Raw genomic sequence first — 144179 nt, 5'->3', positions numbered from 1 at the left:
AAGGAAAAAAGGAAAGGAAAAGAAAAGAAAGGAAAGAAAAGAAAAAAAAGGAAGAAAGCGAGAAAGGGAGGGAAGGAGGGAGGAAGGAAACTGGAAAGAGTGCAGTTTTTTTCTGCTCCAGCAAATTTCATTCCATCCATCCAGGACCTTAGAAGCCTAGAAACACAGTTGATATAGTGTTTAAATGTAATCTCTGACTTATAAAACACACAGTTTAGAATCTGCACTGTATAATTAACATCCACCTCATTCATCTTATGATGCTTTGAGCGATTTACAGACAGAGAATCTGGAGAAATGTAATCAGATACTTTAAATGCTTATAAAATCCTAACACGACAGACAGATTACTTTGTATGTCTCAGTTTTTAAGTAAATCCATTTTTAAAGGCTTAACTTGAAGTCTGTCTTTTGTTATTGTAGCATTAGCCAATTAGCTTTCTGCTAAACCACTCAACCTGCTTTACTGAGGGCAGAATATATACAGAGAGTCTGAAGTGTAAACCAGTCAAAATCTGTCAGCAACAACCAGTGATGTTCAACTAGCAGTTCTTCATTTGGCTGCATTTCACGTTCAAAGATTTCAACAGTAACAACTGGGCTTCACATGTTTCTGAAGCTCTGTGCCTTTTATGCTCATGACATTCCTGTTCTTGCCGTAATTTAATCTTCCCTCGGCTGTAGAGACCACCGCTAACAGCATGCTGTCCCTCCTAGAACGCTTCAGATATTTAATGGGACAAAATGAGTTCCTTGACTTAGCTAAAACAGTAATGAACGACACATCTGGTCCCTTATCGGGTATTTCAGCCTTGATCTTCAAACCCTGAGGTCACGTAAAAAATTAAAGTGTATAAAATGAAATTTATCTACTTGAAATTCCAGAATGTTCCTATTGACCTCTAAGGGTTAACAGAGTCTTTGGAGCAGTGAAAGGCCAGTTTTCAGACTGAGACTCACGTCGATGATGGCAGCGGCGCTGCTGTCCAGGTGCTTATACAGGTCGTACAGCACTTCCCTCAGCTTCTTCATGTTCTTCTTATTGGGCTGCAGCAGCATCGCCTGGAAGTTCACAGGTAAGCCATACCTGCACAGGTGAAAACAAACACGCATCAGTTTATATCAGTTCATGTTTAAATTAAAGGGGCCGAATCTTCATTTGTCTTGTATTTTGCTGTTTTCCTTGATGTCCACTTGTGATGATTAATGATTTTGCATACAAATAATAGTAGTAATTAAATTGATCATTTTCCAACCTCACTATATCCTCCACAATGACACAGTCTGTTTTTGTTACTGTGCCTTTAAGACCGATATATGTAAATACAACAGAGTTGATTGGCTGCCCTGTATTGTACCTCATTCAAAGAGCTGAGCCAGATACACGATATCACAAAAACATTCAATGTGCAATATGTTTTGAAACTGTAACAATGTTTAGATACTACACTATTAAAAAAGATGGTTCTTCAAGGGTTGTTTAGTCAAGAAAATGGTTCTACATAGAACCATGAACACCCAGAGAAGCCTTTGCAAGATAAAAGGGTTCTTCAGACTGATGGAGAATGTGTTGTAGACGGTTCTATCTTTACTAAACAACCCCTGAAGAACCATCTTTTTTAAGAGTGTACATTAACCCTTATTTAAAAAAAAAAAAAGTGAGGTAAATTTATTTTTCTTGATATGGACCCTTTAATATTTACATTACTATTGCTTTAATTTACTATCATATACCTTAATACAGACTCCACAAACACCCTCAGAGCCTTAATGTGGATCCAAGCAATGAAGGCCTCACTGAAGTTGACCTTCAGCCATCGCACTAGAGGACCCTGAGGAAAACAGACACAGCAGGCAGGAATTAACAACCAAGTTCAGAGCAGTGCAGACCCCCAGCCCTGCACAGTTTCAGGTGTTCTCTGCCTCCAGCACACCTGATCCAGCTCCTGAAGAGCTTAATAATGACCTGATGTGCTGGAACAGGTGCGCTGGGTTGGGTAATACCTGAAACTGTGCAGAGTCCACAAGACTGGAGTGGAAAACCACTGGTTTACAGCAACAGTCCCTCTTCCCAGCCTGAGGAATAGGGTCTGACCAATTGATCATTTGGCCAGTAAAATCAGTCAAGGTTGAGGTTACGCTGATATATGGGCATCAGCAGAAATCCCAGTCCAATTTCCTAGTTTAAAGTTATAAGGTTATTTAGCTAACACTAGGTAACACTTTATTCACCTTGAATTCTGCTACATAACATTGACATAACCGCTGTCATGAGTTGTCATGACAGATCATGTCCAGCAATATTCCACTGTCTGTGTTTACATGCAAAGATTTTTGCCAATCCGATTGAATACATTCCGATTACAGATGAAGACTGAGGTGTTTATTTCTCACTCTGCTCAACAATCTGATGGAAATGTTCTGCTTATATGCTCACTACAAGTAATCAGATCCAAAATTGCACGCATGTGTAGAGAACCACTAAGTGTAGACATTACCATGACAACCAGCATCACGTGAGTCCAGTCAGAGTGAGATGAGCAGCAGTGAGCAGTGCTTGTGTTCTTAATCACTTTAAAATGATGTCAGACTCTGGAAAACGTCCTTCACATGTCCTTATTAAAGAAGGCCGAGAGGAAGACGTCGTGTTCTGAGACACATAAGCTGGACGTCCGTCCCACCGCCGTCTTTTAAAGATCAGAGCATAAACTTCGTCTCCTCTGCAGACCAGTTTCTGCTCCGCCATGTTGAACGGTATAAACTTTCACTATGACGTGACGAACATGATCAGAACGGACTTAAACTTTCAGATTGGGATGTAATCAGATACAGGCGTTTACACGGATATTATTCTTCTATGATTATTCACAGGATTACCCACCTCGATCAACTGTATAGAAACTGTATTCCAAGTGGCCTCAATCAGACTAGACTATTCCAGTTGAGGTGTTTACATGGACGTATTCTATTCAGCAATTAGTCTGATTATTAAAGGATTATCGGGATGTCAGCAAGGCTAGTGTCATGCAACCATTACAGTTAAGTGTCAGTACAGTAAATGTGCCATAACTTTTGCATAGGCCATATTTTATGTGCACCCCCCCAAAAAAAAATACATACAACTCATCAAATAAACAGTGGTTGTGCATTTAAATGTGCAGAACTGTGTTCTCCTTGTTAACTATGATGTGTTGACTTACGCACTTATTTACTTCATTTGACCAGGGGTGCCCAAACTTTTGCATACTATTAATATTATGAGTTTCTACTGTTGTATTTTTTTTTAAGGTTAACAAATTTGACTATTTAAAACTGACACGTGAGTAAAGCGATCCATACGGGTGTCTCATTTTTAAGCATATAAGATGACGTCATCTGATATCAGTTACTAGAATTTTTAGCTCCACTATCGGTGACAAATCTTTCATATCACTGTCCCTACTGTCCTACACACTTTAGTGTCTGCTCTAACTCAACTTATTCAGCTATACAAGGTTTTAAAATAGAAAACACTGTTTAGGACGAATGGAGAAAACTGGGCCGTACAAACTGCTTCTTCTTATCAGTGGAGAGCCTCGTCATCTCCTCTTTATCAGCCTTCATCTCCTCCTCATTATACTGGAAGTCTCGGACGACGAACCTACAAGCAGTGAACACACGTCTGATTAGACGTTTATAAAACCGTGTGACAAAAACTGGCAAGTTACATAAAATACAAGTTACTAAAAGTACTGCTGTTCAAAAAGATCATGATTCAAATCTCCTGAATGTCCATTAAAGCCCCTGCCAATGTGGTTACAAAGGCTTACTATTCAAACAACAGTTGAAAGATATGTCAGTGTATATTGGTGTCATATTTGAGAAAATACACTACATGGCCAAAAGTATGTGGACAACTGACCATCACAACCTATATGAGCTTGATGAACATTCCATTCCAAACCATGAGCATTAATAATGCAGAGTTGCCTCTTTTGTGGCTATAACAGCCTTCACTCTTTTGAGAAGCTTTCCACCAGATTTTGGAGTGTGTCTGTGGGAATTTGTGCCCAGTTAAAAGAGCCTTTATGAGGTCAGACACTGATGTTGGACGAGAGGGCCTGGCTCACAATCGACATTCCAGTTCATCCCAAAGGTGTTCAGTGGGGTTGAGGTCAGGGCTCTGTGGGGGCCACTGGAGTTCATCCACACCAAACTCATCAAACCATGTCTTTATGGAGCTGCTTTGTGCACAGGGGCTCAGTCATGATGGAACAGGAAAGGGTCTTCCCCAAACTGCTGCCACAAAGTTGGAAGCTTATAATTGTGTAAAATGTCTTTGTGTGCTGTAGCATCAACATCACCCTTCACTGGAACTAAGGGGTCTGAAAACAGCCCCAGCTCATTATCCCTCCTCCACCAAACTTTACTGTTGGCACTATGCATTCCGGTAGGTAGTGTCTCCTGGCATCCGCCAAACCCAGATTCATCCATCAGACTGACAGATAGTGAAGCCTGATTCACCACTCAGCAGCCCTGCTCTGTGAGCTTGCTTGGGCTAATGCTTCTTGGCTAAGCTGTTGCTGTTCCTATACACTTCCATTTCACAATAATAGCAATTTTACAATGAATAGCTTTCATCTTACGATGGGTAGATCACAGACATATCGAGTCCAATATTTGACTAACGCTATGTCTGCAACAGTAATAACCCCTACTTGTTCTCTCTGGCTTTGTGTCTGAAGTCGTCGACGGCCTTGCGGAACAGAGTTACGCTGAACAGCCCACTGTCCTGGTCCTCGAACAGCAGACTGTGGAGAAACAAAACTGTTAGTTCAGTAGGAGTTGTGTAAAAAATTTGGGCGACCCCTGGTTTGTTGATTTTCTGAGTGAAAATAAGTTCACATCCTTAAGAGAGAACACACTTCTGCACACTTTAACGCACAACCGCTGTTTATTTGCTGAATTTAACATATTCAGCAAAAATACAATATAAAATACGTTTTCTTTTTCCAACCCCCTTTAAGTCAGAAAATACTTAAGTGTTTTCTCTGTAGAGGATGTATTAACTTATTTTTACTTAGAAAATCAACAAAACATGTACATTTAACAGGGGTGTTCAAACTTTTGCATCCAACTGTATTGATTTGCCTAAAGGTTTAAGGATTACTGTCATCACCTACTGTCACTTCAAAATACATGGTCAGTTTTTAAAATGTGCACTATAAAAACACTTCCACTTCTAAAATCTGATTGGCTGAGCTGTGGTAAAATACTTAATACAGACAAATACGGCAGACATACACTGAATTCCAAATTAATTGTCATTATCATTACTATGGTTATAGAAAAAGAATTGTTATGCATTGTGCCTTAACTATATAAATATATATAGGTTGATGTTGTATATATACACACACACACACACACATATATGTATGTATAAAATAAAGGTGCCATAAGGGTTCATTGCATGATGCCTTAGAGGAACCACTTTTGGTACCCCCAAAAAATCATTCAGTGTATGGTTCTTCAGAGAACTACTTTTGTAAACGTGTGTGTGAAGAACCTTTATAAACTTCAGAAGACCTCCACCTAATGTTCTAATGTCAAATGGTCCAGGAAATTGGTATAGAACTTTCACTTTTAGGAATTTTCATCAAAACTGCTTTTTGAAATAACCACTCAATAATTAGTCAAGTCCTCCATTAATTTTTGATCCATTCACTACAATTGATCGCTGTACGCTGCTTGGTAAAAAGCTCAATCAACTGTAAATACATAAATCTGCACTCCTGAGATGGACATCAGACATGCTGAGCTTACTTTGTGGATCGTGGCACCACCATCTCCGCAAGAGTCTCGTACGTCTTCTGCCATTCTGCATAACTTGCCCTGATGAGGTGGGGTATATACTGTTAGTCTCAAAGTGACGGTTCAGAAAACTAAGAAAAAAATATAAACAACTTTCCCCTTTACTCTAAACTGCTGATCAGCCAAGACAAGTTTGGTAAAAACAACAAAAAAAATGGACAAAAATACACCTCATAGCTGAAAAAAGTAAAGAAATAATACTCAATCCCATTTCTGATTTTAACTCCTACCCCTTGTTTACAAAAGTATCACCTTGCCCTTAGAACTGAGTTACAAGGGGTTAGTGGTTGAAATTTTCCCTACAGTGCTGCTCTGTAGGCGACCCTGCCAGTCTGCAGTGATAGCAGAGGAGGGTAAAGTTCAGCTCCTCACTGCTGGGCTTTAGTTACATTTAGGGCATCATATTCCTTCAAAGAGGGGGGCAATTATTTATTATCACCCACCCCTAATTCTTCAGTGATATGAAGCTGAAGTCAGATATTCACAAGCATGTTGTTCGAATTTTCCCATTCCACCTTAAATGGAGCAGCAGTTACATTCTGACGCCTCAATCTAGTTCCACCATTTAAGGTGTATCGAGAAATTTAGCTAGCTAGACTTCAGCTACTACTAGCGATTTTTTATGCTTGTTTTGAAGAAAAGGACCATAATACACTGAAAGAACATTAAACTAATATAATACAGTGGTTATTGTAATTTTTAACAGAGAAAATTCTCACATTTGTGGGTTTCTTTGGTCTCTTGTTCTCCATCTTGCCGTTTTTCCCTTATTTCTCATAACTCTCTGTTTGGAGTCTCTGAAAAACCTCCGTTTGGAGGGTCATGTAGCCCCAACACTTCACCCTACCGCTCTATCTCAACAAGAATCAGGACACCCTACCCCTAGACATGAATGCAAAAAACACTGGGGTAGGGCTAAGTGGAAGGGCCAAGGGGTGAAATGGGATTGGGCCTCGGTCGTTTCATAGCCTGGATATTGTCTGTACTTTAGTCCATGTTTATAGGTAACAGTGAGTCATACAGTGTCAGAAACCACATAATCAAGTCTGTTAGAGGTGACGTAAAGGGGCACTCTGACCAAAATTTAAAATGTCACCACTGCTACATCTGCTGTAAACACGTCTATTCACCTCCTCTAGCAGTGCTGCAGTCGTCCAGTACAAAGCTTAGGAAAACCCCTCTCTAATGATGTATTTTGAAGGTGGGAGGAGCTACAACTGCTTTGGGGGGAATTTTAAGGCTGACTTTATTTATTTATTGTTTTATTCTCCCTTTAGCTGGTTGATACCTAATGTTACTGCTAAGCAGTAGAATATCTTGCAGTCATTTAACTGTAATAACTTACAGTAAAAACTAATAAGGACTGTTTGTCACCACAGAGATTCCCAATGTCTTTGCACAACGCATGCTGGGTACTGTAGTGAGAGAACGCTGATGAGTGAAAATGTAAATGATGTAACATTGTGACTTCTGTCAAACTGATGAGGCCAGCACTGCACTACAAAATACTGTAAAGCATAACAAAAACTCTAGTTTTAGGCTGGAGTGCCCCTTTAACAGCTTAACACTGTTGGACGCTAGCATGTGATGACTGTAGACATGCAGTTTGCATGTAGCTCTAGAAGAAAAATCAAGAAATGGCAAACTGTGTGTATAACATGGTCATGGCTGTTCAACTACATTTGGAGTTGGAGGACACTTAAAAGTAAAATCCAGAATAAAAACCAAATTATACAGAAATGAGTTGCACTTACTTTGGTACCACTACCAGCAGAGTAATGAGGTACTCAGAGTCCAGCACAAAGTCTTCTTTCTTCACAATGTCTGCGAGGCTCCGGGTCAGCAGGCTCCCTCTAGTGGTACAGCATATTATTACAACTTAGCCAGAACACCACTGTTCATTTGTGGTTAATTCATCATTGATAGCCTCTCTTTGTGGCGTCTGGCTTAAAGGGCGCATACAGCAATCAGCCATAACATTATGACCACCTCCTTGTTTCTACGCTCATTGTCCATTTTATCAGCTCCACTTACTATATAGGTGCACTTTGTAGTTCTACAGTTACAGACTGTAGTCCATCTGTTTCTCTGCATACTTTGTTAGCCCCCTTTTACCCTGTTCTTCAGTTGTCAGGACCCCCATGGACCCTCACAGAGCAGGTACTATTTGGGTGGTGGATCATTCTCAGCACTGCAGTAACACTGACGTGGTGGTGGTGTGTGTGTGTTGTGCTGGTATGAGTGGATCAGACACAGCAGTGCTGCTGGAGTTTTTAAACACTGTGTCCACTCACTGTCCACTCTATTAGACACTCCTACCTTGTCAGTCCACCTTGTAGATGTAAAGTCAGAGACGATAGCTCATCTGCTGCTGCACAGTTTGTGTTGGTCATCCTCTAGTCCTTCATCAGTGGTCACAGGACGCTGCCCACAGGACGCTGTTGGCTGCATATTTTTGGTTGGTGGACTATTCTCAGTCCAGCAGTGACACTGAGGTGTTTAAAAACTCCAGCAGCACTGCTGTGTCTGATCCACTCGTACCAGCACAACACACACCAACACACCACCACCAAGTCAGTGTTACTGTAGTGCTGAGAATTATCCAGGTGGTCATAATGTTATGCCTGATCTGTGTTTGGCTGTATATTTTTTTTTTTTTTCAAATGTATCTAAAAATCTAAAATGCATACGAATTTAAGGAAATCCTTGCAGACAACAACGGCCAATACAGATGCCAATAAACAGAATACTGGTTAGAGTACACTTTAAAAAAAGATGGTTCTTCAACAGTTCTTTGGTAAAGAAATTGGTTCTATCTAGAACCAAAGAGACCTCTGCGTGATTAAAGAGTTCTTTGCATCAGGAAAGGGTTCTTCAGATTGATGGAAAATTTACATGTATGTGCTATAGATGGTTCTATATAGCACCCAAAAGGGTTTTTCTATTGTTACAAGCTTGATATCGTAACAATAAAAGAACCCTTTTGTGTACTATGTAGAACCAATTGTAAACAGGCTCTATATAGAACCATCGATAGCACATTCATGCAAACTTTCCATCAACCTGAAGAACCATTTAATGATGCAAAGAATCCTTTAATCATGCAAAAGGTTCTCTAATGTTCATGGTTCTATACAGAACCAATTTCTTTACTAAAGAACTCTTGAAGAACCATCTTTTTTAGTAGTGTGCATAGCCTCTGACTGAGCCTCTTCACTCACGCGTTCTTCCTCTCCAAGTTCTGCAGGTTGCCCTTCAGGTTGTTGTACGCCGACGCTCTGGCCTTCAGGTCATTGTCGATCTGCGTTACTTGCTGTTGAACAGCAGGGGGAGACAAAGCAGCATTTAAAGATTTACTCTGCTCAGCATTTGTGCACGGCTGCTCTTACATAAGATTCCAGAGGCATGGCATTATGTTAAAGGGGAATTGCACCAACTTTTCAAAATTTCTGCATAGTTAAATGCAAATAAGCTGTAAAGATGCTCTAAAACTACTGAGTCAGAACTGTTCACAGTGGTGTTGATAGGAACCAGACGTCCACCTCTAAAAGCTCCCTCACAGAAAATTATTACATGAAATGGTTATGAATTCACTGCCTGATGACTGAGACACTGTTTTACGATAGTTTTGGACTATAATGTAAGTTTAAAATATAGTCCCCATGTTAAACTTTAAGAGTTATCACTATTTTACCATCATCAACATTCCATATAAACTCAGAAGACACGTGTAGGTTCACTGGTGGTTTTGGATAGTAAATAAAATGTCTATATTTGTGTTGCAGTCATGGCGACCCCTGGTTCCTATCACCACCACTGTAAAGAAATCTGGGTCTCTACAATCAACTCTACAATCAGCATTTCATACCAAACCACTCTAACCGACTCTGTTTACATCTCAGTGATTGAATTATGCAGAAATTGGTGGACTTCCCTTCTAAACTGTCACTGTAATTACTACGGTTTTACATAATAATTGGATAATTTGGTATTTTAGATTTTTTTTTTACTGCAGTTTGTACTACATTTTCTGTTTGTGTCACTAGAACAAATGCCTTGGCTTATGAATGCGAAGCTCTGATCCAGTGTTTTTACCCCCAATCCAATCTGAGTGTTGACTATCAGCCGATACTGATCTGATCTTTCATGTTTTCAGAGACAGCCACATTAATTTGATAATATATACTAACATCCTAGACTGACAATTAACACTACAGTGAAATCACTTCATTTTTAGCAGAATGTGACATTCTGGACTGATATGCCTTTTTTGGTGTACTTCCTGATTGATATTGGTTTATGATTTAATTTGTTTATATGGCTACCGGTTTAATATCCTGCAGTGCAGTGCAATTAGAGCTCTTTTTTAATATGTGTATAGCACTATACACTCTGAACTGATATCCACTGTTTGCTTTTTTTATTAAATTCTTCAGTATAACCAGTAGCCAGCGTCTTTCTGTCAGTTTGCTCTCTCTCCTCTTCACCACGGTTTAAAAGCAGAAGCAGTGCAGCTGGTAAAGCAGAACGTTTCTGTGATGGTTTCATTTTCAACTGGCTGTGACTTGCAAATGAAAAACATGGCGGGGGTAGTTTGGACATGTTTCTGGTGGCATGTCGCTCACAGAAAGCAACAGAAAGTAAATTTGCAGCGTGTTAGCCCCCCAATCACACTGAGCATTTAAACAGAACTCAGTCAAAAGTTTGGATGCGTCATCCGAGGAGGTGAGTAAATCTACTATCTACTATTGTCATCATATCTTTATTAGTATACTCTCAGTAATAAAGGTACTAAACTGTCACTCTTGTCACTGGGGTGGGACCCTCAATGGTCCATCTCAGTACCTTTAGTCAGGGAACATAACTGAACCATAATCCACTGAAATGATCTGTTCTAAGCTGTACTGACTCCACACACCCCGTCTCGTCTCCAGGCTTTTATTTTACTGTTCTGTTTAAAACATTCGGTTATGAAAAGGTACAAATACGAACTTTTCATCTGGAAAAACTTATTTAAGGTTCACAATCAGACCTTAGAACCACTGTTGTACCTTTGAGGGAATGTTTACATTGTTTGTACCTTGATGAAGGAAAAATGTACCTGAACAGAACCTTTATTTCTAACAGTGCTGATTTTGAGATCATTTGAGGCCTAAACATCGAGCTGGACCTTCTTTTTGAGTCTGTGCGTGTGGCGTTAATACATAAAGACATACAATGTGGTGTGAAAAAAACTGCTGACCCAACTTCTTTGACTTTTAAATGATTATTTCAGGCTTTACAGGGCGACTTGCAGCAACTCAAGCTCACCATATTTTAGCCTGTTTTTATTCTCCTCTCTCAGTAATGCTGCTTCTTTCACATTACCAAAAAATGACATAGTGCAGCTTTAACTTTAACCTTTCTGCTGCAGATTGTAGACTAGATCAGAACATGCCTACTAACAAACGATTCTTCTGATGAGACTTGCCTTAGATATGATTTCAGATATGTTCTTCAGAGACTGCTTGATGGGGTACTTGGCCATGTCCCACTGGAACCTCGTGATGTATGTGATCAGATCCACTGAGAACAAAAACAATAAAACATTAATTCAGAAATCATTCATTCAGCAAATTCAGCCACTGTTTCCAGCCCAGAGATGAGTGCGAGTCTCTGTCGGTGCGTCTGTGTTCGGCTCACCTCCGTTAGCCAGCAGGTTCTCCTGAACTTTATCCCGACTGTCCTCCAGAACGTCGGCCATGTACTGCGCCACCTTCTTCACCACACTGCGAACCGCATCAAACACGCATCACACACATAACACACACTCTGTCACATTCTATACCATCCTCACAACCACACTTCATCGCCAGCATCAAAGCTGCGCTGACAGCTCGGCAGCTTAGAAGCTTAAAAGACTTCTATCAAAAAAACTTAATCATCTAGAAAACAAAGGGGTAATTTCATAGATTTCAAAACTGCTGCATAACTATATGGTTAAGATGTAAACAGTGTGAAATGCTCAGTTCTGAAGAAAAGGAGTCAGAATTGTTCACAGTGGTGGTGATGGGAACCAGACGTCCACCTCTAAAAGCTCCCTCATGGGAAGAGGTGCATGCAGGGTCTTGTAAGGCAAAATAGTCCCTAAAGAAAACATGTTTTTCAGATTTTCCACTATTTTACCATCATTAACAGTCACATATAAACTCAGAAGACTCCTGTAGGTTCACTGGTGGTTTTGGTTAGTAGATAAAATGTCTATATTTGTGTTGTAGTCATGGCGACCCCTGGTTCCTATCACCACCACTGTAAAGACATCTGAGTCTCTACAATCAACCCAACCACTCTCAAAGAGATTGTTTACTCAAAATGATCGCAATATATATATATATATGATGTATATTTTATTACAGAAGGGATTTGGGTGACTACTGACCTCTATTGTTTGCTAGCTATGTTAGCCTCAAAGCTCAAGTTTAAAGAAGCTAAATTTATTACATGCTCTTATCTATAAACATGGGCGAAACAGGTAAAGCTAAAAACAGTATAGGCAATCACCTAGAAGTCAGAACTTTTCTGTGCTTTAGTCCATTTTTATAGGTAACACAGTTATACAGTGTCAGAAACCACAAAAACAAGTCTATTAGAGATTAATGCACAACGATAACTGATGTAGATAAGCTTCCATCAGTTGTTAGTGACATTAGCCTCGTAGCTCCAGTGCAAATCTAAAAAAAAAACAACCCTTTGACACATTTCCGGTGAGGGATAAAACCGTTTAAATTTGTTTTTGCGCAGAACTATTTTGTCTAAAACAAGATTACAGACTGTTAAACGTATTTCGGATTAAATGCACCCACGCTCCGTAACGCTGAGAGTGAAAACAGGCCTGAAAATCATGACTGTAATGTTGAGGAATTCTCTAGAAGACATTAATCAAAGTGTTGGATGGCATGTCTGCGTCTGAATGACCCGTCTGAGCCTTTCAAGCTGGCAAACACTTAAAAATAGAATCTTGCAGTCATGGACGAGGCATAAGTCATAGGACTTAAATATGATTGAGGAAAGAGATGCTGGTGTGTCACCAAACTGTTAAACGGTTAATTTTAGCCAGGGACGGCGGTCATCACACGGCCGCGCGAGATTCCGCAGCACTTGAAGGTAAAGCAGGCAAAAGATGTGCCCGTCTTAACTAATAACATCATCTTCGCAAACAGAAGAATTCACAGAACGAGGCTGAAATGGCTAACGCGGGTCTGGACAGTCGGACAGATCAAAGCGGCGTTCGACTGGAGTGTTGGTTTGCACTGGGATGTTTTCCTGGATAGTAAAGCAAAACTATACCTCTCCACAAAAGAGTCCAGCTTGGCCAGCTCGTCGGACAGACCCACTAAAACATCTAATGTCCCGACCTGCAAAAGGACAGAGAGACAGTGGCTTTGATCAGAAACCTGACGTAACGAAGCAAAACAAACGCAGCCAGGCTGTGTTTGGTCAGCGCTGTGCAAGAGCCAGACGGTCAGCGGCAAAACCAGAGGCCCGAAGAGCTTCTGCTGGCGCCAATTCTGTTCTCGCCCCGTCGGGCGTAAACAAGCTGGAGGGGCTGGACTACACTTCAGAGGGGCCAACAGGGTCAACCATGAAAGGACAGACAACATAAAACCTTGTATCTCCACTTTGGTCTTTTTTTTCCCTTACAGAATTGAAAAACAACAGCTGTCCTTACACGGAATTAAACTTTCAGGATGAGCAGAGGAAAAAAAGTTGTTACATTAACCTTCATTCAAAGTTAAGGACGTTTTTTTCCTTCTCCTGTAAAGTTACCTATTTGGAGATACGAGGCTGTCAAGACAGCAACAAAATACATGCTTGATGCACATCTTAAATTACATTTTACCAAATAATACCTATAAAAATCGATAATATGGCCGAACCCAACATAGTTTCATGGCCCCTTTAGCCCAAATGTAGTCAATAAAACATGTGCACAGTGGGATTCTGCAAGGCAGTCAGTATTCATCACAACACCCTGTTAAAGCGGCTGAGTTCAGCTACACATTGAAATTTCGTTCATCTTATAGCTCACAGTGAGTCATACTGTGTCCTAAACCACATGGAAAAGTCTGGGCAGCCTTAATAAAGACATGGACGCGGATTGAGAGGGTTAAGAGAGGTTTTGGGGATGTATTTACAGAAAAAGATTTGGGTGACTATTGACTTCTAGTGTTTAGCCTCGTAGCTCCAGCGCTAAACGAAAAAGGCCTGATCGACAAGTGGTAAAATGTGCACGTTTTCACCCAAGTATTCCTTTAAGTAATCTCAAATACTTTAATCATAAGACACTTGCAACTGCATAAAATGTTAAGTAATCTCTAATAGATGTCTTTGGTTTCTGACACTGTGATCTACAGACATGGACTAAATAGCTAAAGCTAAAAACAGTAGTAGCAGCATCTTGAAGACTGACTTGTGTCTGTACTTCAGTTAATAGATGACCGGTGTGTCAGAAATCACAGAAGTCTATTAGAGATCACTTGACATTTTTATGCAGTTTGAATAAAGTGTGTTATGATTCAAGCACAATGCTAATTTCTAAGCTTCCATTACTTAAAACTAAACAAGCAAACGTTAGACGTCGAATATGTCTTGACTGATCAACTACATTTAGGACAACGAGGCAAAAACCTTTTTTTTGCATCAAACTGTCACTTTATGCTTTACGTAGCAGAAGAGGAACTGCTGAGAGTCAAACTTGCTCACAAGACACGTTCAGCTGAGATTCGTGTAAGAGGAACTAAAAGGATTCAGACCTTACTCAAAGGGAGAAGTCCAGGATTTCATTGTCGACAGGAAACAGATGAAATTATTCCCAACCGCATTAATCACATACATCTACAACAGCTAGTTAAACACAATAAAAATACCACATAAATGTAACATTTATTTGATATTTGATAAAATAACAAATACCAAATAAATGTGAACTATTTGTTATGAGCAGCCTAAATATGCATCATTCAGTCCACTGCACAAACTTCAAAAGCAGTAACACTGAAGGTCAAACCTTGAGGTCAGGGATGTTGAACTTGTTGTTAGTGGACAGGTTGTTGGTGCGGGTGGTGGCCATCATCAGCTTGTCCCACGTCTGCTGGCAGGTTTTCTCTCCAGGAGCCGAGATCAACCAGAACTCCGTCATGACTGCAGGGAAAGACTGAAACACAGCAGACTCATTCAAATATAACTGTACAGTATGATTTACTGAGCGACAGTGTGATCTTATGTACTGTTACCATTATCACTCTATTGTACGGAGCCCATAGGGTGACATCGTCAATATTTTTAATAAAGACCACTAATTAACATGTTGAGGCCATGAGTTAATATAGTAAAATCAGTAAAGTAATTTTGTGGCCTCAGTAAAGTAATTTGTGGCCTCGATATACTAATTCCTGGCCACAATATCATAATTTGTGGCATCAATATGGTAATTGGTGGCCTCGATATAGTAATTCCTGGCCACAATATAGTAAATTGTGGCCTCGATGTAGTAAATTGTAGCCTCAATACAGTAAATTGTAGCCTCAATACAGTAAATTGTAGCCTCAATACAGTAAATTGTGGCCTTGACATAGTAAACTGTAGCCTTGATATAGTAATTCCTGGCCACAATATAGTAAACTGTGGCCTCAATATAGTAAATTGTGGCTTTAAAATAGTAATTTGTGGCCTTGATATAGTAAATTGTGGCCTCGATATAGTAAACTGTGGCCTCGATATAGTAATTTGTGGCCTCAATATATTAATTTGTGACATCAAAATATTAATTTGTGGCCAGGCCTTATAAAAAACAATCACCATGTCACCCTCTGGGCTCTGTAGTATTGATTTTTATCTTCAGGAATTTGTTTTCTTTGATTACACTTTTCCCTGTTGTCACACTCAGCTAAGCTCACATTACTCCTCTTTAAAAAAGACCTTATATCAATATAATCTTCTCTAACTGTATTAATTTACTGAAACTGGAAAATAGATGACACTTCTAATAATAAAGTATTAGGAGCTAATATTATTATAGTAATCAGTATTAGTGATTGCACATCAGTATCGGGCTGGTATCAGAAAAATATCTTAATTAGAGCTGGGCAATATGATAACTGATACTCCATTGAGACGTTATGCAATAATGTCAGGGGCCAAACACATCTACCCAACACATATGTGGGGTAAAGCTTCGTAGTATATCAGATCAATACGTAAGGTTTTGTTTTGGTGTGGAATCTCTCCCTGTCTAATTAGCATTTTTGTCTTCAGGTTGACTTCATAAGCTTCACTGCCCTGATTTGATTATTCAGTAACTGATTAGACTGTTATTCAACTGATTAGGTGATTAATGAATGAATGGTCACTGTTGTTTTACCTCCTGATAACGACATGTTGACCCAAGCTTACATAGCCAGATATCTCATCCTTAGCTTAAAGGGGAACTCCACCAATTTTCTAAAATTTCTGCATAATTAAGTGGTTAACTTGTAAACAGAGTCATGTGGTGTGAAATGCTCTGTTGTAGAGAAACTTACCGAGTCAGAATTGTTCACAGTGGTGGTGACAGGAACCAGACGTCCACCTCTAAAAGCTCCCTCACAGATAGTTACTACATGAAATGGTTATGAATTCACTGCCTGATGTTTAGAGATATTTTTATGACAGTTTTGAGAATGCTTTGGTCTAACGCACTTTTTTTTTTAAATGGTGGAGCGGTACACCATGGCATGTACTTCGCCATATATAAACATACAGAAGACGTGTAGGTTCTAGGGCTTGACAATATGACAATATAAATCGTTTTCATGACTAATTATGTCACAATAAAATACAATATACTTTTTTGAACATATCACAGATATCGTCATTGCTTGTTAAACACCGACCAACTGTATATTTGACTATAAAGAGAGCAAAATTAGTCCTGTTCAACTGAATTTAGCGTAACACAGTTTGCCAAATATTGAATAAAGTCACTGTGTTCACAGATGTTGATAGTATTTCTTTAAATGTAGCACTTCTGGATCTTTTTTTCTCTGTTCCAACTGATCAGATGTCTGAAAACAAAATTATCGTGACATATCGTGTATCGTGAAAATTTCTTGAAATATCGCGATATTACATTTTTGCCATATCGTCCAACTCTAGTAGGTTCACTGGTTGTAATAGTAAATGATCCGGCCACATGTGTGTTCGACCCCTGGTTCCTATCACCACCACTGTAAAGAAATCTGACACTGTACATTTCTCTACGATGAACCATTTCACATGAAACCACTCTGAATGGCTTTGTTTACCTCTGAATTGTGGAGAAATTTCTAAAAATCGGTGGAATTCCCCTTTACATAGCGGCAACTGAATTAATAATATCATGAAATCACTAATGTGAGATTTGTGTTGATAACATTATCACTGAATCTACAGAAATACAGACCTTGCTTCTTATTTGGAATTTTCCGTTCCACCTTAAATGGTGCAGCAGTTACGTTCTGGCGCCTGAGGCGCCAGAACGTAACTGCTGCACCATTTAAGGTGGAACGGAAAATTCCAAATAAGAAGCTTCTTTCAGGTTGCATATCTGTACAAACGTTAACGTCTAAGCTGAATATGTTGATATAAAGTGCCATGCTGGTATATTAAATTATCGTCATCACAAAAATATTGTCGTTCACTCAGTCCAGTTTAGCTATTGGCTAACAGCACTGCAGTCAGGCTTAAATACACAACAAGGCTATTTTAGCTTAGCTGACAAAACCATTTGACCACATAAAACGACTTACCTGCTCTTAAGCGAGCGGACAGGTAGACGAAAATCAGAGTAAATGATTTCAGTAAATAACTACGGCTGTTATTTTGATTTTTAAAAGCTGAATTAACTGTATAAGGCTGGCTTATTCATAATGACACAACACTGGTGTTTCCAGAGACACTCAGGGTCAGCTGATTATTTGTTTCCCACCCGTCTTCGGTAAAATCCCGCCCTCCCCGGGCTGGGATTGGATGATACGGTCTCCGCACATTAGCATTTCTGCGCTCGGATTGGTTATCTGGTCTACCCTCCTGCACCCGGATTGGCTGGCAATTCACACTCACAGGCAGTCCGCAGCTCCAGAGCGCGTTCACGATGCGCGAATACGGGTGGGATAAATAACGCATCATATTCGAAGTCAGCTGATCTGCTGTTGTGTGCTGGTCTGAACTGAGAAGCGACATCTACTGACCTGGAGGCCTTATTTCAGCTGTAAAGACGTTTTCTGTGTACTGATCAGCTGATCATCACCATTTAGTTCTTTGTTTAGAAAGTTTCTCGCTGCTTTGGGTCTTACATTACATTGTGTATAATACATTTATAATATATAATATACATTGTGTATGGAAGTGTTTGTGGCAGTAAAAAAAGAAGAAAAAAGCTAAAATACAGGCAATGCTATTTAAATCAGAAACAAGCTTTATTGGCCAGGTATGCTCACAGTGCACCGTATCAGACAAACATTTACATGTAGTGAATAACATTAAATAAAGTAAAATAAAAAAATAAACAAATAAATAAAACCTGCATTCCTACCATCGCTCACTCACACACACACAGTCATACCTTTAAACCTTGCTCAATGCTCAAATGCTAAATGCTCAAAAATGCATTATTCAGTCATTATTCAGAAAGTAATAAATTATTTATTATATAATTAAATAAATTATTCAGCAGATACTATAAATTAATAAGTCTCTGCTATGAATTGTGCCTTCCACCCGTTGACTGCTGGGATAGACTCCAGCTCCCCCCGCGACCCAGAAGGATAAGCGGCTTAGAAGATGTGTGTGTGTGTGTGTGTGTGTGTGTGTGTGTGTGCGTGTGTGTGTGTGCTATGAATTATTCCGCATCTACTATTAATTATTCAGAATCTACAATGATTAATCTGTATTTACTATGAATTACTTAATAATTGCTATAAATGATTCACTGTACACTATGAATAATTCAGTAACTATTGTGGATTATATTGATGGATCAGTTTTTACCATAAATTATTCATTAGCTACTATTAATTGTTCAAGAATTGCTACAAATGATTCATTATCTACTATGAATAATCCAGTAACTACAATTATTTATTCAATAATTGCTCTAAATTATTCATTGTCTACTATGAATTATTTGGCTTCTATTATTAATTAATGGGCATCCACTATATATTATACTGTATTTACTATGATGTATTTAATCATTGATATTAATTCTTTGTCTAATATGAATATTTCAGTAACTATAATTAATTATTCTGTATTTACTATAAATTATTCAGTAACTACTTTGAAATATTACTTATTATTTATATTGTATAATACTGTTAATTGTCCAGTAGCTACTATGAAACTGATACAGGTAGTTATTACAGTGAGGACTTGTGTTTAGATGTGTTTAAGGGGTTAATGAAACAGAAGCCTGAGTTATGTACAGTGATTGTCTAAGTTTTTGGTGCTGACCGTTCCCCAGAGGTCTCTTCAGGAATGCCCAGTCAGCCGCCCGTCCGAGGGAGGCACAGCGTTCTAAATTTGGACTGAAGTCCCACTTCCTGTCCGCGGGTGTCCCCCACCCTGAGTTCGAGGAAAAAACCCACAAAGGGATATGTCTGTGGAGTTCAGTAGGTCTGGGGTGCATTGTTTGGGATACAATGCCGGGACTGGCTGGAGCCGACCGCTCACATCAAACAGCAGGGCGGGCTGCCCCGTGGCTGGCCTCTGCCCAAATCCGGGCACGCGTGTCCTAATCAGTCACCCGCCTGCAGGCTGAGGTGGCAGGGGGGGATAAGGAACGCTGTTTAGTCTCCTGGGATGGCCAGCCCCGCGCCGAGGGGACCGCTGTGGCCCCGGCTTTTTGTTAAAGTCCTTAGTTTCACTTCCTTAGTTTCCTAAATCTGCTCAACATATGAATGTAAATAAACTAGCCAGAACAAACAGACAGGCAGTGTTGTGTTTTGGTCTAGTCTGGGGGTCTAGAGCTCAAATTATCTGGGGGCTTCTAGCCTCATGGTCTTTTCCAGTAGGGTCCAAAAGCAGGGATAAAATCTATGTGAATTTTAGAGGAGAAAAGTGTCCCATATTTTTATACATATCTATTTATAAATCATCATTTAATGTTTGAACTTTGTGAGTATTGTAGTAATACTCTTATTTCAATATTCAGTTTTGGTTAGAAACAAAAGGGTTAAATAATTAGTAACACTGAGATTAATAACTGATCACATTGATTTATCAGTCTACTCAGGCTTTAGCAGAGCTCAGTAACACTGAGATTAATAACTGATCACATTGATTTATCAGTCTACTCAGGCTTTAGCAGAGCTCAGTAACGCTGAGATTAATAACTGATCACATTGATTTATCAGTCTACTCAGGCTTTAGCAGAGCTCAGTAACACTGAGATTAATAACCGATCACATTGATTTATCAGTCTACTCAGGCTTTAGCAGAGCTCAGTAACACTGAGATTAATAACTGATCATCACATTGATTTATCAGTCTACTCAGGCTTTAGCAGAGCTCAGTAACACTGAGATTAATAACTGATCATCACATTGATTTATCAGTCTACTCAGGCTTTAGCAGAGCTCAGTAACACTGAGATTAATAACCGATCACATTGATTTATCAGTCTACTCAGGCTTTAGCCGAGCTCAGTACCACTGAGATTAATAACCGATCACATTGATTTATCAGTCTACTCAGGCTTTAGCAGAGCTCAGTAACACTGAGATTAATAACCGATCATCACATTGATTTATCAGTCTACTCAGGCTTTAGCAGAGCTCAGTAACACTGAGATTAATAACTGATCACATTGATTTATCAGTCTACTCAGGCTTTAGCAGAGCTCAGTAACACTGGCTGTGTTTACATGCAAAGATTTTTGCCAATCCGATTGAATACAATCCGATTACAGATTCAGACTGAGGTGTTTATATGCACACTATTCAACAATTTGATGGAAAATCTTCGTTTACATGCTCACTACAAGTAATTCAATGCAAAATGACGCGCATGCGTGAAGTAGCGCTTAGAGCAAATGTTACCATGACAGCGAACATCACGTGAGGTCCATTTTAAAGATCAGAGCATAAACCTCGTCTCCTCTGCAGACCAGTTAATAAACTTTCGCCATGACGCGACGTACATGCGCAGAACATACTTACACGTTCCGATTGGGATGTAATCGGATTCAGGCGTTTACATGGCTATTATTCTTCTATTTAACGGATTGTTTACAGGATTACCCACCTCGATCAGTCGGATAGAAATTGTATTCCGAATGGCCTCAATCGGACTAGACTATTCCGATTGAGGTGTTTACATGGACGTGTTCTATTCCGATTGAGCTATTAGTCGGATTATTAACGGATTATCAGGCTGCATGTAAACACGGCTACTGAGATTAATAACTGATCACATTGATTTATCAGTCTACTCAGGCTTTAGCAGGAACTTCCATATTTGTACAGAATCCATTTATTTGATTTCCTCTTTAAAGTATATGCACCGATTTTAAAATAGTTCATAAACAAGGTGATGTTATGTGGAAGGATTCTCCTAAAAATGCCAAAGGTAACTTTATTCTGCAAACTTTTCAAAAGTTAACTTGGACTGAATACATATGATTAATTTCCACTAAATCTTATCAGCGGGCCTATTAGCTACTGATTACGACCATTCAATGGACTGATAACATTCGAAGCGGGTGTAATTTCTGTATTCTGAATACATATTTCCAACACTTGTATTCCAATACATCCTGACCTAGAACATCAGCATGGTAGCAAATTTGTCGTTGTTGTTTCTGGCTGTTTCTGGAGTAGTTTAGATTAATAACATATTTTAGCTGAATAGTAGCATTTTAAACTGGAAGGTCAACATTATGTAGTGACTCTCATCTCACTGTTCAATTTGGCTCACTGTCTGTGTAAATCGATTGTTTGATACAGATGTGGCACACAGGGATTAGGGTTCCTTCAATATAAATGGTTTTAAAATGCATTTTCTGCATTGGAAACCATATTATTTGTAATGTAATATGGAAATCCATCTTTTCCTTTTAGCCTATACAAAATAAAGCCAAACATTTACTTTTTCAGGGACCCGAATGGGTGGGTATACTAGCCTAACCTTTTTTATCAGAACATCGCCGCTTAAACAATATCGTCCGCATATGAATGTTTCTTGACCACTAAGATCTAGGAATAAATAGAGAGAAACATAACAAACTTAAGCTCTGCTGGTACAACAGAGTTTTGTTTTTTAGGCCTCCACCTACTCTGATGGACAGCAGGAGTGGTCGGTCAGGTCAGTGAGGGTAAAGAGTAGCAGATAATGAAGGTGAACATGTGATAAGCTCTATTGTTTTTAGTTAAAGACCAACTGTTCATTTTTCAGCCTGATATCAGTGACCTTGAGCTGCTTTTTCAGCAAGTTAGATTCATTCAACAAGTTTTTTGATTATAGATCTTTTTTTATATAAAAATGACGACAATACATATTATGATTATTATTTTAATCACTTTTTATCTTTATTGTCATTATATTTATTATTATTATATATTGCATACTGCTTGTCCACACCACAAAAATGTTAAGTAGATAATTAGATATTAACACATAAGGCAGGGCGAGTTTATTTATGTGGCACCTTTTATGCACTGCAGTCATTCAAAGTGCTTTACAAATGAGAAAATACTAAGATAATTCAAATTAAAATGTAAAAAGTAACAAATTAAACAAGAATGGGGATGAAATCATGATGAAAACAACGGATTTTAAAAGAGAAAAAATTTAATTAAATTAAAAATCAAATTCAAAATTATTTAATTTTACACAGGCAAATTATTACTGTAATTAAACAGAATATATTGTGATAGTGTAATAGTGTAGTATAATAGTGTAGTTTATATATAATATATATTTTAATGTATTACTATTTGTATATTTTCAGCGTCTTACTTTTTACAGAACTCAACATATTAAAATACCCTCTGTGGGCCGACCTTGGAGTGACCTAACAGTTGGTGCTAACGACAAATGTCTTGTAAAAATGCAAGATTTTGAAACTCAACCATAAAAATACCATAAAGAATTTGTGAAAACAAACTTTGGACCTGAATGGGGCCCTAAAAAAAGGTGTTTTGTTCATTGCAGTGGGCTAAAGCACTCAGAGCTCCACTGATCATATCTGATAACGAGGGCACATGAGGCCCCTGAGTGACCCGTAGGCTAATAGCACTGTTCCAGATACGGATGTCAACCCTTCATGTTTGAATCCCAGCTGTGCCGTGTTCTGCCCTCTGCCACACTGTGTGCCCTCACTAGGAAGGAAAGATGGCAGGACTTTTATTCTGTCACAAAGTAACATAGCAGGCAATCAGCTTTTTGCTTCATCAATCACTCACTTTTCTAAGTGCGTTAAGGTGACAGTTCAGAGAAAAATCAGATTTTCACAGCTTATTCTCTCACTTTAAACATGGTCGGTCAGTGAAAACATGTTTGGCTTTAATTTTATACTGAAGCCACGAGGCTAATGTAGCTAAGTAGGTTAAAGGAACTAATAATTCACATTGCTGCATAAACTGCATGCCTAAATCATCACACGTGCTTTAAACTAAGCCGGTTTATGCTGGTAAATGCTGGTTTATGCTGGTCTGGTGCTGCTTCAGCTGGTCACCCAGCATGGTCATGCTAGATGACTAGCATACCAGCATCCAAAACACAACATACGCTGGTTTTGCTGGTCGGTGCTGTATTTTGTCTAGCAAGGAATTCAGTAAAAATAGCTACAACTGTGTTTTTCTACATGCTGCTTTCAAATAGATTCCCCTATTAAATGTAGTCTGATGGAACATTATAGAACAGTCCCAAAGTTGGCGTTCATGCTAACAATGGGGGATCTTTGAGCACATCCTCAATGATATCTGCCCTCCATTTCGATACTGTTTTTAACATGCTCTTGTCGACCTGCCCTCATCATTTCCCCTCATACCATTTCAAATTTGTTCCTTTAGTCTGCTAACTTTCTACCCACAGGCTGTCAGGCTTCTGAACAAGCTGTGAAGCTGTGGGTTCTTCCCCAACTACCATTTCACTCAGTCACTCTGTCAGCATTATTATATCATATCTCTGCTATGGACAATAACACTTTAACACTAAGGCACTTAACATAACAATAACACTGAGTCACTTAAGTCACTTTAAAATGTATTAGGGGTGGGAATCCTTAGGCACCTCACGATTCGGTTCGATTACGATTCAGAGGGCTGCGATGCGATTATAAAACGATTATCAATGCATCTTTTTTTCTATACAGGATTTCTATTTTCTTACTGCCTGAGGACTTGGTAGTTTTAAAACAAAGTATTTGTAATGATCCATAGTGCATTTACTTCCAATATCTTTTATTAATAAAACAAATGGAAGTGATGTGGCAAGTGAACTAGAAGGCTCTCATTCACTGCTCTTGTTTGGAGCACGAGAAGCTGCTGCTACTCATCTGCGATAAAATGCGCAGTTACGGTGAAATAAGATCCAGTGGTGATGGATGACCACACAGCACATTATATAGTCTTTAGGGATTTCATAACTTCGGTTTTGGTCTCGTGATAGAGGGGGGGAGCGCGAAAGACTGCAGGTCACGTAGTACAAGGTTTCGCCTGGCTGGTAGCGAACGGAAAAGGAAAAGAGAAAGACAGACGAACATTTGGAGATGAACGGACTTGAAAGGACAAAATGTTAACATTTGTGTTGTGACTCCTGATCTAACCTGGCTTTAATGCAGAGGGAGCTGGTCAGATTTCTCACTCATCCAGTAGTGTTTTTGTTATGTGCCGCCGCAGACTGTCTGGGCGCTGCACTTACCCACTTCCAGGTTCCGCCTTTTGCGTTCCGTCAACTTTACGTTATAAATTAAATATTTAGAAAATCGATTTTTGACATTTGTGAATCGATTCAGAATCGTCCACATCTGCATCGCGATGCATCTAAGAATCGATTTTTTCCTGCACCCCTAAAATGTATATTGTCTCTATATTTTGTGTATATCTTGTATATATTTTGTGTATATTTAATATATTTCAGTTTGTTTCTCTTGTATTTTTATTTTTACTTTGTTTACTTTCTGTAGAGTGATTATCTGAGCCTCACCACAAGCATTTCAAGCCATGAATGTCCTGACATGTTGTGCAAATGAGATAAACTTGAAACTTGAAACTTGCTAGTTAGCAAGCTAAGAGCTACACATCTAGCAACAACCATAAAAGACCACACTTAAACCAGACAAAGCAATTCCTTTAAAAAGTTTAAGTGTTTTACAGTCTGACTTCTCTAAAATGGTTTGAATTACAAAGTTTGTTAACTTGAATTACAAGTTAGCTAGCTAATTGGCTCACTGAGGCTAGCTTAGCCTAGCGAAGTGCATTCCTACTGAAAAATCTGCTCCTCTTCGTTCCCTGTATGTCCTTGGGTGACTCGATGATGGGAACCACGGGAACCCTTTTATAGGTTCCCTTAATATAATATATTGATTTATGATGTAAAAGAAACCGAACATAGTAAGGTGACCAGATTTCTGAAATGAGTGCCCAGGACATTTCCAGTTTGGCAGTCAAAATATCATTAAAATATCTAATGTTTTTATTGATAAAATTTAAAAGTGGGGACAGTTCCAGTTTTTTTCACATATTTTGACCATGGTAACTGTTGTACTGTTGAACTATGGTGAAGGCTGACAGATAAAATTGGGTACTAACTAAGTGAATTTGTAAACCACCTCAGAAGATCATACAGTAGCCTATCCTGCCTTCCTCCTCTCCTTCCTCTACATTCTTCCCACAGGGATTAAAAGAAAAAAATCTTCAGACTGCTATTTTTTTCTAGCTAAGTCATGCTCCCTCAGCATCTGCAATTTGTAAAACGAGTTACAGTCATGGCCCACACTAGCCCTTGACGCCTGCTAAACAAATGAATTGTTAAATATATTAAATTATGAGATTTCAGCTCCACACATAGTTGTTCCCCATAACCCTAGTAAGTGCGAGGAGAGAGAGGAAGACACTGCTGCCAGAGGAGCTGCTGACTGAGATTGATGTTAACGTTACTCTGAGTAGCATACATGGGAATAAATTACAATAGTCCTAAAAAGATTTATATTTCTTGTGAGATTTGTCAATCGTCGAGTGCTTTTTTAAAAAGGGTCTCAAAAGTCACTAAGTCTAGCGGCTTAGGCAGGGATGAGGCAGAGGTACGTTTACCACTAAAGATTCAGTGGTTGTACTTGTATGAGCCCATAACTCATATTCATACTAAATATTTTGGCAGTAAAAAAGAAACCTGTGGCCGCAGAAAAAAGACCCATGGCTATAGACCAGAGGTCACTAATAGGCGGAATGCGGTCCGATTCCGGACCCAGACACTGTCCTATGCGGACCTGGACCTATAACCGATAAACTGTGGAGAATTAATTTTGATGGGGTGGTCCTATTTTAATCAGTGTAACTTTTCTAGCCTTGCAGCAGACTCACAGACCAAACACATGCGTTGTAAATATCACAACTACTCAGTTAATCAGATCTGTGCATTACGATGAGCACTGAGACTCGAGTGAGTGATGCACACACAGGGGAGGGACGAGGCGAGAAACAGCAGTCGGAGAAGAAAGTGAGTCAGAGGTTATTCCACATATGCTGTGCTCTAAAAAGAGAAAACTGACCATAAATGATGTTGAAATATCACTGAACTGTACTTTATTTGATTCGACATTCAGTTGTTGACTGTATAAGATGTTGAAATAACTGCTAGGCTACTTCAGTAAACAGTATATGGCACTGAATCATGATGCAAGTTAGACATTATGATATTCTGGACCTTTGCTTGAGAAAATTTTCTCTTACTGGACCTTACTGAATTTTAATTAAATACCCCTGCTATAGACCAATAGCCAGACCCTGAACACACCCCTGGGCAGCTCCAGTTCTGGAGAGACAGAGACAGTTCCTATCAACATATGCCTTATATCATATGTAGACAGTGGAAAAGTGACATAGTATAAAAAAATCATGCACTTTGTTTGTAGATCGCATGGTAGCTGCGAATCTGAGCCTAACTATCACCAGGTACAGTGATTCGAGTCCCATAACACCCCCCCCACCCCCAGTTTGTGGTGATGTTGTGGACTCACTTGACACTTACGACCTTCTGGTTGAGTTTTACACAGCAGTATTCTTTAAACTAGGTAAGCAGGTTGAAGAAGTGGTCAGTAGATAGCACCAGCAGCCCCCTCTGTTGGCCAAAACAAGCACGACGGTGTGTTTTTAATTAAAATAGTTAAATACGAATACGGGGATATTTTGAGGACAGTTCCAGAACCGGGAAACCGGGAATGTCTGGCCATGCTAGAGCAGGCATGTTAATCAGGGGACTTTCTTGGCCAAAGTGCTGCAGTCATCAGCGTTTACCCTCATCTAATGCTCTGAATTCAGTTCATGAAGGCCTTGCTAATTAGCTGATGAGCTGAATCAGGTGTGTTTAATGAGGCAGTGTGCTGAAGTCTACAGTGCTTTGGCCCACAAGGACTGGAGTCTGACACACGTGTGCTAGAAAATAGGGAACATGGAGCCCTGGAAACATAGGTCTCTTTCAGAGGATTGCTTTCTATATATCATATTGAGGTATGTATTATTTAAAAAGTTGAGGGGACCCTGGGATCATAGATGTGCCTCACGTTTTTAGCTATGCCAATGCACTCGTTTATAGGTAACAGTGTGTCATACAGTGTCAGTAACCACATAAGCAAGTCTATAAGAGATAACCGAACAAGAGACAAGTGTATGATGAATGACATGCTACATTAGCCTTGTTGCTCCGGTGCAAAACTAAAGAAGAGAACTCAATGTGTAAAACCTACACTTACTGATCACTTTCTTAGTAGTTACTGAATACTGACTCTTATCCATATGATAAGCAGTTAAAAAGTGGTTAAACCAAATAGATGTGCACAGACGACATTGGTTCAATGATTTGAATAGCCATAACGATGCTATCTGCTCTTGCACAATGCTAGCAGTGGGACGCCGTAGCCTGCAGTGGGTAAAACACATGTCTTGCCAACCACAAGCGCCAAGACTCAGATACTATTATAACCAGAACAATAGTAATCAAACGCTGCATTTTACTGGCAGCCCCTGTAGATGCTATGTGAGATTAGCAGGCGTACGCTCATTTAGTCTGCAGGGAGCAGGCACAAAACTCGGAACAGTGTTTGTGTGCTCTGCAGGGAGAAACTTTCACTGGCGAGTGGCGACAATGGTGTAAAGCGACACTGAAGCTGCTTTAACAAACAGAGGCATTGTGTCACTTCCCCATTCCAGGGCTATTGGGTCACTGATTAAACTGGAAAGTGTTCTTAATTCACTACAACAAAACACAAGCATGCACAACGTCTTCCTCGGAACATACACTCACCCAGCACTTTATTAGGAACGCTATACTAATACTGGGTAACACTGGCTCAAAACAGCCTCAATTCCTCATGGCAAGGATTTCACAAGAAGCTTCTGGGCCATGTTGACATCACATCATGCACATTTTTCAGCTGCACTTTCATGCTGCGACTCTCCCGTTCTGCCACATCCCAAAGGTGTTCTCTTGGATTCAGTTCCGGCGGCTGGGAAGGCCACTGAAGAACACTGAACTCACTGTCATGTTCATTAAACCAGTTTGAGATGACCTTTGCTTTGTGATATGGTGCATTCATTATCATGCTGGATGTAACCATTAGTAGATGGTAAATTGTGGCCATGAAGGGATGCACATGGCCAGTAACAATATTCAGATAGTCCATTCAAACAATGTTTGATCAGTATTAATGGGCCCAAAGTGTGCCGAGAAAACATTCCCCACCCCATTACACCACCTCCACCAGCCTGGACTGTTAATACAAGGCAGGTTTGGTCCATGGATTCATGCTGTTGGCACCAAATTCTGACCCCACCATCTGTGTGTCTCAGCAGAAATGGAGATTCATCATTCTTCAGCTGTCCAGTTTTGGTGAGCCTGTGCCCACTGCAGCCTCAGTTATCTGTTCTTAGCTGACAGAAGTTGAAGCCAATGTGGTCTTCTGCTGTTGTAGCCCATCCACCTCAAGGTTGGACGTGTTGTTCATTCTGAGGGTTTTCTGCTCAAAACAATGGTACAGAGTGGTTATCTGAGTTACCAAGGTCTTTCAGTCAGCTCCAACCAGTCTGGCCATTCTCCGCTGACCTCTCTCCTCAACAAGGTGTTTCTGTCTGCAGAACTGAAGCTCACTGGATGTTTTTTTCTTTACTGCTCCATTCTGGCGCAGCCCATCTGGCACCAACAATCATGAAGGTCAAAATCACTGAGATCACATTTTTTCCCCCATTCTGACGGTTGATGTGGACATTACCTGCACCACTGCCACGTGACAGACTGATTAAATGACAGTATGAATCAGTACAGGTGTTCCTAATAAAGTGCTTGGTGAGTGTATATAATTTACAGAACATTCAATGTTAAATAAGATGCAAAATGTCACGTAGTCCTCAAATGAATGACTGGCCTGTTGAAAAGAAGTGATGCACTGAGTTTGCTTTATTTAAATGTGGACCTCATTTCTGCATGAATAAATTGCATTAACACAGTCATTGTCTAAGGCAAGTATAAAAAAATACAAAGTTGTGCTGTTTATTTGTGTGGAAATTATGTACATGTTTGAATCAAACAAATTCAGTGCATCACCTTTTTCATACATATGGCAGTCTGACCTAAGGCCCACAGCATGAATTAGATTGCAAAAGAGCATCAGTGCAAGACAAGCATGTGCAAATCTCATTTCAGCTCTAATGACGGCCATCTAGAGATTTCAGAGATAAATATTTCTGATGTACAGAGCACTTTACATTAGACTTATACTTTATCTTTTAATTGCATTGACTAGTGTGATCTAATTAGATACACAATTATTCATAGTGATCACTGAATAATTCATAGTGGTTTCTAAAAATGAATAGTAGTTATGGAATAATTAATAGCAATTACTGACTAATATATAGTAAAAATTCATAGTGGTTACTAATCAAATTATAGTAGATACTAAAGAATTCATAGTAGATACTGAATAATTCATAGCAGATACCGAATAATTCATAGTAGATACTGAATAATTCATAGCAGATACTGAATAATTCATAGTAGATACTGAATAATTCATAGTAAATGCTGAATAATTCATAGTAGTTAATGAATAATTCATAGTAGCTACTGAATTATACATATTGAGATTAATAACTGAATCATAAACCTACAGTTTAAAGAGTTTCTCTTGTGTTTTATGTGTGTGTGTGTGTGTGTGTGTGTGTGTGTGTGTGTGTGTGCGTGTGTGTGTGTGTGTGTGTGTGTGTGTGTGTGTATGTGTGTGTGTCCACCGGAGGAGCCCCTTTGCTGGGCGGTCGTCACTCCTCCCTCACTGAGAGAGCTCCTATCTGCAGTAGCTGGATTTGCAAAACGTGGTCAGTATGAACAGTCTGCTGGAGCGGCTCGGACCGTCCACTCTGAGTTAATGATATTAGAGCCAGAGCGCAGCCAGCCATGCACTACAGGACACGAGGATGGACCGTGTACAGGAGAGGATGATGATCTACTCCAGGTAGACTGATGCACATCACACACGAAAGCTGTAAATACAGTTAACCAACAGCAAAAGTATTCAGCCTATAGTAGAGATACTTGTGCAGATACTCAAACAATCTCAGAAACTACTGTTCTGTCAATAGATGATCAACCATTATCTACTGTACAAGACTGATTCACATTTAGAGCTTTACTCTAGCACAGTGATCTGACTAAAACACACATAGGGCATAAAGTAAAATAAGATTTTTTAAAGACTCTAATTGTTTATTTACATAGCCACACCTATAGAGACCAGTCTTGTTACTTAGACCATCAATTTCCTCCTTTATTTATTATTAAACATTATTGTATAACCTTTTAACAAAATTACACATTTTGTTGATTTTCTAGTTTACACATAAGTTATTACATCCTCTACATGGAACACACTAAATTATGACAATTTTCTATGAATTATAGTGCACAATTTTCATGTTTAACACAGTTTATTATATTGGAAAAAACATAAAACCTAAAACAAAAATGAGCCTTGACTTTTGCACAGGCCACATTTTATATTTTGTATGTTTTATATTTTTATTAATTTCCCCAGTATATTAAATTCAGCAAATAAGCAATAAATTTACATTAAAATGCGTTCCTTTCAGAAGATGTTTGCTTATTTTTTCACTTAAAATATAAACATTTATAAGATGTCGTTTGACCGGGGTGCACAAACATTTGCACACAACTGAGTTGTTATATTTTTTACATTTAACAACAGAGAAAAAGATTTATTTAATAAAAGAACAGCCAGGGAAGTAGAATACATTTTTTGTTATAATTAATAAAAGTCTTTGAGCTGTGAGATCAATTTTAAAAAGTAGCCCCGCCCCTTTTGAAAATGATTCTTTTAAGTGATTCGGATCTTTCCTTCAGTTCAGTGAAATGATTCGAATCTGCTGCACTTGTACATTATCTAGCCCTACGGGCGCGAGCTGACCTATCTGAGACGGCGTGTGTGTGTGTGTGTGTGTGTGTGTGTGTAGATCACGTGTCAATTTCAAATGCACGTTCAAGTGCATTGTGGGTAATCCGCGGTCCCCATTTTAGCTGCTTGAGAGAATCATAAGCTCTGTGGACAAAATGAGTCAAGTAACCAACCACACGACACACTGTGCTTATCTGCTCTGGGTCACTCTGGATCTTATAGCTACTACACTTTTTAACTAATTAATAAAGCACTTTTTAAATAATCATTAACAAAAATATATAAAATTAGACTGAATTGTCAATAGTTCTGCAAAATTCAGTGGCTGAGAAGGTAACAGAATCATTCAGAGTGGACAGAAGCCTTTCTTAAAGGGGAACTCCACCAATTTTTCAAAAATTTCTACATAACTGAATGGTTAAGATGGAATCAAAGTCATTCAGGGTGGTTTGGTGTAAAATGCTCCATTCTAGAGAAACTTAAGTCTCAGAATTGTTCACAGTGGTGGTGATAGGAACCAGACGTCCACCTCTAAAAGCTCCCTCACAGAAAGTTGACCAGTTTTGTGTCTTGTTAATGAGTCCATTCATGGTGGAGGGACACATGCAGGGTGTTGTGAGGCAAAATAGTCACCAAAAACATTTTTTTATTTCATTTTTCCCATGTTTTACCATCTTCACCACTGCATATAAAACTCAGAAGACTCGTGTAGGTTCACTGGTGGGTTTGGATGGTAAATAAAATGTCTATATTTGTGTTGTAGTCATGGCGACCCCTGGTTCCTATCACCACCACTGTGAAGAAATCAGAACCACTGCACACCAAACCACTCTGAATGAGCTCAAACGCTGAAATATGCAGACATTTTGAAAAATCAGTGGAATTCCCCTTTAATGCTTTTTCGATGCAATTCTTTCCGATTACCGCCACTGTGCCGATAACAGTTCTGACTCGGTGAGCTTCTCAACAACGGAACATCTCACACCAAGCCACACTTTACAGCTTAAATATAGACATTTCGCAAGATCGACGTTTTAAAGCCACAGCGAGCAGGGAAACCGTGACGATTCTTTTCAAGGATCCGGTTGGCGTCGTTCAGCTCACTGAGATTCATTTCTCGATTCGGATCTCTGATTCACTGATTCAACCGAAGCTTCTCCGCCCTGAATACATCGCTCAGTGAACACTCGTCGTTTGTGTCAGGCATATGGCCGTCGGGAGTCGTTTTATATTTAACATCGGGGTTCCCAATATTTTGTAAAAATTCCGCCGAAAAAGAAAAGACGGTTTACCCCAAACTCTGGGAATTTCTCTCGTGTAAGTACCCAACATTAGCTGACTGCTAACCGAGCTGCTCCTCCTCAGCGGGGTGGGCTGTAACGTTCACCGCCGGCCGCTCTGCTGCTTATTTACAACTTACAGCAAATTCAGCACGAATAGTGTGAAAAGTGTAAATAATCAATAGTATTCGATCAGAGACCATCTCTATTAGTCTTTACAGGTTTTTACAGAGTGTTTATTGGATTTAGGAAGCTAAGCTAAGCTAGCTTTAGTAACTCGAGCCTCGTTACTTCGTTATAACAAACTTAATGATAACGGGAGCGTCAGATAAACAGGTAGCATTAATGCTAGCTGAATTTCTCCTAATCCTCTTATTTATTTATCCTTTTTAAATAGTCTGGTTTTAAATATTGGCCTCTCTGTCATTCTGTCTAAATTTGGCGGACTAGATCATATCCGTGTTATGAAAGTTGGCTTCCTATTCGCCAGCTTCTTACTCGAATTTCCCGTTCCACCTTAAATGGTGCAGCAGTGATATTGTGGCGCCAGAATGTAGCTGCTGCACCATTTAAGGTGGAACGGGAAATTCGAGTAAGAAGCTGGCGAATAGGAAGCCGACTTAAGCCTTCTATCATATATCTGGGCTGCGCGCTTGTTGTTTTGCCCTTATAACTAACTAATAATTGCTGTGAATCAGTTTTACTGCTGAATAGGTTGTTTTGAAAGTCCATACTCTGGCAGCTGTCTAATCCTACTGTTTGTGAGAAACGTAAATGGCTGTTATTTTGCATTAACAGACTCAGTTTAACCCCACTTTATTATTGTAGGTTGGTCTTAGAGGTGGGCGAAATGGCAAACTTAATATTGTGATACTTCATGAAACTTCCACAATGTACAAAATGTCACGATATTTATTTTTTTCAGACATTTGATCAGTTGGAACAGAGAAAAAAGAACCAGTAGTGCTACTTCTTAAAAAATACTGTCAAAAATTGTGAATATGCTGATTTTTATTCAATATTTGGCTTACTGTGTTGCACTAAATTCAGTTAAATGGGACTAAATCTAGTTAAACTTTTGCTCTGTTTATAACGAGACATGCAGTTTGTCTGCTTGTACTGACAGTATGTATAATATGTGCTGAAAAGCATATTATATTGTAACATAATTTGCCACAATATCAATATATATGGTCATATTGCCCAGCCCTTGCAGGTTGTGGTTACATTAATGTTGGTTTTAGCTAGAGGAGTCACACCTGTGTTAATCCCAGTTATTTGTGTCGACCAACAGTGGTTGGATTATGGTTGTTGTATCATGTCCTGCAGTTAGTTTTAGCCCTTGTTATGCAGTCAGACTTGTAAAATGTGAAACATCATTCCAAGAGATTTGCACTATGTTAGATTTGAGGTGTGTAGTGTGTTTTGCCATGATGGTCATAAATGTGTAATGTGTCAAATTTCAGGTGGCTGTGAACTATCAGAACAACCTAGGAGCGTCTGTCTACCGTGAGCAGTTTGACTTCAACGCTGAGCCTCCTTGGGATCCTAGCTGATAACAGGAGGGGTCCATTTTCTGACCTGACTCTGTAAGTCCAACATGTAGACCTAATATATGCCTCTAATGTATTCAAGTGATAGTGATGTGATCTGTGCTGTGCCAAAAATAAGACATATAGTCAGATAGCTGTAGGTAGCAAGTATCATGAAGGGGAATTTCACCAGTTTCTCTGAATTTTTGCATAATTTAGTTGTTAATATGTAAACAAAGGGCGGCACGGTGGCACAGTGGCGCCACCACAGCAAGAAGGGCCTGGGTTCGATTCCCGGCCGGGTGACCAGGGTCATTTCTGTGTGGAGTTTGCATGTTCTCCCCGTGTCTGCGTGGGTTTCCTCCGGGTACTCCGGTTTCCTCCCACAGTCCAAAGACATGCAGTCAGGCCAATTGGACGTGCTGAATTGCCCCTAGGTGTGAGTGTGAGTGTGAATGTGTATGTCTGTCTGTCTGCCCTGCGATGGACTGGCGACCTGTCCAGGGTGTATCCTGCCTTCCGCCCAATGACAGCTGGGATAGGCTCCAGCACCCCACCAGGACCCAGAAGGACAAGCGGTTTAGATGATGGATGGATGGATGTAAACAAAGCCATTTAGAGTGTTTTGATGCCAAATAGTGCACTGTAGAGAAAATTACTGACTCATTTCTTTGCAGTAGTGGTGACAGGAACCAGGGGTTGCATTGTCTAGAACACAAATACTGTGCTGTGTTACAGCACCCTGCATGTTGTGCTCCTCAATGAATAGATTTAAAAATACTTTTTAAGTCAAAACTCACAAAACAGAGCAAAGTCTCAGGCACTAGGTAGTGAATTCATAACCATAATAACTTTCTGTGAGGGAGCTTTTAGAGGTGGATGTCTGGTTCCTATCACCAATTCAGTTCAATTCTATGAACAATACAGCATTTCACACCAAACCATTCTAAATGACTATATTTCTTAATAATTTAATTTTCCTTTTTTTAATGAATGAAAATAATCTTTGATCTATATTATATTATAGTTAGTAAACATGTTGATCTATATATATATATATATGTGTGTGTGTGTGTTTATATAAACGTGCATATAAACAAGTATATAGAGGTTATGTATAGTCTATAACACTCTTGCTTTAATGAATGCTGCATCACCTTTATGTAGCTCTTTGCTTTTGCCGATAGCGCTGATGATGTCAGGGTCACAGGGAGCGCACATGTCTAGCTTGGCACAGAGAAAAGACTCTAGAGCCGGAGTGTTCAGGCCCACCCTTGGATCACTGCACAGTGTAGTGTTTTGCCTGCTCTCGCGCGCCTGGTTCATGTCATCAGCTAATCATCGAGCCCTTTATGGTATAGGTGAGGTGTGTTTGAGCAGGTAAAGCATGAAAAGGCACAGCTGTGTGGTCCTGCCCAGATGACAAATGACTTCATACTCTGCCAGTTGTACATGTTGTTCCATTTTCACTTATAGTTTCACAGTGAAACTGTGTTTTCAATGAAAGTCTCACTTACAAGCCATTCATAAGATGATCACGTTTTTTGGTCTACAGATATTTGTACAGCAAAAATGTATGTTACTGTCAGTGCTGTAAAAATTATTCCATTCTAGAGAAACTCACTGGGTAAGAATTTTTACAGTGGTGGTAATAGGAACCAGACAGCTGAAGAGTTTAATGCCTCTGAAAGCTCCTTCACAGAAAGTTACAACACAAAAATAGTTTAGATTTTGTTTTGTTTTGTGACAGTTTTAATATAGAATTCTGGCTTAAAATATATTTTTAAATACATTAACGGCAGAGATGTGCATGCAGGATGTTGTTAAGGGTAAATAGTATCCAAAGAAAACTTAATTATTTCCGATTTTCTACTATTTTACCAGCATCAACAGTCCATATAAAACTCATAAGACACGTGTAGGTTCCCTGCTGGTTTTGAATAGTAAATAAAATGGCTATATTTGTTTTGTAATCAACACCTGGTTCCTATCACCACCAAGTGCACCACTTTCTATCAAACACATCTAAATAACTTTGTTTACATGTCAGTGACACAATTATGCATATTTTTGCAAAATAGGTTGAATCGCCCTTTAAAACTGGATTGATTTCCCACAATTCTGCAGTCATTGAAGAATATTGTTAATGATGTTGTCTTCAGGTTAAAGAATATCAGAACTGTACACAGTCCAGATTTAAATAATTTGTTTTTGCTTTTGTTTTCTCTGTTTTGCAGTGGATATCGCTAGGACCCAGGAGCTGCAAGAGGCTCTGCTAAATAGGTGACCTGCTTTATGCCTGTGTTGTCTTGGGCTTTTGGATGAGGATGAAGGGGACGCTGGATGAATTGCACTATTCTGTCGAGCTGCTGGACGGAGACACTGCTCTCCGAGATGTGATTGACAAACATATCTGTGACCAAACTCTTGTAAGTACTGCGGGTCAGGGTCAGGTGTTAATCAAACCTCACAGCAGTTCTCATAATTAAACAGTTTTATTTAGGAACGCACTGACATAACGTTTCTAATGTTTATATGATCAATAATTAACTCCTAGTTGTGCGTGAAACTGATTCAAATAATCAGTACAGTAATATTTTTAACTGTAATCCATAACCAAGTACAGTGACCATAAGACTCTTGGTCCAGAAAAAAGTAAGCAGATAGTTCCGTTTATTGCCATGTAAAATATTGGCTGCTGATATATTGTCAACACCTGTTTTGTTTTCTGCACAGATTCTTGAATTCGTGTCATTCAGTTCACAGAGTGTGATGCCAGAAAAGTTACATTTAGATCATTTGTAATTGGTCCAAGTTGAATTCAGTTTGATTTTTCAGCTGAAAATAGGATGAAATTAGAACCAGTCTTCCGGGTCACAGCTCAGCAGAGACTACCATTTTCCCCCTTTTTAACACTGAATTCAGTTCACAGAGGCCTTCCTAATTAGCTGATGGTTGAATCAGGTGTGTTTAAGGCAAAATGGTGACGTCTGCACTGCTGTGGTCTGTCAGGGCATATAAAGCATATACACATTAACAGAGTATACGTTCCTCCTTTAGGCTCAGAAGAATGCTTTTTTTGTGGCCGATCTGGGGGCCATCATTTGGCAGCAGATCCGATGGAAAACTCATATGGACCATATTCGCCCCTTTTACGTGGTGAAGTGTAACGGCAGTCCGGTGGTCATCGAGATTCTGGCTGCGTTGGGAACTGGCTTCGTTTGCTCCAGCAAGGTAAACTTACCTCATACTGTATCTTATTGAGAGTAATGGTAGTCCAGTAGGCACACGATGACTTTATGTCTGAAGGGCTTATCAGGCTGATGGCTACTGCCACTGTGTCCTTGCGTGAGGTAAGGAAACAGAAAATCCGTCAACTCGGAGCACACTTATAATAAAAGCCAGTGGGCAGGTGCTGGAGGAGCTGCCAGCTGGCTTCTGAAATGTTTCGATTCAGTGGGTTTTCTGTTGTTTTCTGAGTTCAGGAAAACATGTTATTGTCTGTGGTAATCGACCAAACAATACAATTGCAGCACATAGATGTTAGGTTGAGTATTGCTTTAACCTCAGGTTCTTCTAGTGGTGCTGTCTGTCATTGGTTCATTTAAGTTTCTGTGGGTTCAAAACAGTACAATAACAGGATATAAATGTATTCATATTTTAGACTTGAATGCCGCTTTCAGATCCAGGGAGTTTTGATTGAAGTTGTTTTCTAAAATAGGATCAGCATCAGCAGGGTCATATTTATACTTGTTTTATCCCTCCTCCTATTCTTAATATGCTCTAATTCTGTCATGCTTTTCATTTCCAGCATGAGCTGGAGTTGGTGAAGAGCTTTGGTGTCCCGTCTCAGGACGTCATCCTGGGTGGGATGTGTAAGCAGCTCTCTCACATCAAATATGCTGCCAAACACGGCATCCAGCTCCTGGTGTGCGACAGCGAGGCTGAGTTGCGGAAGATCGCTCGCTCTCACCCCAAAGCAAAGTAAGGCTACACCTCGGACTGTGCTGGCTCAAACTACTGGTCTAGTGTTTTTAAAGGTTATATATACAGGCAGTAATAACAGTCCAGTCGTCACAGCTACTTTATGACTTGAGGTCATGGGTTTCCAGCTGGCCTAGAGTGGAAAACTTAACTTACTGCTGGTAAATTTAAGTTGCTTTTGGAAAAATATGATAGAATGTAGAGAAAGGAAGACCATGGGTGACTGGCTACTCGAGCGCTTATTACCTGACGACCTGTTTGCATACTTTCCAAATTGATTATGTGTCTTTGACCCAATCCTGTTTCACCCCTCGCCCCTATCATCTATTCCGTTTTGTGCATACACGCCTAGGGGTAGGGTGTCCCAATTCTTGTTGAGATAGAGGGGTAGGGTGAAGTGTTAGGGCTGCATGGCCCTCCAAACGGAGAGTTATGAGAAAAAACAGAAAAACCAGCAAGATGGCTGCACAAGCGACCAAAGAAACCCACAAATGTGAGAATTTTCTCTGTTAAAAATTTACAATAACCATCGTATTATCTTAGTTTAATGTCATTTCAATGTATTATGGTTATTTCGTTCATTATAAGCATAAAAAATTGCTAGTGGTAGGGCTGAAAGATTAATTTCTGTATCGAAATCGCAATTTGAACAGTCTATTATCAACAACGTCGATACGATGCAAGCTTTAAGTAGGAAACTTTTACCTAACAGCTTGTGAACTCCTGTGACATCACAACCACGAATAACTGGCAGGCTGATGCACTGTGTTAAGAGCTGAAGTCTCAAGCCAGAACGAATATACGCTGGTCTTCTTAGTCCAAAAAAGGCCCATTCCTCAATTTATATCTCAATTGTGAACAATTGCAATTTAAATCATAATCGCAATATTGGTCAGAAGAATTACGATTAGATATTTTGCCAAAATCGTTCAGCCCTAGCTAGTAGTATGCAGATGTCTCGGTAGCTGGTGCAGCAGTTCTGACGACTGAGGTAATTTTGATGTGACTCACAAAAGCAAAGTATGGCTCCTGCTTAAAGTCTAACGTTTTCAAAAGTTTGTTAAAGGAGAGCTTCACCAGACAGTGCAGTATTGGTAGTGACGATTAAGGAAGCTTTATGGAGATCCGATCATGCCTCCTGTTTGCTGTCTTTATTCATTACTTAGTCGTTGGTCTGGCTAAAGCATTTATACAGTTGCATCAGTAAAGGCAGGCCTAGACAGCAGTAGGCAGTGTAGCTCTGAGCCAGTAAGCCACTCGTGTATATTTATTTAAACTTCATGTTAAAAACAGTTCGTTTGGCCCGTGAATATGCAATTATGACTGGTGCACATGCAGTTGTGGCGTTTAGATGCCCCTTTTTTCTCTTGTTAGACAAAAACCTTCTTTGAGTCAGCTCAGACCTTTGAACTCTTGGAGCAGGTTTCCCAGACATGGACTAAACGGCAGTGCCAGTGTTGAATCACCATGGGAAATAGCTTTTAGTCTAAGCTTAGGCTTAATCTGGGTCTGGGAAACTGACCTTAAATTTATCATGTAGTCTTAAAGGGCCCATATCCTTTTTTTACTTGTATTTTAAAGGTCCACTTACGATGTTACTGTGTTTTTATGTGCCAAAAATAGTCATAATCCATGTTTACATGTCAATTTCCAAGCTTTCCTTATCTCTTACAATTAAACAGCGTGTTTTTGTTACTGTGCCTTTGAGACTGAGATATGTAAATGAGCTCTGTTCGGATTGGCTGTGCTGTATCGTGGCTCATTCCGGACTGAGACGCTCCTTAAAACTTCATTGTGAATGGACGGTGACTAAACTGCGGTAGGCAGAAGAGATGAATGTATGTAAATGTGGTGGTTTTCGTGACATCATGCTTTTCCATGATATGGGCCCTTTAAGACCTGTGAAGAAAGACCCTTTAAACACATGTGTGGCCAGTTTCTCAGACTGGGTTAAGCCTAAGTTTAGACTAAAAAGTTCTGCAATGGTGATTCACCATTGACGCCGCAATTTACTGAAGGATTAGGCTTAATCTCTGACTGGGAAGCAGCCCCGCAGGATTAACACCAGCATGTTTACCCAGAGCCCTGAGAGTGCTGTTTATGTTTGCTTTAGGCTGCTGCTTCAGGTGTCCAGTGGAGGCTGCTGTGAGCGAGAGGAGACCGCCATGCCGTTCGGCTGCACGCTGAAGGACTGCAGGCATCTGCTGGAGTGCGCAAAGGAGCTCAGCCTGCACGTGGCTGGAGTCAAGTGAGTTACAAGCCCATCATATACTGAATCGATTAAGTGATGGGGCATTTTTTGGGCAGTCAGCATTAATCCAGCGCAAGGCTTCATCCATGTCTTGAAATTTAGCCTTTGGTACGGTGGCACACAAGATCCTAATCACAGTACAATTAAAAACACGTTGCAAATGCAGAAAACACTTGTATCAAAGGCTGCGTTCACATTACCAGGTTAACGTGGCACAAATCAGATTTTTTGCCCTCAGCGCTGAATTTTCATTCATTCAGTGTGAAAGTGGCTTGCGCTGCGTGCCGAGCTTGAGCCTTTAACACTGTAAAATCACGCGGGCTCTCGCATCTTATCGCTTTAACATATCAGTGCTGCTGTCTTGTCACAGATCATGGACAGACTTTATCCTCAGTAGAACCTTATAATTTTTTTTTGTTTGTTTGTTGGGTCATCTCAGCCACCGTACTTTGGACATAACAGCCTGTAAATAATAACCTGGACATAACAGCCTAAAAAATATAAATGTTTGTTCGTTGCAGGTTTCACATCCCGAGCTGCTGTGCCGAGCCCCAGGCCTTCACTCGCGCTGTGTCAGACGCCCGCTGTGTGTTTGATATGGGGGTGAGTCAGCAGACATTTTATGTTTGCATATTCATTGCTCAACCTGGAGCAATGAGAACTATGTCTCTTCTGCACCATCTCGAAGTAAACAGTGGCTCATAAATTTATAAAATGTGTTATAAATCATGTTTAACGTAGGAGGAGCTTGGCTTCGTCATGAATGTTCTGGACATTGGAGGAGGCTTTGATGGAACAGAAGCTCAGTTAGAAAAGGTAATAAGTACTTCATTATGAAAAATACCTGATAATACCAGTTTAAGTTAGAGCTGCCCTTCTGAATTTTTGTCCTTTAGGGGACATAAAGCCCTTTGGAGCAAAACAGAGCTCCCTGAAGTCTGAGCTTACGTGTGGAACCTCTTTAGTCAGCATTGGACAAACAGATACCATGCATAATATTTTGTTTCCTCTTGCAGGTGAACAGGGCGTTGAAACCCATGCTGGACGTGTACTTTCCTCCGTCGACGGGCGTCTCAGTTATTGCTGAACCTGGAGCGTATCACGTCTCTTCTGCTTTCTCACTGGCTGTGAGCATCATCTCAAAGAAAACGGCAGCTAGGGACGCCAATCAGCACCCACACGGTGAGCACCAATCAAACTGCTTTTCTGCTCTGCTGTTATATTTTATCTCCTCTTTTGTGATGATTATTTATTTATTTATTTACTGTTTTAACTTTACCGTTTTAATATTAGCGAACGTCCATGGTTTGACATTTTGAAACGTATCTGTACACACACCGATCAGGCATAACATTCTGACCACCTCCTTGTTTCTACACTCATTGTCCATTTTATCAGCTCCACTTACTATATAGGTGCACTTTGTAGTTCTACAGTTACAGACTGTAGTCCATCTGTTTCTCTGATACTTTGTTAGCCCCCTTTTACCCTGTTCTTCAGTGGTCAGGACCCCCATGGACCCTCACAGAGCAGGTACTATTTGGGTGGTGGATCATTCTCAGCACTGCATGTGGTGGTGGTGTGTTAGTGTGTGATGCGCTGGTCCGAGTGGATCAGACACAGCAGTGCTGCTGGAGATTTTAAACACTGTGTCCACTCACTGTCCACTCTATTAGACACTCCTACCTTGTCAGTCCACCTTGCAGATGTAAAGTCAGAGACGATAGCTCATCTGCTGCTGCACAGTTTGTGTTGGTCATCCTCTAGCCCTTCATCAGTGGTCACAGGACGCTGCCCACAAGACGCTGTTGGCTGGATGTTTTTGGTTGGTGGACTATTCTCAGTCCAGCAGTGACACAGAGGTGTTTAAAAACTCCAGCAGCACTGCTGTGTCTGATCCACTCGCACCAGCGCAACACACACTAACACACCACCACCACGTCAGTGTTACTGCAGTGCTGAGAATGATCCACCACCCAAATAATACCTGCTCTGTGAGGGTCCATAGGGGTCCTGACCACTGAAGAACAGGGTAAAAGGGGGCTAACAAAGTATCAGAGAAACAGATGGACTACAGTCTGTAACTGTAGAACTACAAAGTGCACCTATATAGTAAGTGGAGCTGATAAAATGGACAATGAGCGTAGAAACAAGGAGGTGGTCATCATGTTATGCCTGATCGGTGTATCTGTATGTATGTGTGTTATGTATTTCTGTACATTCTTTGTACATTGTCCTTGGCTACCTTGAAAAGCACTTAAAATGATCTTATTATTTGCCTTATTATTATTATTTCTAATCCAACAGTCCTGAACTGTTTCAGTCTGAGATAAATGGAAACATGACCATCTTTGTGTGTGTGTGTTTTGTGGTCCTCAGACATGCTTTCTGGAAATGATGAGCCGGAGTTTCTGTACTATATGAATGATGGTGTATTTGGCTCATTTGCCTATAAACTGTTGGAGGAACCTGTTCCTGCTCCATCTCTGCACAAGGTATCTTCTGTTTGGATGGTTTAACACGTTTGAAACCAAAGAATAATGCTTGAAAATGTCATGCATCATCATTAGATCATTAGTGTTCCATGGCACTGATTTTATGGCGAAATCAATAATTAAACCCTATATATCTTTTGGTGAATCAACGAAATCTCAGACATTTCATAATGTTTATCCTTACTAACACATGTAATAATATTAATAATAATAATAATAATAATACATTTTACTTATATAGCACACATTTCATTACAAGGTCAGCTCAAAGTGGTTTACAGAAAAATAAACAAAACAAAAATCATAAAAACATAAGAGTCTTAAGATTCTACAAAAAAAGGATCCAGAATTTTTTAAGACAACACAAAATCCATGAAACCCATCTGAAACTGAAATTCTTAGGATTCTTCTTAAAAGATCCAGAGTTTCTAAAACAAAGCAGAAATTAATTCATGAAAACAGGTCTAAAAAGAAAAGTCTTAAGACTCTTCTTAAGAAAAGATCCAGAACTACATAAATAAAACGTGTCTAAAAAGAAAAGACTTAAGATGCTTGTTAAAAAGAGATAAAGATCCAGAATTGGTGATGATGGTCTCTGTTGCGGTGTTCCTCTAGGAGAAATCCTCGGACGAGCCACTTTTCTCTAGCAGTCTGTGGGGGCCCTCTAGTGACGGCCTGGATCAGGTGGTGGAGTCCTGCCTGCTCCCCGAGCTCAGCGTGGGGGACTGGCTGGTGTTCAGCCGCGCTGGAGCGAACAGCCTCGGAGTGATGGGTGCTCACGCAGACGAACACAAACCGCCCGTTCACTACGTCATCTCTGCAGGAGACTGGTACGGACGCTGAGTGGGAGAGAGGAAGTCGCTCGGTTGGATTGTAATGCTTAAGGGGATAGTTCAGCTGTTGATAGCTGATCAAAAATCAAATTTACCCAATTCTCCATCTACCCCAGATAAAACTGCTGTGGGCTGAAAAGATGGATGGATATAAATGAGTTGCTTGTTGTGACGTCACAGAAAACAGTGAACTCAGAACAGGCAGATTAGGCTACATTTACACAGCAGGTAAAAGTGGCCCAAATCCGATCTTTTTCTTCATATGTGACTCAGATGTGTGTTTGTGTGTCAGTGTGAACAGATAAACACACTGAATCTGACAATTTCAATTCAGATTTGAGACGCTTTCATATGTGGTACTGAAATCCGATCCGTATCCGATCTGCGGCACTGCGACTCAGTCTGAACAGCCAGATCGGAATTCATGACTTTTACGTCAATCCAACTCCACATTCGTCATAATTTCACACTGCTGAGACTCATAAACATTTAGGTCGATGTTTCTTTACAAAAAATTATTAGAGACGAATCCAAAACCCTCCGTTTTCGAAGAGATTTCTAAAGAAATGTCCGAACGCGGCCGCAGGAGAACGAGGCTGCAGCGTCAATGAACAGTTAAAAGTCTGAAAGCAGAGTTTAAAGAATCCGAGGACGCGAACCAAAGAAGTGACCGCGCCCTTTTTACGGCTCGAACACATTCTGGGTGATGAGCCCAGCTGTCACTCAGTGAAGCTTCATGATGGCTCCTGTGATGCTGGTGAAGATGAAGCTGGTCCTCCGGGAGCGACTGGCGTTCGTTGGCGGTTGTGATTGTTCACCTCTGGATGAGCCGTGAAGCAGCGTGACGCTCTGTTCTTTTGTGCATGTGGCTCAGTTTAGGAGCTGATCTGTTCAGACTGATGTCGCATACAGATCACATTTAAAAGATAATCTGAACAGACAAACAAGAAAATTCGGATTTGGTGAGAAAATCAGATTTGACTTTTACCTGCTGTGTGATTGTAGCCTTAGCTCCACTGGGGATCGAACCTTAATAAATTTATAATAAACGTGATGTTAATTGTCTTTTCTTTTTTCTTTCTTTTTTTTTGCAGGTACGAGATTCAGAATTGTGGCATCACTCTGGACACCACCATGAAGAATTTCTCTCTGGTCCAACAACCCAGCCTGACAAAAACCTCCATTTCCACTCCAGCTTAGCACGAGGCCGTCCCGGGGCTTCAGCAGCCTCTGCGGTGTGACTAAAGAAAGTCTTGCAGAATCCTCTGGCTCTTTCGAGCTCGGCTGGGACCGCGCAAAGTGGAAGGGAGGTTTCGAGCCAGTGTTACTGGATCAAAAACAAACTCATTTACTGTCATAAATAAGTTATAACACGAAACAGTAACTTAAATAAGACGGGATCTGTGTCTTTTTTGGGGGGGAGTCATTTATTGCTGTTTACAAACCTACTAGAGTCTATTTAATTCAGTTTTAAAAACACAGTATATACATACTTGCATATATGTGATATTTCATGTCGTCAATTGCAAGTCAGGTTTGCATCTGACCTGATAGTTATTTATTGAATATGAAGCCTAATGACCGTATCAGTTGTCATGCCTTTTAAGACCCATGTATTTGTGGTATTATTGTTTTGAGCATCGAAGCTACTAGGTGGCTGTTGTGTGTCTAACCATTAAGTCAGACGTTGTTTTCCTTGTGGCCAGCAGATGGTGCTGCAGCTTTGAGAAAAGCCTCTGTGTCTCTCGATAAATATTGTTCAGACAAATTGAACACAGATCGTATTAGTAAACTGCAATACTGGAATCGCTTTGGCATGAAGTCATAGCACATTATTGTTTCCTCAGATTTGTCCTGCTCTTCTTCTGATAGGTTGTAATGATGCCGTTTGAAATATGGTGAAGAAAGTGACTGAAACGTTTTAGGGAAAGTGTTGTTGGTTTGAGGCTGCTCTGTTAAGTGAGACGTGTCATTTGAAACCCCTATAAAAGAAGGATCCATGACGTGACCTGTTAGACCGACCCGAACCTTCTGGAGCTGTGCTGCCTAAAGAAGTGTCATTTTTAAACGAGATCCTTTGTGCAGAAAGAAGCAGACTGAATATGTAAAATGTTGGCCAGTGGCCTGTTTGGCAATACGCTGTCAGTAAACCAGTGTGCTCATGAATTTGTGTCGGTTTCCTTCTTACATAATGTGCGGCTGTTGGCAGCGTTGGGTGTCTTATTTATGCTTTTAGACCAGAAGTCACGCTGCTGAAGTGACTCAGTTTATTTTCGTATACATGCAAGTTTACACGTGTTCATTTAACACTTGCTCACTGAACAAGACGAGCCCGGTGAGAAATGGCACTATGGTACAATTTACTGATCACAACCACAGTATTACACAATTTTAAACATTCAGTATTTTTTCAAATAACTATTAAAGGCTGTAAACAAACACTCGGCAATAACAAAAATAAAGCAGCTCAGATTGTACAAAATAGAAAAATAGAATTTGTGAATTTTGGTCAGGCAGCCATGAGGAATAAAGTGTCTTCAGTGTTTAAATACTTCTTAAAACCCAATTGTAAAAGACTGGCTTCAACTTAAGTGAACTGAACTAAACTGCATGTTGGATTTCAAACAATCCACATTTCACATGTGCTGTTGCATAAGAACAGTGCGAACTGTCAGCTGTTTACTCCCATTTTACCTTTTTCTTTCAGACCAACCGCAATAGCAGACGTTTTTTCACCATGATCTCCAGGCTGCCCTTGGTGTGAATCACTGTCCTCATATCACAGGTGGATGAAGCAAATGGCACTTAGTAGTTAGTGGTTGATAGAATGTTTGTAGCATGAGAAAAAGTGCTTCTAGTTGAAGTAGTGAGAGAAGCAAACCAAATTCCCATACAATACAACTCAATATATTACATTATATTACGTTCTCAGTGTTTAAATCTGCCTCTTTTCCCATATAAACATTCTTAAGCATTACTGAATTCACCAAGCAGGACCTACAGGGCATGATATATTTACTAACATATATTTACCAAACATTTTAGTGCAACGTCTCTTAGTCTTAAGGGAGAATTCCACCTTTTTTTAAAAAGTTTCTGATTAATTAAACAGTCAAACGAAGTCATTCAGAGTTGTTTATGTGAAATGCCCCAGTTAGAGTTGTTCACAGTGGTGGTGATGGGAACCAGATGAAGTTAACAGCTCTAAAAGCTCCGTCACAGACAGTTATTACACGGAATGGTTTTGAATATGCTGCCTCATGTCTGAGACACCGTTTTAGCCTAAAACAGATTTTTTATGCAGGGCGTTCCTGCCCACAAACAGAACTTGTTTTTCTGATTGATCACCAACAAACTCCGAAGACGTGTCGGTTCACTTGCCATTTTATAGAGCAAATAAAATGCTTATGTTTACATTATTGGAAATCGTGAGCCCGGGTTCCTATCACCACCACTGTAAAGAATTCTGAGCTGGTAAATGTTTCTACAGTGAACCATTTCACATCAAACTAATGGCTTTCTTTATATCTCAATGAGTAAACAATTCAGAATTTTTTAATATTTGGTGGAATTGCCCTTAAAATCCACATTATGTTTTTAATCACTTTCTAACAGTCTGTGCAGCTGACTGCACCCTACTGTCAGCTTAAGCAAGGGGGCAAAATCTGCAGATCCCCAACATTAAGGGCTGATCTGGTCTGGAACACATAAAGTGAAGGTGCTGAGAGTTCCGCAGCACCCCCTAATGTCAGGGTTGTGTAACTGCAACTTATTTATATATGTTTTCTTCTGCAGATCACCTTTGTAGTGACTTTTACAGTCAAGCCCGTGAAAAAAGGCACTTAGCAGCATGTAGTTTGCACATTAATTTGCCTACACAAATTGCATTTCAGAAAAATTATCCCAAACTAGTCAGTTAAATGGTAAAAAATGATTTGGCATAGCGTTTGATCTGATGTCCCTGTGTACGTCACGTATGTGCAGTTTAAAATTTCAGCGCTCGGAATTGATCTTCCATGCTTTAAAGTTCTGTGTGAACCTTCTCGGTTCTGAGTCCGGCCCTCAGCTCCCTGGTTTGGGGCTGAGGGGGAGGAGAATGCGCCCCCCGTTGGTGATGCTGTGGAGCCGGCTGATTTCCGTCTGCCAGGCCGGAGGCCTCCTGGTCATTAGATGGCGGCGGGCGTGTTTTGACAAGTGGTCGCTGCGCATGAAGCGGCTGTGGCACACGGGACAGGAGAAGCGTTTCTCGCCTGTGTGAGAGCGTCTGTGGCGGGACAGTTCGTCTGAGCGAGAAAAACGCCTCCCGCAGCCGTCCCACTGGCACGTAAACGGCTTCTCGCCTGTGTGGGTGGGTTAAAGGAATAATAAGGTGAAAAATCTAATAACCACAATTTGCTCCTTACTCTAAGTGCAGCTGATCTACCAAGACATGCATGGTGTCTTCTTTAGCACTGGGGCTACGATGCAAATGTGGCTAACAAGTAATTGAAGTTCATTAACGTTTTGCAAACTACACGCTTAAACTATTAGACTTGCTTATGTGGTTTCTGACCTTATAGGATATACTGTAATCTTTAAACATGGATAAAAGTACCTTCAGAGAAAGCCTGCTGTGAAATAAACCTGCCTGTAATTATAATCTGGTAAATTAGGTAAGTTATAATCATCAATCTTGTTGTGTGTAAACTCTGTATGTAAACTGTAAATATTGTAGTAATTTTCTTTTTCCATTGTTAATTTTATTCAGAAACAAAAGGGTTAAATTCAATGGAAAACTGTCCAATCGGGATTGTTTTCTCTGTGGTGTGCGTCACTGAATACGAGTAGTAATCAAACCAGGTTTCAAGTAGTTGTTACAGATGAAAAAACTATGCCAGGACTCTTTACTGTAATACCACAATAAACAAGGTAACACATACAATTTACAAGCCTCTAATGTCCACGTTTACTCTGGAACGGCTGTCATTTGCTTAGCACCAACATACCTCTTGACCCCCGTAGGGCAGGGGTGCTCAATCCTGGTCCAGGAGATCTACCACCCTGTAGAGATTAGCTCCAACCCTAATCGAATGCACCTCATCCAGGTAATTAAAGCTTTCAGGAGCATCTGGCAATTAGAGCCAGGTGTGCTGGATCTGAACTCCCAGGGTGGTAGATGTCCAGGACCAGGATTGAGCACTCCAGCCACAGGCGCACTAGCAGAAATAAGCATTATGATAGAGGTGCTTTTTGCCGTTTATGGGTGGAAATGAAGGCCTAGCTCTAACAGTCATGGTCAGAAAGCATGTAAGCAAGTCTAGCAGAGATTACATGTTTTGAAGCGGGTATGTAATCATTTAGGCAGGCAGTTAGCACCATGCTAATTATTTTCTGCACAGCATATTTAATGTGGCATTAAACGAATGAGAAACCAGGCTTCTCTCACCTGTGTGTGTCCTCAGGTGCGCTTTGAGATGCGAGCTTTTGAAGTAGGTCTTTCCGCAGTTGGGGTGGGTGCAGACGTGACAGCGAACTCGTGGCGGCTCAGGCTGGGTCGCAGTCTTTGGCACGGCAGGCAAGTGGCCTGGTGCAGGGGCAATGGAGGTGAACTTTGACCCAGTGGCGGTTACCACCACATGCTGCGTGAGTGGAGCTGGCTGGGGCACCAGCACCATGATGGGGCCGGAGGGAGTCTGAGTGCCCACTACAGGACCGCACACTAAAACTGCTGATCCTGGACAGACGTTCGGTGGATTAGCTGTGGGCGCAGGTGGGGCGCTGACCGTCGAGTTCGCAGAGGGCGTGAGTGGAAGGATCTGGAATAGCGCTACTGAAGACATGCTAGCTGTAGGAACACCAGGGGTGGCTAGAGTTACAGTGGGCGGAGCTACTGGGGGAGTTGGCAGGGTGGGGGTACCCGAGCCTGGAGGATCATGATTCACCCCCGTGTCTGTGCCAGGCTGGACACTCAAGCGGCTCTGGGTGGGGCTGAGAGGGCTTGGCGCGGGTTTAAGGGTGCAGGCCTGTTCGTCTTTTTCTCCAGCGGGACATGGCAGCGGGTCAGAAGTGTGACGGATCACACTGATGGTCCTACCCTGTTGCTGTGGGGAGCAGAGTGAAGCGCTGTTATCCAAACCCTCCAGTGTGTCACTCTGAACCAGTTCAGTAGCTGGAGGGCTATAGGGTGGGGTCATGCACTGAAGTGCCTATTGGAGAGGGAAGGGGTCAGAGATAACGATTACAAAGTTAAATTGACTATTGTCACATGTTAAAGGCCAGTGATTCTTGATCTTGGTCCTGGGGGACCCTTGCCCTGCATACTGTGGTGGTTTCTGTGCTCTAGCACAGCTGATTTCAACTAAACAGCTAATTAAAGCAGCATTATGCATGTTTGGAGGGATTTGGAGCCCTCTCTGGTGGAAATGTGTAATTGCAAGCAAGTGGGAGAAGAATCCATACTTTTTTTGCATACTTATATCATAAACATGTAAACAGAGTCGTTCAGAGTGGTTTGGTGTGAAACGCTCTGTTCTAGAGAAACTTACAGAGTCAGAACTGTTCCTGATGACTGTAATAGGAACCAGACGTCCACCTCTAAAAGGTGAGACATTGTTTTATGATGGTTTTGAGAAGGTTTTGGCCTAAAATGTTCATTCAAATCCATTCACAGTGGACATACTAGTGTTTTACCATCATCAACATTACAAATAAAACTCAAAAGATATCTGTTGGTATTTTGGATAGTAAATAAAAGTGCAGCATTAAAACAGACAGTATTTAAAATAGTAAATCGACATTAAACAGTGAAGTAGATGGTAGTAAGACATTGCGACCCCTGGTTCCTACAGAAATCTGAATCGACAGTGAACCATTTCAGGTTCTGAATGACTGTTTAGAGATTGTAGAGATTTTTAGGGCTGTCCAAGGTCTCTTACTGGCATAGGGTGATACCAGGGCCACTTTCTTGTGCACAAAATAAATAAACAACCCAACCTGACCACTCTGGCTTTATAAGGCTCGCAGCAGCACAAGGACACCATGTTTTGGTTTATTTATTCCTCTACCGACTCAGCAAGGCTGTTGCTTTCATTTAAAAATAAAGTGATTGTGATAGTGTGGGGCAAACGCTGCAGGACCACGGCTGTGAACCACTATAAGTTTACAGCATGGAGAACAGCGGCACTCACCAAAGCAGACTCCTGGAAATCAGCTGGGCCTGCGCAGACGGACTCTTCCCAGGAGTCGGAGGACGGCGTAAGTGGGCGGAGCTCCTTATGCCAAAAACTTCTATCCTTCCATTTGCTCTTCATGGAAACGAGAGCTTCTACAGCCTGCAGGTCTCCTAAAGTCTCAGGTGGATCCCTCAAATGCTCTGGGCTTTGTTCCACAGCCTCACACGGCAGATCCTGTCAGAAAACATGACAACAGAAGTTACATAAGCATCATAGTGCAATAAATACAGCTGATTAGAAACAGTAGGAGGCTTATTAAGTGTTTTATGAAAGTGCGTCTGTTTATAAGATCGCATGAATGCACGCCTCCGAAGCAGACTAATGAACTAAGACTAAAAGTGATGCTTTGGAGAGAAATAATACTAATTGTTTTACGGCTAAGGCAAATGCTTTAAAACTGCTGCTTAAAAGAACTCAAGTTTAAGATTTAGGATTAGTTCTAGTTTTAGTTTTAAAAATAAGCAAAAATCTCCACTTAAAGTTATGCAAAACCTGTACAGAATTAAGTGTATTCTGATACTATCAACACTAAAAACACTACTAATAACAAAAACTTCACTCACTGGCTCTCAATCCACGCTGAACACTGAGCCTGACCCTTCACCTACTTTATACACAGCAGCCAAGCGACTTTTTTCCCCACCCGTATTCCGGCCAGACCCGCCCTTCCTGCGCCCTGATTGGTCCCCGAAGCGTTCTAAAACGGCTGAACTGCTTGAGGGACTTAACTACTGGCCAATCGGAAAACGGGCGGGAGAAATACCAACAGTTCTGCCAACTGGCAAGCTACTTCACCACATCCTTGGATTCGTGCCTAAACACGACTGCGAGTATCTTAGCGAGCATCAAACAACGTTTTTTTGAACAATAAGCCATATTTAGAGTCCCTGCCTGCCCAAGAGGCTCAAAACCGCCGCTCATTAAACACGGAAAAAAGCGTGAAAATGAACGGAGTGTGTCAGGTTAGCAAACGCTGACAGACTACTTACATCGTTTGGCGGGGATGAAACGCGATGCGCTTCGTTCATGTCGTCAAACCGGCAAAACTATCAGTCACCACATAATATTTACACGCTGAACGCTATGCGGCTGTTTCCCGCAGAAAAAAGCAAATGAGCACGTATAACTGTGCGTTTCTGAGGCTGGACAACGTCTGACTGGAGAGATGGAGCCGCTCTGTTGTGTTATCAGATTGATTCAGACATTTCAGAGCACGGGTGACCGTGGACCAATCACAAGTCAAGGTGTGAGGAGCCGCCGGCCAATCAGGAGAGAGGAGACGCGTGATCAGAGGCTGATGCGCTGCGTGAAACCTGCGTGATACACAGCGGTCCGGCCGTGTGAGCAGGCGAACGCGGGAATCCTGTGAATGAGCTCAGCTGCAGCGTTTCTCCCACACGCTGCATACCTCTGCCGAGTGCTGCAGGGATGTGGTGTGGGGTCATCGTGGTCGTGTCACTGTGTGGTTTTATTTTCTTTATTTGAAGCGAGGAATTTCGCTGTCCTTATGTTTTTATTGCTTGACATGAAAGGTGGATCTCCTTATGGACTGGGTTGGGATGTAATGAAATACAGGTATTGGGAATACATGTTCAGAATTCAGGAATTGTCTGTGTTCAGTCCAAGTTACATTTTAAACAGGTTAAAATGCAGCATACAGTCACGTTCCACAATTTTAGGAGAATACTATCAGAGCTGGTTTATGAGAAATCTGGCCTCTTCCTATTTCCCCCGTTATATCAACAACATGACTGCAAATCAGCAGAGGGCGCCCTCACTGAGAGCGAGCCCTCGCTGAATGGAGGTGTATAGAGCTAAACGGCTAAAAACGAAAAGTTAAAATAGTTTCTAATCACTCGCCCAGAACTTTCCTTTCATTTTAGATAGTAGAAGGATGGATTTCACTAAAAAAAGCAAGGAAAACTCACCTGTATGTTTCCTTTATTCTACAGCAAACGGGTTTTGGGCAGCAGGACGCTAACATTACTGCTACTGAGTGCTGATTGGTTGGCGAGCGGAGCATCTCATTCGCTGTTCGCGCTCACTGACATCATTAGGCGCCGTCTTAAACTCCTATAACTCGAGTTTAAAAGCTTTTAAAAATAGAACAGCAGTGTTAAAATGTTTGATGCTGTTCTGTGTTCAGGAAATGAATATTCTTTTATATTAAAACGTTTAAGCATTTATAAACTTTGATTTTGCTCAAATGCTCCATCTTAACCCATTCATTTTGGACTCTCTCAGGAGCGCCCTCTAGTGTTTGAGAAACCCGGAAGACATTACGGAGCGGTATTTCACCATCGAGTGGTCCTAGTATGTATGTTACTGAGCTCTGCTAAAGCCTGAGTAGACTGATAAATCAATGTGATCGGTTATTAATCTCAGTGTTACTGAGCTCTGCTAAAGCCTGAGTAGACTGATAAATCAATGTGATCAGTTATTAATCTGTGTTACTGAGCTCTGCTAAAGCCTGAGTACACTGATAAATCAATGTGATCAGTTATTAATCTGTGTTACTGAGCTCTGCTAAAGCCTGAGTAGACTGATAAATCAATGTGATGATCAGTTATTAATCTCAGTGTTACTGAGCTCTGCTAAAGCCTGAGTAGACTGATAAATCAATGTGATCAGTTATTAATCTCAGCGTTACTGAGCTCTGCTAAAGCCTGAGTAGACTGATAAATCAATGTGATGATCAGTTATTAATCTCAGTGGTACTGAGCTCTGCTAAAGCCTGAGTAGACTGATAAATCAATGTGATCAGTTATTAATCTCAGTGGTACTGAGCTCTGCTAAAGCCTGAGTAGACTGATAAATCAATGTGATGATCAGTTATTAATCTCAGTGGTACTGAGCTCTGCTAAAGCCTGAGTAGACTGATAAATCAATGTGATGATCAGTTATTAATCTCAGTGTTACTGAGCTCTGCTAAAGCCTGAGTAGACTGATAAATCAATGTGATGATCAGTTATTAATCTCAGTGTTACTGAGCTCTGCTAAAGCCTGAGTAGACTGATAAATCAATGTGATCGGTTATTAATCTCAGTATTACTGAGCTCTGCTAAAGCCTGAGTAGACTGATAAATCAATGTGATCAGTTATTAATCTCAGTGTTACTGAGCTCTGCTAAAGCCTGAGTAGATTGATAATCAATGTGATGATCAGTTATTAATCTCAGTGTTACTGAGCTCTGCTAAAGCCTGAGTAGACTGATAAATCAATGTGATGATCAGTTATTAATCTCAGTGTTACTGAGCTCTGCTAAAGCCTGAGTAGACTGATAAATCAATGTGATCGGTTATTAATCTCAGTGTTACTGAGCTCTGCTAAAGCCTGAGTAGACTGATAAATCAATGTGATGATCAGTTATTAATCTCAGTGTTACTGAGCTCTGCTAAAGCCTGAGTAGACTGATAAATCAATGTGATCGGTTATTAATCTCAGTGTTACTGAGCTCTGCTAAAGCCTGAGTAGACTGATAAATCAATGTGATGATCAGTTATTAATCTCAGTGTTACTGAGCTCTGCTAAAGCCTGAGTAGACTGATAAATCAATGTGATCGGTTATTAATTCAGTGTTACTGAGCTCTGCTAAAGCCTGAGTAGACTGATAAATCAATGTGATCAGTTATTAATCTCAGTGTTACTGAGCTCTGCTAAAGCCTGAGTAGACTGATAAATCAATGTGATGATCAGTTATTAATCTCAGTGTTACTGAGCTCTGCTAAAGCCTGAGTAGACTGATAAATCAATGTGATGATCAGTTATTAATCTCAGTGTTACTGAGCTCTGCTAAAGCCTGAGTAGACTGATAAATCAATGTGATGATCAGTTATTAATCTCAGTGTTACTGAGTTCTGTTTATGATGTCATCAATGATTAGTCAGTCACGTTTTAATAGGTTGCATTTGTAGTGCTGAAGACGAATCTGTCTGAGCAGTTTTGTGAATGGACAGACAGAATGACTGTAGGAGTCGAGACATTCCAGGGTTAATATAACGTGTCAATAATATGTGTCTGGTATGTAGTGGAAGTTCATTATTTATCTTTTTTTGTATTCCAGAGTTTTCTGGCACCAGAGCTTTAGTCCACCTGCTCTGCAGGATCATGTTTATCTGAAGTCAAGTCCCATCATTAGCTTGTAACTGTGCAGGTCAAGACGATGCATCAGAGCAGAAAGTCAGTGAAGTGGTGAAAGACTGGAGGAGGAAAATAGTGCGGTACGGGTTTGCTAAGACTGGTCCTGTCCAAAATATCCTATTTTAGGTCTAAAATAAGCCAAACTCAATCTCCATGAACTATGCTACTTGATTCAGAGTCAGGGCTGGATTTGAGGGCGAGATTCCATCTCCCTGGTCAAAAAGTGTAATTTATATAGATTATTGTGCCTTTAAGACATCTATTATTAATACTTTGATTCCATCCATATTTGAGAGTATAGATATCCAAAAGTACCTAGAGAGACTTTGGTGCACCCATTGTTGGCATTCAGGTGTGCACACACAGCTTTAATCTAAGTAGAAAAGCACTGACCAATAGAATAGAACACACTGGAGCAGCTGCGCATGAGCCTAAGGTCACCAAGCCCAAGCGTGGGCTAGAGGGGAATAAAGCCCCTCAGCATTGGAACAGCAGTGGAACTGTGTTCTCTGGAGTGATGGAGCTCCATCCAATACCTCTGGGATGAGTTGGAGTGATCCAGAACTGACCATCCAACATTAGTACCTGACCTCACTAATGCTCAATCAAATCCTCACAGCAATGTTCTAATGTCTAGGTCTAGTGTAAAGCCTTCCCAGAAGAGTAGAGGCTGAAACTGCAGCAAAGATGGACAATATTAATAGGCTTGTATTTCATATATATATATACATATATATATATATATATATATATATATGTGTGTGTGTGTGTGTGTGTGAATCAAACCTCTGCAGCAAATTATTTTAAAAATTATTATATTTAAAAATTAAATGTTAATGGACAGTTACTTAATTTAATATACTCATCAGGCCTTAATTGTCTTGTTAGAACTGGTTAGACAAGCCAAGAATTGACTAACAACTATTCCAGTGCATGACAAATACTCTGACTCTTCAAACCTTCTGCCAACACTTAACAACCAAAAACCATGGGCTCCATCAAGCAATTGGCTGAGGATCGAAAACTCATGTTAATTGTTGCGTGCAAAGCAGGGGAACACTATAAAAAGACACGTAAGCTCTTCCAGCTTGAAACAGCCACTGTCTGAAATGTTGTTAAGAAATGGCCATTAAGAGAAACTGTGGAAGTCAAAACAGAATCTGGAAGAGCAAGAAAACTCTCAGAACTGCTTGTGTGCTGCCCAGAAAGGCAAAGAAAAACCCCCACATGACAGCAAAGGACATACAGGAAGGTTTAGTTGACACAGGAGTGATGGTGCCCCATTGTACTGTGACGCTTTGCTTGCATAAATATGGTCTGCATAGATAAGCCATAGGTATTTTGGAAACAAGTGCTGTTGACTATTGAAGGAAAAATAGAATAAATCATTACTTAAACATGAATTTACATATACGATCGTCTTAAAGTCACATTTGTGCCTTTGAGTGTTTTATAAATTTGAAATGATGGAAATAATTTCTTAAGAGTTTACAAGATGTTGTAGATGTTCTTGCCAGTGATGATGTGCCAATGTAGCACATGATGGTAACACGACTAGGCAAGCAAAGCATCTATCCGTGTCCATGGTGACGGCATCTTCCTCTTTCCGCTGGAAAGAGGCAGGGGTGCCCAAAGTGTACCCTTGTATTCACCTTCTCCCTTAGGAGTGCCTTCCACAGCTGTGAGTGTAACTTAATATGCAGCCACACTCAGCAATGAAGCGTTTGTGGGTTTGTTAAAGGCTGAAGAAATTTGTTTTTACTACCTGGAAGAGATTTCCAGAGAAATCAATCAGAAAGCTGGCTATAAAGGCCCGTAAGTACGAGGCGTGATTACAGACAGACCAGAAAGCAGCAGATAAGTGCTATCCTGGCACTTACAGTCTGTCCACTAGGCACTTATCCTGGGACTGAACCTGCCTGCACTACTGTTTCAGTGTCACACAGCCTGGACAGAACAGCTTCACTGCAATGATTATGGGGATCAGTGATTACACTCAGGGTGGGGTGTTGGATTCACTCATCAGGGCCCCTAGTGGCATTAGAACATTTAAATTAGTATAATCAAATTAAATAAATAATTTTTTTTATCGCAACTCTGTTATCAGATGAACTAGAACACTGTTGTCTCTCTGTGTGTGATATGTGACTCTGTGGCTTCACACAGCAGGTAAAAGGACATTTTCAATTCCGATTTGAGACGCTTTTATATGTGGTACTGAAATCCGATACGTGTCCGATATGCAGCAGTGTGACTCAGTCTGAACAGCCAGATCGGAATTCATGTGACTTTTATGTCAATCCAACTCGACATTTGTCATAGTTTTGCGCTGTTGAGACTCATAATCATTTAGGCTTTTCTGTACAGGTTTTTGTACAAAAAATTAGAAGAGACTCATCAAAACCCTCCGTGTTCTAAGAGATTTAGAAAGAAATGTCCGAACGCGGCCGCAGGAGAACGAGGCTGCAGCGTCAGAGAACAGTTAAAAGTCTGAAAGCAAAGTTTAAAGAATCCGAGGACGCGAACCAAAGAAGTGACTGCGCCCTTTTTACTGCGAGCTGAGCACATCCTGGGTGATGAGCCCAGCTGTCAGTCAGTGAAGCTTCATGATGGCTCCTGTGATGCTGGTGAAGATGAAGCTGATCCTCCGGGAGCGACTGGCGTTCGTTGGCGGTCGTGATTGTTTACCTCTGGATGAGCCGTGAAGCTCTGTTCTTTTAAACATGTGGTCAATTTAGGAGCTGATCTGTTCAGACTGGTGTCACATACAGATCACCTTTAAAAGATATTATAAACAGCCAAACCAAAAAATCGTTTTTTGGTGAGAAAATCAGATTTGGGCCACTTTTACCTGCTGTGTGAACGAAGCCTTTGTCGAGCTGCTAGCAAGCAATGAGGGGTGAAAGAGAAGGGGTGAGACGTCAAGGGGTGAGACAAGGTGTCACTGATGTGAAGCACCAGCATTTAGAACCCAAAAACGTCCTCAAAAGTATGTCGTATTCCACGAATAAACATTTTAATATCTAAAGCGAATGAACTGTGTCTTTACACTGTAACAGTGCAAGTGTTAGGATGAGAGGTGGTTTTACCCAGCTGCTGAAGCTTTGCCCAGCTTTCCAACACAGTAGCAAGGGCTCAACGATTTGGAGAAGATATCAAATGGCAATTTTTTATTGTGATTGCATCTTGAATATGGTTATTTTCTATTGTTTAGATCCAGGCCTTTTTTCTCCAAGAAGACCAGCATGTGTATTTTGGACTATAGGCTGAATGTAGTGTGCTGATATGTAATGCCTTAGCAGCCAACTGGGATACCATGGTGACAGCCTATTAACACGTGAGCAACCATTTCAGATACCATGGCAACAGCCTTTTAACACCTGAGCAGCCACCTGGGATACCATGGCAACAGCCTATTAACGCCTGAGCAACCACCTGGGATACCATAGCGACAGTCTACTAACACCTGAGCAGCCACCTGGGATACCATGGCGACAATCTATTAACACCTGAGTAATCACCTAAGGTACCATGACGACGATCTACTAACACCTGAGCAGCCACCTGGGAAACCATAGCAACATCTTTTTAACACCTGAGCAACCACCTGGCGACAGCCTATTAACACCTGAGCAACAACCTGGGATACCATAGCAACAGCCTGTGGACACCTGAGCAACCACCTGGGATACGATGGCGACAGTCTACTAACACGTAAGCAACCACCTGGGATACCACAGCAACAGCCTATTAACACCTGAGCAACCACCTGGGATACCATGGCGACAGTCTACTAACACGTAAGCAACCACCTGGGATACTGTAGCAACAGCGTATTAACCTGCTGCCAAGTTTGTTCACAAGCTTTCACCTTCCAGTTAATGTCGCATCTCTTGTGATTTGAAAATTGCTCTGTTTCAAATTGCAGTTTCAGTCTAAAAGTGCCTAATCGTTCAGCCCTAACAGTACCAGTCTCACATGTCAGCGGACAAATGGACTTGTCAGTTCCCAGATTTTGTAAGTGTATTTGTTACAGATCGACAGGCCTAAAAATGAATCCTGAGGGAATATGGCATATTCAGCGGGATGGGGGGTTATTTTAGGTCCTCTCGGCCCCCCGCCAGCATACACCCCTCCTTCAGTGATCGTATTTCTGAAGGAGGCAAACCTGATGCTCCTGACTGATGCTTTCAGAGTGATCACGGCAGTACAGGCTGATTCAAAGCTAAAACTGAAGAGCTAAGTTTGGGTCTGACCTGAACTCACCCTAAACTGAGTGAATCTGAGGTCAAGGATTACTTAAAGGAACAGTTCGTCAAAAAATCAACTTGGCACAATTTCCTCATTACTCCCAATGTAGTTAATCAGTCAAGACACGCTCAGTGTGTGAAATTTGGTTCTTGAGTTTTGCACTCTGACATGTAAAGTTGTCTACTAGACTGGCTTGTTTAGTTGCTAACACTACGACATTTATTTATAAATGGGCCAAAATTTTCTATGTTTATGCAGTGTATTGTACAGGGTCAGAAACCATTTAATCAAGTCTATCAGAGATACTGAACACCTGCACACGGTTTTAGTCAAATGTCTGATGATTTAGGTTTGCAGGTGGCACCACGCTAATTGATAGGGCATTAGCTTTCATTAGCCTCGTAGCTCCAGTGCTAAACTAAAGAAGCAAAGGAGACACCAAACATATCTTGGCTGATCAGCTTGTGGTAAGAAAAAAAATATTTATTTATTTTTAAAATAAAAATTCCTTTAAACTGAATTGATTAGTTTGCTAATTCACAAATCCTTCTTTGTTTGTTCCAGTGGATTAAGTTTAATAAACTGGACCATGTGTGGTGTTGATGGACTTTGCATTTTGGCCTTTATTAAGGTCAGCGAAAATGACCACCGAAAATGGTTGCTGCATTAAGACTGTTAAGTGTTTGGGGGAGTTAGAGATTAATGCCCACATTCACAACGCTGGTAACTTTCTATTCCAGTGTAGGGACCTCACCTAAGCCACCAGAACAATCAGCATAATGACCTAAAACTAGAAAAAATGAATAATAAAACGGGTCATTCTGGTCCTAAAATCTGATTGGCTGAGCTGCGTTCGAAGCCGTTGTAAAATCCACGATATATGCACAGCTATGACGCCTCACAGCGACTGAACTCTGTATCACTGCACCACAGCACTAAAAACCCTTATGCTGTTAATGGAATAATCTTAGACTCTCATGCTGCTCACATGGACCACCGAGTACATTGATGAAGTAAGAACCCATTTTTTGTTTAATCTGAGTGGCTGGCGACTTATGTTCTTAACTAGAACTAGACTGATCAGCTAACTAACAGGCTAAAAGAGCCAACAGTCTAAAAAAATCCATCTTTAATATCACAGGCTTGATTTAAAGTGCTTACGATATAATTAACTGTAAAACGGCAATATAAAAGTCTAAAAATGTCATTCCATACTCCCTAAATAGTGTTCTAGCTGTGAAAGTTTAGAAATTCTAGCCCTACAGCCAAATTTATCGTCATTTATCGAGTGTGGATGTGTCTGAGTCTCAACTATTTCTTAGCTGTATTTTGCACTGTTGGGATTTCAGGATCCAGTATTTAAATTCCCATATAGTGCATTATGTAGGGAGCAGGGAGACATTTGAGATTCAGCCCCAGTGTGAGAAAAAGGGTGCAGCTGGATTGGTGCTAAATAAGATTCAGAGAAAATCTCTGAGCTCAAGGGACAAGGACGAAAACCAATATTGGCTGGCCATAATCTTCGGGCCCTCAGGCGGCACTGCATTAAAACCAGACACAATTCTGTCATGGAAATCACTGCATGGGCTCAGGAACACGTCCAGAAACTACAATGTGTGAACACAGTTTGTCGCTGCATCCATAATTGCGAGTTAAAATTCTACCATGCAAAGAAGAAACTATATATAAACACAATCCAGAAACATCGCCGCCTTCTCTGGGCCCGAGCTAATTTAAGATGACTGACGAACCAAAAGTTTGAAATTCTTTTTGGAAATCATGGACATCACATCCTCTTTGCTAAAGAAGAGAGGGACCATTGAAAGCCAGCATGCGTGACGGTATAGGTGTGCATTGCATGGTATGGGTGACGTGCACATCTATAAAGGCACCATTAAAACTGAACAATATATATTCATGTTTTGGAGCAGCATATGCTGCCATCAAGTCAACGTTTTTTTCTGGGATGGTCTTGCTTATTTCAGAAAGACAATGTCAAACCACATTCTACATGCCCCCGTCCCAACCTTTTGGAATGTGCCGCTGGCATCAAATTCAAAATGAGCATAGATTTTTCAAAAATTTCTCAATTTCAACATTTGATATGTTGTCTTTGCACTATTATTAATTAAATACAGGGTTTAAATGATTCTGGTTTTGTTTACATTTTGCACAGCGTTCCATCTTTTTTTTATTTTGGAAACCCGGTTGTAAAATATGCCTTAACTTTTGCAACATTTTCTGTTTTACTTTGTTCCCAACATGTTCAGTGAATAAACAGTGATTGTGCATTAAAATGTGCAGAAGCGTGTTCTCTGTCAAGGACATGTTAACTTAGATAATCAATTGAGGTGGAAATGTTCAAGGTTAAAAAAGCAAAAGCTTTGATGTGACTACATTGCAGTGCTTTACTTTTTATCTTCTATGAATCAAGTAAACAAAACAGACATTAGCTGAGGCCCCCGTCACCTCACACCATGCAGCGTTCTTCAGCCCAGTTGGGGTGAAAGACCTCAAACGAGGCTAAATGTTCTTCCTATTTTTAGCTTTCTGAATTATTCTTCACAGATTCTTGTGAAGCACACCGAGTGCGGTAAACCGGAGCGGGTCAGTGAAACGGGGTATAAAGCAGGTTTACTCTAACTATGCTTTGTGTTTACGCTCAGAATTAATCTGTAACTACTTGGGCTAAAAATACCTCTCTCAGGGCTAAATCTGTCCTGGCTGCTGTCCTGCAGAGATACAGACTGATTTACTGGCTGACTTATTAATTATATGCTACTTAGGCCTATTTATGTATAAATTAAGTAGGTTTTTTATATGCAAAATATAGGAACAAGTGTATTTTTACATTCTATCACTTTATTTCTATTATATACACTACTGTTCAAAAACTTGGGATCACTGGTCAAGAGGTTGAATCATTGTTTTTATTAAAATATAATCAATTTGATTGCAGATTAATGTATAAAATTAAACTGCTGATCTTGTAAACTTCACAAAATTAAATTGCAAAATTAAAATGAAGAACTGTTAGTTAATGATTAACATCTAATATTAACTTCTAATAGTAGTAATACCTAGAATGACAACCTAATAAAACAAACGTCCAGAATGAAGTAGGATAAAAACAAATATCTAGAATTCATCATATTACAAAAGTGGAAGTCACATAACTTGAGCTAAAAAAATTAATAGTAATAATAAAACAGATAAATTAACGTATATTCCTTATCATTTTATTCACGCTATGTTTGCACATTCTTGAAATGTTAAATAGAACATCTAAAAACACCTTTTTTGTAATGGTTTGTAGTAGATATTTTTGATTTTGTAAACACAAAAGAATAACATATACACATATAACAAATTTGACATATATATGAATATTAAAAATGACACATAGTTGAATCTACACATGCATGTTTCAGTTTATTAACATATTTACATGTATTGCAAATATACATATACTGCAGTATTTGTAATATGAGCAAATATATGTGCCCATATTTTTCTTCACATGGAAAACAATTTCTCTTTTCATAGCTGCTTTTATGTGTATATATATATATATATATATATGTATATATATATGTATGTATATGTATATATATATGTATGTATATGTATGTATATGTATATATATATATATATACACATATAAACACACACACGCACACACGCACACACACACACACATATATATATATATATATATATATATATATATATATATATATATATATATATATTTCTATGTGTACACTAAACTAAACCAACAATCCTCCTTGCTCTTCTGTTGTTACAATGTCAAGCTTGTAATAATAGAAGAACCTTTTTGGTGCTATGTAGAACCATATACAGCTCATTCTCCATCAATCTAAAGAACCTTTCATGATGCAAAGTGTTCTTTAAGTGTTCATGGCTCTATAGAACTGTTTTCTTTACTAAAGATCCATTGAAGAACCATCTTTTTTAAGTGTATAGCTAAATACTTGTTAATGGTCTGTGTGGTTGGCTGGTTCTGTCAGTCACACATGTGACTCACCAACACTGATTCCTTAAATGTGCAACATTCTTGGTGAAATAAAGTGTTTCTGATTCTGAAATGAGGTGAAAGTGAGGGATGCTGTCTCAATACAGTGGTGCCCCCTGCAGGTTAACACTGCTACCCCCCCCCCCCCAGTCCCCCGCCCTCCAATTTGCTGCTTGTCTATAGTGATTCATTTACATAATAATACTATTACATGTCGCTGTTGTCGGAACAAAACCTCGTATCTCCAAAATGGTAACTTTAAAAAGAAAAAACCTACTTTACTTTTAATGTAAGTCAATGGAACCAGACTTTTTTCCAAGTCATTTTGGGTCATTTCTTTTGGTCCATTCATCATGAAATTTACATACAATGTAAAGAGCAACAGGCATTTTCAAATTATGACAGAAACTGAAAAACGACAAAAATTGAGATACGAAGTTTTCTTCCGACAGCAGCGATATGCTCATTCATTCTTGAGGACTGGACACATGCACTGTTTACCCAGTTACAACTACCCCACTGTGTGCCATTACAGTGTTCACTAAAATATAAACTAAATCAATAAAAGCCAAACTAATATAAATAAAACTATATTTTATGCTACAAAATGTTTGCTCCTGCTTTCAGAGTAATCTCTGCAAGGCCACATCACTTCAGCCTCTTCAGCTCTTCGGTTCAGATGGCTGCCTTTGACAGTAATGGTTCTTCTTCAAAAGCCACTTTGTCTGAATGCCTTTATCTCTGAATATGTTTAAGCATATTTTATGGTTTTCAGATGAATAACCAACTTCATCCTCAGTCGGATCGCGGTGGGAGTCTTTCTAAAGTGGGTTTCAAACAGAAGAAAGCATTTTCTTACTTGATCTTTGGTCTCGAGAGAGAGCGCAGTCACTTTGAACAAAAGAACATCAGACGAAATCCCACTTACACCGACTCCTGCGCTTGAGTCCTCCACTAACTCCTCACCCTGCTTTACCACGCACTCCAGCGGCATCGCATTCATATCACACACAGCAGCCTGTGTGGGTTTCACTGATAAAAAGCTGCTGCTGTTTCGGTTCTGTGTTAAAGAAGAAACATAACGTGCTGAATACATGCATTTACATTTTCTCTGTGTAGCTCTGGATGATACTGTACAGATTTTTTCTTGGATGTTTTTCTGCACCACATTATATGGGTTATAAAAGTAGGCCACGTGATGCAGGCCCTACATTATATCCCTCATACTGTTATAGTAGAAACAGGCTAAAAAATTATATCCATCAAACATAGATTTGTTTATAAAAAACTTGTATACTAAAATTATTATTATTAATTCTTTTCATTTTGCAATAGTGAAAAGAAATCATATCAAAAACAAGATTTTTTAATGGAAATATGTGGAACTAAACTAAAGGACTGCACAAGTTGTTAATACAAAAAAATCAAAAACAAAAAAGAACAATTCTATAAATGTTATTTTTAAAGAAAACATTTTACCAATGCAATGTTTTGATTGCTTGTGCACCAGTCATTTAAAACCACAAATGACAATGAAACAGTGTAATATTACAAACACATTAGATTTCCTGACAAAGCAAAAACAAAAAAAAAACTTTCAACTGAGCAACTAAATGGTAACTGTGGTGTTACAGTGACATTGTACTTGCGACTGGCTATATACATTCCGCTGTTGCACAATGTTGCTTCTAGGCAACATAAATATTAATGCAATTTATCATGACTGAAAAATATTGTACATGATATGAAATGTTTAAAAAAATCTACTTCACACTCCAACAGATGTGAATTATGTTTTTGGATGAATAAAAAATTATGAAAACATGCTTTTCTGAGGGAAACTGTCTGGGCCACTAGCTGCACCATGCCGGTGGTTTGAAACGTCCACTTTTCCCTTCATTCTCATTAAATATGTTCCACAGTAAAGTGAGGAGAATGGGTTTGATATCCTGAGGCAACATTATACAATATAGGACTTAAAGCAGACTTGCTTATAGAAATATGTACTTATAAACCTATAATAAAATAGAAGAAATGTAATATAGAAGCAGATATCCACCAGTTAGCATTGTGTAAATCATGCTAAATCATTCTTGCCTGCACCACAGAGTGTTTTGTAGCTAAAAACAGTAGCAGCTATCTTGAAGCATGAATTCTTTCTGTACTTTTGTGTATTTTAGGGAGTTCTACAGTGTCAGAAACCACATTAGCAAGTCTATTACAGATTACTGAACAACTGCACACGGTTTGAGGCGAGTGTGTGGTAATTTAGGCGTATAGTTTGCACCATGCTACCTAGCATCTAGCTTAAATTACTTGTTAGCCTCGTAGCTCCAGTGTAAAACTAAAGAAGTAAACTTCACACACCCAGCGTTTTTCTCTGGTGGGGTAACAGCAGGAAACGGTTGATTTTGGGCTGAACCTAAATTGGCCATTGGCTATTTGACTATTTTGATGGCTTTTTGTGAACATGAACTTCCCTCAGCAACATGACTTGGCTTGCGGCTCACTCTGTTCTCCGAGGCTTGTACTGCACTGAGCTTTCGGATTTTGAAAGGCTGGATGGTCTGGAGCTTGAGCGAGGAACACCCACACTGCATCTGCATTTAGTTCTATGGGTCTAAATGGATCATTGCTGGAAGATGTATCATCGCAAGCTGCAATCCTGCTGAGCCTCGAGCTTATTATGGATTATCTCCAACAGCAGCGGATTTGTCAAGGCCGTGTTCCACCCAGACTTGTTCCACCTAGAAGCTGTACATCGATCAAAGATTCTTTCAGAGCTTAAGAGAAGAAGTGGCTACACTGAAAAAATGAAGTGACATACTCTTAAATCTGGTCAAAATATCTAATATTTCTCATCCTGAGATTGTTGTAACCTTATTTTATAAGATTATTTAATTTACAGACAATTATTACTTGCTTTAAGTGATTTTAGTAAGTCAGATTATCTCAGATAATTTAACTTGTTGTAAGAAATATGCGAAAATATGCGAATTATCTGCCAAAATAGTGAAATATTCTCACTAAACTCACCTAAAACAAGTAAAGTTGAATAATAAGTGAAATAATCTTATAGTAAGCTTACAACAGTCTTAAACTGAGCAATGTTAGATTATATTGACTAGGTTTAAGATATTTTTGATATTTATTTGTTGCATGTGGACCAGCTGTAACAATATGAACATACGGTAGAGTAAACCACTAACCTCTTTGGATTTAAAAGCCAGTGTGCATCATGAACTGGTCTCAACTACCAATCAAATTATACGTTACTCCCTTTGTTCTGAAATATGAGAGATGTGTTAATGTGCTTTGCACCCTGAGGGTCCCTAAAGACACGTCCCTGTCTAAACCCTCCCTCCCAAGGGTGAGGTAAGGACTTGTTTGAATGCTAGCTGAATTCAAAGACCCTGCATTTACAACATGAGTGAACAGAATACACGGACAAAGTACAAACACAGCACCGCCATATTAATATTTCATAATGTTTGTATATATCTATATCTATATCTATCTATCTATCTATATATATATATATATATATATATTTACCGATCAGGCATAACATTATGTTTCTATGCTCATTGTGCGTTTTATCAGCTCCACTTACTATAGAGGTGCACTTTGTAGTTCTACAGTTACAGACTGTAGTCCATCTGTTATACTTTGTTAGCCCCCTTTTACCCTGTTCTTCAGTGGTCAGGACCCCCATGGACCCTCACAGAGCAGGTACTATTTGGGTGGTGGATCATTCTCAGCACTGCAGTAACACTGATGTGGTGGTGGTGTGTTAGTGTGTGTTGTGCTGGTCTGAGTGGACATTAAGAGTGGTCATAATGTTATGCCTGATATGTATATAGACATAAATATATGGTAATATATGTATATATGTTTACAAAATTGATAATTCAGTAGATTTGTCCATATATGTGAAATAATATATAATTAATGTTATGTATATGCATATTATGTGTGTGTGTATATATATATATATATATATATATATATATATGTATATATATATATATATATATACATATATATGTTGTGTGTGTTTGTTACTGTTAAGGCCACAGTTACTATTTATATACTATACTACTAAAAATACTATATATATATATATATATATATATACATATATATATATATATATATATATATGTAAGTTAAATACGTATAATTAATACAAAAACATCATCCTCCTCTCACTGACAGCAGCAGCACATGCTTTCAGCTCCTTTATCTCGCAGAGCTCCAATCCGCTTCACTCTAACAAGCATCCTCCTGCTAGAGCCCGGAGGTCCAACCAGCGTCGCCGTTGTATCAGACTCGGGCGCACTTTGGTTGGATCCTTTGGCTCGTCCACAGACAAAACCAAGCAGCTCGCTGGAGTTAAGATGGCGGCATGTGGGTGAGGAGGTTGTGTTATCTCCGCTCTCCGCTCGGCTTTTCTTTCCGTAAAGAGGGAGTTTGCTGTGAGACACACGGTTAGACCTAAGCAGCGAGGAAAGAGACCCCACACAGGCGCACTTTACCCCTATTTTCGGCTTGTTTTCGGACTGAAATCATGACCTCTATACACTTCGTCGTTCACCCGCTGCCCGGGACCGAGGACCAGCTCAATGACAGGTATTTGTGTTTTCGGGCGGGGAAAAACAAGAAGTCACAGCGATATTTATGTGATGTGTGCTGATAAAATATCTACAGACGTTTTTCTTCCTTTTCCACATGGTCATATCATCCAGCAGCGTTCATTTTCAGGAGTTTTTGACCTTAAACTGTAGCACCGAGGCCCTCCATTCTAGCGAAGCTAACTTAAAACTGGAATGATGGACAATGCGGGTTGGGGGATGGGAGGAAAAAAAGAGGGAACCTGAAGAAATTGCGCTTATTTGTCATAAATGTACGTGCTACTTCAACAATATAGGGTTTATTAATGTTATTCCACCTTAATTCGGTGATGTCGCGATTTATATTAGGTCGATAAAGCGATTAAGAATTTGACTTGTACCGGAGATTTAGCTTAGCATATATTAGCACGTCCGTTTAGCTGACTAGCCGGCGCCAGCGGGTTAGTTACACAGTCATTATGAGAACATTGTTTTACAGCTTTCTGTGTTTTTGTAAAGCTTTCTGTTCGAATAACCTCAAGAAAGATGCTGTTTAATCGATTTAACATGAAATTGGCAGGTTATGTGGGTTAGCGGTCGGTTGCAAAACCACAAACATACGAAGCTGAAGTCGGCTTCTTGTTCAAATGTTCCCGTTCCACCTTAAATGGTGCAGCGCTTACATTCTGGCGCCTCAGGCACCATTTAAGGTGGAACGGGAAAATTGGAACATGAGGAAAACCAACTTTAGCCTCGTCACAAACATGAAGGCACTGCTAGCTGGCGAAATGGCCCTGCGGTGGAGAGTTTATATTTGGTTATTATATCATCCGTGATTATATATATATATATATATATATATATATATATATATATATATATATATATATATATATGTATGTGTATGTATAATATTATATTTTCTCTCTTTTGTCTAAACTTTGGCTTAAGAAGTCTGAATTATCCCCCCATCTTCTGAAAGAAGTGCTAACAGTGGATATTATAAGCGCAGTGGCTTTTGTTAGGTGTTATTTCTCAAAGGGCTTCATAGTTATAACATGGCGTTAGAGCTAGTGCTGGCAGCTGGCTGGCTGGCTTGGTTTGGGGGGGCTTACTTAAAGGGGAACTCAACCAAAAATTCTGAATAATCCAGTCCTTGAGATGCAACAGAGTGATTCGGCGTGGTTTAGTGTGAAATGATTGATTTGTAGAGACTCCGATTTTACTGTCGGAAACCACCAGTGAAGCTCCACGTGTCTCCTGAGTTTTTATATGGAATGTAGATGATGGTAAAATAGTGATGAAGTTTTCTTGGGGACTGTTTTGCCTCATACCACCCTGGATATACCCCTCCTTCACTAATTAATGCGTTAAAACTACGTTTTAAGCCAAAACTTTATCACAAAACGATCATAAAATAACGTCTTGGGCATCAGGCAGGGAATTCATAACCATTTCATGTAGTAACTTTCTGTGAGGGAGCTTTTAGAGGTGGACGTCTGGTTCCTATCACCACCACTGTGAACAATTCTGACTCAGAAGTTTCTCGAACAGAGTATTTCACACCAAACCACTCTGAATGCCTCTGTTTACATCTTAACCATTTAGTTATGTATATATTTCATAAAATAATCAGTGGGTTTCCCCTTTAACAAGATAACTGCTGCTGGATATTATGCACAGGGTCTTCTGATGATTTACATGCTTTTGTTGACCTGACAGTGATACGTGTACTGTTTAAGACATTTTAAAGGGGAATTCCACAATTTTTTAAAAATTCTTTGTATAAATCACAAAAAAAAACCAAAGTAATGTGAAAAACAAAGTCATGTGGAGTACTTTTGCTGTAGATATTCTGCTTTTTTTAATAGTGCTGATGGGAACCAGCGGTCATCAAGTCTGTGAAATGGTGATAGTGAGCCAGAGCTCGTCTCTATATGTAGAGGTGGTGCTGCGTGTGGTTGTCTAGCACAGCAGTTCTTATCAAAGATAAATGTCTTCACCACCACTGAGAACAATCCTGATTTGGTGAATTTGTCTAAAGCGTCTCGTTTCAAATCAAACTACTCTGAATGTCATTATAACTTAACAGTTGAATTATGCGAAAATGGAGAAAGTTAGTGCGCCCCTAAACTGATTAGGTAAGCATAAGTTTAGGTAGTTTGCTGTTTTAGGCCATGGCACTGTCACAGTGAATTAATTTTATGTAGGGGAGCATCTGATGAGGGGATTTTCCCAAATTAGGATTGGCCTCGGTTGTTATTTAAATGATGAATGCAATGACGATCCAGTTCAGTCCATTTAGGCTTAGTCACTGTCCGTGAAAACGTTTATACTTTGCTTTCTGCAGTTGTTAATGGCAGTTGTTGACGTCTGTTGAGTCATATAAGACAGGTTACAGTAGCATCGCATTGTTCCTTTGAAGGTTTTGCAGGGTTTTGGCAAGCGGTTATGTTCTGTATCATTTTATAGTGGAACACAATGAGCAGCTTTGTTTTATTTTAAGGTAATACGTATTATATTTTGTTGCAAGCGAATCACTATCAATAATTTTCTTGCACTGTCTGTTCATTCCGGGTGTTGTGTACAGAACCCTAAGTGTCCCATTGTGGTGTGATGAGTGTGTTTTGGTGAGTTGTCTGCTCTCTGTTATCATTGGAGTAGAGGTGTGATTTCAGAGCTTTTCTACAGGAAATTAGGTGTTTTCTTGTGTCCCTTCATGTGCAGCTGCACAAATCAGTCTGACATCAGCAGATTACATTCCCTGTGTGCGGGTATTACTTGCACATGGGGTGCTGTCAGATGGTTCATGGCACAAGACAACTGTTTGACCTTAAATCGATGCATGTTGGGAGGCACTTTACAGCCTTTTCTTTCCTAATACCATTCCCAGTATCTGAACTGGGAATGCTGGGCTGATGCCAATATCCGATATTTGTCATGTACAACAAGGATAATTTTATTTTTATATATACCGGTCAGCCATAACATTCTGACCACCTCCTTGTTTCTACGCTCATTGTCCATTTTATCAGCTCCACTTACTATATAGGTGCACTTTGTAGTTCTACAGTTACAGACTGTAGTCCATCTGTTTCTCTGATACTTTGTTAGCCCCCTTTTACCCTGTTCTTCAGTGGTCAGGACCCCTATGGACCCTCACAGAGCAGGTATTATTTGGGTGGTGGATCATTCTCAGCACTGCAGTAACACTGACGTGGTGGTGGTGTGTTAATGTGTGTTGTGCTGGTACGAGTGGATCAGACACAGCAGTGCTGCTGGAGTTTTTAAACACCTCATTGTCACTGCTGGACTGAGAATAGTCCACCAACCAGAAATATCCAGCCAACAGTGTCCTGTGACCACTGATGAAGGACTAGAGGATGACCAACACAAACTGTGCAGCAGCAGATGAGCTGTCGTCTCTGACTTTACATCTACAAGGTAGGAGTGTCCAATAGAGTGGACCGTGAGTGGACACAAGGAGGTGGTCATAATATTAGGCCTGATCGGTGTACACGAATAGACCATGTTCACCTGGATTAACATCACAGAGAGTTAAACATTGATTTGTATTGTTAGAAATGCAGTAAAATGAGTGAAATGTGAACATTTTGGAACAGTAGTGCAGCGTCACCTAAACGTTCTGCTCTTTTGGAGTAGAATAACTGTGTAATCAGATATCGATTTAAAATGGTGGTCAGATCTAAACATCTGTTAGATGCCAAAATGCCCAATGATTATTTGCCGGTTCCAGTTAAAGGTGACAACATTGTTAGTGTGATGATTACTATGCTCTTCCAAGTCTGTCATGACACTTAACACTTCTGCACCTTCATTAAAAATAACCAAATTAGTTGTTTTGAGGATTTAGTGCGGTACAGGATGTGGAAAATTGTATAAAAAATAATTGTACCCAGAGATTTGATAGCGGTTTTTAAAAGTTGCACTACTTGTGCATTGTGCCGAGTATTGTGTTGCGTATTGTCTCATGAAAATGTCTTAGAATCCGTGATGTAATGTTTATATAATGTTTCTGACACATCGTCCTCCCCTAATTCTAATATGAGTCTTGCATAGTTTTGCATCCCTAATCTGAGCTAAGAGCGTCAGCTGATAGCGGTGAACTGTTGAGGCACTTGTGAACTTGGAAAGAACATAAATATGCAGTACAAGCTGATTTATCATAGAGCAGATGGTCCCACACCAACATCCTTTTTAGGGCTGTGCAGTTTAAGTTTTAGAAGGATTATAAACCTGTACTGTTACTGTTTTATAATGACCATGTCTAACGAACAGCGTCTAATACGGGTTGACCATGTCTGACCGATATCTAGTGTATTCAGTTGGATGTCAGCGACTGACCGGCATTATTTTGATCAAAATAGTTTTATTGGATGATGTGAAACTCACAGAAATACAATTACTATTATTGCTATTGATGTTGTGCACAATGCACACATCTGAGTGCCGTGGAGTTATTTTGACCGAAATGTGAGATGGAACTGATCCAGTGAGTGTGTTTACATGCACTTAATAATCCAATAACTGCAGAAAATCAGATTTTGTCAGTAATCCAGTCAACGTATTTACATGCACTCCAGGTCTACATGAGTCAGACAGTAATCAGATTTCTACTTTACAACCAGCCAATAAACTCACAGAAGACGAGACGTAAATGGCTTCTTTACTGAAAATATGAACATACATCGTCTAGAAGATGAAGAATATTTAAATCTTTTATTTCGTCAATCATGTATTTGGTTTCAGTATCGCTCCAAAAAACTGCTCGCTTATTTCCGGTACTGCCGTCTGTTTTCACACATGCTCAGACTGAGAAATCGGAAAGAAATCAGAAATCAGTACATGCACTGAGAAATCTGATTACTGAGCTAAAATCCAGCCTCTTTATCAGATTTCTTACGCACTCAATGTAAGTTATTAGGTGTTGGTATTGGGCTTATAACTGATATTAAAGTTTTTTTATTATAGTTTTTTATTATACTTTTTAACAAATTAAAGTCAAATTTTATCTGCGAGTTTTCAAGGTTTCTGAGTTGGTGTAGGTAGAGGAAAGTGGAAAGTGGTGTTGTTCCCTCTGTAACCACAATTCTAACCATTTGAGAACCTTCATTCATCAAAACACCCACAGAAACTCTTGTCGAGCTGTGATTGGGCAGGATGTTTACAGCACGCAGTAAAAACTGCCATTGTCTGGAGGGCTCCTGTACATATCTCACACTTCTGTGAAATTAGTATTGCTTGGGCCAGTTTTATAATGATTAAGGAACAACTGCCCAACCCCACTTGATACTGTTGCTGGTTTGAAAGTGAAAATTCACTGACGTTGACTTTTCTGCATGAATGGATAAAATAAGTGGATTATCCAAAACCTCCAGTGAACCTGCAGCTGTCTTCTGAGTTTTATATGGATGTAGATAATGGAAAAATAGTGATAAATCTAGATAGGTTTTTTGGGGACTATTTTGCCTCACAACACCCTGCATGTATCCCTCCACCATGAATGAATTATAATACATTTTAAGCCAAAACTTTGTTAACAAATATGTCATTAAACGATGTCATCAGGCAGTGAATTCATAACCATTTCCTGTAGTAACTTTCTGTGAGGGAGCTTTTAGAGGTGGACGTCTGGTTCCTATCACCACCACTGTGAACAGTTCTGACTCGGTAAGTTTCTCTAGAACAGAGCGTTTCACACCAAACCACTCTGAACGACTCTGTTTACATCTCAACCATTTAATTATGTTGATTTTTACACACAAAAAATGGAATTCCATTAAAAACGGAAGTGTTGTTTTATGACATCTTAAAGGGGAAGTCCACCAATTTAAAAAAAGATTGTTGGTTGGTTTGTTGTAGATATTCTGCATTCTTTACAGCGTTGATGGGAACCAGGGGTCGTTGTGTCTGCAAAATAGTTATGTATAAAAAAAAAAACGTACCTCTCCATCATAATTGGATTGAAAAAATGTACATTTCAGGCCAAACCCTTCTCAAAACTAGGTCTCTGGGATTGAGCAGAGTATCAGTGAGCCATTGCTAGTTTTAAAGTGAAAATTTACTGACTCTTCATAAACCAGGTAACATCAGTAGGAACTATCTTTGAGATTAGAGATGCACAGTTTGTGTTGCGGAAATGAATTAACAGAAGGTGACGGATGTCTGTGGAGTGTTTGTCAGTGTCATGAGTCATTGCAGTGGTGATGTGTAGCATTAGTTAGTGCTGTATGGCTTGTTATAGTGTTCAGTAGTGTGTGTGCTGAGCTTGCAGGGTCCTGGTTGGTGTAGGCGTTTGTCATATTTGGTGTGTTGTGAACGACATTGGTTTGATATTTATCAGTGATCTAGATCTCCAAGGCTGAAATGTGATTCAGTTCTGTGTTTATGTTTCTGTTATCGGCACAAAGTGAGTCTTGGTGTTAGATGGGGCTGCAGCAGTTAGTCGACAATCAATTATGAATAAAAGTCCATGTGGCTTTTGCTTAACTCGTTTTCACAGCCATAGAATGCACTTCCTGTCTGTTTTGTAGGGCTCTGATTTTGCACTGTGCATATTTTTCTCTTTAATAATGCTGTATTTCTCTTTTTAGTGGAAATGTATTTGGTTTACAAAACTGGAAGTGAAATGCGTTTTTGTGTGTTCGAGCTAGTATTTGTATTGTGTTTAAAAGCTGTTTTTTGAATAACGTCAGTTATTTAATATGTATAAATTTAGAATTTAATAGAATTTAATATGTAGAATTTAATATGTAGAAAACTGCAGTTGGGCTGTTCATTATATCTCGGCGTGGTCATCTTTGTGGAGAAATGTGAATTGTTTTCACAGCAGTTTAGTCTCATTTTGCTCCTCATTGCTCGCTAGCAGCTCAAGATTTCATACACAGAGAGACAACAATGTCTTGCTGTAATAAAAGATCTTATATTTCAAGCGCTCTATAATGTTTATGATCCACACAGTCGTTCTGACAGACTGTAATACACTACAGGAAGTGTAGGGGGCGATTTGACTTCTACTGTTTCGTTATATCACAATGAAATCACTTGAATGAAAGCGCTGTGATGGTCAAAGTGAGAGGAAGCTGTGGAAAGCATAGTAGTTCAGTGTGTTTGTTAATTAATTTATTTTTTTAAATGTATATTTGTTAGGAAATAGCTGTTTAGTTTCAGAAAAATACATTGACAGAATGCATCAGTGCTGCTTTAGCGTATAGAGAAGTGAATATACAATGAAATCCTCAGTGCACAAATCCCAGTCTGTGACGCAGCTTTTCCAGTATTTTAGAAATATGTTCCTTTTTAAAACAAAACTATTTACAGTGGAACATTGTTTAGTTAACCCTTGAGTGGTGTTCAGGTCTGTAGGACCCATTTTCAATGTTTACCAAATGAAAAAATGTGATTTGAACCTCAGATTCTTGTTCTTTGCTCATTTTCTGTGAAGAACATATAAAATAACCCATTTTCAGTGTCTTCACTCTGTTCACCCCCCACACATTTATACTACACATGTGGTGTTGGGTGAACCTGCGGGGAGTAAAAGTGTGGAGGTGCTGTGTCCTTCACTCTGTTCTCCTCCTACATGGCCTGCTGTTAGTGTGTGTGTGTGTGTGTGTGTGTGTGGACAACATGGACAGGCTGCTGACTGGCTACAGCTGCTAAAGGAGAACCCTATGCTGGACACTTGATATTTTAAACATCTGGTATTTTTATATAAATTATTATGGCTGTATTGAATTAATAATCAATAATGCGGTGGGTCCAGCAGACCACTGAGTAACACACACATCAACACCACACAGGGGTTAAATGAATAATACTCGATAGATTAATCGATTATCTAAATAATTCAGATCCACTCTAACGATGAGCTAAAGCAAGGCTGCACCTAATATTGAACAAAATGGATGGGAGTCAGTTGGAGTGGGCGACATATTTTACTGTTATTGTGATAAATTATGTCACATCATGCTTTTCTGAGTATATGATGAATATTGTCACTGCATAAAGACCATTAAACAACTGCATGATTCATTACAACAATGGCTTCAAGTATTATGATATTATATTTCTGCCATATCGCCCAGCGTTAGTGTGAGTCAGGAGTAAAGCACTTCCCCACTTTCACTTTTTGAATGAACATGATCTGAATGTACGTGCAGGGTTTTAATATTATCTCCTGTGTTTCGGTTTCTGGTTTGCATCGTCTCATTTCCCCCACGCTCCCCTGCAGATCTGTTTGGAGGTGATGTGGAGGGGCTTTGTCGCCGAAGGGTATAGGATGGCTCGTTTATGTCCTCAGAGGATAATCAGAGGTGTTTCTCTGCCAGCTTGGCTGGTTTCTAAGGAGACCCGCTGCAGAGTGTGTGTTTCAGGAGCTGGGTGGGGGGCTGCTTCTCCCATGTGGGTCAAAGATGACGGCACCGAATGCTGGAAATTTAAGCTCCTGTTTTAGAAAGAAGCACGTGACGGTGAAGACTTTCTTTAGGCTCTACTTTAGGCTCTACTAGTATATCGTCGATTTTAGTACAAAATCTCCCTGAGAACTTTTAGAGTGAAAATATTTTATTTTAAGTAATTTAGGACCCACTTCTGTTGATCTCTTTGTCATAAAATGTTCACACAGTGACTTTTTCTGCACGTGTAGAGCTGCAAATTATTTATTTTGCTGGTTATTTCCTTAATAGGTGAACCTGTTGACACTTCTTTCTATTAATTGACTAATCTAATGAATAAATAATGAATAAATGTGTAAAATAAGCGAGTAAATAAAAATAAAGATGTATCCTCAAAAAAAGCAGTAAATATTAGGTCTCAGCTGTGTATTTAATAGGGGTGGGATAAAATATTGATGCAGTGATATATAGTAACGCTTTCTTTTGCGATGCCTTATCGATACACTGGCGCCAAATATCGATTTATTTATTGAAACATGCATGCGCACACCCCCCCCCCTTCATTAACTAGATTCTCATCTTTATGACTCCACATGGTGGCGCTGAGGAGCTAATGAAAAGGTTAAACCTGTGGTGAAGAAAGAGAAACTCACAGGGGAGAAACGGCGGACAACAGGGGGGGAACAAATCAGACCTTATCCTATTTCAAGTCGAAGGTCTGTGCCACTTTGGCTAGTACAGAATGTTTGCTCAAAGTCCTGCCTGTCTGAATGATTTCTTACATGCAGTGACAGAACAGAAGCCACACAGCGTTTGTACGTGTGTGTGTGTGTGTGTGTTGTGCTGGTACGAGTAGATCAGACACAGCAGTGCTGCTGGAGTTTTAAACACTGTGTCCACTCACTGTCCACTCTATTAGACACTCCTACCTTGTCAGTCCACCTTGTCGATGTAAAGTCAGAGACGATAGCTCATCTGCTGCTGCACAGTTTGTGCTGGTCATCCTCTAGTCCTTCATCAGTGGTCACAGGACGCTGCCCACAGGACGCTGTTGGCTGGATAGTTTTGGTTGGTGGACTATTCTCAGTCCAGCAGTGACACTGAGGTGTTTAAAAACTCCAGCAGCACTGCTGAGTCTGATCCACTCGTACCAGCACAACACACACTAACACACCACCACCACGTCAGTGTTACTGCAGTGCTGAGAATGATCCACCACCCAAATAGTACCTGCTCTGTGAGGGTCCATGGGGGTCCTGACCACTGAAGAACAGGGTAAAAGGGGGCTAACAAAGTATCAGAGAAACAGATGGACTACAGTCTGTAACTGTAGAACTACAAAGTGCAGCTATATAGTAAGTGGAGCTGATAAAATGGACAATGAGCGTAGAAACAAGGAGGTGGTCATAATGTTATGACTGACCGGTGTATTATTCAGCATTCAGAGTTAGGTAGGCAAACATTAAAGCATTTTAGTTTAAATATAAACACAGACTCAACAGTGAAAAACCCACATTGACATTGTTTCAGAATCGTGACTGCTCTCTGCGGTGCTGCTCAGTTCTTCATGTCCATTTCCTCTGTTAGTTGAGCTTCATGCTGATAAGGTGTGTGGAGGAAATCACTGATGGCTGATACTGAAACTGAGTGCTGACTCTATTCAAAGGGACAAGTAATGCCTGTTCTAGATTCCTGTTCTAGAAACCTGTCCACACAGCTCTGCTAGCGCAGGGTGTTTATGTTCCAGATAATGAGGGACCTGTTTTTAGTTGTTTGATTAGCGCTGTTAAGGTGGTCTGCTTTTTCTTCTAGAGATGGCATGATCTCACTTATTTTTCTGATACTGAATGTGCACGTGTGCTAAAAGGGGAATTCCACCATTTTTTTCGAAATCTTTACACAGTTCAGTTGTGCAGATGTAAACAAAGTGATGCAGAGTGTTTTGATGCGAAATGGTTAATGGTAGAGAAACTAGCCGACTCAGATGTCTTTACAGTGGTGGTGCTGGGAACCAGGGGTCGCCATGACTACAACACAAATATAGACATTTTATTTACTATCCAGAACCACCAGTGAACCTACACGAGTCTTGTGTCTTGTTTTTGTTAAGTAGTAAAAATAAAGTTGTTCACAGCAAAAAAGGCTGAATTTACATTCTCGTAATTAAGTGTTTATTACTTTTCGGCTGTGTAACTTCTAACTTCTCTAAACTGACTTCTCTCCAACTCTAAGTGTTTTAATGTGGGCAGCTTCGCTCATATTTAAGGCTGTATGAGTTTATTGCTGATGTTGGAAGAAAACCTTGTTTCTCGTAAGTGGTAACTTTACAGGAGAAGGAAAAAACCTACTTTAATGTAGGTCAGTAGAACTAGACTCCCCTCCCCCCTAGTCATTTTGGGCCGTTTCTATTGGTCAATTCGTCATGAAATTTAGGCCCAGTCCCTTCTTTTTAAGTTCTTCTTTTTACCCCTACCCCTCGTTTTCGAGTGTCGCCCTAACCCCTGAAATGGGACCCTCAAATAAAAAGAGCATCACTTCATTAACAGCTACTAGCGATGCTCTGTAGGCGACCCTGCCAGTCTGCAGTGACAGCAGAGGAGGGTAAAGTTCAGCTCCTCACTGCTGGGCTTTAGTTACATTTAGGGCATCATATGCCTTCAAAGAGGGGGGCAATTATTTATTATCACCACCCCTAATTCTTCAGTGATATGAAGCTGAAGTCAGTAATACGCCAGATTCTTGTTCGGATTTTCCCGTTCCACCTTAAATGGTGCAGCAGTCACATTCTGGTGCTTGAGGTGTCAGAACTGCTTGACTATTTAAGGTGGAACGGGAAAGTTAGCATGCTATCAGCCATTTTTTTATTCATTTATTTATTTTATTTTTATTTATTCTTTTTTTTTTTTATGCTTGTTATGAAAAAAAACGACCATAATACATTGAAACGACGTTAAACAAAGGTAGTACGATGGTTATCATAATTTTTTAACGGAGAAAATACTTAGATTTGTTGGTTTCTTTGGTCGCTCGCGCAGCAGTTAGACTATTTAGCATAAAGTAATTGTAGTTCTAGTAACTAAACATAATTAGCTAGTTGTTCTAATGCTGGTGTTGGGCTACATGTGGCTGCTGCTGTCGACCTTCTGTATCTCATTTTCTTAATTCTGTCATTTTAAACTAGATTTTTCTCTCTGAGTCGATCGATAGGAATAGAGACGATAAGGTGTGTGGAGGAAATCACTGATGGCCGATACTGAAACTAAGTGCTGACTCTGTTCAAAGGGACAAGTGGGGCCTGTCCTAGGGGCCTGTCCTAGGGGCCTGTCCTAGGGGCCTGTCCTAGGGGCCTGTCCACACAGCTCTGCTAATGTAAGGTGTTAAGGTTCTAGATAACGAGGGACCTGTTTTTAGTTGTTTGATTAAGGTGGTCTGCCTTTTCTTCTGGCATGATATCACTTTCTTTTCTGATTCTGATATTGAAACTAAAAATGTGGTTAAAGGGGAATTCCACCAATTTTTCAAACTTTTTGCACAGTTCATTTGCTGAGATGTAAACAAAGGGATTCAGAGTGTTTTGATGTGACGTGGTTGTCATTCCATGTTAGGTTTTTGTCCCAACTGAGTTGATGAATCCTTTTTTTTCCCCCTCAAATGCCTGACATGCATAATTGTTCATATTAGTGTTTAATATCTGTGATTGATTATGTCGTGTTCAGTTTTTGCCTGGATGAAACAGCCCACTGGCTCAGTGAAGAGTCCTGTTTGTAACCAGTCCAGCCTTTTCTGACCTTGGGCACTGACCTGCTGCTTCTCATTCATTCCTGTCCTTCATGACCTATAAAGCTCAGAACTGCCTGACTAATTCAAACAGATGATGTGGAGAAATGCTAAACTGGAATTTTTTTATGGACTGTTTTATTGTCTCAGCTGCCTGAGCAGGATATTTCATGTCCATGTTTAGAAATGTAGGCGTACCATTTAAATACGCAGGAGTCATTATAACTGGTCTTCCTGACTGCTTTCAGTCATGACTGGTATCTTAAAAATGCACATCAGTTTGATGTTGGACGTTAGTCTTAGGGTGTATTTGCTGTTCTCAGTTGTTCACTTGACTGTCAGTGTAAAAACATACGTCTGTGTTTTAGCTTAAAAATGTATACAGTAAACGTTTGTAAGATTTTAGGACTTTTTTTTTGTTATTTCTGTTTATTTTATGATCCAGTCTGACATCATTTTCTCACTCTTTCTGCAGACTTCGTGAAGTGTCTGAAAAACTCAACAAATACAACTGCAACAGGTAAGAAAATCATGCCACGTGTCATCGATCAGTGCCATATGTTATTTGTTTAAGATGACCTTTATGGCTACGTTCACATTACAAGCCTCGTTGCTCGAATCTGATTTTTTGCTGAAATCCGATCTCTCTGACACGATGGTTCACACTCGTTTAGGTAAGTGACTCAAATCTGTCATTAATGTGACGAACCGGTGTCCTGAAATGACTCTCATGAGCTCATCCTACTCAGTAACGTCACGTGAATGAATCACGTTCATCATCAGCACAAACTAACGAGCAGAACGAGCTTCGCTGAGAAGATCATTAACTCTGATCAGCTCTCAGCTTCATTATTAGAGCGAGACGAAGGAGAAAAAGGTGAGATGAGCTGCTTTTCCACCGTTTACAGGCTTTAACTTCTGTTCAGCGCTGCTGCCATGGTAACGCTGAATGATGGCGCAGTGCAAAAAAAGCACAAGAATTCCAATCTGAGCGTCACATTAAGGTCACACGGCCAAGAATCGGATACGTATCCGATGTAGGACCACATATAAAAGTGGCTCAGGTCGGATTTGAAAAGATCAGATTTGTGTCCACACAGCTCTGAAAACATCAGATCTGAGTCACATTAGGGCAAAAAATCAGATTTGTGCCACTTCAGCCTGGTAATGTGAACGTAGCCTAACTTAAATGTCCTCTGTGTCTTTCCTTTCAAAATGGGGGAGAAGAACTTGCCATATGCATAAATGTGTTCAAGATGGAATTTACATAATAATCAGTTAAGATGGTAAAAATTGAGACCAGTTAGTCACAAAGCGAGTATTCCTTATTGTGGAGCTCCACACTTTATCAGCCTCTTGTATTAATACAGAGAAAACTCTTAAAAACAGCACAGATTCAGTCATGGTGGTCAGTCTGGCTTATCGTTGTGTTTATGACAGGTTTTTGAATGAAAATGGTTCTGTAGACCTATTTAGATGTTCATTGAGTCCTGGGGTAATTTCCTCTTTTCCGGGTGGTCCTTGGTGAATTTATTGTTTCGGTGTTCTTCTCTGTCCTCCCCTGAAAATTGCAAGCTGAGTTGACTACTATTTTTTTGCCAAACTCAGCAGTTCGCTGATCAATTTAGTCCTGAATGGATACACGTCTCCTTGTTTCACCAGGCGCATGCTGCCTCACAATGGAAGAACAGGGTTTTAACCACTGCTGATTGTATTTGGTCCCATAGTGCTCAGAGACTAAACGTACGCGATTAAATGCATTCCGAATTGCGAAACGAGGAAAAAATCCGCTTCATATGCTACCTGGGAAAGCACAATCAGGAGGAGAAAGAAAATGAAATGAATGAGAGAAAGGAGAACCTGCAGGCTCATTAAAGAACATTAAAGGTGCGAAGCTACAGATGTAAAACGTTCACACATGCACAGTAGGGCTGGCCGATATGGCAGAAAGTATCATGATACTTAGACATTTGCATGACCCACGATATACAATACTGTATTTAGTTTTTGTGAATTTAAGATATAAGTTAAGTTGGAACAAACAAAATGGAACCTGTAGTGCCACTTATAGAAAATACAATATTAATAATAATGATCATTAATAATAATAATAATAATAATAATAACCTAGAACTATGATTGTTTAATCATTGTTTTATTCAGTGTTTTACAAACTGCATAACACAAATCTAATTAACCAAATAACTTCGTAGTTAAACATGTAGGTATTTGGTATTTTTAGTACTTATATTCATGATATGCTCAGAAAAGCATATTGAGACACAATTTATCATGATAACGATAAAATAGAATCAATCTGCCCACCCGTAACGCACATCAGCTTTTTTCTTTCAGGTGTTTTTTTTTAAGTAATGTTCGTTCTCTAGAAGTAACAGAGAGGATAAGTGAGATCACTGTTCAGAACAGCTGTATCACTGTTCAGAACAGCTGTATCACTGTTCAGAACAGCTGTATCACTGTTCAGTTCCTCAAAGATCTGATGTCAAATTCTGATAAACTAATATTTAACTGTGAATAATGACATTTTTTACATTCAGACTGTTATGTTTAAGACATGTCTGTTGTGTTAAATGTTACCCACTAGAAACTGGCTCGTCCTGTGGTTTGTGTTTTTATGGCCATCTGGATGTGATGTTTGTTACTAAGCCAGTCTGAAAAGGGCTTTTGTGTTTTGCTAGTAACAAAAACTCAACCAAAGACATAATTAATTGTCCTGGAACAGGAATATTAATTTGCAGTCTGTTGGTGATTAGTAGTGATTTATTTTTAAAGTATTCTTTCTCCGAACTCCCAAATGTTTTTGATCAAAACCACATCTGTTGTGGTTTCATTCTGTGGATCATTTTACAGATTTATACAACATTTTGTGGTACTTTTTTGCAGTTTGGCTATAGATACGTTCAGCAGTCACTGCCTGAAAGTGGACGAGTTCTGGACGGTCTCTGCATTTTTCCCTTCACTCTCACGTTTGTTTGTATTGTGTCGTGATGTGAGAAACTGTTCAGCCAGACAGCATGTCTGCATTTTTAAACAGGGAATTTTTTCCAAGATAATTACATTCTGACTTATATTGATCATAAGAACCACCAGTAAATGATTTCCGACGATTTCGTGGTTTCATTTTGGAGCAGTTTACTGATTCTCGAGCAGTGAAACTCCACAGCCCGTGCTAGGCCTGAGTTAAAGTAACAGAATTAGCAGTTCTGCAAAAAGCGGTTTAGAAACCTTTTGGAACGCAAGAACAGAAATATTTATATTGGTTCTGCTCTATTATGACCTGGTTAATAATACAGCACCCTTTTCCCAAACCAAAGATGGTTTGTTAGGTTCCTCGATTAATGAAGATAATCCCAAGACGAGTTTAGATATCCTCATATTTAAATAGCCGCTCCCACTCTTCTGTTCCTGCCGTGTTCAAGACCCTCTGTGCTGTCACACAGCCTTGAGTGATGTTTTGACACAGAACATCTTCATTTCATTACAGGGTCTTAGGAAGGGTTTTTATTCGCTTTGGTTTATTTATTTATTTTTATTATTTATTTAAATATTTGCCCCAGATGTTGAAGAAAAGGATGATCTAATTAACTGTCATTTTTTTGGTGAAATCAATGAGTCGGTCATGTTGCCAGCCAGCTGTTCGAGCACACCTGCTGTTCATACTTTCTCGTGCTTGTAAATGAAGGCATTCTGGCTTCTGGCTGTTCCATTTATAACATTTTTCCTTCTGCAAAAGGCTGCCTGGCTTGTACCTCGCTATAGTTAGGAGAACATTAGCTTGACTTGGTTGTATACACTAAGAGAGGGAGGGGGAGGGAGAGGGGGGCTTGAAACGGTGCAAAATATATAAGAACTTATTCCTTCAAGCAAAACATCTACTGTGGTAACGAGTATAAAGAGGGTAATTAATATCTGCCTCGTGTTCATGTTAGTGTTGATGTTTGAACCAGGAGCATAACAATGTACAGCTTTTCAGTTTGGCTTCGTTCACACAGCAGGTAAAAGAGGCCCAATCTGATTTTCTCACCAAATCCGATTGTTTGTTTGGCTGTTCAGATTATCTTTTAAATGTGATCTGTATGAGACATCAGTCTGAACAGATCAGCTCCTAAACTGACCCACATGTTTAAAAGAACAGAGCTTCACGGCTCATCCAGAGGTAAACAATCACGACTGCCAACGACGCCAGTCGCTCCCGGAGGATCAGCTTCATCTTCACCAGCATCACAGGAGCCATCATGAAGCTTCACTGACTGACAGCTGGGCTCATCACCCAGAATGAGTTCAGCTCGCAGTAAAAAGGGCTCAGTCGCTTCTTTGGTTCGCGTCCTCGGATTCTTTAAACTCTGCTTTCAGACTTTTAACTGTTCTTTGACGCTGCAGCCTCGTTCTCCTGCGGCCGCGTTCGGACACTTCTTTCGAAATCTCTTCAAACACGGAGGGTTTTGGATAAATCTCTAATATTTTTTTGTACAGAAACATCAGCCTAAATGTTTATGAGTCTCAGCAGTGTGAAATGGTGACGAATGTCAGGTTAGATTGAGGTAAAATCATGAATTCTGATCTGGCTGTTCAGACTGAGTCGCAGTGCCGCAGATCGGATACGGATCGGATTTCATTACCACATATAAAAGTGTCTCAAATCGGAATTGAAAATGTCAGATTCAGTGTGTTTATCTGTTCACACTGACACACAGACACACATCTGTGTCACATATAAAGAAAAAGATCGGATTTGGGCCACTTTTACCTGCTGGGTGAACAAAGCCTTTCAGTACGGTTTTCAATTCTGAAGTGGAGATTAAAGTTAAATATATGCGCATTAAAGACAGTGTTTGTAAAACATAGTCTGAAAATAATGAATGTGCCAGCCGTTCATATCCATTCTAAATATTGCAATGTTTTAATCCAGAAACTGCTGGAATTTGCTTTACAAGTAGCAAAAGAATCTACCAGTGATGAATTTTGAAGATATTGTTTCCCATATTTCCGCGAGCTTTGAACACAGGGACAGATGTAAGAGTGGGCCGAAAGCCTGTGGACTCTTAATTACAGACTGACTTTAAAAATGATGGTTCTTCAAGAGTTCTTTTGTAAAGAACGATGTCAAGCTTGTAACGAAGAACCGTTTTTGGTGCTGTATACAACCTTTTTGAAAAGTTCTATATAGAACCAAATAAAACACATTCTCCATCGATCTGAAGAACCATTTCATGAACACTCGAAGAACCATCTGCATCGTTAAAGGGCTCTTTGCATCATGTAAGGGTTCTTCAGATTGATGGAGAATGTTTTATGATTCTGTGTCGAACCTTTTTGTAAAGGGTTCTGTATAGCACCAAAACAGGTTTAACAGTTCTTTGTTGTCAACCTGTTAAAAAATAGAAGAACCCCTTTTCAAAAATGGTTCTTTATAGAACCGTAAACACATTCTCCGTCAGTCTTAAGAACCCTTTCATGATGCAAATAGTGTTTAATCCTGGTGATGGTTCTTTGAGTGTTCAAGGTTCTAAACAGATTCATTTTCTTTGAAGAACCCTTGAAGAACCAAAGTGTATACTTTGGGTGTTGGGAATACTCTGTCTACTTTTCCCTGAGGGTATTAAAAAGAAAATCAAGCCATTGCAGACGGGTCACTAGCTGTGATTAATCAGTGTTAAATGATCTACAGCCGTCACTGTCAGTATTCACTCTTTGCTATTTAATTAAGTAATTACACAATTATTTTGACAACTATTTTTATAAGGAGTTTTGAAAAAAATTAAAGTAAATTTTAGTTAAAATTAAAGTAAAACTGAACTTAACTGATTCAGAACCTTTTTAAAGATTCCCGAATACATCACTGGAAAGTATGAACTAGAATTTAAGTATAAAGACTTAGAGAAACAAGAACTAATTATTGTTAATTTGTTGTGAAGGTATTTTAATTTTTTATTTTTTTATTTATTATTTTTTTTTAAGTAAGTAATCTTGATGACAGGCTTGCTTTTTGTAAGTGAAACCCAACGTTTAATGTCGTCTAATTTTTCTTTCTCTACTTTCCAGTCATCCACAACTCAACTTACTGGAGCAGGCCACACTCAAACAGTGTGTGGTTGGACCAAACCATGCTGGGTTTCTGCTCGAGGTAACATTTTAAACCAGCTTTTTAACACAAAATGTGATTTGTTTATGTTGATTGTTTGTAGAGGCTCTATATTTTTATTTCCCCGGTGTTTTTGACTATAAAGGAAATGACGATGCTCTGTTTTTCAGGATGGACGGATCTGTAGGATAAGCTTTGCTGTCCAGCCAGATCGACTGGAGTTGGGCAAGCCGGATGGAAGTGATGGGTGAGATTCTACTAATGTTTACATACATAAGAGCCAGGTTACTTTATTTTTCGTTTGGGCTGATTTGGTGTGGTGAGGTTCAGATGGCTGCGTTTGGGAGGTAGTGCAGGATGAACTTTTGGGCTTTGCATTGCTAAATGAGCACATCAGCTTTTGACTCATGCTGTTGTGATTAGAAGAAATTGTGTTTTTCTTTCTTTCTGCAGATGTTTTAGTTTTCTATTTTAAAAACGTGCAGGCAGTGGTGTTACATTCTCATGTTGAAAGCTCTCATGTTGTTTATGCTGCGTTTAGAAAGCCGAACTTAGTTTATTTATACGGAGCAGTGGTTTCTGCACCCACTTTATTTAAAATAAACTCTGTACTCAACGTTTGTGTGAACACAGAAAACGTCAAAAAAAGAGCTACCGGTGTGGAGCGTGTACTTTGCTGAGAGACGCGATGAAGTAAACTGAATTTTGTTTTGTGGGTGCTGGATATTTGTTCCGTTTGTGGCTGTTTAGTGTGTTATGTCTGGTAGGAAAGCACTCGCTGCTCAAGTTCTGTATTCAAATGTCTCTAGAATTGCATCGCAGTACCATTTAGCTGCTCACAGATTGGTTAACACTGCATTATAGCAACTGGTTTAAGGTTTAGAGAAGATACAGTCCTTGTAAAGCCGTCTACAGCAGTTTTCTGTAGTCATTTAAAGGATCCAAATCATAGTGAACAGAATTTTCCCTGTTATTTCTTAAATAAAAGAGCTTAATGTCATTAAACAAGTTTTAATATGTTCTGTTCACTCCTCATCCCATATATGGAAACTAAGCTGCTTTTAAAAAGCCTGCTTTTAATTAGCTTTTCATGTTTTTCGTGATGTCACAACAACCGACACATTTACATATCCCTCTGTTCAGCCTATGATAGTTTAGCTCCACCCATTCGCGAAGAAGTTGTAAAGAGTGTTTCATTCTGGACTGCCTTTTTTTTAATGAGGTACAGTCAATCAGAACACAGCTCATTAGCATATCAGTCTTAAAGGCACAGGAACCAAAACATCCTGTTTAATTCTAAGTGGCAGAGGTTGGAAAAAGGGCATGTAAAAATAAGTTATGACTGTTTTGGTATATAAAATACATCGTAAGTGGAAAATGTAGGAAATTGCATTGCTTTGTGCGACAGAGTACTGCTTTTTTCTTATTTGTAGTTTAGTAATTTAACTTTTTTTGGCATCCCCTTTTTTTGTTTGTCATTTCTAAGCCAGCTAGCGAGCGTTTCCCCCTTTGAAAGGCCAGCCTGCTACACCACTTAACTTTTATTTGAGCTGCACTATGTAAGATTTTTTTGTTAAAATTAAGTTTTTTGTTTTCAAACAGTCCAGCAGACATTATGAATGTAAAGGTTTTTATTTGTTTGAGGAAAATGTTGCTTGCAGCCAGTTTTTATCCAAGGGTGTTGCCATTTGCCATGCTAGTCAGCCCCTAAATTTCCCGCCTCCGCTATTTTAGACAGAGAGAAGTTATTGGGCCAATTGGCTTCTGTGCCTGGGAATTCCAGGCTCTATTCAATAGTCCCGTGTTGGGACTATAGATGTGTAACTGAAATCTCCGGTTTTTTGTTTCCAGTTCAAAGTTGAGCAGTGGCTCAGGGACAGGAAGGACCTCCAGGCCAGGTAGGACTAGTGATCCGCCCTGGTTCCTGTCTGGTTCTGACACTTTGGGCCGACTGGCAGGCAACACCCTTGGGTAAGTTGTTGGACGGGGGTATATCCATAGTACAAAGACTGTCGGGTGAAGTTGCCAGCTGCACAACGCATGGTGGAAAAATCCCCAAGGTCTTTTGCTCTCTTTGTTGTGTTTTTTGTTTTGTTTTTTGTTTTGTTTCCATAATTCTCTCCAAAGCATGACAAATTAGATCTCAAAAACCTCTGAAAACTGTTTCAGAAAAGTAGCCCCAACTCCAAGAAAAGGATTTTAAAACTTAGATTTTTCCCTGCCACTGGAGTAAAGTGGGTGCACAGAAAAGTTTAACCTTTACAGCCCATTTGTATGTAATTGAGTACAAATGTTTTCTGATCTGGATTAATTCTGTTATGACTGATTCTAGTTCAGCCATCAACTGCAGTAAGTTTTAGTCCACACAGACTAGTTTTTCTTTGTAAATAGACATTTACACGGTTTAAACAAGAGTCAAGTTGCAAATCAAAACTTGTACCTTTTTTGTAATTCATATTTTTTTCACTTTTTAATCTTTCAATTCTTACACCATTTGAAGATGCGATTGTGTGAACATTTTAATGACAAATGGAGCGATAGAAATGGATGCTGATATCCAATATTTTCACGATTTTTGCTGATACTAATGCATAAACGTTTATTAAAATGTAGAATTTTAGACAATCTACCTGGATTACCTTTACAGAGATATAGAACATTTATTTCTGTAAGGTTACAAATGCAGCAAAATGATTAAAATTAAGATATTTTATATTTGCTGACAGTTATGTTTCCGATATTATTGTGCATCCCTAATTAGTCCTTTTAAAGCTGTGGTCACTAACCCCCCTTGGACACGTACTGTCCTGCAGGCTTAACCTTCAACCCAAATCTCCCACACCTGATCCAGCTAATCTAAGACTTCTGAATAGTCATTGGCTGGATCATTTGTGGTGGTCTGGAAGTAATAATTTAAGCTAAACTCTTCCGGCTGCTGATTGGTCACTGATCATGATGACTAACAAATGTTTGGGTGAAGTTCTCTGGTGTGCATCATTGTTTCTGACCCACATTGCGTCTCACCAGGAGCCGCTGGAGCTCAGGAGTGAGCGGAGGAGGCAGCGGTGGAGGCGGGGGGAGTGGAGGTGGAGGAACAGGTGGAGGGAGTGGCGGTGGAGGCGGAGGTGGAGGAGGCGGGGGAGGGGGCGGAGGGTCTTCGGGCCGCTCCAGCACCGCAGCCCGGGACTCGCGCAGGCAGACCCGTGTGATCCGCACCGGCAGAGACCGGGGCTCCGGCCTGCTGGGCAGCCAGCCGCAGCCGGTCATCCCCGCATCAGTCATCCCTGAGGAGCTCATCTCTCAGGTCAGTCCGCTTTAATTGCCTGTGTATTGGTAACAGCCTGTTTCAGCTCTAATTAGAGGCTGTGTTGAGTGCTGCGTATGTGTTGATGCTGCAGTCACATCTTTCACAGATCTCAACACAGTGGATCCGGGCACTGCTGACACAAACGGGCCTATGATTCGGTTACAGCGCAGTCATACTAGGTCAGGGGTCGCAACCCAAATGTTAAGAAGAGCCATTTTGTCCTTTCGGCAAAAATCAAACCACCTTGGGAGCCACAACACTTTATGTCCATTTTACCATCTTGGCTGTAAATATATCTCAGTATGTGCTGATGTGCTAGTAAAGGCCAAAAAATATATTATAAACAAAAACTCAGACTTACTTTGATCTGCTTTAAGCTTTAGCTCAGCTATAGATGTTTTTCTCACATCTCTGGCAGGAAACTTTTCCAAAAGTGAAACTGTTGATTGTAAAATGTCTCTCAACGATCGAATGTTTTACATTTATTTATTTATTTTTACAAGGCTGAAGTTGCTTCTCACTGACTAGTTTCTCTTTCACATTTTCCTGTTTCACCTTAAATGGTGCTTCAGAAGCTGGCGAATGAGAAACTGACTTCAGCGTCACGGCTTGTTTGACAGTTTCTCGTTGCAGATTAAACATATCAGGAAACCAGCTGGAGTGATTATAAACGCAAATAAGTCCCTTCATCTCCAGATTATCGATGTTCGTCTTAAATCTCTCTCTTTCCGTTTCGTTAGCTACTAGCTGGGTGAGACTGTTGTCTGTGTTGCTGTGGTGACCAGCAGTCTGCGCTGATCTTCAGGGTTAAAGGGTGAATTAGCAGTTCTACATTAACTCCAGAGTTTAAGACCATTTATTGTTAAACTGTGTTGAACGATCAGCAGAGCTTTATTTTACTGTAAAGGAGGATTATTTTATTTTTACCTACTAATCTGATTCTGCTGTGGAGCTGAAACAGGGCAGTAAAAGAGCGCTTGCAGCTCCGGAGTCGCATGTTGCCACTGACGACACAACTACAGTGCATTATGATCATTTTAGGAATATTAGAATCGACTATAATAATGTATATACAAAATAAAATATGCGCTTGTTTTGTAGCCAAAATAAAATTCTCAGTGATTTTCAAATGTAAAGAAAAGGCTTGGTGTATTGTGTTGTTTATATTCTGTTCTACTGTGTAAATAGATCCTCCAGTCACATTTGTGTTCAATGTATTTTTATTTTTTATTTTTTTTTTTTTATTTATTTTTTTTTAAATATTTCAAATTCAAATTTCATAATCAAATCAGATCCTGGAGAAATTGAAATTGATGTTCTCTGCTGCTTTATTTTGAACTCTTTATGAATTTTATGCATTGAAAAATACGAGATTAGTGTACTCCAACAGCACTGCCATAAGAACTCCTTCACATGTTAGAATGACTGAAATGGATTCATCCTGTTGGACTGGAAATTGTGCTCCAAAGATCTCAGAACTCAGGCTTCAGTATCCTAAAACACATAACGCTGATAACTGAAATTACATCTGTGATCTCACTTCCTGTCTCCTCTCAGGCCCAGGTGGTTTTGCAGGGAAAGTCAAGGAGCGTCATCATCCGAGAGCTCCAGCGCACCAACCTGGACGTGAACCTGGCTGTGAACAACCTGCTGAGCCGGGACGACGAAGATGGAGACGATGGAGACGACACGGCCAGCGAGTCTTATTTACCTGGAGGTGAAGCAACCTCAGCTACCTTCTCCTCTCTGTTCAGCTAAACCACCTCTCTCTCCACCCCACAGGACCACAGCAGAGCACTTGTGTAGTCTTTTCTGCACACATTTGTTGATTGGTGGTAAAATTGTGCACTGCACTATTTGCGAGCAGGGAAAAGCTAAACCGTGCAGTGAGCCTCTTGGGCTTGTAGGTGATTTATGCTTGCATATGTATAGAAGTCTATGCATTGGATCTTCAATTATACCTTTAAAAAAACTATCAGGTTTGCAGTTTTCATTCTTACCTCAGGTATAATCAGTCAGCTGTGAATTTGCTTCATTAGTTTTGCAATGAAACAATGAGGCTAATATAGCTAAAGAAAAGAAGCTGTACTTTTGCTAATAAATAGGATCAAGCTCGATCAGTATTGATAGTTATTGATATCTGTTAATAGCAGAAAATGCTGGATGGGATATTGGAGGAAAAAATAGAATGAACTTGATCCTGTAACAAATCTATCCTGAATCAGCGTTCACACACACTGTGTGATGTGATGTTCGCTGTGGTTGTTCCTGTTGGATGAATAGAGTTTGAGTAGTTTCAGCATCATAGAGTACTTTTAGATGCATATTTTAAGTGAAGTGCTTTGGTTGAAAACAGTTCATTTTAAAGTAGTTTTTAAAAAGAAAGTATTGATTTGCTGTCTGTATTTTCAAAGAGACGGTGGTGTTATGCCATCTCTATTGCTAGCTGTGTTTTTAAATCATTACATGGGTTAAAATTATAAAATGAAAGTCTGCTGCCGGCTTTACACGGTAAAACTCGCATGTTGTGCCTTGGCTGCTGTTCACACTTACGCAGAGCCATTCAAAATCATAGCTGCATGCAGCACATTCAGTTACTCCAGAGGTTATACCAATTAGCAGCTCATTTGTTTTGGTACACCGTGTTCTTGCTGTGTAAAGTCACCCATCATCTTCGTATTAATTCACTGTTATTGTTCTTCCTTATCTGTATACCTGTACACACAAGCAGCATATCAAAATAAACACTGGCAGGAGAATAAAATTAACCTCTCCGTAAATAAGAGAGCTGTTTAGATAGCTATGCTAGTTACTTGGACCTTCTTAGTAGCTAATGTTACTTACGCTAGCTTAACTTACTTGACTAACTTGAAGTTGATACGTCACTATGAAACCTTAAGTTCAAGATAAAAATATGGATAAAATCACACAGCACTAGGTGGTGGTTATGGTTGGGGTTGTGATGCTAATAAAGGTGGAACTGGCCCTCCGTCTCTTCACTGTGAAACACTGAGTGAAGCAGCTCGACGTTGTCCAAGCTTTGAGAAACTGTCCGGAGTGAAATGTGCAGAGCAAATTAACAACTTTAAATTAACGTTGTCTGGGATCCTTTTAGAGATGTGGGAGCTGAAGTTGGCTTCCTGTTCGCCCAGCTTGTTTTGCAAATTTTTCCGTTCCACCTTAAATGGTACTGAAGTTACATTGTTGTACAAGCTGTACCATTTAAGGTTGAACGGAACTTTTAATTTAAGAAGGTGACGAATAGGAAGTCGGTTTCAGCCTTGTGTAAAGATGAACATCAGCCATCGCTGTTGACTGTTTGGTTCTTTGGGAAGGGAATGAGAAATGCTGACATCCCCTTTCGCAGCCTGGAATGGGACTCTCCGTTGTTCTTTCCTGGTGGGCTAGGACGTGGGCTAGGACGTGGGCAAATATTAATGAGTCAAGACTATCACATAACAGTGTAGGACTTTGGAATTGGCCGGCTTTACCATCCTCTTTTGCAAATGCAGGATTTTCATTTGAAAGAGGAGACAGCAGCGTTTGAGGTTCACAGTAGGTCAGTTGCATATACTGAACTCTCCTTATTCAACTGTGCCAATGTAAATACAGTTTTCCATTCTATGGCACGTTTTAATTATGCTTATATAATCTGGTATATACATTATATAATCTGGTATATACGTTATGCCTCACCAGTCCTGTTCTTTTCAGCCACCCAATAAACAACCATCTGCTTTCTTGTCCACTGAACCAGTGAAATGGACGTGAACATGTGATGCATGTTTGCCATTTTTGATTACCTGTTTCATGAAACTTATTTCACGAAGTTGAACTGCCTGCAACTGTTGCAGCTGAGTTTCGAGTGAGTTGCAGGACACTTTACGTTATGGGACTGAAGTGCAGTTTAGTTTCCTGCAAGTTTCAAGCAGCTAAAGTTGCATGAAAGTTTTACCACGTTAAGCCAGACTAAGTGTAATTACTGCATGTCCTCCACAGAAGACCTGATGTCGTTGCTGGACGCAGACATCCACTCTGCACACCCCAGCGTCATCATCGACGCGGATGCAATGTTCTCAGAGGACATCAGCTACTTCGGCTACCCCTCTTTCCGCCGCTCGTCCCTCTCTCGCCTTGGCTCCTCAAGAGGTAATGGACAAAAGCATGAACGTGTTTTATGGCTTTAAGCTGCAACCAGGGACTTAAAATATGTATAGAGAGCCTTTTCACAAACCCAGGGACACTTTACAACACATCACCAAAAACATATGGAAATCTAAATAAGCTGTTCTCAGCGTGTGAAGATGTCTAACTATGGTGCCAGTAAATGTGACGTCATTAATCCCTGGTTGTAACTTTAAGCCAGTCGGTAAGAGCTGGAGAAGATCCTGTGTGAAATAGCTTGTCGTCCAAGTGAGGTCAGTGAGGGAATTGATTTCAGAAATCAGGCAGAAAGCAGTGTCCGTTCCACACAGGATCTCTTTCAGCATCACACTTTTTTTGAGCTATTTATGGTGTAAATTACACTTACAGGAATAAAATAGCCATAAATCTGTTTGCATAAGTCAGGAACATGCATGAACTGTGAAGTGAGGATAATTCACAGCAGGATATCTCAGTTGGATATATAACTTAAGCCTAAAGTTTGCGTTTTTCAGTAGACGTCTGATTCTGATGCCGTGTGTCGTCTTGTAGTCAGAGATGCCCAGATTTCCGATCTAAGCCATTTTCTCTTTAGGAGGGAAAATAAACAGTATTTTTATTCTGCAGTAAACAAAATTGTTCCAAAGCTGTGTACGTTTTTCCCTCAAATGCGTTTTCCCTCAAAAAGCTTATAGTACCTGCTCTGTGAGGGTCCATGGGGGTCCTGACCACTGAAGAACAGGGTAAAAGGGGGCTAACAAAGTACACAGAGAAACAGATGGACTACAGTCTGTAACTGTAGAACTACAAAGTGCTTCTATATAGTAAGTGGAGCTGATAAAATGGACAATGAGTGCAGAAACAAGGTCATAATGTTATGCCTGATCGGTGTATAACACACTAACATTATCCCCTAACCTGAATGGCTGAGTCAGGCTTTTTTAGTAATCCCTCATGTCCTGCTGTGAAGTCAGTGACAGTCTGAGTTAGTCTGCTGTGAAAATGGCTGGGATTGAGACATTCGCATAAAATATAGATGTGTTTTAGCTGCTGCTGGAACCTTTTCACTGCCACACTTGGTAAAGCTTGCTGGCTTGGATATTTTGAGGAGATTGCCCGTCTTATCAGATCAAGGTTGTAGCAGTTTTGCCTGCTAGACCTTGTAATTCAAATCCCATGCATGTTTTGGTCAAAACATATCGGCTTTGGAGCTTGCTGGATAACCACAGACCATGATGGATCATTTTTGGAGAAAAAAAAGCCATTAGGGATGCGCCGGTCATGGAAATTATGGCCTGTTACTATTTCTTTACATCCAAATTGGCCCGAAGACTGATTTTTATGGCCTGTTTTATTCGGCTTTATTTTAATCTGAATCTCATACTGTGTGGGGTAAATGAACAATGAAACACACGAACACATTTCCAGAGCTTTTTATTAGCCAACCTTAAGGGAAACAGCATGATTGGTGTTTTGGGGTCTTTAGTGGGCCGTACTAACATTAAATTTTTCAGTTTTAAATCAACTGACTGTTTAAATAATATGAATCAAATTGAGTGCTATATTGAAAGTAAGAGGTGACTGTCTAATTAGAGTGAGCCACGCATAATTACCTTATAAAATGTTGTTTTTCCTTATTTTTACTAAACAAAATTGCAAAACATCAGCCAAAATAAAAACGATAAATAGGCTGATTTTGTGCTTTGAGCAAAAAATCTGCCGATTCCGATTCCCTAAACGCCAGAGACCTCGGACTAATGGCTAATGTAGAACAAAACACCACATTCACAGACACCTTTAGACATGTCAGTCAGCTCTTCTCTTATTGGGTGGACTTTTGGCTTAAGTTATGTAGCTAACTGAGAGATCTTGCTTTGTGAAACACCCCCATCCCCCATACTTGGTAATCCATGATTGTGCGTATACATGTTTGTGTGTTTGTCCCCCACCCTGCTGCATGGTCACAGACATTTATCCCATAACGAGCCCTCTGAGAAAGGCCCTGCTCTACTGCTCCACTTCAGGGCAGTTGGTCCGAGACCCTGCAGCCAATCTAAAAAATCTCCCCCCAGCCTTCACTGGACACCGCTGATGCCCAGCCAAGATTATCCCCCCTCCGCCCCTTAATACGACCCCCTGCAGCTGGCTTGGCCAGTCTTGGCTGTTAATACCATTTTATACCAGTCCAGCTTTGCCTTTTGCACTTTTAGCACTTTTTATTTTCCAGTGTCAGAAAATAAGTGACCATCGAATGCTGAGAAAGTGGCTGGGATTGAGGCGTTCACAGTAAAACATGGACTCGGTGGTGTCAAGTGAAGAGAGAGAAAGGAATACAAACAAGCATTTCTTTTGCATTTATTTATCACTTTAGGTATTTTCATGTTTTCTGTAGTTAATTAGTACTAAGTTGATTATTTAGTAGTGATAATCTGACTCATTATGAGGGTCTTTCCCAGAGAGTGGCTTACGTGTATCCCACTGGTGTGACCCTATTGCATACCAGTTCTCCTTCTGCCTTTAGAGCGCGACTCAGAGCTGCTGCGAGAGCGCGAGTCTGTTCTGAGGCTGCGCGAGCGGAGGTGGCTGGACGGCGCCTCCTTTGACGCTGAGCGAGGCTCCACCAGCCGGGAGGGGGAGCCCAGCTTGGATAAGAAGAGTGTCCCCCTGCAGAGCCCCGTCTCACTGGGAGAGGAGCTGCAGTGGTGGCCCGACAAGGTGGGGTGCCTTGCTAAGGATATAGAGGGGTAGTACAGGAAAGGGAGCTACATTTACAGAAAGAAAATTAGCTTTTTTAAAATTGAATTTTTTTTTCTGTATTTATTTTTGCTTTTTTTTTTATGTATTTTTAACTTTTCTTTCAAAACAGTCTGAAGCAAACAGTCTCCCAGTGAGTTACACTGCGGTAAAGCTATTATCTGTTAGTACTGCGCAAGTTAAAAACCAACATTGCTGTGTGACAGTTACTGCATACTATACATGATGTTTTTGGTCATTTTAATGCAGATATGACTATGTGGAAAAATAAACTGTTGAAGAAACCCACTTTGGTAGTTTTGGGTGAAGTGTTGGTTTGTTTACTTGGATAAATAATCAAGCAAAAATGTTTTTTGTCAAGCAGTTTGATTGAACGTATTATACATTTTTATTAATCATTAATTTCATGGTTTTATATACTAAGCATCTTTTGTTGCACCCATTTTATTGATGTAATATGTTGTTATTAATGGATATGTATCTGTATTTTCCCTCTGTTAATGCTCTTGAAGGATGGTACAAGGTTTGTGAGCATCGCAGCCATGTTTTCGGAGCTTGTGGCCATCAGCTCTAAAGGAGAACTGTACCAGTGGAAGTGGAGCGAACCGGAACCGTACAGAAACGCACAAGTAAGAGTCTGAATATGTTCAGGATTCAGGAATGTTGCCCTGATCAGTTCCCTTTTTTGAGGAGTGTTATGAGGTTGCATCAAAACCATTTTCATACTGTAACTAAACTTACTACAAGTTGATGGCACACGTTTAGCATTTCTAAATGTGAAAAAAAAAGCACCCACACACTCATATCTGTGCGAAAATCTTGTGTGCACATTTATGAGATGTTGAATGGAGCCATTGAATGTACAACACAAGCTTTGCTGAACTTCAGCGAACAAGAAGTCACAATTTTTTGTTGCAGTATTTTCTCCCCGATTTCCTGTGACGCAGTGTAACTAAAACCTTCAACAGTGTTTGAATACTGGTGCCAGAAATGTTTAACCATGGCCCAATCCCATTTATTTTTACCCCCACTCCTTGTTTTCGAGTGTCTCCTTGCCCCTTGGAACTGAGTTACAGGGTAGTGGTTGAAATCCTCCCTCTGAAATGGGACCCTCAAATAAAAAGAGCATCACTTCATTAACAGCTACCAGTGCTGCTCTGTAGGCGACCCTGCCAGTCTGCAGTGACAGCAGAGGAGGGTAAAGTTCAGCTCCTCACTGCTGGGCTTTAGTTACATTTAGGGACTCATATGCCTTCAAAGAGGGGGGCAATTATTTATTATCACCCACCCCTAATTCTTCAGTGATATGAAGCTGAAGTCAGATATTCACCAGCTTCTTGTTTCGAATTTTCCCGTTCCACCTTAAATGGTGCAGCAGTTTTGACATCTGAGGCGCCAGAATGTAACTGCTGCACCATTTAAGGTGGAACGGGAAATTTACCTAGATAGCTACCAAATCATCAGCATAACACTAGTGATTTTTATCCATGTTATGAAGAAAAAGAGCCGTAACACACTGAAACGGCATTAAACTATGATAATACAGTGGTTATCATAATTTTTAACAGAGAAAACTCTCACATTTTGTGGGTTTCTTTGGTCTCTTGTTCAGCCATCTTACCATTTTTTTTTCTTTTTTTCTCATAACTCTCTGTTTGGAGTCTCTGAAAAACGTCAGAGACCTTTGGAGGGCCATGTAGGTCTAACACTTCACCCTACTTCTCTATCTCAACAAGAATCAGGACACCCTACCTCTAGATGTGAATGTACAAAACGCAGGGGTTGGTCTAAGTGGTAGGGGTGAGGGGTGAGATGAGTATTCGGTAGTCATGCAAAACCCATAATTGCGCAGATTGTTGCCATCTGTGCGTCCATTTTTGTCTCTTCTTATTTTTTGACATAAGTTGAAAATGCCAGCTCTCCTTTACATTGTGTTGATGAATGGAGCCACAGAAATGGTCCAAAATTACCCCCATTCAGCTCCCATTCAAAGCTGAGAAGGTTTTTTCCTTCTTCAGTAAATTTGCCGTTTTGGGGTTTTCATGAGAACGTGGTGTAAAGCTCCTGCCGAAGGTAGTTGTGATGTGGCTGATCTTGTAACTATGGAAACTAACAGATTTTGTCCTCTTTTGCAGAATCCTTCCATCCATCACCCTCGTGTGTCTTTCCTTGGCTTGACCAATGAGAAGATCACTCTGTTGTCTGCCAACAGTATTCGGGCCACTGTGGCTACAGAGACCAACAAGGTCAGACTTCTTTTTCTGTCTAACTGTCATGAAGTGCTGAACTGAATTACCATCCAGATGCTCTCACATGTCCTTAGCATCTAAGAACTGCAAAAAAAAAAAAAATCTGAAACGTGTGTGTAGGTGGCGACGTGGGTGGATGAAACGCTGAGCTCGGTGGCGTGTAAGCTGGAGCATGGCGCTCAGACGTTCCCTGAGCTGCAGGGTGAACGAATCGTCTCTCTGCACTGCTGCTCACTCTACACCTGCGCCCAGCTTGACAGCAGCCTCTACTGGTGGTGCGTTTTTCACTCTCGCTCATGTCTTTCTTTTTATTTCTTTCAAACATTTTTCTTCCTAAAGCCCCCTCTTTCTTTCTTAATATCTTCATTTGTCCTTAGCATTTCTTTATTAAAAAAAAAGTTATTTCTATTTGTTTTCTTTTTTTGTTTTTGCCTGTTATCTTCTTTCACTTTTATTTTTGCCTGTCCATTTCTCTTTCATTCTGTCTTTTTCTTTCTTTTTCTCTCTCCCCTCTCTCTTTCTTTGTTTTTATTCATTCCTTCTCTCACTCTCTCTCTTCTTTGTTTCTTTTGTTTTCTCTCGCACGCTTTCTCTCTTTTGCTCGCTCACTCTCTCTGTATATATGTCTGTACCCTATGCTCTATAATATGTATATACGTTTTCTTCACCTTGGAGCTTGTAGTAACTGCCGCCTTTCTCCTGCAGGGGCGTAGTGCCTTTTAGTCAACGGAAAAAAATGCTTGAAAAGGCCAGAGCCAAGAACAAGAAGCCAAAGTCTAGCGCAGGAATTGCATCAATCCCTAACATTACAGTGGGCACTCAGGTGAAAAAACACATCACTGTCCATTTCTTATACTGATCACTGGTTTATGCTGATGTTTTTGGTTTTGCATGAACATCTTTTATTATCATAAAGACCAGCAGAAAACCAGCACTGTAAACCTGGCTGTCTAACGTGTCTGAAAGTTTGAGAGGTGATGTTTTTTTTGCCCTGTTCTGCAGGTGTGTTTGAGGAACAACCCCCTCTACCACGCTGGTGCCGTGGCCTTCTCCGTCAGCGCCGGCGTCCCCAAAGTGGGAGTCCTGCTGGAGTCTGTGTGGAACATGAATGACAGCTGCCGGTTCCAGCTGCGTTCTCCAGAAAGCCTGAAGAGCATGGAGAAGAGCACTAAGGCCCAGGAGACCAAGTACGCTAAAGCTGCATGACATGGACACTATCGTATTGCAAAGGCCCTGTCCCTAATAAAATATGAAATATGTAGCATGATTAGGTAGTATATTATTTCATGAAGAGGGAACAGGGCCTTGTAGGGGACACTTTAACAGTATACTGTCCTATTTTCCATTCTAAGGGGTTGTTCTGGATTCTGATGGTGGTGGTGTTGTGTGTCTCTCTTTACAGGACAGAGAGTAAACCTGAACTGGTTAAAACTGAGATGGGTCCGCCGCCCTCGCCAGCCTCCACATGCAGCGATACCTCCTCTATTGCCAGCAGTGCCTCACTGCCATACAGTATGTACCTGCAGCCTGTTGATGCAAATCATACAGCTGTTGTTTAACATCTTCCAGTTCTTACAAACCGTACTGCTAATATTTAATGTCTACTACAGTCTGTTAGTGCAGACCATACAGGTGCTATTTAGTGTCTGATATAGCTTGTTAATGCAGTATAGCACAGCGGTAATGCAAACCCAATATTTCGCAAGGAATGTTAAAAGGAAGTCCCCCGATTTATCACAGTTTTCACATAATTTGTTAAGTCATTCTGAGTGGTTTAATGTGAAAACTCTTTTAGAGAAGCTTAAGAGTAATAATTGTTCACATTGGTGGTGATGGGAACCAGACAACTGAAGTATTTAGTGTCTCTAACAGCTTCCTCACTGAAAGTTCTTACATAAAATAGGCTACAGATAGGTGACCTGATATCGGAGGCGTTGCTTTGCGATGCTTTTGAGAGAAGCTTTTGGCTTAAAGTGCTTTTCATTCATGTAGAGGAGATGGTACATGCAGGGCCCTGTGAGGCAGAATAGTCCCTACAGTTTTTCTCAGGTTTACCACTAATTTCTAATAAACCTTACATATAAAAACTCTGGAGATGTGTAGTTTCACTGGAGGTTTTGGAGAGTACAATAAAAATTTATGTATTTGCATTGTAGACAAAAAGTAAATCAGTGTTCTTAATTTTTGAGCACAAACCCTTTTAAGTGTTCCTTTACAGCTTTAGGCATATTTTAGGTATTTTTTAAAATGATAACACAGCTAACAATGCATGATCTCTAATGGAGACCAGTTATCGTTATCTCGTTTCAGAGTTATTATCGGCTCCTACTGGCTGTCTGTCTTTATTAGCTGTGTTAGTGCAGTTAGGTAGGGGAAAATTTTGAACACAAGCCCCTGAGGTGCTCTGTAAAATATGTCCTGGCCTACTAACACCGACCCCGGTGTTACTCCAGTTGCCATTAATTTCTCACCAATTATATCTGTGCCAGTTTTTTTAGATTTCATTTTCTTACGCGATATACTTAGGAAACACTTTATGGCTGAAGAAGGGCTAAAAATAGCTCAAACATTTTATTAGTAATTCAGGTTGTCCCATATTTTTAAGGTAAGTATAATTTTTGCAGGTTTGCTCATGTCTGCACAAGTTGATCTTTGTTAGAGAATCAAAGAAGCCACAATTCTTTTTTTTTTTTTTGGGTAAATCTTCAAGCTTTTTTACTTCTCTCGGTAAAGCCGGGGTTCCGATTTTAACCCTTATTCTCAGCCTGGCCGAGTCTGAGCTGGTCAGCTCTAGTCTGCAGCTTTTTGGGTCAGTCGGAGTCGACAGTTGGCAAGAGAGTCGAGTCGTGTGTGAGGGACGCAGACCCAGGTTTTTGGCCTCCCGATTGGGTTACAGACCAGTCAGAGTTATTAAATGTATGTTTTTTTTTTGTTTTGTTTTTTTTGTTTTTTTTTTCCAACCTGACTCGTAATCTAGTGTAAACTGATCAACGACTCAATCTGAACGGATTCCTGTAACAGGCAATGAAAACTGAGAGCACGAAAGAAGAAAATACATCAAGTGAACAAAGAAAAATGGTGAAAAGTCTCTCACGTGTGGAGCAAAGCTTTTTAATGAGCTGAGTTTAAGGCACAATCGAGTTTATGTACGTTTAAAACTCTTTAATACCAAACTGATCACATTTTTAAACCCATGATCTTCAATTAAACATGTTTACCTGCTGCTTCTTTGCTGTGTCGGCGCAAACGGCAGAGAAAACAGCAGCGTGACGCTCTGTGTTTATTTGCGCCTCCTCATAATGGGAGAACACGTGAGTTCGCTGGAGTTCAGTGAGTTCTGTTCGGTTCAGCAGCAGCTTAAAGGTTAAGAAGTGTGTGATCCCTAATCGTTTAGTGTGGATCCCCAGTATTTTAGTTACCCAAAAATCTGCTAAAACCAGTCCGATGTGAGACGCCCAGTCTTTTATAATCCGTTAAGACTTTAACAGTCGTGTGGTGAACTTAAGTCTCAAGAGCAGATGAGTAAGTAAAGGGCTGGTTTGGTGGTCTTTGTTGGTGTCTTATGTGCTATTCACTGTGCTGCAGAGCGGAGGCGCTCCACGCCGGCGCCTAAAGAGGAGGAGAAAGTAAACGAGGAGCAGTGGCCTCTGCGAGAGGTCGTGTTCGTGGAGGATGTTAAAAATGTCCCAGTAGGGAAGGTATGTGCACCAGCAAGCTGCTCCCACCCGACGCTGTGGAGACCGAAAATACAGACAGCGAAGGACTTTATTTATATTTTTTTTCAATTTATATGTTTTATTTTAAATGTTATTTTCCCTCTGCGCCCACTGGGAGTGCAACTTTGTGGATTAATGTTGAGGGGAAAAAATTACAAATAAATATACAATTAATAATGTAATTTTTTTTTTTTTTTGTCTAAAGTTTTGTAATCATAGAACAGTAAGAAATGGAAATTGTTTTGCTTGGAATGTTTTGCTGTTTTGTGTGTCTTTTTCTCTTGTTTTCTGTGATGACTTCTTGCTATGACGCCACATTTGCAACAAATCTCTCTTTTGAACTCAAGGTGCTAAAAGTCGATGGTGCATATGTTGCTGTGAAATTTCCAGGGACGTCGAGCAGCGTGAGCAGCCAGAGTGCAGCTCCCACTGACTCTGACCCGTCCTCACTACTGCAGGACTGCAGGCTCCTCAGAATAGATGAACTACAGGTACACACACACACACACACACACACACGTGCTGCTGATGGACATTTCAGTCCAGTTTGGTATCTGAATTTGTGAGGCATTATTCAAACACTGTTCAGGAAAATATCACCAACCCGCCAGAGTCTGGAACTGGGAATTTAGTTTGCCCTAAACCTCAGTTTCTTTTATCTTTAGGATGAAACTTCACTTACGACTCTTGCGCTAGCTTTACATGCTGAAACCTTCATGCAACTAGCAATTCAAAAGCAAAGTTGCGTGAAACACATTTCATTACTCCACTAGATATAAAAAAAATATGAGCTACTAACTTGGCCAACATATTTTACTTACTGTAAATATATTTTTAAACACGTCGTTTGAGTGGCTTCACGAAGATGCTTGAAACGGTTTCCGTTGAGTTTCAAGGGAGTTGATGGACACTTTACATTGTGCAGTTTAGTTTTGTGTAGCTTTTAAGCAACTTTGCTTGAAAATTGCATGAAAATTTCACTGTCTAAAAGCAGCCTTAAGGCTACTGAACACCGGACACATCAGGCAGATGATGCAATATTTGTGGTGGCATGTAGCTTCATTTAAAAGTCTTATTTATTTATTTATTTATTTTAATGAAGATACACACATTGCCACAAATATTCCACGTCCTGCTTTGAGCATCTTACAATTGTCGCATTATATTACATCCAGAGCCAGTTCACAAAAATCAATAGTGGGTGCCGTGACTTGAAATTTACATTGAATCAGTGAATTTAAAGTCTTTAAAATAAACAGACAAATGATAATCGTCTGTTACTTCAGCCAACATTACTTGCCTAGTTAGATCAGAACTTATTTCTCCTTGAAGCATAAGTTAACTGATAACAAATCTGATAAATTCACCAAATTATGAGAAGTTTTATTCCATTACATCTGAGTAGAGTGTAAAATGAGCTTTGGTTTGATATTTATTGGCTCGCTCACTACAGAGCTTACAGTGTGATATAGCGGTGCTTCAAACTCGCTGCTACGCGACACTGCGCTGTGCAGCCAGTCCGCGATAGCTTTTAGTCAAATATCCCATAGATTTTGAAAATTCGACTAAATTAGTTTAAATAAGTCTCGTTCTCTCTCCGCTCCATACTCCGGGATGTAAATCTCTGACCTCAATTCTATTTTATTACAATTCTTTAGAAAATAAGACGAATCACGAGTCCTAAATTTCATCATGATTAGATTATTTTGGAACGATTCTGAGCCATTTTATCTAAAATACGCTGTGATTGCTGGAGCTGTTTACACAGCTGTGAACTATATTTAATCAAATAAAATCAAATTGTATTGTAAATGTCCACATTTGCCCAAAAAAATAAAGTGCACTTAACTAAATATTGTTATTTATAGTTGCTTCTAACATCCCCAAACAAAATCCATGCAATTGAATCACCATCTAGTCTCCACCAGTTCCATATTTGCTCCTGTTAGACATCGGCTTTACAGAATAGATGAGTCTCTGACAAAGATAAGCACAAAAACTGTGATGCTGTAGGTCAGTGATGTGTGTTTGTTTGTAACCCACTTAATGTCTCTCTCTTCTTTTTTCCTAACAGGTTGTTAAAACTGGTGGAACTCCTAAAGTTCCAGACTGTTTCCAGCGCACACCTAAAAAACTTTGTATACCAGAAAAAGCTGAAATTTTAGCTGTGAACGTTGACTCCAAAGGCAAGTGGAATTTTTAAATAGATTCGAATAGACAAACTGATCTTTTTTCCAAAAAAAGAAAAATAGTTTTAAGATTATTGTTTCTATATATTGCTTAGTCTGTCTAACTCTCTGGCTACTGACCTTTACATTATCATAGCTATTGGTTTTAAACATCACTGTCCCTTTTACATTCTTTGAAACCAAAGCTGTCTGATATGAAGTATATATTTAACTGTGCTGCTAAACCCTGACTTGTGAACAGACAGTATTCGCTTTCCTTTTTTTGTAAATGTGTGCTGTGACACTTGTAAAAGTGGTAGCTTAGCTTAATTGTTTACTGGCTCTGAGAAGTGGCTGCTAATCCCTGTGTTCTCTCCACAGGAGTCCATGCTGTGCTGAAAACAGGTAGCTGGGTTAGGTACTGTATTTTTGACTTGGCCACTGGTAAAGCCGAGCAAGAGAATCACTTCCCTACGAGCAACCTGGCCTTTCTGGGCCAGAGCGAGCGTAATGTGGCCATCTTCACCGCTGGCCAGGTAAAATCTACTCAGCATACCCTCAAACGCATATCGGGTTGGAAATAGAGCTGAAAATCTCAGACTTCATTTTGATTCAATTGGGATTCTGTAGGAAACAGTTTTATTGTAAGGAAACAATTCTCAGTCAATTTAAAATGTACTGATTTAACACAGATTAATTGTTTTTGATATTAAAATTGCAGTTTAGTACAGTTTTCAACTTCCAAGAGCTGTTTTTTTTTATAGCCTATATTATTCTTTGTTGTTTCAGCAAGTGTTAAATTTCAGGCATATTTCACCTAATAAGGGTCTTTTGAACTGCTAGATGAATTGGATCAGTCAGAAGCAACTAAACACCCATGTGGTGTTAACATGACAACACGACCACAACTAACTGGCAGGTTGTTCAGTATTAAAGCCTTAAGCCAGGAAAAATGTATATTATGGACTTCTTGGCCAAAAAAAGGTTTGCCTAATAAAAGTTAATTAATAAAAAAAGTAATCAATTTAAATCACAGTCAAATATTGGTGTGGAAAAATTGCAGTTAGATGTTTTTCACAAATCATTCAGCCCTAAGTGGAATATAGACAATTGAAATTTTATTTATTTATTCATTTATTTATTTGGTAAAAAGAGTGCATCATTTGTTTATTGCCATTCTAAGCAATTCTGACATTTTTGCAGTTGGATAATCTCCTTCAGATTAATGTGTCAGTGTCTTCTTACACTCTTACTTAGAAATTTTTGAAAATAATTAAGTGCATCATTGTTTAAAGTGTTGATTTACCATGTAAACAAACAGACATTTTGCGAGAGGGATTTTCCTTATTTGTTCAGTCAGTTGAAGCTCATATTCTCTGTTATTGGAAGGTGTCCCTTTGGCACAAAACAGAGCAGAAGCAACAAAGACATGCTGAACATGTGGGGATCACAGAATGAAAAACTAGCACTGCAGTGTCCTTTAAAATGAGTAGTTTTTGATTCAAGGTGCTTAACAGTAATTCGATATTTTCCGTTCTTTAATATAATTATAGGGTTGTTTTATGTCGCTGAAGCAGTTTAGAGTCTGGAGATTATGACTGAGTGCTTGAAAAGTCGTGGAAAGTCCTTGAATTTGAAACTGCGCTTCATTGCATGGACCTTGTAATAATAAAGCTCATGTTTTCCACAGACGCCTGTACATTTCCTTTTCGTTCTGTGGGTCTGTTCATACTCGTGCCTGATCTCAAAGGAGTTGTATTTCTGACTTCTCCCTTTACGTTCACAGGAAAGCCCCATCATCCTGCGGGATGGAAACGGCACCATTTACCCAATGGCCAAAGACTGCATGGGTGGAATTCGAGATCCTGATTGGCTGGATCTGCCGCCCATCGCCAGCCTGGGCATGGGAGTCCACTCCCTCGCCAACCTGCCCAGCAACTCCACAATCAAAAAGAAAGCTGCTATCATCATTATGGCTGTAGAGGTAGAAACCGCTGTTTATTTTAACAGCGTATTATTTAGCCAGTATGAGTCATTGATCTTTACTATTAGACTAATGTGCAATTTAGGATTTTGTGTTTGTAGTTTAAATTTTTTTTATAGTGAAGACCAGTTTTGATGAGGATAGGCTACATTTGGACGTTGTGTGCTTTAACATCACTTTCTGCGGTCAGGGCAGCTTTGCTGAATAGCTATGATCTCAACTGAAGTAAATATTCTTAAAACATTTAAATTAAAATATGACTCCGAGTAAAATAGATGAAAGCTGTGTCATTTAAAAACTAGTCCCGTCTTAGAAATAACAAAATATTTGTTTTATTATTGTTTCTTTTGCATACATATGAACATGTCAAATGAATTCACAACTCTTAACAGACCTACTCGGACCTTGGACCACCACCTGAGATGGTCTCAATACAGTTTTTTCGTTCATTTGTGGTCCATATTGTGGTCCGATTGATTAGTGCATTGCGACAACGGGTGGCCCTAGTCAGCTTTGTGTTTTGCTTTACTGTTGAAGAAACTTGAGGCTTCCCGTACATACACAGCCACAGTCTTCCAGCACAAACAAACTACTTGGGAGATTAGCTGCCTGTGGGTTTGTGCACTTTTGGCAGCATTGGCATGTAAAAGCAATAAACCACGAGAGCCCATTTTACAGTGATTGTATCTTGGGTAAAGGCTGATGCCAGGCATGCACAACATTTAAGTTAAACGCCCTGCTTATGGTGAAATCACAGTAATGCACAGCTTTAAGCGTATTGGTTTAATTAGATACGGTAGAACAAAAAAAACTATAATGAAATACAGTGTTAAGTAAAAAAATCATTTTGATCAAAGATGATTTTACAAATGGTCTAGTGTGTATTTTTCCACAATTTCGAACATGGCTCAGTCACTTCGAGCAGCAGAGCACTAAAGATGAGATCTCATCAGTGCAGATGTTCATTTACATTATGAACACACAAAGCGCAGATGTGCAGCTGGTTCCCTTTCAGGTTTGCTTTAAGACAAGAATGTCTGACTGGGTTCCTTACAGCCCACAGCACTCGAGATTTTAGCTTTCTTCCTCGTTAAACGTACCCGTCTCACACGTTCAACTCCTCAGCTAATTAGAAAAGCCTTTTTGATTTGAATTCAGTGCGTTAGAAGTGGGAAAACACTCATCTCTACAGAGCTGTGGCCTGGAAGGAACTTGGTTTGACACCCCTGCTTTAACAGAGCAGAGTGAGAGTTCATTTAAAAAGAACTGTTGGTGAAATCACCCTGTCTCAGTATGTTCTGAAGAAACTCTGAGTATTTGTGTGTGTGTGTGTGTTTTAGAAGCAGACGCTGATGCAGCACGTGCTGCGATGTGATTATGAGGCATGCCGGCAGTATCTGGTGAGTTTGGAGCAGGCTGTGCTGCTGGAGCAAAACCCCCACGCTCTGGACGCTCTACTGGGACACCGATGTGACGGAAACCGAAACCTCCTCCACGCCTGCGTCTCCGTCTGCTTCCCCGTCAGCAACAAGGAGACCAAGGAGGAGGAAGGTTTGATACCTGCTTCATTTCCTCTTTAGTAGGAAAAAAGTAAATGTTGCCTTAAAAAGGCTGGTAACGACTCTAACTACTTAAAACATGTATGCCATTACACACTTTCAAAGAAACTACAAATTTATTTTTGTCGTTTTTCTAATAAAACAACCAATGGAATCTTTTTTGCCTTAGCCAGATAGTATATTTTGATTAATTTGGTGGGTTAAAGCCTCAAATGAACCATGCTCTGTCATATGACATGTAACGGGTCAGTCACTGGCAATCAAGGTAAATGTGAAATATCCTTCATTATGCGAGCTGGTCTGTTTAGCTTTTAGTTTCAAGCAGTCTTTGCATTCTAGTTGGTCAGTGCCTTAAAGCACATGCTTATTTTGTGAAGGTGACTGAGCTTGTTTTTTTTTTTCCCCCCTTTGCATTTTTTTGCTGTGCGGTGCGCTACAGAAGCTGAGCGCTCCGAGAGAAACACCTTCGCTGAGCGGCTTTCTGCAGTGGAAGCCATTGCTAATGCTATTTCAGTGGTGTCCAGCAACAGCTCGGGAAACAGGACCGGATCATCCAGCAGTCGGGGGTAAGAAGTCCTTTATGTGGAGAAGTCGTTTTACTTTTGAAGGTCCTGCAGCGCTGGTTGTTTGTATCACTCACTAGTGCTTAGCACTCACTAGTACTGTCCACAAAAGTGTGCTGTGGTTTCAGCCAACCAGCAACATGCATGATTGTATGATGCCGCCCTGCCTCAAGTGACTTAATGTATTTGCTCTATGGGGTTTAGGAAGGTTACTACCTTCTACTATCAGTCTGTCTTCTGCTTTAAGAAAATGGTGACAAAATATGGTATGGAAAAATACGCTAGTGTGAAAAAATAATTGAATTTATTTGTAATATTGGCAATAAACAGTTCTTCCACCAAGTAGTTATGTTAAGTAGGCTATGGTTGCCGAGCAGCACAGTGCTTTTTAGTTACCTGGTGCATTAATACAGATTTTAGTTCATGTGTGTGGTCATAAATGTATACAGTCGTGTTTAAATATGTCCACATTACCAGGTTAAAGTGGCACAAATCTGATTTTTTTTTTTTTCTTGCCCTAATATGAATCAGATCTGATGTTTTCAGAGCTGTGTGGACACAGTCTTTTCAAATCCAACCTGAGCCACTTTCATATGTGGTCCCAGATCGGATACGTATCCGATTTGTGGCCATGCAACCTTAATGTGACGCTCAGATCTGAATTCATGTGCACTGCACGTGCGCCATCATTCAGCGTTACCATGGCAGCAGCGCTGAACAGAAGTTAAAGCCTGTAAACGGTGGAAAAGCAGCTCATCTCACCTTTTTCTCCTTCGTCTCGCTCTAATAATGAAGCTGAGAGCTGATCAGAGTTAATTATCTTCTCAGTGAAGCTCGTTCTGCTCGTTAGTTTGTGCTGATGATGCACGTGATTCATTCACGTGACGTTACTGAGTAGGATGAGCTCATGAGGATTTGAGAAATGAGGCTTGTAATGTGAACGTAGCCTTTGTGTGCCTCTTGTCACCTTGCATGTTTCATTGATTTTTCCAAGTGGATTTATCATCCTCTGCAGAGAGAACACCCTTCTGCACAATTAATGCTCAACTACTGTTTGCTGGATTTAACATACTTGGAAAAAGTATTAAACAGTAAAACAAATGTTCTCTGTGCAAAATTTATGGCATAATTTATATTTTATGGTTTATTTTTCTCTAATATGTTAAATGTAGAAAATTCATTAAAACTCTGCACTTAAATTAGCAGAAAAATGCCAGATTAATTTCTTCCTTGTAGAAGTCGTTAACTTTTCACCTTGAAAATCAAGCAAACGTATTTTGAAAGCGAGGGTTTAGACTTTTGTGTGTGACTCTATATTGAGTATTTTACAATACCTTCAAACCCGGTGCAGCCAATCAGAGTTTAGAACCATAAATATCCATTTTAATGAAGATTGAAACTTGAGCTTCTCTTGGTCTCATTGGAGTCCAGTGCTCTCTGACTGTTTTATGTTTTGTCTTTGTAGTCTCCGCCTCCGAGAGATGATGAGGCGGTCACTGCGAGCTGCCGGAGTGGGCCGCCATGAGTCTGGCCCCTCTTCCAGCGACCACCAGGACCCTGTGTCTCCACCCATCGCCCCTCCTAGCTGGGTCCCGGACCCCCCGCCCATGGACCCTGGTACGTATGGCGTTGTGTGTGTGGGGTCATAGCTGGGTCCAAACACATTCTGCAGAAATGAAAAGAGGATACAGAAATGCACTCCACTGATTTTAAAGTCAACCTGAAATCTCACTTTTTTTGTTTACTTTGTTAGTTCATGTTCCCGGTCATAATAAGCACGTATCGTATCATGGATCATATCATTTAAAGGACAAAGTTCTTCCATTTTCCTTGAAAATGTATTGACCTTTGCCTCACCTGTAAAGCATCAGGTTTTTGATGACGTCAGTGTGCACCAGCGGGTGGGGAAAACATTAACTAGTAATATTGTTTCACCTCCTCCGTCTGTCATCCAGCAAAACCCTGATATTGTGCTGCTCAGTGTGAAATATGATTCCACTTTCACATTAACTTCTCCATCTAAAGTCTCAAAATGCTTTTGAGAAAGATAAACAAAAGCTAAAGCATTCATTCAAATGTAAAAATTGAAATGAATGAAATTACAGCCACAATAACGACCACTTTAGGTTCCATTTGAGACGATCACCTGTTCTCTTAACCATCACAGTCCACTGCATGCCTGGGTGTAGCCCCTAACCTCCTACAAAAACATCTTCTCTGCTAGATGGTGACATTGATTTCATCTTGGCCCCTGCAGTCGGCTCACTCACCACAGCTTCCACCGGCCCCAGCCAAGGACCCAGTACGTCCACCATACCAGGTGAGAGAAACTGGTTCATTTTTGTTCATTTGACTTTCCTACAAGTGCACAAGCCATTTTTCCTGCCAAACAATTTATCAGTGTGGTTCATTCCCTGGTCTGCTCAGCCTCATCACTGTTCTTTTTCTTTGCTTCAGCACACTTGATTAAAATGATAATCATTAAACCCGTAGTGAAATAATGGAAGTGAAGAACGTGAATGTGATGCAGCTTTGTACTGCTCTCTCACTGGTACTCACTGGTAGTATACGTGTGTGTGTGTGTGTGTGTGTATATAAATATATTTTTTTCTTCATGATAATCATATATGTATGATTTTAAATATGTATGATTTTTAATTTTGCTTAAGATTTTTTATGCTAGGGGCCACAAGCGTTTTTTTTCCCCTTTGTGTATTTACTTTGATGTTGCCAAAGTAAGTCATTTATATAAAGTTCCTCTGCCAAGCAGCCTAGTTCATTATCACTAGGCTATTTTTGCTAATCAGCATCACTTGGCATGTTAAAATACAAAATTCAGATAACGTGTTTGGTCATAAGTGTGTACTGAGTCTGCCAGTCCAGTTTTAGAGCTCTAACTCTTTCGTAATCATCTAACGCCTTACATCCGCTTCTCTTAGGGCCGTCGTCTGAACCGTCCGTTGTGGAGAGTAAAGACCGCAAAGCCAACGCTCATCTCATCCTGAAGCTGATGTGCGACAGTGTGGTCCTGAGACCTCACCTACGAGAACTCCTCTCTGCAAAGTACGTAAAGCTTTCATTAAGGCCCCTGGGTACCAAGCCTCAGGAGAGGATGTGAGGATACTATGACATGGTCCTTTTTCTTTTAGCGACATGGATTAATCCCGTAATCTTAACAACCCAGTAGAAAAGAGCCTAGATACACTACTACCAGGCTGAGATGAGTTCTCATGTTGACATGGCTTTTCATGTCTTTTATTAATGTATTTATTTTTTTATTTCAGAGTCGTAAGCAGTAAAGAACAGTCAGCAGTAATTTACATATGTAATAGTTTGTATATACAAATTTAGTTGTTTTAAATTACTGCTTGTAATAGTAATTGATGTTAGTATTAATGCCTCAGTGTGTGCCGTATTTGCTAGCTGTAATTCTAACCGAGCTTTGTGTGGGTTGCTCTGACAGGGATGCGCGGGGCATGACTCCGTTTATGCTGGCTGTGAGTGGACGAGCGTACCCAGCTGCCATAACTGTCCTGGAGGCGGCTCAGAAAATAGCCAAGGGTGAGCGTATTTCTGAATTTACTCTGAAAATATAACCACTAGATGTGGTCTTTTATAAGAAAAAGCCTGGTGTCTCGATCAACTAGGGAGATTGGAGTTATTTTAATGGAGTATTAATGCAATAGAAATTAAATTCTGTTAATTGCATTTGTTCTCTTTTCAGTGTGCTTACAAACATGAAGTAACATACAATATTAATAGTGTAAGAAATAAAGCTTGTGTCTGAATTATTTATGGCTGTCATTGTTTATCATTGGAGGTGCAGGAGAGCCTGGTATTGGGGAGAAGGAAGATGTGAACTCTGTCTTTATGGAAATGATCTGTCCGGTGGGAACGAACCCAGACGACTCGCCGCTCTACGTGCTTTGCTGTAACGACACCTGCAGCTTCACCTGGACTGGAGCTGAGCACATCAACCAGGTGAACTCAACTCTCTGGGACCATAGTAGCTCCAGGACACATACGTTTTAAACCCTTTATGGTGTTGCAAACAGTGTATACATTTCGGGCTCCTGAGTGGCGCAAACGTCTAACCGTTGGCCCCATCATCAGGAGATCACAAGTTCGATCCCTGGTCCACTCGGGGAAGCCTGTGCTACCCTTCACCCTCCTAGCGCTGGTGGTATCGTGTGATTGGGGGGAGTCTTAACTAGTGGGTGGAATTGGAAATGACTAAATTGGGGAGAAAAATGTGGGAAAAATCACCCAAAACTAATTTAGTGATAGTGTGTTGTAGTTTTTATATTACAGGATGCATTCATAATACTGATTTAAAAAAAAACAAAACAACTTTTTTTTTATTATATTTTTGATGAGTCCAGTTGCCAGAACAAGATCAGTGAGTGGTGAAAACATAACCATCTCAAACAAGTAAAAGTTTGGGCACCTCTTGTCAAATTACATGAAAATAAGTTGACACATCCTCTACAGAGAACAAACTTCTGCTCATTTTAATGCTCGGTTACTGTTTATTTGCTTAATAATGCAAAAAAAGGGGAACATTTTTGGAGTGGAGCTGCTGTGTTTTTGTGTATGTGCTATATATTTCAACTGCAGAAACGTGGGACTGCTGTGGATGGTGTTTAATTGAATACATTTTAAATACAGTGGAACTGATATCTGATCCCTTTGTGCGTATAGGACATCTTCGAGTGCAGGACCTGTGGTCTGCTGGAGTCCTTGTGCTGCTGTACAGAGTGCGCCAGGGTTTGCCACAAAGGCCACGACTGCAAGTAAGTGGACGTCTCTTTTCCTTCAGACTTGCACGTGGGGTTTTAGTTAAGGGGGGTGGGTTTTCAGCCCAGTCTTACCGACAATCTTAAATCCGCTCTGAAAGCAGATCTGTTAGGAACACTTGTGGTCAGTTTTGTGGACATAATCCAAGACTAGGTTTAATCTATATTGCATTACCATTCTTTTGAAAATCTAGTCTTTGTAAAGGCTTAATGTGGTTCTGGGGACCTCGACTGTATTATAAGTATTTATCAGTATTTTTATAATGCTTTCAAGCTACATCTGCAGTTGTTTTGTACTGGTTTTGTTTTTTTGTGCATTGTGACTCCAATAAAATAAACATTGTATCAGTGGGAATGAAAATATACAGCAACTTATTTATAAATGGCCAAATCACTCTATAATGTAAGAACTCAACCCATTTACATTGTAGTCCATGTTGTTACAGAATAGTAAGCATGTTATAGGCATTTTGCTCCTGCTGGTTGTAAACGTGTTTGTGTCTGTCTCTAGGCTGAAGCGGACGTCTCCCACTGCCTACTGTGACTGCTGGGAGAAATGTAAATGCAAAACTCTGATCGCTGGACAGAAGGCAGCACGTCTGGACCTCCTCTACAGACTGCTGACCACCACCAACTTGGTCACCAGCCCCAACAGCAGGTACGTTCATGCCAGAAACTCCAGCTGCATACAAAAGAACATGTAAACCTGTGAAAGAAGTAGTTTGCCGTTCAAAATAAAAAATAAACAGAAAAATATAGCTTGAACAGTTTTCACTATTAGGCCAAATGTAGGCAAACTGCCAAGCCAAGCATTGGTTTATTCTAGAGCTATCAGGGTAATGTGGCTAACAAGTAACTCCCGAGTGGCGCAACCGTCTAAGCGTTGGCCCTGTCATCAGGAGATCGCGAGTTCGATCCCTGGTGATGCTACAGCCATCCGTAGCTGGGAGTCCAAGAGAGCACAATTGGCCTCGCTCTCTCTGGGTGGGTGGAATGGCCCCTCCCTCTCCCCCCATCACTCAGCGCGATGCTAGTCAGCGCAGGCGTCTGTAGCTGACGTAGCAGATCTGGCGGTTGGTGCTTTCCTCCGAGCGCGAAAAAAAAGCGGTGGCTGGTTTCACAGGTCTCGGAGGAAGCCTGTGTTAGCCTTCACCCTCCTAGCGTTGATAGCATTGTGTGACTGGGGGAGTCCTAACTAGCGGGTGGAATTGCAGACGACTAAATTGGGGAGAAAATCGGGTAAAAAATAAAAAAATATATATATATCCCTCCCACCCCTAAAGGCACAGGCTACTGCATATATTTATAGTAGGCAACATTTGGCTTGAAAGTTACCCTGAAAAAGAGGTTCGTTTTTACGATAAACATATAAACTAATAGTCTGTGGTCATCTCGGCCAGTGTTAATAGCTTTGCCACGTCATCTTTCTCCTCAAGACTTTCAGCTTGAAAACAGTGAGCGAGTGTAGGGAGTGTTAATGTTGATGTAATGTCATGTTGATGTTTATGATTTTTGTGAAAGTTTGATCAGCTTTTTGATCAGATTTAAAAAAAATATATATATTTTAATCAGTTCATTTTGACTCTATTGGCACAATGAAGATGTGTTAAAATATCCATCTCTCTCTCTCTCTTTCTGCAGGGGTGAGCACATCCTGCTGTTTCTAGTGCAGACAGTTGCTAGGCAGAGCGTGGAGCACTGTCAGTATCGGCCGCCCCGGATCAGAGAGGACCGGAACCGCAAGGCTGCAAACGCAGAAGGTACAGACACTTCATATCTCAAACCAGACTGCAGCTTCATTACAGCTGTTAAGTCAGAATAGATTTGTAAGAAGTGTCCAAAAATTGTGACTTTTCAGGACAAAGAAAAATATGTTTGACATTTGTTAATAATAGCTTTGAACAAGCCAAAAAAAAAAAACTTCAAAGATTTCAGTTGGATGCTGCTGTTGGCAGCAGTTATTACGAAGTTACAAGCCTGTCTTTTTAGTAAATGCTGCACATTTGTGGTTTTTGGAACACAGAACTGCACATTTCTCATGTTTCTTTTTGCTGTTATATAAAACTTAAAAGGCTAATAATTTGCTAATTAGTTGAGACAGATGTGAAGAAGGCAAGGCGAGTTTATTTATGTAGCACCTTTCATACACTGCGGTCATTCAAGGTGCTTTACAAATGATGAAATACAAAGACAATTCAAACTATGATTTAAAAAGTAACTTTATAGAATAGAATTTTTAAACATGATTAAAACAGATTTTAAAAGAGAGGAGTTTAGTGAATATAGGATACCAACCCTACGGTTAAACCAGTGGTTCAGCCATAAAAGAAATTTACGCAATTTTCCCGTTGACATTTATGTAGCCATTCATACTTATGGATGCAGTTTGTGCAGTGCTGAACTAGTGGCTGTAAGGGTCCGTTACTTGTTAGCTACCTCGCCTTGTAGCTCCTGTCTAAAACTGAAGGAGTAAACTTGATCGACTACATTATGGATAAAGGGACAGATGTGTAAATTTGAATTTTGTTTGAATTATTGCTTTAACGCTTTTGAAAGAGACTCAACTGTTTATCTGTGTTTTACGAGAAGGTGATCTATACAGCTCTGATGTTCTCACTCTTTCAGACTCAGACATGCCGGATCATGACCTGGAGCCCCCACGGTTTGCCCAGCTGGCTCTGGAGCGTGTGCTGCAAGACTGGAACGCCCTGAAGTGCATGATCATGTTCGGCTCACAGGAGAACAAAGACCCGTGAGTAGATCCTTCCAGTGTACACATATATAGGCAGCAGTGGTCGCCAACCCTGCCCCTGGAGATCTGCCTTCCTGCAAACTCCAATCCCAATTAACCCCACCTGATCCATCTTAGCTGAATGAGGGGTTTTAGATTTGTTGTGTAGGAAGGTAGATCTCAGGAGGAGGGCTCTACTCTGCTTTTACTCTAACCTATGTGTAACTAGCAAACTGTAAGTGTCAGGCTGGTCACCGCAAGTTTATAGGAGAGCCAGCTTAAAGTGAAGAGGCACGTTAAACTAAATATACACTACACAGTTTTGCCCTCTTGGGTGAAATCTTTAGCTCATCTCAGACTTTCAGTGGCAGCATGTTATATGAGTAACCATGAGGCACAAAAATTCTTCAGCATCTCTGGATCTGGCTGCTCTCTTAAGTTGAGGATTTTAGTGTAGCAGAATTCGTGGGCTGGAAACGGCATAAGCCAACTTAAGTCTACTCAGGTCCTTGGGGCAGGACTAAAGCTGAATTTAGTTTGCTACATCGTGCTGATTCCAGTCGACTTCAGTTAGTGTGAGCCAGTTTTGAGTCCAGGTTTATTTACTCTTCTCTGTCATTGTGATTTCTGAATGCTGTTGTTGCTGTTATTTGATATGTAAAGAATATGATCTGAGAGTTTGAACAAAAATATAAGAATAAATAGAAACATAAAGATCATATTCTTTACATAAAGCACGACTGAAGTGCCGCCCTTATCATTAATCTGATTAAACAAAACAGAGATCTGAACGGCGCCCTGAATGAGCTCGCTTTCTCACTTGGAGGAAAAAAACAATCACAGTGCCCCCCATGAAGAAGGAAGCCTCGTGCAGCTTTTGCACCGTAGCCACATTTTTATGTGCAGCCTAATAATCCGACTAATAGCTCAGTCAGAAAAATCTAGTCTAGTCCGATTGAGGCCATTCAGAATACAGTTTCTATCCGACTGATCGAGGTGGGTAATCCTGTAAATAATCCGTTAAATAGAAGAATAATATCCGTGTAAACGCCTGTATCTGATTACATTCCCTATCGGAAAGTCTAAGTCCGTTCTGATCATGTTCGTCGCGTCATAGTGAAAGTTTATACCGTTCAACATGGCGGAGCAGAAACTGGTCTGCAGAGGAGACGAAGTTTATGCTCTGATCTTTAAAAGACGGCGGTGGGACGGACGTCCAGCTTATGTGTCTCAGAACACGACGTCTTCCTCTCGGCCTTCTTTAATAAGGACATGTGAAGCACGTTTTCCTGAGTCTGACATCATTTTAAAGTGATTAAAAACACAAGCACTGCTCACTGCTGCTCATCTCACTCTGACTGGACTCACGTGATGCGGGTTGTCATGGTAACGTCTACAATAAGTGGCACTCATGCATGTAAATTTGAACCAGATTACTGGTTCAGATTGTTGTAGTGAGAATATAAACACCTCGGTCTTCATCCATAATCGAAATGTATTCGGTCGGATTGGCAAAAATCTTTGCATGTGAACACAGCCATTGACAGGAAACGCAGTAGTGCACACAAAGCTCCAGCTAAAAATGATGAAATGATTTTACTGTTGGCGGCTACCAGGTTTGTCTAATTGCTGTTAGTTTGTGTGTGTCTGTTGATTTTAAGTCCTTCTCTTTGCTTTGTAGGCTGAGTGCGAGCAGCCGGATTGCTCACCTCTTGCCGGAGGAGCAGATGTATCTGAACCAGCAGAGTGGCACCATCAGGCTGGACTGCTTCACTCACTGCCTCATCGTCAAGTGCGCTCCAGACATCACTGTGAGTCAGCGAGAAAACCGAGCAGATGGACTTTAGACGTGGTGTTAAATGCTACAGTGCTGTTTATGCCTTGTGGCATTTGTGTCTTTTCACTGTCTGTGTGGAATAAGCAGTGTTACTACTGTAACTCTTTTCTTTTAATACTCAAGAGTAGATAATAGCCATGCAGGTGATGCCTTAAATAAGGCAGACATCTGTGGGTCATTTATTATTGTTGCACTTCTCAGATTACAGTTGCAGTCGCGTTTACAAATAGTTACTTTCAAATATATGTATTTACAGAAGAAAGATTCCCACCCATCATGTTAAAATCCCATGTTTTGTTGATTTAAGTGAAAATAAGCTAACACTTCTCTTCAGGGAACACACTACAATATACCGCTTTTCTGCACATTTTAGTGCAGAGTTTCTATTTATTTGCTGAATTTAACATGTTGGGAAAAAAATAGCATAAAATTTGTCCAATAATTATGGTTTGTGAAATTGCAGGTTTCATTTTTTCCCAGTTTGTTAAATTCAGCAAATAAACAGTAATGTGTTTCTGAATCTACAGAAGTGTGTTCTCTGTAGAGGATGCGTTAACTTGTCACTTGGAAACAAAACATATTGTTTCATCAGGTGCCACCCAAATATTTTTATACACCTGTAGATGATGATTGGGTAACAAAAACAGTAAATATCTCTCTTTCTCTCTCTAAATACAGTTAAAAGGCAGAGAAGATGATTTTGTTAAAGAAAAAAAAGTTGACACAAGTAAATAAATAAGTAGAATATGATAATTAAAATATGATGAAGTGCTCATGAATAAGAGCATTTAAAAAAAAATTCACAGGTCCAGAGGGAAATCGTATTTTCTGAAATATCGCCATCTTTTTGGTGCAAAATTTAATTTCTTATTGGGAAAGTAAACTAATTGAAAAAGATGTACAGTCGTGTGGAGTCAGTTTTGATGCCCCTGGTCATATTCTGTGTTTTGTTGATTTTCTAAGTGAAAGTCAGTGACACATCCCCTACCGAGAACACAGTTTACACACGTTTAATGTTTATTTGCTGAATTTAACATATTGGAATAACAAATAAAATATGTTGAGTTCCCATTTGTAATATGGCACTTTTTTTTTGTTGTGTAGTTCATTGACACCCTGCTGGGCACACTGGTGAAGGAGCTGCAGAATAAATATACTCCGGGACGTCGAGAGGAGGCCATCTGTGTGACCCGCAGGTTCCTGCGCTCCGTTGCCAGAGTCTTCGTCATCCTGAGTGTTGAGATGGCCTCATCCAAGAAGAAAAAGTATGACTCTGAACTTCTGTTACTTTAGATGTTTGTCTTTCCACAATAAGGGGTTTCGTTGATTCATTGTAAAGTGGCATGGAACAGTTTTCTTGGCCATAATTTACATTATTAATCCGGATGTTTCAGTTGAACTTTCACTATGATTTGATTTTGATTTTATTATTATTATTATTATTTTATTATTATTATTTTTATTTTTTTACAGTACAGAATTTTAATGCATTAAACATTTTGACTACAATTCTTTAGATTTCTGTATTATAATACATTATTAAATAATTATTGAATTATAATAAATCATTCAGTTGTATTCAGTGCATTTTACCTGCCTGGTTGTCACGGTGTCTACAGATCCGTACATTTTATTATTTTTCTCCTGGAAATCTTGCTAATTTAACTCTCTTCTGCTCTCCTTTCTCTCTTACTGTCCCTGCAGTAACTTCATCCCCCAGCCCATAGGGAAGTGCAGACGTGTGTTCCAGGCTCTGCTGCCGTACGCGGTTGAGGAGCTTTGTAATGTGGCTGAATCTCTGATCGTGCCCGTGAGGATGGGCATCGCCAGGCCGACGGCTCCCTTCACTCTAGCCAGCACCAGCATTGACGCTGTTCAGGGCAGCGAGGAGCTTTTCTCTGTGGAGCCGCTGCCCCCTCGGCCCTCGCCAGACCAGTCTAGCAAGTGAGTCACAAAGAAAACCTTTTGTCTTGTAATTACAGTTCAGAGAATATTCCAGAGTTCTTCCGCTTGGTCTAAGTGGTAAACAGACACACCTGGGCTGTTTTTAGTGGAGCCTGAACTATAAGTACCAGTTACTGTGTACTCGGTGTACCATTTTTGACGACTGCCTTTGTCTCTGCCCCCCCAGTTCTGGTCAGTCTGCCTCCTCCTATATCATCAGAAACCCTCAGCCACGCCGCAGCAGCCAATCACAGACAGCCCGCGGACGAGATGAGGAGCAGGATGACATTGTTTCTGCTGATGTCGAGGAGGTTAGGAAAGCCGAGCTGGAGATAACATGCGCTGTTTTTTAAATATTTATACGTCCTTCTTGATCAGTACAATGAGAATTTTCAGGGCCTGGGTTAAATATTGTTGCACATCATAAAATGATACATTTAGCTTGACTTATCCTTGTGAAAAGTTCACTATAAACGGTCTTTTCTTTAAAGCAAGTCTTTAAGTACTTTACTAACCCCAAAAATAAAAACTAAAAGTTCATGACATTGCTTTCCCTCGCAAAATATATGCTTGTCAGACAGCAAGCAAGCAGGACCAGAAGGGCTCAACGCCATTGCCTCCATTAGAGCTTTGTTTTTAGCATAGCTAACGTTAAAAGCTGTTTTCCCAGTCTGTGCTGAGTATTCAGCTGTTGTTCTCTGTAATCTCGGTAAATGTAGCTTTTACTGTACAAGGACTCTCGACCTCAGTTTCACTTTGCGCTCACCAATAGCAGAATCATGTTTGATTTTGAGAAGCAACACTGTCTTTATATTTCAATACAAGATCAACGTAAAATTCAATGAGCTGCTTCATGTCTGAGCCTAAGCAAAGCACAGCTTTTGCAAGCGAATGCAAACCGTTGCATCGTAATGCAAAACATTTGCAAGGGAACGCATATTTTTTGCGAGGGAATGAATTTTATTTGCGAACGCATGTCATACATTTTTTATTTTTTTTTTCCCCCCCCTTACAAAAAGGCCTAATATGGCTAACAAAAAAATACAGTGTGGACCCCTAGGAGCTGTCGGTCTCTAGCATTGTCCGGTGAAACCTTGCTTAAATGTTTATGCTAATGCAAGTGCTCCAAATATATCCCTGCTGACTACAGGTGGAGGTAGTGGAGGGAGTTGCTGGGGAGGAAGATCACCATGACGACCAGGAGGAGCAGGGGGAAGAGACTGCAGAAGCAGAAGGACAGCATGATGAGCATGACGAGGACGGTAATGATCTAAAAGTGTCATGTCAGTAAATGAGTATTGTGCTGTTGAGAGGCGTAAATGGCTGTGAGGGTTGGGTCCTATTGCTGAGGCCTGATTAGAATCCTAACGATGCCTCTAATGAGGTCTGGAGTAAAGACTCCCTCACAGTCGACTCTCCTGATCTGCGGGTCAGGCAACTGCAGCTGCAACGATTTGCCCACAAAGCTTTAAAGTAACTTAAAAGCTTTGTCAAAGCTGGTAGTGGGGAGCCTGTACCACAAACACGACTGTAAACTCTAAAGAGGGCCCACAAGTGAGTCCTCAGTGAATGGGGTTTGTTAATGTAAGGGCAAAATGTGTTAATGATAAATAAGTGTTTCTTGCCTTTCACACAGGAATTTCCTTGATGAGTGCTGGTTAGTTGGAGAGATGTTGAGTGATGGGAGCAGCAAAGTAAAAAATAATAATTTTGATTAGCTGATTGACAAATTGTAGTATTATTGATCGTAGAAGTAACCGTTACCTGCTCCCGACTTTTAGAGATTTTAACTTAGAGATTTACAGATTTAACAGATTTTCGCTTAGAGATTTAGGCCCTAACCAGTTTATTTTTACACCTACCCCTTGTTTTCCAGTGTCTCCCTAACCCCTTGGAACTGAGCTACAAGGGGGTAGTGGTTGAAATCTTCCCAACGAAACGGGACCCTCAAATAAAAAGAACATTACCCTCCTCTGCTGTCACTGCCGACTGGCAGGGTCTCCTACAGAGCACCGCTAGTAGCTGTTAATGAAGTAAAGTTCAGCTCCTCACTGCTGGGCTTTAGTTACATTTAGGGCATCATATGATTTCAAAGAGGGGGCAATTATTTATAATCGCCCACACCCTAATTCTTCAGTGATATGAGCTGAAGTCAGATATTCGCCAGCTACTTGTTCGAATATTTCCGTTCCACCTTAAATGGAGCAGCAGTTCTGGTGCCGGAGGTGCCAGAATGTAACTGCTGCACCATTTAAGGTGGACCAGGGAAATTTAGCTAGGTAGCTACCGAGGCATCACCTACTACCTGCGACTTTTATGCTTGTTATGAAGAAAAGAACCATAATACATTGAAACGGCATTAAACTAATACAGTGGTTATCATAATTTTTTTAAATACTCACGTTTGAGAGTTTCTTTGGTCTCTTGTTCAGCCATCTTGCTGGTTTTTCTTCTCATAACACTCAGTTTGGAGTGCGTCTTTGAAAAACTCCGTTTGGAGCGTCATGTAGCCCTAAACGTTCGCCCTACCCTTCTATCTCAACAACAATCGGGACACCCTACCCCTAGAAATGAACGCTCAAAACGAAGGAGTAGGGCTAAGTGGTAGGGCCGAGGGGGAAAATGTGATTGGGCCTCAGACAGTGGATTGGAATTGATGATTACTGATACTAACACGCACAGCTAAAGTTGAGGTCATCATTTTCCTTCAGGAAGTGACATGGAGCTGGACCTGTTGGCTGCCGCGGAGACGGAGAGTGACAGCGAGAGTAACCACAGTAACCAGGACAACGCAAGCGGGCGCCGAAGTGTCGTCACTGCAGCAACAGCAGGATCTGAAGCAGGTAGTTGAACTTCACATGATGGCCGGGGAGCAATGATTCACCCAGATGCCACTGCAGTTAACAGTGAATGAACGGGGCTGGATAGTGTGTTAAAGTATTACTTTTCCCCTGTATTACTGTTGGACATAACTCAGACTGAGATGCCATTAGGTAGTATAACTGGTGTAAATCTGACCTCAAAACCATTCGATTCTGCTATTATTTAGAAAATGATTGTGCAGCATAAAATCTCAGATGATTTTGCCATTTGATTTATGTTTAGTACAGAATTACATTGAATTGACAGGCATGACTGGAGGAACTATTTTACAGCAGTGAAATGTAGACAATATAAACGAAACACTAAACTTTTATTTGGATATGTCTGTTTAAAAATAGCCTGAGAATTTAAATAGATGCTTTATTGAATACTACTGTAATGTGTTAGCATTTAAAACTGATGCAGATGATTAATCATCTTCAGTTTCGATGTATCAGTGCAGTTTACACCCCTAGTAATAAATAGATAAATATAAATTAAATAAGATACAGAAGATAAATTAATAGGATAATATATATACACCGTCTCTGTCTGAACACAATTGATCTCCAAAATGTAAACGTTTGGGTAAATGGAGTTTTCAAATTTGTGTATGTGTAAAAATAAATAAATAAATTAATTTATTAACAACAAATAACAGCAAAAAAAAGATTTCAAAATTATTTATTTCACTTGTAAATCATTACAGATCAATGCAGTGAACTGAAAATGGTTTAAATGAGCATAAAGTTTATTATGTAATGTTACAAGGTCTCAGTATGAACCTCCTCCAGCTGTACAGACAACATCAACGCCATAGTCAAATTCCCATACTCCATTGAGCATGTCGGGTGTCGCTGCACTCACGGCTCTTTCAATACGATTTTGGAGATCTAGTGTTGTGGACGAGATCACACTGCATCCACGAAAATCACACTGCACAGTTATGACGGATTCACTCTTATTGAAGTGGAGAACGCAGAACGCTTTCTGCTCAGGGGTCTCATCTCCTCTCAGACTGAAGGGAGCCATCTTCCACTGACAGTCAGAAACTCTATGACCCCCTCTTTCAGTTGGATTGTGATTGGTTCCTAGACGCCTCACGGTTGTAAAAATATGGCCCTTTGAAATCGGATTAATCTTTTTGAATCACCCTGTGTGTGTGTGTGGTGTGTGTGTGTATGTATGTATGTATGTATGTATGTATGTATGTATGTGTATATATACATACATACATACGTACGTACGTACATGCATACATACATACATACATACATACATACATACATGCACGCACGTACGCACACACACCAGATAACAGGTGATGGCTTTTGCTTCAGTGTGGTTAGTACATCCTTTCTCTTTCTTTTGTTGCCAGTTAGGTTCTTTTAGTGTTTAGTTCAGTGGACACTTTCTCATTTACAGGAAGTAGGGTGTCGCTGCCATTTCCTATGTTTGGTATGAGCTCCTCCTTCCTCTGTTGTGTATTTATATCAGGACCAGTGTGAATTGTGCACACAGTTTATCTGAACATATTTCTCAGAGCAGAACTCAAAGCTCCCCCACAGCTCACAGCCTCTGAACAGACACTGTCTAAAACCGCAGTCAGGAACTGACAAACAGCCCTGCAGCCACAGCCATATTTTTAGAAGTCTGAGGGCTTTCCTTTTAAAACGTGAGTCTTAAGAGTTAAGAACCAAGTGTTGTGCATCGTTAAGAAAAATAAACAAGAATACTTGTTTCTCATGTTATAATGTTTTTTACTCCAGCTCTGGGTTTTCTAACAGGCAACACATTTAATGTGCATATTTACTTAATACTTATGTACATTTCTTGTACTAATCAAGTGATTTTTTATTTTATTTTTTTTTTTAATATTAATAACTTCTAATGCCCTGCAATGTTTAACTGAACTTTTGTTTCTTGACTAAACCACTAGTTTACTAATTATAAGAAATTTAATTTAACAAAGCAATAGCTAGGATTAAAAGAAGGTTCACTGGAAACAGGTAAAGTTGAATAAAATTTGCATAAGTTTGTTAACTGGAGTTTTTTGTATGAATAAAAAATAAAATCACCAAGGAACACATTTACTGTAAAAATATTGTAAATCTGAATACAGTCTCATTTTGTTTTTGTGGCCGTGCTTACAGAATCTGCCAGTGAGTTCCAGCAAACTGTTGAAGAAATCAAAACATACCTTAGGGCTGCGTTACGCTGCATAAGCCCTTCATGATAACTGACAGAAACCTACACAAATGTTTTACAAAGGCTTTTTCTCCAGAAAGTGACAGTTATTATAAAGAATCCTTTTTTTTCAGTCATCTCACTTAGTAAGTGAAACGAAAACTGATGCTTGTCGGAACAAGCCTTTATAAATGTTTGCAAGATATCATGAAAGGCTTATGTAGGTTTTGTGTAGCCTTATGATGCTGTCCATCGTTAAAAATTACAAAAACATAGCAGTAATCCTGAGCCATTATGATAGGTGTGCGATTTAAAATGTATCCATAAAATTAAACAAAACAGAAACGAGAAGCTTCACAATGTTTAGGCTTTCCTAGAGAGATTGTTTGAAATTATATATATTTTTTACATATTTTTTGCGACATTTGTTTTCCTCTTGAATTTAATTTGACAGCTGGATGGTAACCTGGTTAATTTTTGTTAACGTTTCTTTTTGACTTGTTTTCCAGGCGTGGTACGATGTATTTGTGGTTTCTGCCGTTGTTATCACTTTAATGTGTGTAATTCCATGGCCAACTTTTGTTTGTTTTGTCATGTTGTTTGTTTTAATCTTGTCCATAAACCCCTCTGTGTTCCTGAAGGTGCCAGCAGCGTTCCTGCCTTCTTCTCTGAGGACGATTCTCAGTCCAACGATTCGAGCGATTCTGACAGCAGCAGCAGTCAGAGCGATGATGCGGATCAGGAGACGTACCTGCTGGACGAGCCGCTCGAGAGGACCACCGGTTCGGCTCACGCTAACAGCGCCGCCCAGGCACCCCGCTCCATGCAGTGGGCTGTGCGGACCACTCCCAGCCAGCGCTCTGCAGGGGGGGCCCCTGCCAGCTCCTCCACTCCTGCAGGTACACCTTACACTACTGAACGTTTCTGTCAGATATAAATCTCTGACCTAACAAGAATTCAGTTTGATTACGATTCTTTAGGAAATTATTTGGCACTTCATGGAATTTCAGGTTTCATTGCGTTTCACTGGATTATTTCAGATCCGTCTGATTGATTTTTGGAAATCCACTGACTACACAAAATGTTCGTGGTGCCATACATTACTAGAAGGGTTGGCTGTGCAGTCGACAGCGTGCATACTCTGTGATCGAACACGGAGCAGCGTGCTTTCTGGATGAGACAAAAAAATGTTCACACCATGTGCAGCGGATTTCGGTTTCGAAATTCACTGCACCGCTAGACGCAACTGGCGGAGGTCTTCAAATACAGACCTTTTAATCCAGTTTCTAGTCCTGGATTTTGTGGTCTCTGATAGTTAACTGAACTGTTGAAACTGATTGACCTGGTGTCGTACCTACCTGCAATTATAACATTCTGGACTGGAAACTGGATTCGAAGGATTTGAAGATCTGTGCTACAACTGTATCGTCAGATCGTGAGTTCTGTGCTACAGCCATCCATGGCCAGGAGAGCATAAGAGTCCTATTTCTTCCTCTCTCTGGAGGTGTAGGTTGGTCCCCCCCTCTCCCTCTCATCACTCACCGTGATGTTAGCCAATGCGAGTGTCTCTTAACTGATGTAATAGTATTAGCAGTTAGTGTTCTCCTCCAAGCGTGTCTCATCCAGTGATGTCATGTTAGTGGCACTTTGCAAGATGTGATGGAGCTTCATGAGTCTTGGAGGAAGGTCGTGCTAACCTTCACTTTCCCAGCTTGGTATCATCTTGTGATGGGGGAGGCCTAGCTAGTGGGAGGGAAATTACCACGACAAAATCAGGGGCACAGGGTAAAAAAAAAGAAAGGTTAATGTGATTCTTAGAATGCTCTGCTGTACTGTTCATTGTGTTTAGTTCAGTGTGCTACTCTGGATGAAATAAATTCCTAACGTATTTCTAAACATCTCCTAGCGAGCTCGACAGGCCTGATCTACATCGACCCGTCCAACCTGCGCCGGAGCAGTGCCATCAGCACAAGTGCAGCAGCCGCGGCCGCAGCCCTGGAGGCCAGCAACTCCAGCAGCTACCTGACCTCCGCTAGCAGCCTGGCTCGAGCCTACAGCATCGTCATCAGGCAGATTTCTGACCTAATGAGCCTCATCCCCAAATACAACCACCTGGTGTACTCTCAGTACCCTGCTGCAGTCAAACTCACCTACCAGGATGCGGTCAATTTGCAGGTGAGCCTTGTGGCCTGTGTTCTCTGCTGTGTTCCATATTGACCACAGTAACAGTGGTTAACTTTAAAAACAAGGTGCCCTTTACTTTGTGAGGACCCTTAATGACAAATTGACCAGATTAAACTGAAATTTTGAAAAGCAAAATTTGTTACAAGATATTTAAATACATTTAATTTGTTTCTATCGCTTTGTTTTTTTTTTGTTTGTTTTTTTTTAAACACTGTTTGTATCTCGTCCTGCAGAACTTTGTGGAGGAGAAACTGATCCCCACCTGGAACTGGATGGTGTCCATCATGGACTCCACAGAGGCTCAGCTTCGATATGGTTCGGCTCTGTCCTCAGCTGGAGACCCGGGACACCCCAGCCACCCGCTGCACGCTTCCCAGCACACCGGCCGCCGAGAGCGCATGACTGCACGCGAGGAGGCCAGCCTCCGCACCCTGGAGGGACGCAGGTCAGTCACCTGTTGAATAGCGCTGATGCTGGACAACAGCTTTTTTGATCAGCAGGGGGAGATAAAGTGGTGATGAATGAAACTGTGCTTCGCTAATTGTGAAAAATCATCAAATGACCACGTATCCAAATTAATCGACCAGAAAAAAAGCTTCGTCCTGCCTTTAGCAAGGCTTTAGAAAAATTTGAATAATGCTTAAGACTTAGAGGCTCAGAGCAACAGCGCCATCTGCATTTAGTCACATTATCTTCATAGCCAGTCTTTTAAAATAGTGTTGGTTTTAACTGTGTAAACATTTTTTTAAATAAGTTGTGAAACATACGGATTAAAAAAGAGATTTATACATAGACGTTCCCTTTTTTCTGTGTTCTAGACGTGCGGCTACGTTGCTGACCGCTCGTCAGGGTATGATGTCAGCGCGTGGGGACTTCCTGAACTACGCGCTTTCTCTGATGCGTTCCCATAACGACGAGCACTCTGACGTGCTGCCCGTGTTGGATGTGTGTTCTCTCAAGCACGTGGCCTACGTCTTCCAGGCCCTCATCTACTGGATCAAGGCCATGAACCTGCAGACCACCCTGGACACCACGCAGATGGACAGGAAGAGGTCAGTATCTCTGGTCTCTGCTGAGAGTATATACTGTAGACATGCTTCACATGTCCTTTAGGCTTAATTCATGTGGTGTTATTGCATTGTATTTATTTTTACTTAATTAAGGATTAATTTTTTTGTTCTTCAGGAACCGCGAGTTGTTGGAACTCGGGCTGGACAATGAGGACTCGGAGCATGAGAACGATGAGGACACCAATCAAAGTGAGTTCACAGGTTTTGAGTCCACTTTGTTGACTAATTGTTGCTGCCTTTCTGTAATTTGCATGCTCTGTATTGCACAGCAGTGCTTTCTGAAATGGAGACCAATCTGCAGTTTCTTTTCATTTTTTATCGTCACTCTTTGACTCTCTTTTGTGATGACTTTGTTGGTGTTAAATATTATACATTAGTTAAATTGCTCTGTTTACGTCTGTTTAGGCTCCACCCTGCAGGATAAAGAGGAGGAGGCCGTCCCTGCGGAAACCGGCCAGCACCACCCGTTCTTCCGTCGTTCCGACTCAATGACTTTTCTTGGCTGTATCCCTCCGAATCCCTTCGAAGTACCTGTCGCTGAGGCTATCCCGCTGGCTGATCAGCCACACCTCCTACAGGTGGGCACTGTCTATATCTGTTTATAATGTTTTGGTTATTTTATGGTGCTCTTTATTGGTAACCTTTAATATTTGGATGTGGCTACACAAAGGTTGATGGCACCTCTGGTTTAATTATTTTCATTTTAATAATTTATTTTAAAGTCTATACCAGTTACAGTAGTTATGGGTTTATTAGTTAATTAATTCATTTATTATTTTTTTTAAACCAAATCTTAATACCTTAAGAATATAACTGAATGGTTTGGAGAAGATATCTAATTGCTTTTTTTCTTACCAATACTGTGAACAGCTATTTAAATCAAGATTATTTCCTATAAATTAAGGTTAATTTAAGCTTGAAACTTAAGGTTGCTGATCATTTTGGCTTTGTTAAAATTGCAGACCTTTGATGATTTGAAAATTGCACATTTACACATTGCGAGTTTGATATGAAAAATTATAACATTTTTTCAGCCCTCTTTAAGTCACTATTAAGAAGATTGATATTCAGTATGTAAATTTGGGAAGGTTGTTTGGTAACACTTTATTTGGATAGTCGACTTTAGATGCTGTTTAGATATTTAATTTACTTAAGTTACAATCAACTAAATATCTACTAAATTTACCTGTTTTCTTTAAGTCTAAATCTGGCTCTAATCCTAACCTCAACCCAACCCTCACCCTGGTCCTAGCCCTAATCCTGGTCCAAATCCTAACCCCAACCCCACCACTATTTAGAATCAACTGAGTTTCAACAGATAGTTTAACAGTTTGATTGTCTGTAGATAATCTATAGGGGATTATCCAAATAAAGTGAGACTGGATGTTGTACTTAAAAGACTATTTTAAATCCTACTGTTTTCCAATGTTTGTCGTTATAGCCGAATGCGAGGAAGGAGGACCTGTTTGGGCGGCCGAGTCAAGGCCTCTACTCTTCCTCATACATGGCTAGCAAAGGCCTGTCTGACCTCACAGTGGACATGAACTGCTTACAGGTAAACACACATGCGTACAGTGACTACAGTAACAGTGTTGGAGGCCGTGCACTGCTGAAAACCCAGGTTATGTTAATATTAGCAGTATTTGCTTTGTGTATTTGATTCAGCTCACAGAATGAATTGACACCTAGCTAAGCTGTTGAATTTACATGTATTTAAGGGGGACAGAACATAAAATGTGTATCTCAGGGTCCCTCTGATCTGAGCTGATGGCTTCTGTAATGACAGGATTTAACTTTTTATGCCTTTATTGCCAACGGTCTTCTGCCAGCTGATGTTTTGTTAAACCCTAATTAACTTTGAAACCTAAACCCAACTGTATATGTTGTGTGTAATGCTCTTCCCAGATTCTGCCCACGAAGATGTCCTATTCGGCCAATATGAAGAACGTTATGAGTATGGAGTCTCGGCAGAGGGGAGGTGAAGATCATCCGGCAGCCGCACAGGAAATGGACACCTCCAAGCCTGGCCCCTCCCCTCACGACCTGGCCGCCCAATTGAAGAGCAGCCTGCTAGCAGAGATCGGTCTGACGGAGAGCGACGGCCCACCACTCCCGACGTTTATGTAAGAATGAATGTTGTGTCGTCATTGAGTGTGTTTACATGCACTTAATAATCTGATAACTGCAGAAAATCAGATTTTGTCGGTAATCCGATCAGCGCGTTTACATGGACTTAAGTAATCAGATAATGGGGAAACTCCAGGTCTACATGAGTCAGACAGTAATCACATTTCTGCTTTACAACCAGCCAATAAACTCACAGAAGACGAGACGTAAATGTAACATAAAACTGAAACTTCATGCCGCGGCTTATAAACATCGCGCCACTTTACCTGAAAATATGAACAAAGATCATCTAGAAGATGAAGAATACTTAAATCCTTCATTTAGTGTTTGGTTTCAGCGCCGCTCCAGAAGTGTTTTGCTGGAAACGCCCACAGTTTCTGTATAATTAAATTCACAGGATGTAAACAGTGTCATTCACAGTGGTTTGGAAATGCTCCATCAGAGAAACGTACCAAGACAGAATTGTTCACCATGGTGGTGATAGGAACCAGACGTCTGAAGAGTTTAATGCCTCTAAAAACCACCACACTTAAAATTATTGCATGATGTTGATTTGAATAGGCCTGAAATGTATTTTAAAAATCTGTTCATGACAGAGAAGTTAATTGAGGTCATTGTAGGGCAAATTAGTACCAAAAGAAACCACCCCCACCCCCTTCTCAGATTCATCACTATATTACTGTCGTCAGCATTACATATTAAAAACTTAGACCTGTAGGTTCTCTGGTGCTCAGGCACTGAATACTTGAACAATTCGTATAAAATTCATAAATAATTTAAAATATAGCATTATAAAATAGGCTACATTAGCTGCAGATAACTGTTAAACCTCTTTAAATGTCCCCAATGTACAGGAGTTTTTATTATTATTATTTATTTTATTTTTTTTAAACTGCCCATTTGCTTGAACTGTGGCGCTGTCCCATAGAGCACGCATTATGTTGCAGTGCATGTTGGGAACTGTAGTGCAGCTCATGGTGAAATGGGCTAATATTAACAGAAAACTAAAATAGGTTTGCGGGCCGAATACGATTGTGCCATGGGCCTGATTTGACCTGCGGGCCTTGTGTTTGACACATGGGTTGTAGATGATGAGATGCTGCACCATTTTGCATTAAACCACTCTGAATGACATCAAAGTGAATAAACTATTCAGAAATTTTGAATAATTGGTGGACGTCCCCTGTAAAGGATCACTTTAACCACGGTTTGCGCACTGCCTATGAGCAGTTGGCATGATGACATGCTACATTTCATACATTGGTATAGTGTTCACTATAGCATTTCCTACCATTTAGCTTAATGTTTTTCGCAGCTTTTACAAATGATGGATGACTTTAATGATAATTATCGAGCTGTTTATGATGATATTCTGGTTTATTGATGTAGAAATTTATTTTATGTTACTGTGCTCTGGATTGACTGTTTAAACTTTGCTGTGGTGTTCTTGTTTCTGCCAGTCCTCACTGTAGCTTCATGGGCATGGTGATCTCCCATGACATGCTGCTGGGCCGCTGGCGGCTCTCCCTTGAGCTCTTCGGGCGAGTCTTCATGGAGGACGTTGGAGCAGAACCTGGATCTGTGAGTAACACACCAACCAGTCAGTCTGACAGTACAGTGACACTGCACAGTTAGGTGTTTTCCCTGCTTCAGTGCGTTTTTTAGTTCAGGAGCTTTATTAGCTGATGAGTAAGGTGTCGTAGAACAGGGTGAACGATCTTCCTCTGGACTTTCCCTCCTCTTTAGTGAAAGAGCTCTCAAATTAAATAGGTCACCTGCATTGTTTAATATTAGGGATGGGATAGCCACCAGCTTTTGGCATGGTTTCCAGAATTAAACCCAGTGATAATCATGCAGTTTTAAATTTTAATTACACATTTTTCACAAAAGTTTAAAACGAGTTATTCTTTATACTGTGCCAGATGTCATGACAAAGGGACCAATAGAGGTGGTCCAACATTATATTATATTAACTTGCATTAAAATAAAGAATTCTTCCCCTGTTAAATTATGTTTTTGGAGAAACAAAATTTTGTTTCTGACAACAAAATGCTTGATTAATTATACTGTGCACAGTAGAGCAGTTGTATTACTGATATTTTAATTTCTATTTAAAATGTGGTGGTTTTTTTTTATAGGTCTAATAAAGAACCAAAACAAGTTCACTAAGAAGTTATAGCAGCATAATATCTGTAGTAAAATTATTTCTGTTTTTAAATGCATTTTCAATACTGCAATATAAAGACGTGATTGCTGTAAAACGATTTTAATAATAATAATAATAATAAACATTTTTTTATTTGTATAGCACTTTTCATGCCAGTGGCAGCTTAAAGTGCTTTACAGACAGGTGATAAAACAGTTATACAAGAAATCATGAGTATTTTATTTAGAGTCAGAAGAAAATGAAAAAGATCAAATTAGAAGATAAAAACCACGAGACGTAGAGTTTTAATTAAATGCTGAGTTAAAGAGAGACGTTTTTAGATGCTTCTTAAAAGTGAGCGCTGAGCTTGACTGTCTAATAAAAGGTGGAATTGAGTTCCAGTTTAGAAGCATAATAACTGAAATAGTCTCTCAATGTTTTCTGTATTTTACAGAGGGTGTCTGTAGAAGGCCACGGTCTGCAGATCTTAGATTACGTGCCGGAAATTTTTTTTGTTTTGTTTTTTGTAATTGAATATGATAACCTAAGTGCAAATAGAAACAAATGAGCTTGTTTGGTTTTGCATTCAAACATTTTAATTAATAAAAAAAAATTCTATTAATGAATTAAAAAGAGAGAGTCTCTTTTAGGTGCATCAGATTGTCCAGTGAAAATAAACTTGTTATCCTGACTTCTTTCTCATCCTTCCCAGATTCTGACGGAGCTGGGAGGTTTTGAGGTGAAAGAGTCAAAGTTCCGGAGGGAGATGGAGAAGCTGAGGAACCTGCAGTCTCGGGATCTGGCCCTGGAGGTGGACCGGGACAGAGATCAGCTCATCCAGCAGACCATGCGGCAGCTCAACACCCACTTCGGCCGGCGCTGCGCCACCACGCCCATGGCAGTGCACCGCGTCAAGGTCACTTTTAAGGACGAGCCCGGAGAGGGCAGCGGAGTCGCTCGCAGCTTTTACACGGCCATCGCGCAGGCCTTCCTGTCCAACGACAAACTGCCCAACCTCGACTGCGTGCAGAGCGTCAGTAAGGGCATGCAGGCCAGCAGTGAGTACCGCCTTTCAGCTGTTCTGGTTATTGGCATCGACTGTAAAAGCAGTGGTTTGGTGAAATAATCGAATGTAAACCATATTCCCATCAACACAAATGTAGTCGATCAGAAAAGTTTGGTGTCTTAAGTTTGCTTCTTTAGTTTTGCACTAAAGCTGTGAGGCTCATGTAGCTAACAGTGGAAACTTATACCTCACCATACAGCATCATGCAAACCACATGCCACATTCATCTCGCGTTCACGTTGGGTTCAAATATCACGTCACTTGTACGTCACACCCTGCTTTAGTTTATCTCCTTACTCCATTCTTCCCTACTTTAAATGGTTTTAAATCTGCTGCACTGGAATCACCCACTCGGCACCGAGGTCCACAAGGCCCACAAGGCCCACATTCAGGAGAAAACGGGATATAAACAGTAAATCAATTCTGGAGACGTCAGTTTAAATCCTGTCAGCTTTTATTCAGTGCTTTGGATATTTCGGGTCAATTTTGGACTGAATTTTGTCGGGTTTGGACTGAAAACAAGATGCTGATGTTCGATTATACAACAGTTAGTTGTGGCCACGCAAGCTGATTGGTTGAGAAGTGTTCTAACCGTGCTGTTATTTCACCATAACATCACGGGTTTTGTCGTGCTAAGCAACGACTTTGTCAGCTGTAGGAGACGCTCAGGCCATTTGAACGTTTTTAGTTCTTCTTTGCCACAAACAGAAAATGGACGCTTAAGATCACATTTGACCGACAGCCGATTTGGTCAGACTCTGAAGATGAGACGACACTAAATTCCCAAACTGTCATCACCACTGAGCAGCTTTTCAGTCGGCAGCTGTGACAGAAGAACAGCTAAACAACCTGGAATCAGCCAGAAATGAACCCAACACCATTCGCCAAACTAAATGGGCTGTAAGATGCTTTACAGACTGGCTGGAACAAAACAACATTAATACTGATCTGACAAAAAAGACAAAACTGAGCTGAACTTGATATTGCGGCAGTTTTATGGCTCAGTCTGCACTTCAGCAGCGAGTGAGCAGAGCTCGTTACTCTGACGCAGCAACAAGCTGCTCGTTAAGGAACTATAATTTGGTGAAGGAACTGCGAACATTAAAACATATTAAACGCCGCGTTCACGGCCCAGTTTATTAATTTATTACCTTATTTATTTAACTGTTGTATTAAAGCGATGGAACACTCGAGGAGTGTGTTATCGCCAATAACATCACGGCTGTGATGATCTACTGCGACCAAATCACAGCCGTTATGTTATTTAGTGATAACACACTCCCTCTCGTTTTCTGTTGCTTTAACAGAAAATTCTCAAGCCGTATTAAAGTTCAGACCACTTTTTTTAACTTGCCTTAAACAGTGTTAAGTAACCTCAGGCCAAGGTTTTGTGGTTTCTGGCACTGTAATATGTTATCTGTAAAAATGGATTAAGAAATGAACAAAATTCAGGCTTCAACGTGGCAGCTGGTGTTTATTTTGGTTGAAGTTTATAGCAGCATTTTTTTTTTTTTAAATAGCAGCTGCAGCTGTTAGTGTTTTTTTTAATTTTTTTTTATATATAGCAGCATAATATGGTGTATGCAAGTATTACTTGCAAGGCAGTTTAAAATCTTAAAGGAATAGTTTCCACAAAAAATGAGTAACACTATTTGAAGTCTGCCTGAATAAGGATGTCATTACACTTGAATAAGTATTGAATTATGTATTTATACAATAATTGAGTATTTATCACCTTATGCCATTAATCTCAAGATGACAGGATGTTTTATGAAATAAATGTAGTAACTCTGGCATCTTAAAGGTTTGACATAAGGGTGTACTTTTGTACTTATAAATATTTACAGCTGATAGTGTTTTTATTTAGGTCTCTGCATAAGCCTTGCATAACAATCTCCATCATTTGAGAAAGATGCTTCATAACAGTGTTATAAAGGAAACAAAATGTCCATCACTGTAGTTTAAGGACCCTTATGTCAGTACAATGTTATTTACTTCATAAAAGATCTTGCCATTAATGACATAAGCTGCTAATAAATACCCAAGTGTTGCTTTATAAATATTATTCAATGCTTATGCATGTGTTATGAATCCCTTATGTAGATAGCCTTCAAATGAAGTGTTACCAAAAAATGTTACTAATTATGGATCACATTTGTTAGGTGTGTCTTAGCGTTCAGGAGGTCATTCTAATGCATTCTAGGTTGCTTTGACTGCTTTTGGTCACAAGTTGCTTTTATAACAGGACAAAAAAAATACAGTGAAAGTCGCCATTAAGATGTAGGTTAGTTATAGATTTGTCTGATCTTGTGTTTGTAGACCTCATGCAGCGTCTGAGGAACAGAGACCGAGAGCGGGAGAGGAGAAGTGGGGGCCTGAGGGCCGGATCCCGGCGGGACCGCGACAGGTGAGTCGAGTTGCCCCTTTTACAGCCTGTTACTAATCATACCACGGAGTCAGATCTCGAATTATAGGTGATGAATGGTCATCTATTATAGAAATCATTAATATCAGTACTTGAGACAGAAAGTTTTGGTGTGAAGGGCTTCAGTCTTATTCTGTGTGTTGACTAAACTGTAAAACACTATTTTCTTCTGCAGGGACTCCAGAAGGCAGCTGTCCATTGACACCCGGCCGTTCAGACCAGCGTCTGAGGGAAATCCAAGCGACGAACCGGACCCTCTGCCCGCACACAGACAGGCTTTAGGAGAGCGGCTGTACCCGCGTGTTCACGCCATGCAGCCGGTATGAATTCACTGACCACATTTTTATTTCTTTATTTATTTATGTAATACCTTTTCAAAAACAAGCGCTGTACAGGAGGATTTAAAGAGGTAGGTTGACGTACAAAATCTAAAAAGAATTTTGCAAGAAGCCAAATTAAAAATACCAAAGGACATCAAACAATACAAAGCAAAATAATATAGAAAAACAAGACAATAAATAACTCAGATACCAGCTTATGTCAGCGGAGGCATTTGATATGAGGTTGTTTTAAACATTTTGGTCGGTGTGCCTCGCCGCCCTCTATTGGTTCCTTTTTACATGTGCATGTAAGAGTCACACTCCCTGATTTGTTTGGGCCAATATTTCTGACCCTGGCAGAACTTTCATTGATTATTTCTGGTCGCACAGGTGCTTGAGCTTCAATCAGGCAGCAATGGCACATTAATTACATTACATTTACAGCATTTAGCAGACGCTCTTATCCAGAGCAACTTACAAAAAAGTGCTTTGTCTATCCAGAGAAAGTATCTTTGCTAGTTACCAATAGGTTAGAGAGAAAGCTGGTCCTGAGCTCAGATACTGCTAGAATCAGAAGTCCATGTTTTAATACCCAGAGAAAAAGGAACAGAGTTAAACACAGAACAGTGCAGTACATCACAGTGAATACTTAACTCAGTGCTCATTTAAGTGCTGTGTAAAGAGATGTGTCTTCAGTCTGCGTTTGAACACCACGAGAGACTCTGCTGTTCGGACAGCCAGTGGGAGTTCGTTCCACCACATGGGTGCCAGTACAGAGAAAAACAATCACTGAAAGACCACCGATTTCAGCGCATGATTGAAGAGTTTTCACCAAGTCTGAATTTGCCTTTAGAGAAATTAAATACTTTGCTAATTAACTGTCAAAGTTATTAAAATTGATTCCCGTCAGTTGTTTGCTAGCCACATTTATTTATTTACAGAACACCTTTTTTAAATAAAAATAGGCAGGTGGACGTAAATATAAAGAATTTGGCAAAGATTCAAAAAAGTCAAATTAAAATACTAAAAGACTTGCATCAAACAATACAAAGCAAAATAATATTTAAAAAAAAAGACAGTGAATAGCTCTAAGATACCAGCTCATGTCTGTAGAAGCATTTATGAGGTTATTTTAAACATTTTGATTGGAGTGCTGAAGGTTATTTGTAAGCAGTGTGTGTAACTGGTGTTCTCTGATCTGCAGGCGTTTGCCAGTAAAATTACAGGAATGCTGCTGGAGCTTTCCCCAGCTCAGCTGCTTCTGCTCTTGGCCAGCGAGGACTCGCTCAGAGCTCGCGTGGAGGAAGCCATGGAGCTCCTAATCACACATGGAAGGTACTGCGTACTTTCTCAGACTGACCGCATGCATATACAGCAGGGGCGTCCGGTCTCATCCGCAAAGGGCCGGTGTAACTTCAGGTTTTTCTTTCAAACCAAGCAGGAGATCACATGATCAAATGTTTGAAGCCTGAGAGAAACTGATTTAAACTAGTGGAATCAGGTGAGCTTCAGCTTGTTTGGAGTGAAAACCTGCAGCCACATTGACGTTTCATGGATAAGATTGGGCGCCCCTGATATACGGGCCTAAATTCGTAGACATACTGTATTCGTAGAGTCTTACTCTTATGTATTTTTCTTCACAGGGAAAATGGGGCTGACAGTATACTAGATCTTGGTCTCCTTGACACTCCAGAGAAAGCACAGGTAAAAATATCATGGCTTTAGAAGCAGGCTGAAAATGGTGCCGCTAACAGAATCTGACTGCTGCTGCTGATAAAGGTGTGGAAAATTACTGCAGTGAACCGTTAATCCTGGTTTTGAAAGGCATCAGACTAAACAGATGGCAAAGTTACTGCATTAATTAGTTTTGTGGCTAATTGAAAGAGAGCTACCAACTACAACCGCAGATTTATCTGGACTTTTGTTTTATTTGACAAGGATTCAGCTTCTTATCACTGTTTGCTCCTCCGTCTCTGTAAGTACATCTGCTCATGCTTCTGTGAATATCACTGATGGTATATCTAGAAGCATCAGCTGATTATTTAGAGATACCACTACTGCTGCCACTTCTAATAATAATAAAAGCAATTCTGGTGATTTTCGAGACGTTGTCTTACATGTTCAACAAAAAAAACTTGAAGGCATAAACACAAACTTTGATTAATGGAAAAATAAAACTTGTATACAAGCGAATAACTAACTAAAACGACTGGCCTCTTGTAGCTGACAGCACAGTGGACTTTGGTGTTAACATTAAGGCCAAAACAGATGTGCTAATTAGTATCTGTTAACCTTTATGTATTTATGAATAAAGTTACTACATTAATTACAGTTTTGTGGTCAATTGAAAAAGAGCTATAAACTACAGCAGCCATAAATTTGACTGGACTTTTGTTGTTTTACTTGACGACTTATATCAGTGTTTGCTCCTGCGTCTCTGTAAGTACATCGCTGATGCTTTTATGAGCATCACTGATGGTGTGTGGCAGATTATATGCAGGGAAACTGCTACTACTACTTCTAATAATATAATAATAATAATAATAATAATAATAACAATAAAGATTATTTTTGCTTCTGGTGATTTTCGAGACGTTGATTTTCGAGAAGTTCTCTTACTCACATGGTTGACCCACATGAGCAAAGGGATTTGTGGTGAATGCATAAATAAAAGCTCTTTTTAGTGGATTAATTAACTGGCTCTTGTAAAGTAGCTGACAGCACAGTGAACCTTGGTGTTAACATTAAGGCTAAAAGAGACGTGTGAACTGATTCCAGTTGACTCTCATATATTTTTAAGTGAACAGTTTGGATATTCTGTCCTGCCTGTGTTTGAATGTTGGTCATTGACTGCTAACCCTGTGTGTTCCTGCAGCAGGAGAACAGGAAGAGACACGGTTCAACCCGCAGCGTGGTGGACATGGAGCTGGACGACACGGACGATGGTGATGACAATGCTCCTCTCTTCTATCAGCCCGGAAAGAGGGGCTTCTACTCCCCCCGGCCTGGCAAGAACACAGAGGCCAGACTTAACTGCTTCCGAAACATCGGCAGGTAGGCAGCTGGACCTAAAGCAGGGGTGTCAAACTCAATCAGTATCAAAAATTCACTTCAAATCTGGGGGCCAGAGAGAAAAATGTTTTTATTTCATTTAATTAATGTTGTGCTGTAACTTGGCTAAACTGGCTAATATTAATAGAAAATTAAAATACTTTTGCTGGATAAGATTGGGAGTTTGACGCATGGGACCTGGAGGCAGACAGTTGCATCGTCTGACCAGTTTATTCACAAAAAATCAATTTTCCCTTTTTCAGTTTCATTCTGTTTTACATTCATATTTAGTTCTTATGTATTAAGATATATTAGTTCCCCCTAAAGTACACTCGTGCAGATGTAATGTAGTTGATATTCTCTTGTTTCATAGTTGTGGTTTGTCAGTTTCAAAGGTTTTAAGATAAAAATGTTTGTTTATACATCATTTTTTCGTGTTAAATAAACAGTAATTTTCAGCTGTGTATTTTCTTTGTAGACAGTTTGCTCACAGTTTTATTTCAGCACTTTATTAAGAAAATCGCATAATTGATTTCACAAACCTTTCTCCCTTTTTTCCAGAATACTCGGGCTGTGTCTACTGCAGAATGAGCTTTGCCCCATCACCCTGAATAGGCACGTCATTAAGGTGTTGCTAGGTAGAAAGGTGAGTATCTGAGGCTGAATGTTTCTTTAGAAGGTGTAAACGTGTCGGTCTGGGCAGTTTTCAGTGATTCTCTGAACACTGAGACTCGTGTTGTAACACAGGTGAACTGGCATGACTTCGCCTTCTTCGACTCGGTGATGTACGAGAGTTTGCGGCAGCTGATTCGTCACGCGCAGACGGGTGAAGCTGAGGCTGTTTTCGCGGCGATGGATGTCGCCTTCGCTATTGATCTCTGCAAAGAGGAAGGATCTGGACAGGTAACACAATCAGCCATTCCTTTATCAGAACTGTGTGTCTCTGAAATCTTTTTACAAGAAAAGGGGAAAGATTTGTTTGCTAATATAACAGTTTAATTCCATTTAAGTGATTTACAAATTTGAGGGATTTTGGACAGTTTCTGCAATGATATCTGCAACAGAATGTCATTGCCCAAAAACCGTCCTTTTCCTCACGGTCAGCGTTTCTTGTTTTTGAATTCATGTTGTGTGGTTTCGTTTGTCAGGTGGAGCTCTTGGCCGGCGGAGCGAACATGCCTGTGACTCCTCAGAACGTGTACGAGTACGTGAGGAAGTACGCTGAACACAGGATGCTGGTGGTAGCAGAGCAGCCCCTACATGTAAGTACACTTACTAACCGTGTTTACTTTCACTTCATGCTTTATTTGAGCTCCCATTACTGAGGTATTTAATAACATGGCCAGAATTTCTAATGTCTGCATTATTTAAACGCTGACATCCAATTTATATACATGCATATATATCACTGCTGTCGGAATAAAACCTTGTATCTCCATTTTTGTTGTTTTTCAGTTTTTTACATAATCTGATAATGTCTGTCCTTTATATTGTCTGTAAATTTCATGATGAATGGACTAAAAGAAATGACCTAAAATTACTTGCGCCTGGTTCCATTGATTTACCTTATAAGTAAGGTAGGTTTTTTCCTTCTCCTGTAAAGTGACCATTTTTGAGATACAGGGTTTTGTTCCGAAAACAGCGATATATAGTTTTTTTTATATATATATATATATCGTCATTGTGCAAAGAAAAACAAGTATCTCCAAAATGGAGATACTTCATAACTTTACAGGGAGAGGGCAAAAATGTTTTTTACCTTTAATGTAAGTCAGTGTGAAGAGATTTTATTCCACGATATTTTAGTGCATTGCTATTGGTCCATTCATCATGAAATGATGTAAAGGACAGCAGCCCCCCGTGTCCAAATGGTGTGTGTGTGTGTGTGTATGTATGTATATATGATATATATATATATATATATATATATATGTGTATATATATATATATATATGTGTGTGTGTGTGTGTGTGTGTGTGTGTGTGTGTGTATATATATATATATACACACACACTAAAAAAAAAAACCTTAAAAACCTTCTCAACACTGTCAAACTGTTATTGGCACTGTTATGTCTTTGCTTAGTTGAAGACGATCTGTGGCTTGTTTTTTCCCTCGCTGCCCTCTATTGGGTGCTTTTTGCATGTTCATGCAAGAGTCACATTCTCTGATTTTTGGTCCAAAATTTCTGACCCTGGCAAAAGTTTCATTGGTTCTCTCTGGTCACACAGGTGCTCGAGGACCATCGATTTCAGCTCATGATTTGAAGAGTTTTCACTTTTTTCAGTTTTCACTGAAAATCCTTGAGTCTAAACCTGACAAATTAAATCTGACTTTAATCAGCTGTCAAAGTTCTGACTCCCATCAGTCGCTCGCTGGTCACATTAGCACTGTTTCCTGCACTGTTGTTCTGCTTCTATGTGTAAATGAAGGGTTTTGGTTTACAGGCCATGAGGAAGGGGCTCCTAGATGTGCTTCCTAAGAACGCTTTGGAGGACCTGACGGCCGAGGACTTCAGGCTGCTGGTTAATGGCTGCGGGGAGGTCAACGTGCAGATGCTAATCAGCTTCACCTCGTTCAACGATGAGTCCGGTACGGTACCAGTTTATTAAAGGAATCCCTATATACTGCTGACTAATTTCCCTGTAGTAAATAAACAACTGAGTGGAAGCCACTGAGCAGCTGTCGTCAATTTGTTTTATTTTGAATGACTCATAATAAATATCCATGACGTGTTACACGTACAGATCAGGCTCAAAAACAGATGAGGCTTAAAAGATGCTGGAGTGTTACTTCAATAGACTTCTGTGATCAGCTGTTCAGTTTCACCTGCTTGTTCTGTCCCGTCCTGTCCTGTCCTGGAGTGTTTAAACCACTTTTTGTTGACACTGCAGGGGAGAACGCGGAGAAGCTGTTGCAGTTCAAGCGCTGGTTTTGGTCCATCGTAGAGAAAATGAGCATGACTGAGAGGCAGGATCTGGTAGGACTCTTCTCATTCCTGTCTTAACACTCACTCATTAATGTACGTTTTTAATGCTGCCTAGAGGCCAAAGGTAGAACTACACATACGTAACACGTCACTGTGCCTTTTACACCTGTCTCACCTCATCATACTTTAACCTTCACTGGTGAGTGGAAACACTGCAAATAAGGATTTTCATTCACTTATTAATCCCCAAAAGGCTTATTGACCAGTAACTGCTATGAATAATTCAGTATGTGCTATAATTATTCAGTGTCTTCTATAAATTATTTAGTATAAATAATAAATGTTAACTAATATGTAAATCAGTGTAAATGAACTTAAAGTGCCAGTAAAATGGACAGTATTTCACACATTGCTTCACTAAATTCAGCAGCACAGATATTGCACCAATTATTAAAGATGAATCTGTAAATGGCTTCATTTTTATGTTTTCTGATGTTTGAGATTAAATTATTAGGTATTTGATTACACTATGCATAAGTAGTTATGTCTCCCTATTTGGGTGCCCTTTGAGGGCAAAAGTTGCTCCTTTAGTCTTAATTTTCTTTTCTGTGCTAAAAATAGTGCACATTTTTCCTTTTCTGATTTTATGGCTAAGATTTTCCTGTGGTGTCATTTTAAAACGCACATCTATGTTTATTTGCTGTTCTGCAGGTGTATTTCTGGACGTCCAGCCCGTCTCTCCCAGCCAGCGAGGAAGGATTCCAGCCGATGCCCTCCATCACCATCCGGCCGCCGGACGACCAGCACCTGCCCACCGCGAACACCTGCATCTCCCGCCTCTATGTCCCCCTCTACTCCTCCAAACAGATCCTCAAACAGAAACTTTTACTAGCCATCAAGACCAAGAATTTCGGTTTTGTGTAGAGGTTGACAAACGCAAATGTTTACTTGTTGTGTAATATTACTAGTTCCATTTTTGTAGATTTATTTTTTGTCTATACAATTTTATGAAATTTAAAAGAAAGAAGTGCTGTCACATCCTCGGTGGTAGTTTTTTTTTTTTTTTTGTTTTTTTTTCCCCTCCCCGCCACACCCCTCTGTTTTCCACCTTTTCTCCCCCCCGATTCCTTTTCCCCGTCTGTGTTGAGAACGCAGACGCAGCTTGTTCTTATTTTGTTTTTATTTCCGTTTCCCGAGTAAATTATACATTCCTGCATTGGCTTAGTGAAGTTGAAGCCTGCGGCCGTCGGCTCCATCGGCTCCGTCAGCTCGAACTGTAACTTCCTCAGAAACTTTGGCCCGACAGTAAACTGTCCGGCAGACCCCAGCCAAAGATGACAGCAGATGTATTTAAAGAAAAAGAAAAATTTCACTGTGATTATGAATTGTCCCCCCATTACCCTGAACATAAAAGTTATGACTGAGAGTTCACTGCTGCCTTTGTGGAAAGTCATTTTTTCTTGTATAGGGGGAGTAGGGAATTTCAAAATAAACTTGGATGCAAACCATTAACATGACTACATCAGTATCTAGTTAAGTTTGTCACTTTTTTTTCTATTAAGTAACGAGAGAACGCTTTATTTTAATGGGCTGAAATCTACAAATTT

General features: G+C 40.1%; 4 protein-coding genes across 8 annotated transcripts in view; 2 read left to right on the top strand and 2 right to left on the bottom strand.

Moving 5' to 3' along the window:
• The window catches only part of atp6v1c1a (ATPase H+ transporting V1 subunit C1a), a 19678-nt gene extending 1845 nt beyond the window's left edge, over window positions 1-17833 (bottom strand). The window contains exons 1-12 of the mRNA XM_036558625.1: window positions 17658-17833; window positions 14900-15046; window positions 13180-13247; window positions 11536-11621; window positions 11324-11418; window positions 9075-9166; window positions 7608-7706; window positions 5806-5874; window positions 4698-4790; window positions 3547-3640; window positions 1735-1832; window positions 961-1087 (exon numbers count right to left, since the gene is read on the bottom strand). Of these exons, the coding sequence (XP_036414518.1) occupies window positions 961-1087; window positions 1735-1832; window positions 3547-3640; window positions 4698-4790; window positions 5806-5874; window positions 7608-7706; window positions 9075-9166; window positions 11324-11418; window positions 11536-11621; window positions 13180-13247; window positions 14900-15031 (1053 nt within the window). The 5' untranslated portion in view covers window positions 15032-15046; window positions 17658-17833. The remainder of the gene's footprint in view (window positions 1-960; window positions 1088-1734; window positions 1833-3546; window positions 3641-4697; window positions 4791-5805; window positions 5875-7607; window positions 7707-9074; window positions 9167-11323; window positions 11419-11535; window positions 11622-13179; window positions 13248-14899; window positions 15047-17657) is intronic.
• Window positions 17834-30434: 12601 nt separating this feature from the next.
• Window positions 30435-46072, top strand: azin1a (antizyme inhibitor 1a). 2 transcript variants are annotated; one of them, XM_036558026.1, is made up of 12 exons: window positions 30435-30574; window positions 34278-34400; window positions 36581-36772; window positions 37404-37577; window positions 38155-38327; window positions 40441-40575; window positions 41100-41181; window positions 41320-41394; window positions 41595-41760; window positions 42958-43073; window positions 43689-43903; window positions 45001-46072. In XM_036558026.1, exons 3-12 carry the CDS (start codon window positions 36665-36667, stop codon window positions 45104-45106), a joined length of 1350 nt encoding a protein of 449 aa, XP_036413919.1. In that variant the 5' UTR covers window positions 30435-30574; window positions 34278-34400; window positions 36581-36664; the 3' UTR covers window positions 45107-46072. The 2 variants fall into 2 exon arrangements, with proteins under 2 accessions (XP_036413919.1, XP_036413918.1); XM_036558025.1 differs by lacking the exon at window positions 30435-30574 and adding an exon at window positions 32660-32848.
• An 87-nt stretch (window positions 46073-46159) lies between these two features.
• On the bottom strand, window positions 46160-52301 carry klf10 (Kruppel-like factor 10). 2 transcript variants are annotated; one of them, XM_036558027.1, is made up of 4 exons: window positions 52107-52301; window positions 51073-51291; window positions 49332-50091; window positions 46160-48246 (listed from the first exon to the last, which is right to left on the bottom strand). In XM_036558027.1, exons 1-4 carry the CDS (start codon window positions 52143-52145, stop codon window positions 47969-47971), a joined length of 1296 nt encoding a protein of 431 aa, XP_036413920.1. In that variant the 5' UTR covers window positions 52146-52301; the 3' UTR covers window positions 46160-47968. The 2 variants fall into 2 exon arrangements, with proteins under 2 accessions (XP_036413920.1, XP_036413921.1); XM_036558028.1 differs by lacking the exon at window positions 52107-52301 and adding an exon at window positions 51681-52045.
• Window positions 52302-67909: 15608 nt separating this feature from the next.
• ubr5 (ubiquitin protein ligase E3 component n-recognin 5) lies at window positions 67910-143630 on the top strand. Of its 3 annotated transcripts, none has more exons than XM_036557951.1 (58): window positions 67910-68176; window positions 80827-80871; window positions 86415-86496; window positions 86625-86701; window positions 88306-88425; window positions 89482-89758; window positions 91319-91478; window positions 93761-93910; window positions 96426-96619; window positions 97171-97287; window positions 98794-98904; window positions 99028-99182; window positions 99613-99730; window positions 99910-100094; window positions 100310-100419; window positions 102493-102605; window positions 102971-103114; window positions 104698-104809; window positions 105173-105327; window positions 106578-106775; window positions 108116-108326; window positions 108774-108900; window positions 110363-110514; window positions 111122-111217; window positions 111837-111960; window positions 112361-112458; window positions 112718-112878; window positions 113599-113690; window positions 114205-114351; window positions 115335-115453; window positions 116319-116445; window positions 118106-118235; window positions 119366-119526; window positions 119966-120205; window positions 120393-120516; window positions 121356-121467; window positions 122917-123048; window positions 125896-126153; window positions 127161-127429; window positions 127672-127883; window positions 128257-128490; window positions 128624-128697; window positions 128914-129086; window positions 129950-130063; window positions 130414-130631; window positions 132096-132216; window positions 133494-133839; window positions 136167-136254; window positions 136448-136592; window positions 137797-137927; window positions 138236-138296; window positions 139468-139646; window positions 140205-140289; window positions 140391-140546; window positions 140792-140905; window positions 142091-142235; window positions 142538-142623; window positions 143284-143630. In XM_036557951.1, the coding sequence occupies exons 1-58, from the start codon at window positions 68115-68117 to the stop codon at window positions 143494-143496; spliced, it is 8460 nt and encodes a 2819-aa protein (XP_036413844.1). In that variant the 5' UTR covers window positions 67910-68114; the 3' UTR covers window positions 143497-143630. The 3 variants fall into 3 exon arrangements, with proteins under 3 accessions (XP_036413844.1, XP_036413843.1, XP_036413842.1); XM_036557950.1 differs by having other exon boundaries at window positions 96408-96619; window positions 112724-112878; XM_036557949.1 differs by having other exon boundaries at window positions 96408-96619.
• The last annotated feature ends 549 nt before the right edge of the window (window positions 143631-144179 follow it).

This window comes from Colossoma macropomum, unplaced genomic scaffold (assembly GCF_904425465.1).
Source record: "Colossoma macropomum unplaced genomic scaffold, Colossoma_macropomum, whole genome shotgun sequence".
Lineage (NCBI taxonomy): Eukaryota > Metazoa > Chordata > Actinopteri > Characiformes > Serrasalmidae > Colossoma > Colossoma macropomum.
Note: the sequence above shows the minus strand (reverse complement) of the source record. Positions and strands in the feature narration are given on the sequence as shown.

What these genes read in the sequence shown, in the direction of transcription:
- azin1a (XM_036558026.1), top strand. Translation starts at nt 36,665, where the DNA reads ATGAGGATGAAGGGGACGCTGGATGAATTGCACTATTCTGTCGAGCTG. An exon ending in GCTGTGTGTTTGATATGGGG is followed by an intron (nt 41,182 to 41,319) that starts GTGAGTCAGCAG and finishes TGTTTAACGTAG; the next exon opens with GAGGAGCTTGGCTTCGTCAT. An exon ending in CTGCTCCATCTCTGCACAAG is followed by an intron (nt 43,074 to 43,688) that starts GTATCTTCTGTT and finishes GTGTTCCTCTAG; the next exon opens with GAGAAATCCTCGGACGAGCC.
- klf10 (XM_036558027.1), bottom strand. Translation starts at nt 52,145, where the DNA reads ATGAACGAAGCGCATCGCGTTTCATCCCCGCCAAACGAT. An exon ending in ATTTCCAGGAGTCTGCTTTG is followed by an intron (nt 50,092 to 51,072) that starts GTGAGTGCCGCT and finishes CCTCTCCAATAG; the next exon opens with GCACTTCAGTGCATGACCCC. An exon ending in GCACCTGAGGACACACACAG is followed by an intron (nt 48,247 to 49,331) that starts GTGAGAGAAGCC and finishes CCACCCACACAG; the next exon opens with GCGAGAAGCCGTTTACGTGC.
- ubr5 (XM_036557949.1), top strand. Translation starts at nt 68,115, where the DNA reads ATGACCTCTATACACTTCGTCGTTCACCCGCTGCCCGGGACCGAGGAC. An exon ending in CAGTACGTCCACCATACCAG is followed by an intron (nt 111,218 to 111,836) that starts GTGAGAGAAACT and finishes CGCTTCTCTTAG; the next exon opens with GGCCGTCGTCTGAACCGTCC. An exon ending in TGACTGAGAGGCAGGATCTG is followed by an intron (nt 142,624 to 143,283) that starts GTAGGACTCTTC and finishes GCTGTTCTGCAG; the next exon opens with GTGTATTTCTGGACGTCCAG.